The following is a 142,435-nucleotide window of genomic DNA, read 5'->3' as shown; positions in this document are numbered from 1 at the left end:
AATCTTATGAAAAGCTCTTTATCGTATGTCATCAAGGAAATGCAAATTTAAAAAAACAGTAAGATACAACCAGAGAGCTATGCTGCCGCTGCTAAGTCGCTTCAGTCGTGTCTGACACTGTCTGACACGTACGACCCCAAAGACGGCAGCCCACCAGGTTCCTCTGTCCCTGTGATTCTCCAGGCAAGAACACTGGAGTGGGTTGCCATTTCCTTCTCCAATGTATCAAGGTAAAGACTGGAAGTGAAGTCGCTCAGTCGTGTCCGACACCATGGACTGTAGCCTACCAGGCTCCTCCGTCCATGGGATTCTCCAGGCAAGAGTACTGGAGTGGGTTGCCACTGCCTGCTCCACCACAGAGCTATGCGAATGGCCAAGATCTTTAAATGCTGGCAAAGATGTGAAGCTTTAGAAATTCTTATCCACTACTGGTGGGAATGCAAAACGTACAGACACCTTGGAAGGTTCTTACAAAACCACACATAGTCTTACCATACGATCCAGTAATCAAACTCCTTGGTATTTATCCAAAAGAGCTCAAAATTTGTGTCTACACAAAAACCTCACATGAATGCTTATGATTGCCAAAACCTGAAAGCAACCAAGGGGGCCTTTAGTAGGTGAATGACAAGGAATATTGCAAGAAAGAAGTTATCAAGTCATGAAAAGACATGGAGGAAACTTAGATGAATATTACAAAATGAAAGAAGCCAATCTAAAAAGGCTATATGCTGGATGAGTCCAACCATATGACATTCTGGAAAGGCAAAACTATGGAGACAATAGAGATCACTGGCTGCCAGAGGTTAGAGGGGAGAGAAAGATGAATAGGTGGAGCAGAGAGGATTTTTAAGGCAGAGAAACTATTCTGGATGATTCTATAATGGTGGATACACGTCACTATACATCTGTCAAAACCCAGAGAATGCACACCACCACGAGTGACCCTTCATGGACTTTGGGTGATGATGATGCATTGACGTAGGTTCATCGGTTGTTATAAACACACCACTGTGGGGCAGGATATGGGTGGGGAAGCAGCAAGGGGATGTGTGGGAACTCGGTGTACCTTCTGTTCAACTTTGCAGTGAACCTACAACTGCAAAAAAGTATGTCTGCTTGTCTTTTATAAAGCTTGTCAGCAATCTTGCTGCGTAACTGTCCTCATCACTGCAAAAGTTCCCTGACAGTCAGCAAAGTGCCCCCCTCCCTCTGGGCTATCGGGCCCTAAGTGCCCAGAAGCCTCCCTGGAGGCAGAAGTGGATGGAGGAACAGAGCCAGACAGTGCTGAGGGTTCTGGAGCCGGCGGTGGCCCAGCCAAGGTGAGGTAGAATCAGTGAGCTGGTCCGTTCACTCTGAGCGAGCCTGCAGAGAAACCACGAGGCTCTGCTGGTTTTTCCCTGAAGTTTCCCACGCAGCAGTGATCTCTTAGGAATGCCTACACAGACCCCTTCAGTGGCCTCCATCACAGTGGGCATCAGGTCAACACCACAGACCTGGGCCTCAGGTGCCCAACCCACCAGGCACCTCCCGTTTCCCCAGCTGCCTCACCCCTCTCTGTCCCCGAGCATGTTTTTCTCATCCTTGGACACGCCCGACTCTTCCTACCTCCTGTTCCCTGGGTTGGGAATGGTTATCCCAATCTTCAGCTTATGGGAATTTATAATCCAGGTCCTAAATGCCACCTCTTTAGTAAGCCCCTCCTAACTACCAGGTGTGAGATGCCCCCTCGGTCACTCCACCATCTCTCCGCTTTAATTTTCTGTCATTTAACTTGATATTTTTGGTCTTGTGTACTGCCCTATCCCTAGCTTTTACATCAGCGCTGGCACAGAGCAGGAACTTGGCAAATGGATATCGAATGAAGGACTCAAATAAGACCTTCCAGTGAGAAAAGGCACGTCAGAGCAGAAGGACTGATGTTTTATCATAAAGAGACGGTGTGAATAAAGTAACAAATCCTGCAACTGGTCTCATGATTCACTCGCTGCGAGCATAAAACCTCAGGAGGTGTGCATGACGTTTATTTTCCCTTATAAATTGCGCATATTTTCTGCAAGAACCTGGCGGCCACGCAATGAACTCTTGACCTCCTCCAGGTTCCAGAGACCTTCATTTCAATACCTTAACCATATCACATCCAATGCTAAACGTACCACCGCCTTATAAAACCAACACCATTCCTCATATCTCACTTTTATTACGGGCACCCAAGTCTTCCCAGAGCCTCTGAATGATTTTGCTCCCCCGTTCTGCAACCTCCCACCACTGCCAGTTCCCATGGGTCACCCGGCATGTCTCTCTCATTCCTTTCATTCCAACTGCTGGGCGTGGTGTGGACCACTCTTTCCCCCACCCACTGCCTCTGACAATTGTCTCCTGGGTCACTTCCCAACCTTCAGTGTCTATTCATGAGAACTGATATTAGCAAAAATGGCTACTTCTTTCCTCCTTCCTCTCCTTCCATGGTTTTAAGTGCTAACCACAAAACACAAAGAATTTAAAGAATCTAACACAACACTGGAAAGCAACTATACTCCAAAAAAAATTAATTGAAAAAAAAAAAAAAAGAATCTGTAGTTATCCTGGAAAGTCTGCACGACTTTAAGCCTCCTTGGGGGGGAGGAGCCCTTCTTCAAGTCCCTCTGCCCCCGGGAAGCGTCCCCCGCCAAGAACTGTAGAGTCAGCCGTCCTAAGTCCCGTCCCTGACACAGATACCAGCTGCCGAGATGGGGGTCAGTCTAGACCTACACTGTGCACCATGGTGGCCACTGGCTGTGTGTAATCCTGCTCTTCTTCCTGAATCTCTGATACATATTAGGAAAGACATTCCAAAAGCACAGTGGGGTCTTTGGAAGAGGACGGTGATAGATTTCCACTCTTCCTTGATTTAGCCGTTATCCTCCCTTGGGAAGTTCAGAGCATCTTGAAGAGGTTATCTAAATTCAAGTCAATTGCAATTAAATAAAATTTAGAGAAATCAATTTCTGAGTCACGCTAAGCACAGCTCGCGTGCTCACTGCTACACGTGGTGGCAGCTGGGCCATGAACAGCGCAGACACAGGATGTCGTTCCCACCACCTCGTAGAAAGCGCTAACGCATGGCCCCGCTCTAGACCCCCAGCACTTGGATGAGGCTTGTTTTCTCATTAATGTAGACAAGAGATGATTAATAAACTCTTAGAACATGCTGCTGAACTGCAACTATGCCACGACCTCCTGGTCCTGTGCTCACAGGGTTAGTGAGGAAAGAAAATCCTTATGAACTTTACTCCGTGGAAGTTTATCCCTGGAACTCTTTGTACCCACACTAGTCAGACCCTCACCACCAAATGATTGCCAACCCCTTCAAGACACTTTGGACTTCCCAAGGGATGATAAGGCCTGAATCAAGGAGGAATGGAAATCTAGCACTGCCTTCTTCCAATCTTGCAAATCTTCTTCCAAATCTTCCACTGCTTCTGGAAGATGACTTTCCTAATACATAACGAAGATTCAGGAAGAAGAGCAAGATTACAAACCTAGCCTTAGATCTGGAGACCTTGGAAAGCAGAAGACTGAAGCAAAACTCATTTGTTCTCTGCCAGAGACTGTGTTAGACACTCGGAATGTGGGGACAAACAAGAGGGAACCCAGACGTGGCTCTTCCACTGGCCCCTGTGACGAAGTCACCTTGGGCCTTTCCTCTGAGGTAGACCTGAGTCGCTGTGGGCCACAGATTTCATTTCACAGTTAGTCCCTCACTGACCTTCAACTCCAGGTGCAGTCCTAAGCCCCGGGACAGAGGGCCTGCACCCAACCCCTGCTCTCTAGAGCTCATCTAGGTGAGAACACAGAGAGAAAAACCCTGTTGCAAAAGGGAGCCGGCAACGGCCCATGATCACCCAGCTCCGAATTCTACCTGCAGAGAGAGAGAAACACAGCAAAGAAAACAAGAGAATGGGGAGTCCCCTCTGAGGAACGAAACCAAACTGAGTGACAGCAAAAGGAATCCCACTTGTCCCAGGCTTACTGGAGATACCAGAAGTTCTCCCTACTGCCCCTTAGCATCTTCCTGCCTCCCTGGCCTCGGCATCCCACCCTCCTCTGCAACCCAGGGAAAACCTGGGAATTCCAAAGTGGCTCATCTAGAACTTCTGGATCGACTTCCAGAACACGTGGACCGCGGGGGCGGGGGCGGGGCCGGGGCCACATAGAAGAGAGAATTCTTCCCACAGCAGCACACTGATCCCTTCTCTGCTTCCCTGACCACCGCCCCCAATGCCCCTCTTCCCACCAGACTCACCAGCCACGTGGTGGGCAAGCAGCCCGAGTCAAGAGGAGGTAGAAAGCACAGCCATCTTCCTTGCCCAAGGCGTTTGCCCTTGTAGTGCACGGCTCAGCCTCCTGGAAGCTTTCCTGGGTCCCAAGCAAACATAAGGAAGGAGCAACATCACTGCTCCCTCTGCCAAGACTCCCAGAAATCAGTTGGGGGGGCCCCTTCCTTCTCTGTCATCATTTGCCAACCCCAAGGGAGAAGTGAAAGGCCACGGTGTTCAGCCGATTCTCAGTCAGGCCCCGTTTTAGACACGATGCTCAATGAATGTGGACGAGGTTAGGGAATTCACGGCTCCCTCAAGGCTGCTGAATCAGCCACTGCTTTCATTCTTACTGCTCACTGTGCTGTACGTTTCATATGGGCTACTTGTTGGCCTTCCCATTTAGATAATAAACCCACCTGCATCTTCTGCATGGCTTTGCTCTGTAGGAACTAATGATGGCTGTGATGAATGGGTCCTGTGCCTGGAAGAACAATGCGAAGGCCACAGGACAATATATAATACACTGAATAGGTGAACTCAGTCTCACTGCAGTGAGACTTTCTCCCCAGAACAAATCTGAAAAAAAAAAAAAAAAAAGAGTCTTTGCCATAATGACAAAAGAATCAACTGGAGTCTTTTCTCTGTTCTGGACATCAGAGGCTGTTGACTGCAGTTTTTCTTTCACAATTATTCCCCAAATGCCCCACAAATACCAGGCATGGTGCCTGACCCTGGGACCCAGAAAGGTGCAACTGTGTCGTGTTCGAAGGCCCCACCATAGCTGCTGTGGCCGGTGAAGACTTGCACGTGTGACTTCGTTAAAAATATAACCTGTTTGTTTAGGCATTTTTCAAAATGTCACCTGAACACCCATGATCAGTAAGATGAAAGGCATCATTGATGTTGACATATCTCATGGATAGTGGTCACATCAGACCACTATCCATCAGAATAAAATCTTACTATGTTTGACCTCAGTTTTAAGGGGTTCCTGGCTCTCCAATGCTCCCTGCGTTCCCAGATGTGTGTGTTTCATACATGACCTTCGAAGGTGGCACTGCCATCTGATGGATTTTGGAGATGATGGGCCTGCTCCTCACCTGTGCCGTCTACCACGGTAGCCACGGCCACACACGGCTGTCAAGCACCTGAATTGTGGCTACTGTGACTCGGGAACTAGTGACATTGTAATTAATTTGAATTTAAACAGGCAGACGTGACTCGTAGCTGTGGTACCATAGTAGCCATGGTATTAGCACAGCTGTATGGGTTTAGGTATATCTAAGGTCTAACGGGTCACACCGTGATGCTCAGGGCAGGGGGCATGGGTGATAACCACCCCCTCACAGGCCTGTCCAGACAATGAAACCTTAGAAAGGTCTACTTGGGCCAGCCTGCTCCCGATGGGACTCTCCACCTCCCCATTCCCTGAAAGGAGCCATGCTGTCTAGGAAAAGAAATGGCTGTCAGACGATCAGTTTGTCTGAGCATCTTCAGAGAAGACAGTTTTCCCTTAGCCCAGCACTTCTTGGCTTTTCAGTTCTGGTTGCACATCACCAACTCTGCTGATTGCTGGAAGCTGCAGCTGGTGACTCCCTTCTCCCCACCCTCCTGGCCACCCCACCAGTGACAACTCAGGCAGGGGTGACCTGGCTTCCTTTCTGTTTTCTACGGGGAGCAGCCTGCTCAGAGCTCACAGAAGGCTTGCCCCTCGTCCCAGGCAGAGAGCAAGCCAGGCCCTTCCCCAGAGCCGGGAGGGCCGCCTCCTCTGGGAGCCTCGCTCGCTGCCCTCCCCCGTGAGTATCACCTTCCTCCTCCCCCCAACCCAGGGGTGCTGGGTCCTCAGTCGTGTGCTGCAACGATGGCTTCTAAAACACACTAGTTTGCTCAGTGGCCCTGAGCACTTGGCTAGAAGCTGCCGGGGAGGCGGAGGTGAATCAGGGGTGCCTTGCCCAGGCTTCCAGGGTGAGTAATAAGACTGCCTCCCACCCACACGTGTGAGGCTGGGGTTCAAGACAGTCTGTTCAGTGATCTATTCCTTGAAGGAGGGAGAAGCAAGGGTGGGGGACGGGTGACAAGAAGGTGGACCGGGGCTGGGAGAGTGAAGCCCCGATGAGGTCCCTGGGTCTGAGGGGCTGTCCCAGGGAAAGTGTGTTTTTGGCAGCATTCTCTGTAGCGGCGAAAAACTGGAAACAAGTGAACTCTGCACCAAGAGGTGACTGGTTAAATGAATCATATAGAATCCAGAGAGTGGAACACTTGGCAGCCACTCAATCTGGTGACATAACTTCACACTGAATTGGCATTAAAAGTGGTCTGTGGGAGATGGTTAACTAGACAGCGAGACAGAAAATGCCTTGGGTAGTCTGATTTCCTTTCCTTTACGGGTTATGTGCGTATTGTACGTATGTGGGATTGTGTTAGAATGTCTAAAAGACCGCATCTCAGAAGATTTAACACTGACCATCCTAGGAAAGGGGTGTTTGGGGGAGATTTTATTTTCTTCATTATATATGCTTGCTTTGGGGGATTATTTTTTCTTCATTGTGAATACAACCCTCTACAATCAGATAAAAGTAAAGCTGCTCTATTTTAAGTGACTCCTCACTGATTACTGCTTTGTCCTGTCAACATACCCGTCCTCATCAGCTCCTAGCTGGCTGTGGCTCCTTGGACTCTCTGTGGGTGGCCAGCTGCTGGGTGCGGGGCCGGGATGCGGGGCAGCCACCAGTGGGCGAGGCCTGCTCCTCCCTCCCCTCATGCAACAAACCCAAGTTCACCTGCCATTTCAGCATCTGGCGTCTGACAGCCTATTTTTCGGAGTACCTGTCCATCTGCTCTGAGGCCCCCGTGCATGCCCTCCCCTCACAGCCCCCGGCCCGGTGCAGTGCCTGCCCTGCGAGGGGCGCAAACCTCACCCAGGCGGCGGCAGCAGACAGGCTGGGGGACAGCTGAGTCCCTGCTGTCATGCAACGTGAAAAAGCTGAGCTTCCAAACAAAACCAAAAGCAAGAGGTGATTCAACTTCCATGTGGCACGCTGGACAATGATCAAAGTCAGGACCTGCCTCCTGACTCACTTTAGTATCGGTATCCAGTTTATTGGGGCTACTACGAGTAACTCTATGTGGATTCTCATGCTGGTTACCTTGAAGGACAGCAGAGAATAGAAAAATGATAGGTATTAGGGGATTCCAGGCTAACTTCTCTAATGGGCACTTTCCACTCTTAGAGACGAGCAGCTCCCTCCTTCTCGGGACCCTGCACACACTTGCTGCTTTCTGGCACTCACACCTGTGTGGACATCTACGTTTCCCTGACCTGGAGTCACATTTTCTCCCTTCACTGAATGCCCTCATGCTCTTCAGCCTACTTGTGTGCGTGCTAAGTTGCTTCTGTCGTGTCTGACTCTTTGCAACCCCATGGACTGCAGCCCACCAGGTACCTCTGTCCACAGAATTCTCCAGGCAAGAATACTGGAGGGGGTTGCCATGCCCTTCTCCAGGGGATCTTCCCGAGCCAGGGATCGAACCTAGTTCTCCTGTGTCTTCTGCATTGGCAGGCAGGTTATTTACCACTAGCACCACCTGGGAAGCCCTCTTCAGCCTACAAGAGCCAGCAAAAGTGTTGCCTTCTCAATGAAGCCCTCCTGGATTTTCCCCAGTGCTGGGGACTCGGCTTCCTTCTCCCAATTCCAAAATCATCTCACAGCATTTCCCATCATTGGTATTTGCAGCCATGACGTACCCACTGTTTGAATGTGAGCTTCTTGAAGACATGGATCATGTCTTGCACAGTATTTAAGCCAAGCAAGTTCAGGCGCATTGTGTAAATGAGCTGTGGGGTGAAGCCTGCTTCCTCATCATTGCAGAGTTCTCTGCATCCCGCTAAGAGCCTTAGCACACAGCACTGCACTTGACCCTGGAAACAAGCCTTTAGAGTAGGCCGGGCGACAACGTCCATTTTACAGACAAGGAAACCGAGGCTGGGGGAGGGCAGGTCGCTCCTTGCTAAGGTCCCAAGGCAGCAAAGGATGGGCCAGGGAGCAGATGGGGGCCGGCATGCACCCCCACCTCACTCCACTGGAGACTCCACGCAAGCAGGCTTTGTAGACGGGGTGGCTCCCGCACCCCAGCGAGGCCTCGTGGAGCGGCGGGGGCTGGGGGGACCTGGGGTGGCTCCAAGCCCAGCCCTCGTGTTCCCCCAGCAGACGGTTGCGAGGTCCCTTGCTTCCAGTGTGTTTTGTCACTTGTGGGTTTTCCCCTTCTCTTTTTCTCTCCTTCTCAGGGGTCAGAAGAAAATGAAAGCAAGTTCTGACACCTCTGCAGTTTGTGGAATAATACAGATGAAAACCATGTGACAAAGGGCAGGAGGAACAGATTGAAAGGCTCGAGTTGGGGTCTTTAGGTGGTGGGTCTAGGGAGGAGTATTTTTCATTTTCACCCTTGGGCTTTCTCCAAATCTTCTATGAGCCCAAAGCACCTTTATAACAGAAGGAAGATAAACCTTTACAGAGAGCTAGTGTAGGATTCCAAAGTCGCCAATAGTAGCCGCAGTGAATTTACTTGCTAGATTTATTCTTCCAGGGCTAAGTTCCTCCTATGGACAACTTTTGCAAACAGCTGTACAGGACGGAAGAGCGCTGGGGCTTTTTTTCTTCTTTTAAGCTGACAAGTTATTTTTATGACAGTCCTTAAAATAAAATGTTGTATACAAAGTAGAATATGTAAATAGGTTACAAAACCTAAAGGAAAAAAATGAAAGTCTCACTTTCCACTGGTCATCCTTGTTTAATCTCTTTCCAGAAAACACTTCGGTACTGACAGCCTCAAGTGTGTAATCTTTTATATATTTTTTAAAAAGATCAGGCATCATAATCTTCTACATTTTGCATATGTATACCTAAAAATTTTGGTGACCTCCTTGTAGCATTGTGAGGTCTAATTTATTCTATTTATTGGCTACATGCGGTTTATTGAATGAGTGTATCAGAATATTACCTACTGCTGGATACATAGGTTGCTTTTAGTGTTTTTGATTCTGGGGGGCGAGGGGCAGGGAAGCAACATACAGGATCTTTTGTGTTAGTTGCTCAGTCATGTCTGACTCTTTGCGACTGCTGTGGACTGTAGCCCACCAGACTCCTCTGTTCATGGGATTCTCCGGGCAAGAATACTGGAGTGGATAGCCATTCCCTTCTCCAGCGGATCTTCCTGACGCAGAAATTGAAGCTGGGTCTCCTGCCTTGCAGGTGAACTCTTCACCACCAGCGCCACCAGGGAAGCCGGTCCATCCACCCTTCTGTCCGTCCGTGTGAGTCCGTGCTAGGAGGGCGTGTTCCCAGCAGACGAGCAGCTGAGTCAGAGCTGCTGTGCTCTGTGCGTTCTGACAGACAGGGTTTAATCCCCCGCAAAGGTCACACAGATGTACACGCCCCACTGCTGTGTGGGGGCCCTGCCCTCACACTCTCAACAGCACGATTACCATCAATCCTTGTTTTCAGCCTCTAACTAGCTATAACCAAATCCACTCTTTCCTCTTTGTGTGGCCTCCTCCCTTGGGGATTTGTTTTCTCAGATATTCTCTGGTTAATATTTAGTCTTTCTATGCAAGTTAAAAGGAGGCGACATGGGATCGCAAAGAGTCTGGAGCTACATAGATACTAGAAATATATGAAGTGTTTTCTAACAAGTGTCTTAAAAACTATCTCCCTATTCCCCAAGATGTACTAAAATTAAATTAGATGAGTTGAGATTGTTCCATCTTAACTAAGCAACTTTTTACAAAGATTTGTTTCAGAGCATAAGAGAAAAAAAATCATAAAGTCAATGGGGCAATATGTAATTTGGGGGGAGATCCTTTGAAACTAAGTAAATTTCTTATCAAATGTTCACCGGCTAATTTCATCACCCATTGGTGATTTTCTAATTACAGTAATCCTCTGTACTTATCAGTTGGCACCATAAGGAGAGCTTAGTTTTCTCATTTATTTTTCTTAATATGGATCCACGGATCCTTATTTAACTGAATGTGCTATAATGACTGCCATCATTATTTAATTTAATGCTCAAATTGCCTCAGATTTGGCTAGTGGAACCCTATCAAGTTGGTGCCTCTGTCCTTTGACAAGTCCTCAATGCCTTTAAACACTTGCTTTCTGGGTTAAAAATCAGTCCCAAGTTCATCTTACAGTTTCCCTGCCCTAACTCTGAAATCAGGCATTTCTCCATGGGGTCTTGGTTCCTTGTCAGGAAGAAAGGTATTTAGAAACGAAGAGCTGGGCACCAGATGGTCATTATACTGTGTGTCCTTGCTTTTAGGTTGTCTCAGCAGACAGAGTCAGGAAATATGCTAAAATATGTAACACCTGTGGCACAGTGGGTAAAGAGTCCGCCTGCAATGCAGGAGATGCAGGAGACGTGGGTTCGATTCCTGGGTCGGAATGATCCCCTGAAGGAGGAGGAAATAGCAACCCACTCTAGTATTCATTCTTGCCTGCAGAATCCCATAGACAGAGGAGTTTGGTGGGCTACAGTCCATGGGGTTGCAAAAAAGAGTCGACCATGACTAAAGTGACTGAACAAAACACATCCACAGAAACTTATCTGTATCTATTTATAAATCGATTGACTGATCTATCAAACATCATCTGCTTAATCTCTTCTAACCCTAAAAGCCATGAGTTCATACTGAGCCCTCATACTGAACAGCCCAAGGCATTCAAGGCACTGCGGAGGAGCTACTGCAGGAAGGCTACAAGGAGGAAGTCCTGGGTGTCTTTCCCCCACCTGCTAACGGCCCGATATGACTCTGAAGAGCGACAGAAACGAGGAAGCTTTCATCAGATCTTGCTGTCTTTCTTCTTTACTTTAACCACTTTACTGAGATCAGTACCAGCACTGCAAATGTCTGAAGTACAGAACCCAAGTTCTGACATCGTGCACCCCATGAGCACCACACTATCCTTTCAGCGAACACACCGCTCACCCCAGGGGCTTCTTGGCCTGCTCTTGTCCCTTCCTGTCCTCTTGCCCTGCCCTTCTCTCTCTCTCTCCAGGAAATCACTGGTCTGCTTTCTGTCACTATTGATTAGTTCCCATTCCCTAGAATTTTATATAAGTGGAATCACACAGTATGTACTTTTCCCGGGTTATTTCGAAATTTATCCACATTGCTGTATCAACAGCTGTTCCAAATTCACTGCATGGATATTCCACGGTGACTTATTCACTCTACTTGGAGGACAGTTGAGCTGTTTCCAGTCATTGGCTATTACCAACAAAGCTGCCATGAACATTCATATAGCAGTCTTTGTATGGATGTAAGCTTGCATTTTTCTTAGGCTGATACCACATGATGTGTGTTTAATGGGTTTCCATAGTGGCTATCCCACCTAGGATGTTTCTTTTATTTTTTTTAATTGGAATAGAGTTGCTTTATGGTGTTTGTTCCTGCCGTGCAGCAAGTGAACCAGTTAATACATACGCACCCACCCTTCTTTAGGCTGCCTTTAGGTCACCAAAAGAGCATGGAGGAGAGTCCCCTGCGCCGTACAGTAGTGCTCACGAGTCCTTGTCTATTTTACACATAGCCGTGTATATGCGTCTATCTCAATCCCCCAATTCACATGCTGTGTTTTTAAAACGACTACACTCTTAGAAAAGCAGGGAGTCACGAGGCTGTGTTATGAAAACAAGAATAAAAAAAGTCCAAGAGGTTACAGTGGGATGTATGAGGGAGAAATTTCCTTCCAGAAGCCTGGGGCGTGGGCTGAACATGTTTCTCGGAAACACGCCCACTGAAGGTGTATAAGGAGAAATGCCCCACTCGGGCACAGACCCCTTCCTTGAAAGGAACCGAGCTGTTGTTTGCTTGGCCACAGAGGGGTGGGTCTTGCAGAGATTCAAAACACAAGAAAACAAGAGCGGAGATTTAGCTCAGTTAGTTTGGAGGCCCTCTGCATGAGACAACTATGTTTTCTTCGGTAAAGAAATGTAGGACTTCCTTTTCCTGCTGAAGTCAAGGTACAGAGCAAACAGGCCCTGACTTTGTAAACCGAGCACCCAGGGAGGTGCTGGGGTGCTGGGCCCTTCCTGGCGAGGGACTCTGATGCCGGCAGAGGCCACCTCACTCTGGGGTCCTGGTTACCAAGAGGCAGAGGCCACCTCACTCTGGGGTCCTGGTTACCGAGAGGCCCCTCCTCTGCAGTCAGCTGGAGCAGTCTTTTAAGTCTGCTGTCCTGCCGTCTTCAGGGGACACTTGGTGGATAAAATTGGAGTAGGGGCACCTGATAGAGAAGCTGAGTTATGAGAAAAAGGGTTAAGGTAAAAAGGACATGCTGGGAAGATGTCAAAACTCCTAAGTGCTCTTAAAGGAGAGGTTTCTTTCAACTCTACGTTAACAACCTAGATGACTATGAAATCTAGACTTGATTTGAAATCTATTTAACTCACCATCAGTATAACATGGATTCTAACTCTAGCTTGACATTTTTTTTTTTTTTTTTTGTTCATGAGAACAAACAAATTTAATGCTTTATCTCCATCTCTCGGCACTTGCTACTGTTTGGTCAAAAGCCAGTCCTCGTTCTGATTTTTGCCCTCTCTTTCTAGAAGCAAGTCTGAACCTGAGCCACCATGGTCCCCACAGAAGCCACAGTGAGTATGGCCACACCCTTGGGCTCCTTGAAATACACTGCATTTGGGGGCCTCTTCTCGGGGAGTGGGGGGAAAGGAGTGCTCTGTGGTTTCCCAGGACAAGAGTTCTGCTGAGCGGTGCTCCAGACACGTGGTCCGTGGCCAGCACGGAGGGCTCGGCAGACACGAAGCTCTGGAACAGCTCTGGGGTCCGTGTGTGGGGGCGGGGGGCAGAGGAGAAGGCTGTTTCAGATTTTACTCATAGGTGAGGGTTTTATGATCTTTACAATGTGCTTAGTCCCATGTGTCTGTTCTGAAACTCAGACAAAAGAGGGCAAAGGAAAATTCATTTGCTTTTAAAAGACCCATGGTGGGCATGTTAGTCGTGTTTCTTAGCAAACATTATATAGTCTTTACAAAAAAGCAAATAATGATATATATTTCTCTGAAAGAGGCTAATAGAAATGAGTACAGCTATTATCCAGAGAATCATTCATGATTTTATAGCCAAATATAATTAATTATAGAATCAAATAAAATTCCTATGCTTTACTTCTATAAAATGCTCACAAAAATATCTAAGGATTTTAATTTTGCTTTCTCAAAGGGAGAATCTGGGTTCTACACATAGGTATTGAAGTCAAACATTCTTAGTGGAGTTGACAATTGTCCTTCATACTGTAGCTTCCCCCTCACCTATGGAGAGTGGTGGTTGCCACCACTATTATCAAGTAAGTTATTTATCATATGCTGATGATATTTAGTATTGCATATGTGATCATGTTTCCCGTAACAACAATAACAATAACGAAAAGACAATTATTTTGGATCTGCTGAAGTAACAAGGTGCATGTTAAGTCACTTTAGTTGTGTTCGACTCTTTGCAACCCTATGGACTGCAGCCTGCCAGGTTCCTCTGTCCATGGGATTCTCCAGGCTAGGGCCTGGGGTTGCCATGCCCTCCTTGAGGTGATCTCCCTGACCCAGGGATCGAACCAAAGGCAGGTTCTTTACTAGAGCCACCTGGAAAGCTGAAGTAACAAAATAAGTCTCTCTTTTTCTGACCAAAATTAGAACCGTAGTTTCTCCTGAGACAGAATCTGCTCTTTATCCCTGATGCTGGAAACAGGGCTGATAACATCAGTCATTCGGTTTTATCATTTGGGATCTTGGAAAAAATATCAGAAATTTGCAAGGCAGCCCCAGAAAGGAAGAAAATGCACTCAGATAATGACCTTTTGTGATCAAGAGGTGTCTGGCACCACCTACACGGGGACAAGACAGGACCTCTGTGGCTATGACCTTGGTCAACAGCCATGACTTTCCTGGGGCCACTCTTCGGGGACCGGCCATGTGCCAGTCACCACCCTGGGCGCCGTGTTCCTTCTATCTCACAGTAAAGGTGGAGCCATGCTAGCAGATGAGGAAACTGGAGCTGGGAGAAGGGACAGAGGGCTCAAGGTCAAATGGCTCAAAGGAAGAGGAGTGCTGGGGGGCAGTCTTGGTCCCGGCTTCCCTGGGTTCCTCCCTGAAGGCAAGTGTCCACACGGCTCACTGGCTGAAAGTCTCCCCTCCTCGAAGGTGGGGACTTGCCCACTCCCACCAGTCCGAGTCCCTCCTTGCCTGTCTCCCTCCTCTTCCCTCCCGGCCCCCATCTCTCTCTCCAGCTGCGCATCCTGGTATAAGGAGCAGGGAAGAATGCGGCCTTGGCCCTCCACAGTGGCCTTTCCAGAGGTGCCTGGAGCTGGGGGAGGGTATCCAGAGACAAGAGTCAGGAGGGAGGCCTCGGAAAGTCGGGGGAAGATGGAGTCCAGGGGCTGCAGAGTCAGGGGAGGAAGACACACCTGCTCGGGCTCAGGAGCCGGGGCCTGTGGGTGGAGAGCCTGGCAGCGGCACTGGCAGGCAGTGCCTGCCCCTTATCTGCTGTGCACTGAGGTTTGCCCCAGCAAGAGGCAGTTCCCGGCTGCCCTGGGCAGAGGAAGCCACAGGGCATCCTCTGGTGCCCACAGTCTTTCCGGGATGGGCGGGGGGAGGATGCAGGTGGGGGATCTGACAGCCACTCAGCTCAGTTGCTGGGACCCAGACGCTGAGGCTCAGGCTTGGGGTGGCCACTGTGTGCTATGGTTTTTCCGGCAGTCATGTACATATATGAGCGTTGGACCATAAAGAGGGTTGAGCAACAAAGAAATGATGCTTTCGAATTGTGGCACTGGAGAGGACTCTTGAGAGTCCCTTGGACGGCAAGGAGATCAGACTAGTCAATGCTAAAGGAAATCAACCATGACTATTCACTGGAAGGACTGAAGATGAAGCTCCAATACTTTGGCCACCTGATGCAAAGAGTCAATTCATTAGAAAAGACTCTGATGCTGGGAAAGATTGAGGGCTGGAGGAGAAGAGGGCTCAGAGGATGAGATGATTGGATGGCATCACCAACTCAATGGATATGAGTTTGAGATGGCCTTGACCGTCCCCCAGGGGGTGAGGATTTGGGCCAGAACCTTCTGTTCCTTGGGTCTGTCTCCTCCTCTCTAGTGAAAGTCACTCAGTTGTGTCCAACTCTTTGCAACCACATGGACTATACAGTCAACGGAATTCTCCAGGCCAAAATACTGGTGTGGGTAGCCATTCCCTTCTCCAGGGGATCTTCCCAACCCAGGTATCAAACCCAGGTCTCCCACATTGCAGGTGGATTCTTTACCAGTTGAACCACAAGGGAAGCCCAAGAATACTGGTGTGGGTAGCCTATCCTTCGTCAGCGGATCTTCCCCACCCAGGAATCGAACTCGGGTCTCCTGCATTGCAGGCAGATTCTTTACCAACTGAGCTATCAAGGAAGCCCTCCACTGTAAGATGGTCTCTAACATCTGACAATCATTCTAAAAACCTGTTGAGCCTCTAAAAGCTCTGTCTGGGGCAGAAACCAAAGCCTATGTGAGCAGAAGGCAGTGAGTTCCCACGTTGCTGAGTTCTAGGTCAGTCCCTGGGCATGCTGTGAGGCAGTCTCTCGTTCACTTAGATCTATGACTATAAGGCACTTCTCTTCTTGATCAAAATTCTAAAAATTATCCGAATGATATAACTACTCCAATTAAGCAGGCCCCTGGGAATAACAGAGCCATCCCACCATGCTGCCCTGTCTAGGGCACATCTGTGGTGTGGAGTTCAGGGCTCCACATGCAGGCAGACCACCCTCCCCCCTCATTCCATGACAGGTGAGTCAAGGACCTTTCTCATGGTTTGCTCCACTTCTATTACCACCACGGACAAGAACACTGTCCTTTGGAAGTGGTTTCCTTGCCTGGCATGTAGTCTGTGCTTAGTAAATACTTGCTGAATGAGTGAACAAATCACATTATTTATTGCCAACGAACAAGAAATAAAGAGTTGTTACTCAAGCTTAAGGTGAGCATGCTGACCTCTTAGTCGGTCAAGGAATAAGATGGTGGGATCGCCACACAAACACCATCCATCCTGGCCCGGTCTGGGCCCACCCACCCCCAAGGATTGCTGCTTCTCAGAGTGGGAGAAGATTCTAGATCTGGCTCAGACCACTGCTCATGGTGGACCACAGGCTGTGAGCAGTGGTCCAGCTGGTGAAGATGTCATGTTTTTAAAAGGGTCTAAGAGCAACACAGTTTGCTAAGAAATGTTTCAAGGGAAACCTTGGGAAAGAGAACTTCTAGACATTCCAGTAAGAAGAGAATGTGGAAGAGAATGGTCAGCCCCGTCAGAGAGAGCCTGGGCCCTTGCCAGCAGTAATGACAGCCTGTTTCACTCTGGCCCCACGGCCCGTCATGTTCCGTAACAGGCATGAGGCAGGTACGGAGTGCACCCAACAGAAGAGAAAGGATATACATTCAAATAGGGTCAGAGCAAACTGACAGAACAGCGAGAAAAGAGGAAGAGTCAGAACTTGGGTTTTCAGCCTGAAACTGACCTGTCCAATGCGGTAGCCACAAGTCACGTAGGGCCTGTAAGCACTTGAAGTGCGGTCACTCCGACTAAGATGTATCCTGATTGTAAAATGCACTTAGTCCAAAAATAGTCTATGCAACAAAAGGATGTGAAATAGCTTGGTAACTTTTACACGGCTTGAAAGAAAGAAAGTGAAAGTGAAGTCGCTCAGTTGTGTTCAACTCTTTGCAACCCCATGGACTGCAGTCTACCAGGTTCCTCCATCCATGGGATTTTCCAGGCAAGAATACTGGAGTGGGTTGCCATTTCCTTCTCCAGGAGATCTTCCCGACCCAGGGATTGAACCCCGGTCTCCTGCATTGAAGGTAGACACTTTACCTTCTGAGCCACCAGGGAAGTCATTGCTTACATAATGAAATGATATTTTAGACATGCTAGGTTTCAATAAAACACATTATTAAGGTGAGACCCACCTATTTCTTTTGACTTCACTTGGCTACTAGAAACTGCAAAATTAAGGAGTTGCCTTATATTCCTATTAGGCAGCACTGGTCAAAGGGTTTTCCTTGGTTACTATACTTGGGCTACCAGTTTGACTGAGCTTCCCAATTACAAAGGGAATCCTCATCAGTCACAAAATTCATATGGTTCATGAGTTAAAAAAAACTCTCACTTGTCCTTCAGGAAATATGAAAGCCTCGCTTCACATCTCTTTTATAGGTAAGTGCCAAATGCACACCTGAGCTAGGTCTTGAGTGGACACAGCTGGACCGAAAGGCCCTGGAGGCGGGGCGCCCAGCGAGCTCCTCAGAAGCCACCTCGACACAGTCCCCGGGATAAACTCAGCGCAGCCTGTGGGAAATCAGCCTACCCAGTGCTCAGGCCAGGGGGCTCCAGGGCGTGCTCTCAGACGGAGAGTGAGTGGGAGATGAGTGGACTTCAGACCCTTACAGTGATCTCTTCAGGTCTTATTCTGACCCAGACCTTGAGAACAGCCTCTGTGGGTGGCTTCTCCAGCAAGAGCAGTGTCTCCAGGGCTCAGAGAGCAGAGAGGACGGAAGAAATGGCTTGGACACCTCAGAATTCCTCCTGGTAGCCAGCTGCCCCTCATCTGGAAGAGGGGCCCACCCCTACCTGGAAGGTCCAGGATTAAATGCATGTATATCCTGTACTCCACACCAGGTCTGGCATGCACTCGGGGCTCTGACAGTAGGGAAGCGAATAAGCTGGTAAATAAATGACATTTATATTTGCTGGGAGATTTTCAGAGGATCCTGTGCTTGAGATCCAAAGGGTGTTTACCCACCACTCATAGGTAGGAGTACAAGTCTTGACACAGGTGGACAGGTGTGTCCAGGCTTCCCCTAGCCTAGGACATGAACTTGTCCTCTGTCATTGTCATAAAGACGGCCAGCACTTTGATCATCCGATGATACAGGCTGGCCTTGTGGTCTTGAGGAAATTCCTTCAATTACAGGTTTTTGTGTGTGAGTTCAATCACTCTGAAAATATGCCTGGAGAGTCCTTAGCTGTATAAAGGATGTGTGTGTGTGCATGCGTGCTTGTGTGCACATCGTGAGGGTGTGAGCACAGGTGTCTGAATGTGTGCATGCACGTGCGGGGGTGTGTACATGTGAATATGTATGTGCATTCATGTAGGCACACTTGTGTGCACGTGTCTGTAAATGTGAGGGCTTGTGAGGGCTGGCTTCATGTGTGTGTCGCACAGGGCGTCATGCTTAGAAGTGTTACTTGCTTGAGTTAATGCTCTGCTGTCTTGAAATTCCTAACAAATTCTGAATAAGAGATTCTGAAATCACATAGCCAATGCCGGTTTCTACGTATGTGCATGTACGTGAGGGTGTATACATAAGCATGTATGCTCATGTGTGTGCACACGTGTAAGTGGCTGCATGTGTGACTGTTGCTGCTCAACAGAGGATTCATAGCTTTCAGAGGACTCGGGAATCTGGACCCAGAGAAGTGTGAAAGCCTCTGAGGACCTTTTAGGGAGCGCAGAGTAGACAGGAGAAGGAACAGCCAGACTCGTTCACTGAGTTGGCTAAGTTCGCCCACCAGTGGCCCTGAGACCTTCTCTCCATCCCGATGGAGCGCCTGCCATGTGGCCTGTCACTGTTCCTTTGCTTGCGTGTCTCTTCCCAGAGGAGGAAAGTTCCACGAGAGTGGGAACCACACCTGACTCTTCAGCACCTGCTTAATAAACATTTGTTGAATAAATAAATCATTTACAACCTAAGCAGGTGCTCTCAGAAGTCCTACTTCCCACACACACATTTCTTCTGCCTTCTCACAGCCTTTTGGGGTTGGAAGGTCCAAGGGCTCCATGCCTTTGCGATCAGACAGAACCTCCAAAAGCCAGCCCTTGACCCAGGGTCACCTTGTGTCTCCTTGCAGAGCCTAATCCCTAACCTGTCAGATGACTACGCCTACGATGGCACGCCGCCCATGGAGTATGACGGCAACTTCACGGACTACTTCTGTGAGAAAAGCCACGTCAGGCAGTTTGCGGGCCACTTCCTCCCACCCCTGTACTGGCTCGTGTTCATCGTGGGGGCTGTGGGCAACAGCCTCGTCATCCTGGTCTACTGGTACTGCACGAGAGTGAAGACCATGACCGACATGTTCCTGCTCAACTTGGCCATCGCCGACCTTCTCTTTCTCGCCACCCTGCCCTTCTGGGCCATTGCCGCCGCTGACCAGTGGAAATTCCAGACCTTCATGTGCAAGGTGGTCAACAGCATGTACAAGATGAACTTCTACAGCTGTGTGCTGCTCATCATGTGCATCAGCGTGGACAGGTACATCGCCATCGCGCAGGCCATGAGAGCGCAGATGTGGAGGCGGAAAAGGCTCCTCTACAGCAAGATGGTCTGCTTCACCGTCTGGGTGATGGCGGCCGCGCTCTGCCTCCCCGAACTCCTGTACAGCCAAGTCAAGGAGGAGCACGGAATTGCTATCTGCACCATGGTCTACTCCAGCGACGAGAGTACCAAACTCAAGTCGGCTGTCTTGACCCTGAAGGTCATTCTGGGCTTCTTCCTCCCCTTTGTGGTCATGGCTTGCTGCTACACCATCATCATTCACACCCTGATCCAGGCCAAGAAGTCTTCCAAGCACAAGGCCCTGAAGGTGACCATCACTGTGCTCACCGTCTTCGTCCTGTCCCAGTTCCCCCACAACTGTGTTCTGCTGGTGCAGACCATCGACGCCTATGCCATGTTCATCTCCAGCTGCGCCCTCTCCATCAAAATTGACATCTGCTTCCAGGTCACTCAGACCGTGGCCTTTTTCCACAGTTGCCTGAACCCTGTTCTCTACGTTTTTGTGGGTGAGAGGTTCCGCCGGGATCTTGTGAAGACCCTGAAGAACCTGGGCTGCATCAGCCAGGCTCAGTGGGTTTCATTCACGAGGAGAGAGGGAAGCCTGAAGCTGTCATCTATGCTGCTGGAGACAACCTCGGGGGCTCTCTCCTTCTGAGGCGGCTTCTCTGAGGTGAGCGGTCCTTTTGGAAGTGTCGAGAAATTCAGACACAGCTTCCCTTACTGATAGGCCAGAGAGAAAGTAAAGAAGGAGAAGGAATGAGAAAAGGGAGGTAGAAAACTCAGAAAGGGATGAATTTGAATAGCATTATTACTTTTGGTCAGGATTTGCCAAGGTGGACTCTTTAAAACTGACTGGCCATCCCAGGAGACTGCTGACTGGCTCCTGGCTGCAAAGCCTGTGGCTTTCAGAGGAAAATTAATGAACGACAGACACCACAGGCCCCTGTGGCTTTGCTACTTGCCTGAGCATTAATGCAGCTGTGCCCTAGAGAAGACGTTTGATTTCTCAGAGCAATGGGAATCGCTGCGGCTTCAGTTCTGACGCAATCTCTTCCAAAAGAAGACACAGAAGCATCACCCGTTGCCACAGTCCACGAATACACAAGGCTTCATGAAAGCTTCTGTCTTTGCAGAATTTCTACTCTGGTTTTGGAGGCTGATACCCATGGCAGGTGTTGCTCTAGAATCCTTCCAAACAAGCTCAGATCTAATTCCCTTCTGCTCTCCTTGATCTATTCTGGACCAGTTGGGTCCTTGTTCCTGTTCTGAAACTATCTGCAGCACTGGTCATTGAGCCTCTGGGCAACTGACCATACCAGCATTTCACCTGAATTCCGCTGGCTTCCAACCCACGTCTTCTGGAGGCTCTGTGATTCCTCACCTGGCTGCCATGCTGATCTGGGCAGGATTCAGCTTGTCCCCTGGTGCCATGGAAGTGTTCTTCACAACCTGTGCAGGGACAGTAAGAACCTGGGTTGGTGGGGATCTGGTTCCATTAGAGCTCACTCTGTTGAGTGGCTGGTATGATGGTCTCCTCTATCTGCTCCCTATACAATGGACTGGCCATATTTGCCCTCTTGTTTCTGAGACTACTGGAAGGATATCTGCCTTCATGCTTCTCTTTTTCATATTGTATAATGCTAACATTTTTTTTAAAGCTTTCAACTTAGAGATTAGCCTGAAAAAAAAATAATGTAATTTACCTTTGTGTCTCTTTTTACTATTTGGCAAATTTATCACATTAAAAATTTTCAGTCATTAGAAAAGTGCTTTTTAAATGACTGTTTACAAATATCCATTACTTTCCACCTTTTTTTTACCCTGTCTCTATATTTTAAATGTGTATAGAGATCAAACAGCCATATTAGAGTATGAAGAATAAGAGACTGGGATAAGGAAATAACACTTCAAAAATACCATAAAACCATTTTGGCTGAACAATTTATAGTTTCTTCTCTGGGCAAACTTATCTCCCAAGTTTTTCCAGGTGAGTCCATTGGCATTCCCAAAGCGGACGAATAGAGCAGGACCATGAACCGTCCCGGCTTTGCCACTTGCTTCAGAGAAGGCATCTCATTTTCCCAGTGGGCTGTGAATTGCTGTGGCTTCGGTTCCAAGGCCATCCCTTCCAAAGGGGACGCCGAAGCACTGGACTCTGCAACAGCGTCCTTTCCCCGCCCACTTCTAAACTACACGTCAGTGAGGAATGAAGTGAGCAGAAAGTGGACAGCAGCAAGGAGAGCAAGAGACAAAACAAAGGCCTTGCCAACCACCCCGAGTGTGGGCAGTTGGTGGCAAACAAGCATTGGCCTGGGACCAGCAGGTCAACACGGGTCCCAGCACAATAAGAACCACCTATAGTCAAGGAGAAGATGACCATCCCAAGGCAGTCTACGGACAGAGCTGACCATGTGGCCACCTTTTCCAGAAGAAGACTCATATCCTTTGAGGAACTTAGAATAAGCAACAGGAATGGGCCACACCTAAATAACCCTGTGCAATTCTGTGGAAGAACTTGACTGGCATTCATCCCATGCCCTTTTGATACTGCGGTTCTGGTACTATATGTCCACTGGAGCTGAGGGTGGGGGTAGGGATGGAAGCAGGGAGGAGTGAGCCATGACTGTGCTTGTTCAATCTCCTCCAGCCTAGAGTCACTTAAGGGACACCATGATGGAGATTAAGTTCAGAGGCAGTCTGAACTGAACTATATGTTAGTTTTGCCAACAAAGGTACATGCAGTCAAAGTTATGGTTTTTCCAGTAGTCACATATGGATGTGAGAGTTGGACCATAAAGAAGGTTGAGGACCAAAGAACTGATGCTTTCAAATTGTGGTGCTGGAGAAGACTCTTGAGAGTCCCTTGGACTATAAGGAGATGAAACCAGCCAATCCTAAAGGAAATCAACCCTGATGATTCATTGGAAGGACTGATGCTAAAGCTCTAATACTTTGGCCACCTCATGCAAAGAGCCAACTCACTGGAAAAGACCCTGATGCTGGGAAAGATTGAGGGTAGGAGGAGAAGGGGGCAACAGAGGATGAGAAGGTTGGATGGCATCACCGACTCAGTGGACATGAGTTTGAGCAAACTCCAAGAGATAGTGAAGGACAGGGAAGCCTGGAATGCTGCAGTCCACGGGACCACAAAAAGTCAGACATGGCTGAGCGACTGAACAACAACAACAGAGGTAGATAAGGCTTTGACCAATGTACATTAGTTGAGAAAACAATGTCATGGACTCTACTGTTCCCCCCTCTGATTTTTAGGAAAGGAGATGAATGCTGTAAGAACCACGAACCCTGCACTGAGCATGATGACCACACTTAGTTCCAAGGGCCTCCTTTAGCACCCGAGTGACTGTCCCAGTTCTACCACAGCTTTGAAGTAGGGTTAAAGATGCACTGCAGGTGTATTATATTTTAAAGATTTTAAGTATCCTTTGTTGGTAAGTTAGTTTTTATGCATAAATAGGACCATTTTACAGTCAAATTAAACTAGGTCTTAGAAGCATGTATATCCTAAAATAAAAACATTGGAAGAATCAGCAAGGGTACACCCACTAGGACACCCATTCAACATTTCTAGAAAATATGTCTGTGAGTACTTTTCTGAAATAATGATAAAGGAGGATTATAATATAATTACATTTTAGAGGAACTCTATAGATCAGAAAAATCAGGAAACTGAATGAAATATATCAAGAAAGATACTGCTTTAACAATTAAAAATTTTTTATGACTAATCTCAAGTCAACACATCACAATGTGTACATTCAAAGGGGAATGTTGTTTTGATGTAAGATGTGAGATATGGATGTGAGAGTTGGACTATAAATAAAGCTGAGCACCGAAGAATTGATGCTTTTGAACAGTGGTGTTGGGAAAGACACTTGAGAGTCCCTTGGACTGCAAGGAGATCCAACCAGTCATCCTAGAGGAAATCAGTCCTAAATATTCATTGGAAGGACTGATGCTAAAGCTCCAATACAGTCTGTCTCAAAGTGAGGTCTGGTCAAGGAGTGCTAAATGACTTTGACAAAAGGGAGATTATCATGGCCTCCAGTATCTGCACCTCACACATTTTAGATGCTCCAAAGAAATCTCTCTATTCATTTGACAAATAGTTACTGATTGTTTACTATGAGTGATTAATAGATAGCATGGTTTTAGAATTATCATCACAACCAAGACATGGTGGTTCTGCAACAGTTTCCTTGGCCCGTCTCCATATGGCCCTCCTGTTCCAACTGTGGTCTGAGCCCAGCAACCTCCTGGGATAGGGATTGTCTCTCTAATCAATTCTGTATTATTGTTACAGACAGCCCACACAGCTAATGTCCCTTTCAATGTCTGTATTATAAAAACCTACAAAAGACAAGCAAAGGTTTCTCTCCAACATGTGACTCTTTGTGAGTTCCCCTCCACTCTTGACATATTTGGGCTTCCCAAGTGGTGCAAGTGGTAGAGAACCCGCCTGCCAATGCAGAAGATGTAAGATACACGGGTTCAATCCCCAGGTCGGGAAGATTCTCTGGAAGAGGGCGTGGCAACCCACTCCAGTATTCTTGCCTGGAGAGTCCCATGGATGAGAAGCCTGGCGGGCTACAGTCCATGGGGTCACAGAGAGTTGGACATGGCTGAAGTGACTTAGCATGCACACTGCCTCGTGCCGGGCTGGCAAGATTTCTCTGTCCAATCCTATTTCCTCCTACTTCCCTTCACAGCTGGCAACCCCGAATAGACATTTGCCCCCAAGATTCCATCTCAGCATCTGCTTCTAGAGAAGTCAGCTTGCAACAAGCTTTACCTCAGGGGCTGGCAATAGCAAAAACACATTTGAGACCTGTTGGGCAAAGAGCACAGCGTACCCAGAGCTACAGAGTGTTCTGTGAGCATCCATCCCAGAACCATCTCAGGAGGCTGGGAGCAGAGGCCTGCCTGGTCTTAATTCAACCATCAGCAGACCGCTATGCACACCAACAGCCTGCCAGGCCCCGTGGGTACCGGACAGACATGGTCTCTCCTCTTCCGGCTGTCATCTCCTGCTAGCTTGCTTTGCGCCAGGTACATAATACTGTATGTAACTCAACCATTTTACAGATGAAGGGGCTGAGTGCTTCTGAGATCAGGAACCCACCCAGCATCACACTGTAGCAAGCAACAAGGCTAGGACATGATCCCGGGCATGTCTGGCACTCAAGCTGTGGCTTTCGCCCACCAGGCTGTCCCACCTTGTGTGCGTGACACGGTAAGACAAATCAGCCACTGCTTTGAAGGCTTGATCAACAACATGCTGAGTACCAGGCTGAGTACCAGGGGCTGCAAAGACGCATGGGCATAGACTGGGCCGGCACTGCTTTAGATACCACTGCGCACAAGCTCTCAACAATGACACGTGACAGCTGAGGCCCTGCTGAGCCCTCTGTCAAAACTGGGCCATGGGATGATGGCATCATTCTCACAGCCTCGAGAAGGTTCCCCTCTTCTCCCTCTCACAGGTTCCTCCCCAAACATGTGCAGCTGTGGAGCCTCAGATTCTTCGTGCGGGAGCCACAGATTCCACTGCAGGTCTGAGGATGTGCAGATCCAACGACTCCGCACCCAAACCTGGCCAGAATTCTGGACACCCACCTGTCCTCCTCACCCACACTGTCCCTGCTGGTCTTCCCAGCTCCTTTCTCACAAACAGTCCATCTGCCTGCTGGACGCCACCTCAAAGTGCGTCAATACCACAGGGAGCAGAAGAAGCATCCTGTCAAGCCCTACTCAAACTCCTGACCGGTAAAATCATGAGATACAATAAAATGGTTATTATTGTTTTCAACCACTGAGTTTTGGGGGCAATTTGTTACATAGTAGTTGATAAGCAGAATACCAAGGAGCCAACAATTTTACCATTAGTCTTTCAAATCCAACGCAATGACGTGACCAACCTAGGTTGAACCCCCAGGAGCTCATGGCTCAGACCCGGCGTTACAGAAGAGGCTTGACGAGGCATCAGACAGTTCACCCCGCAATCCCCTAGGTGACTCTGGCTGGATCTCTCCCAGCCACATGCTTCCTCCGCCACCTCCTTAGGCCTCTGCTTAAACACCACCTTCTCCTCCAGGCCGTCCCGGCCCATCCACAGTCCCCTTCCCTGCTCTGCTCTTCTCAGCGCTTGGCACCACATGATGCTTAATAAATGTAAACTTGGGCAGGGACTGTTCTTCTCTTCACTGCTATTTCCCAAGTGCCTACGGCAGACCTCACACATGACAGACACTCAATAAATGTATGTTAAGTGAATCAATGGCCCCTCCAATTTCAAATATTTGGTTCTGGGAAGTGCACTTACTGTTGTGAAATCCTGTTATCTTGGGAAAATATAGCAATTGATAATGATATTTTACCAATCTCATTGAAGAAAAACTTATGGAGCATTTTCTACGTGTCAGGCATGTAGTGATGTCAGGCTCAGGTGATGCTAAGGAAAAGCAGACAGAGGCCCAGTGCCCATGGAGCTCACAGTTGACAGATGACAGATGCCAATCGGACCATCATGAAGAGAGGGCTTCGAGATGCTAGTGAGTGTGTTACAAGAGGTTCTGACCCACTGCGGGGATGAGAGGCAGGGAAGGTTTGCCCGAGGAAGCGGCATTAAGCTGAGAGCTGAAGGGTGAGCAGGAATGAGCTACAGGAGGAAGGGAAGGGAGGGCGCACTGGGAGGAGGGGGTAACATGTGCAAAGGCCCTGCGGTGCCCATGCCTGTGCGACACTGCCAGGCTGAGTGCCCCCGCCCCTGGGTTAGTTCAGGTTATCACCACTCATGCTCTTTTCGCTTTAAAATCTTTAAATATGAAAATTAAAAAAAAACACACATAGGGCTTCCCTGTTGGCTCAGCGGTAAAGAACCCTCCTGCCAATGCAGGGGACATGGATTCAATCCCTGATCCCAGAAGATCCCACATGCCTTGGAGCAACTAAGCCTGGGCACCACAACTACTAAGGCTGTGGTCTAGGGCCTGGGAGCAGCAACAACTGAGCCCACGAGCCCTAGAGCCTGGGCCTACAAAGGAGGCCACCGCAGTGAGAAGCCCGTGCACTGCAACTAGAGAGTAGCCCACGCACCAACAAAGACTCAGCACAGTCAAAAAATAAATAAAATTAAATAAAAACCACTTACATAAAGGTGGCGAGAACTGTATAACTAACCTCCTCATACCCATCACTCAGTTCCTACAGTGATCGACACTCCCTGCGTTCTTTTCCCGCCCACAACACCCACATTCTTCTCTTCTTTCCCTTTCTCTTCACTCTTCGCTTCATTTGCTCCTCCTTTCCCCCCTCTCTTCCTTCACTCTTACCTTCCTCCGTTAGCTCCTCCCTTTGCTACAGTATTTTAAAGCAAATCCAAGACATCATATACTTCCTCTCAAAAATCATGCTCTTGGGGCTTCCCTGGCGCTCCAGTGGTTACGAATCCACCTGGCAACGCAGGGACATAGGTTCCATCCCTGATCTGGGAAGATCCCATGTGCTGTGGGGTGAGAAAGCCTGGCTGCTGCAGCTACTGAAGCCTCAGTGCCTAGAGCCCGTGCTCCACAACTAGAGAAAGCCTGCATGCAGCAACAAAGATCCAGCACAGCCAAAAATAAAAAAATAATAATAATAAAATCATGCTCTTACCTTTACAGACCTCCAGATTTAAAAGAGTGAATGAATGCTTGATGGAAACGTCCTGTTTGGCTGGGCCACCTCTTACCAAAGGGACCAAGGGAGGTATAAAGCTAGTTGGGAATGAACGAGCATACGCTAATAGGGTTCACAGTGTGGCTGACACGTTCTCAGTGGGACTAGCAACCCAGGGAACTCAGAATATTCTGGCAAGGCTAACAAAGGCAGAGTGAGCCCCAGCATTTCCCCTTGTTCAGCTTTCGGAGCCCAGAAAACCTGTAAGAGCCTGAAGAGATCTGATCCACTGAGACAGTGGGGGATCATGAGCTGTAACTCTCAGTACACAACTGATAAGCCTCTTGTGTGGAAGATGATACACAGTAAGGGTTTACAGGCCACGGGCTGCCACAGCATAGCCTGGTTTACGGCAGGTTATTTTTTAAATAATTGGAGAATCTATTTTCCAGTGAAATGAGAATGGTTTGGAGAAAACTACTCCCACAGCCAACTCGGTCTTGCAGTAACATGTTCTCCAAATGGTTCAGACTTACCAGCTTCCCTGGGTCTTTGGTATCCTCATCTGTAAGAGGTGGCTGACTTATGGCAAGAGCCTATTAAATTATTTATGCTGCTATTAATTATATGTTATAAATAATAAACCAGTGCTGCAATGAGCTGATCTTTGTCTTCTTTTCCATGAAGACCTGCCAGAACCCAAAGGTCCTTAACCTTTTTTTCCCTTAAGTACCCCTTTGACAATCTAACAAAGCCATCTCAGAACGTTTTAAAAGGAATAAAATATATACGATTACAAGGGAAACCAATTACTCTGAAGCATAATTCTCTATTAAAATAAATTTGTGAACTAGTAATATACATCTCTTCATGAACATGGTTAAAAAATATCTACAGCAGGTCTAACAAAAACCTTCATTTCATAGTACAGATGAGCATAAATGATATTTAAAGGGTCTGCCAACAACTTTCAAGTAACAAGAAAATATCTGTCACTTCCACCAGTGGCAGAGTCACGGGTCTTGCTAATGCATACTCATGTGGCATGTAGTCTATATTCATAATTGAAGAAGATCTAGATTTTAGCTAGATAGTAAAGGAAAGTGGTCATTTCCCCAAGTTCACAGACCTCCTGAATTCTGTGTATGGACCAGTTTAGGAATCCCTATTTAACCCAGACCCTTTGATACCAAACTCATATTTCTTCCTCTAAATCTTAAATTGTGGACACGTACGGAACTACCTCAGGTTTGGGGAAGGGAATGTTTTTCCATTTACAAGTGACTGGTTGGGTTAACATGTCCCTTGAATAAAAACATAAAGCCATAAAAAAACTATGGTTGTGAAAAGGTTTTACCTGTAGGATAGTTTCACACCAGGTGGTTCATTTGGAAATATCTTCCTCTCTAAGAATGACATTTCCATCACTGCATCCCAGTGCTTGGACCAATGAGCTGAGGGAGAGGTCCTGGCTCCAAGATTTGAGGGTCACTGGCAAAGCTCAATTAGGAGACAGATCCATTAGCTGATTTTACCCCTTTTCTCAAGTTCTAACCAAAGTGGTGACAGAGTGGTGATCATCAAGGACTTTCTGGCGTGGTCCATGGATCACCTCCACCAATATAATCATCTGGCAGACTTGTGAATGAACTGGACCCAATGAACCAGAGTTGATATGCGGCGTGCCCATGATTCTGTATTTTAACGTGCCACCAGGTAACCCAAAGAAGACTTCCTTCTTTTTTTTTTTTTTAGGACTTTCTTCTAAGAAACTCTCTGCTACTTGCTTTGTATTTACTGACACTTAATAAATGAACAGCTTGACCCTGGAGCAAAATTGAGCCCTTGGTGAGTCTTGGGCTTTTCCTGATAATACCTGAACCCTTGATAACCAAGGAGCCCGTGCACCTGATCTGGGCCTAATGGGTCCCTGTTCCTCTTCCACAGGTTCATCTTGGGGACATGACTGTGTGGTCCTTCTGAGAACACCCAACAGGTCTGTGGGGTCCCTTGCTGGTGCAGAAGGGCTGTCTTTACAAAGACCTCTGGTTTCACACATAGACCCTGTCTGTTGCGCAAAGGCCACTTGAGGGCTGATGCTGCGGCCACTTTGTGAAAGCACATGGGGCCTTGAAGTCAGCCTCAGAGTCACAGGAACAAACTGGATTCCCTTCTCCAGGTCTGCAGTCACTGCCTTGGTCGTCTGGTCAGTAAGCCTGCCATTTCCCCCCCTCTCCTTTCCTCCCATGAGAAAGCCTAACCTGCTCACCTGGCCTGCGGTGTGGCCCTGGCGAAGGCCCTTCCTGCTGCTCACCCTCCTTTGCTCTGCTATCCTTGGGCCTCCCCCACCCCCACCCGCTTTCCTTTCTCATGCCAAGGAGAAGACGGTGCCTGCCCCACTGACCTGGCAGATGGATGGGTTACCTCCCAGAAAAGTTGTCCTTCTCTCCTTAGGGCTCAGTGGGAGGTCTCCCTGAAATCGCCTTTCCCCTGAGCATCCTGCCGCAGCCACAGGCGCTCTGGAAATGAGGCCTTCCCTGGGGAAGGACACTCATGCACCTCGGATTTGGAGAGGCCTGGCTCCCTCTGTTCATTATGGAGCTAAGACAACTCATTCCAGGCTTCAGATGGGGCTGCCAAATGTGCGATAACCTCAGCACGAACCTGCCAGAAGGGGTGAGGAAACCACACCAGCCTCCAGCCTCCCCCACGAGCTCGAGGGATGGGGGAGGGACGAGGGGACACACATCAAAGGCCAGAGATTGGTGATTATACTTCGGCTCGGCTTTACAATCTTTCTTCAGAAACCAGCGGGTGTGGGAAAAGTAAAAGGCTGAACTTTCTTTCAACCCTAACCCACTTTGAGCGGCTTTCACAATATCTCTGCTCTCCCCTGGGTTTTGATGGCTTCAGCTTTAACCGCTCTCTCAATAAAAGTCCGTTTTCTCATTTCAGGCGACAGGTTTCACCATCTATTTGCTCTGCAGATGTGTGTAGGCGGCGGGCTCCACTCGCCAGATTTTTCCCACGCATCTTCAAACTGAGAGGGGCTGACCCTGGCTGAAGTGTCCTTCTGAGTCACCCGGGGAATCGCTGCATCCTCCGGGCGGAAGAGGCACCGCGGGCAGCGGCACGCGTCTACGGACACCGAGAGGGGCCAGAATTCCCGGAATCGTGTGGGGGCTTGGAAAACCAGGAGCAGAGGTTTGGTTTGCTCACCTGGGGGCGGCTCAGCAGGTGGGGAGAGGTGCACCAGGATTGTGGCACGGAGGCCCTGGATCCCAGCCCAGATAAAGCAGCCTGTATCTGTGGGTCCCAGTCCTTCTCCTAGGCTCAGTCCACGTGGCCTCTCTGCAGGGCCTTTCCTAGGAACACAGAATTCCTTCTGCTGTGCTGTTTCAGGCACTTGGATAGAGCACTCTTCCATTACTGGACAGGAGAGGCTTGAGGGCACAGGAGGTTACACGTGTCCAATCCAGTAACCAGCTCACCTCCATCCTCCCCAAATCGCCCCTGTGGCCTTGACCTTTGTCCTTCTCCACCATGGGGGTTTTGGGAGTTGGCCAACTTGGCCAGTGGGATTGTTGATAGCCTAGGACTGACCATGGTGCCCAGGGTCCTCGCTGATTCAGAGGCTGGTGAGCATCATACTCTGTGCTCGATGCTGCGGGGTGAGGCAGAGGAGGGAGATGAGGATGAAAGAAACAGGGTCCTGGCCTTGCCGGGAACAATACACTTACAGAAAGTGTAATCTCTTCCTGAGTAACTGATGAAAGAAGAGGCCACAGGAGAATCCAAGGCAGGGGGAAGGCTGGAAGAAGGGAAGTGGAGGGAAGGAGGGCTGCGAAGACCCTGTGGGGCGCAGGGCGCCCCAGAGGTGAGTGCGGATGGACTGCCTGGCCCAAGCCTAGTCCGCCCAGGGGAGGAGTGACTGGGACACGGCCCTCGGGGCCCAAGTCCGGGGTCTTCGCTGCCCCTCTCTGCTGCCTCCTCTAGCAGTTCTGCCTAGGTTTGGATCCAGCTTGGCTAACCATGGTTTTAGGCCACCTGTGACCTCCTCCCTGACTCCATCATTCTGGTAAATCAGGCTGCTCTTCGTGGACCGGGGGAGGGCTGGAGAAATTCGCTGAACGCAGAAGCTCTCCTGGCAGAGGGCAGTGGGGTGGTGCACTGCATTGGCTGAGGCAGGTCTGAACTCGGACCTCAGCGCAGACTGTGGGTCCAGATACCAGGCCAATCTGGCAACCTCTGAGAACAGCTGCCTTTATTTTCCTCCCTTTTGAAAAGTCACAGGACTTGACCCGGCCCAATAGCTTTGTCCCAACTCTGCTGTGTGCAACTGCACCTCCGTATGTCTCAGCGGAATGAAAGGGGACGCCACTCTCAATGTCAAAGTGTTTATTTAAATCCTGAGATTAAAAATAAGACATTCCCAAATGGTGCAGCAGATGCTATACGGACTGTTTTGGGATACAAAAGTTCCTCACCCCCACTGGGCAGGTGGAGAGTTGGCATTTGATGTGTTTCTGGTAATTCTTTGGCAGATAAAAAAGAGTTGGGTTCCCAGACCCACTACCCCATAAGGCCTCGAGCATTCAGGATTGGTCAATTAAAGTGCAATTCCGATTTGAAAGCCACGCAACTGAGGCTTCGCTGTTGCTCTGCAGCCATGGGGGAACAGGAGCATCTCAGGTTCTGAGGATGCCTTTTCATCAGAAATGCCTCCCCAAATTTAAAGATGTACTGTGTTATTTTGAAAAAGTGCTTAAGAGAGGAAAGGCATTATTAACTGCCTTTGTTTCCTTGGAAGCACCACAAAAGAGAAAAATTCACCCAGGGTTTCACTGAAAAGAACCTTTTGGGTAAGTGTTTTGTAAACGTAGATGGCTGATTCCACATTCTCTGTGCCGGTGACCCTTGGTTCTGAGCATTGCAGGGGGTGGCTCTGCTCTCATTCTCAACACCTCTGAGCTGAGGTTGGGATTCTCCAAGGTGGAGTCACCAAGGTGGGCTTCTAAAACTGAAACTCCTATAAAAGCATATGGTGGACAGATAACCAGAATGATAAAACACAGACATTGAGATTTCATCCCCAAATGGGGATTTCTCTTCAGATGAGTCTGGAATGGCTTCACCACCGAAGGTGAGTGACAACTGAAAATAATTCAAAAAAACCCATCTCCTTTATCTCTGAATTATCTAGTGTGGCTTGCATTCGTACTTTTCAGACCCTATGTAGTGTTTCGGTTCCAGATTTCTGCTTGAGAATTTCCTTGCCTGCTCTTGGTCCAGCGGATGTGGAGTAGGTGGGCTCCAGCCAGAAGTGCTCTGCAGGGGCTATGCTTTCTCCCAAACACACTTGCTGGCGGTGGATGAGGGTGCCTGACAGAGGCCATGCTCCCGGGCGAGGGTGATCAGTGGTTTCCAAGGCAGTGGTGAGCAAGGTGGCTGGTACTAATCAATACTAAATAGCAACAGTTATTCAGAGAGTTCAGCCAGACTCCAAAGAGGCTGTTGGGGGATTTTTCTTTTTTTTTTTTAAGATAGTGATCTGGGATCCCAAGAATGTTTCCTACTTGTTGACTTTTAGTGTTAATTCAGTCTACTGGCTGCGGCCACCACTTTCAGTAGCTGTTTTTCATTATCGTTTGCATTAAAAAGAATACCTCAACCCCCAAACTTCAGTGAAGTTGGGAACTTGTTTAAAGTAAGAAAGCAGTTTATATAAGCCATACTTAAACATGCCAAGATGTCCTCTAGCAGCACAGCAAACCCGAGCTCCCACAGCAAACTAACAAAGAACAAGAGTCCATTCAGCACAAAAAAATAAATACGCTGCAGAGGCAGGGTGGGGCTGCAATGGGCAGGCGAAGGCCTTGTGGCACCACTGCCATCACCGTCTGCAGTGCTGGCACTAGGGGCCCACGAGCTCCTGCGGCAGTGGCTCTGGGCTGCCTTCCCAAGAGCCACAGGTTTTTTTTAAGCTGCAGTTGGTCCCCTGCTGGGTCAAGTGATAGAGGTTCAGAACAAGCCTCAGATGGAATGTCTCAGGCCTTCAGCAGGAAACACATCAGCCCCTCGAGAAATGCTGATTCGAGCTGCAGGTGACGGTGGTAACATGAGCAGAGGGCCGTTGGCTTGGCCACGTCTCCAGTGTATCCTGGGAAAGCTAAGCACTCAAATCGAGATTCCAGATGCTTCGGGGTCTTATGTTTCTCTCAAGTGGTGATCCAGCTACATCTGATCATCCTTTTCAAGGGGGAGATGGATTTAAAGGCAGGGCAGTTCGCTTTCAAGCAATGTGGCACCCTGTAAGGACAAGCACGCGTCTAGGAAGTCTCTGGGGGCCTGGCTATTTCTGTTTTGGTGCTAGGCACTGTCAGGACCTTGCTCAGTGAGATGCTAGAGACTCCTGGCTTTCTGCCACAGGTACTGCTCCCAGGAAAGAGAGCACGAGAGGGCCAGCTCTTCTCTGGAAGGTCTGTTCACCATGTCTCAAGCCCCACTTAAAGTGCCTGGAAGTGCCTATGTCTCATGTTTAAATGGAAGTTCTGAGTCTACTGCCAAAGTCATTTCCTCCTGCCTCTGCTGGCGCCTGGCGGGTATGGGGTCTGAACTGAACTTGGCCAAGGATTCTTGACCCATTCATCAGTTCTCAAAACCTGTCAGACCAGACTTGTGAATAACAAGATGAAGCTTCGACGTGGTGTGACTCGGTTTAGTCACTGGGCTAGCTGAAGGGCTGGCGGGGTACTCAGACCTGCAGTTGCCTTGCCAGGTACCCTCTCCCCCGACCACAGCTTAGGTGGGCTGCTTGGTCAGATCTCTGCTCACTGTGGAAGGACCTGGGTCCTGACCGCCCTGTGGACAGGGCAGAGAGGCCGTCAAAGGTGAGCTCTCTGTGGTGGCAGAAAAGGGCCACAGAGAACAGGAAGATTATCTGCTTCTTGTCCCGGAAAAGGACAGAGGATTCATTTGCTCCCAGGTGTCAGGTGCAGGCTGAGCAGCAGGAAGTGGGCAAAAGGGGTGTGGGGAATCTAGGCAGGTGGGGAGGAGGGACCGAGAGGTGAGCAAAGAGCCGATTCATGAATTATGCCCGTTTACACTTGAGTTAGCAAAGACTTCTCTTAAGAAGCCCCCAATTTTTAAAAGTGGTTCCTACCTTGTATATGATCACTAGTAAACGTATCTGCAGAAGCTCTTGTTAATATAAACAAAGACAGGCTGAGGAGTGAGCCCCACAGGCTGATGCGTCCAGCCTTTTGGTCATGGCGTGGACGTTACCCAGCACCTGGGCTCTGGCCATCTGGACGTAGATTGCACTGCAGGCCCTCAGTAGGTGGGTTCTGTTTCCTGGATTAGCTTCACTTCTGATTCTTAGGGTGGTATTTTGAGCTGCTGAGAGGCCCACCTGAGTGGAGGGCTTTGCCTCAGGACAGACTTGCCCAGACAGAAGGGTCAGGAGAAAAGTGCAGCTGGCAGCCCCTCTGAGTAGCCCCACACTCCCCGGGCAGGCGGGGACAGGAGCATGACGGAGGAAGCTAGATGGGATCTCAGGCGGGCCCCCAGGCACCCTGACGTCCTTTCCCGGGGAGGACTCGAGGACCCCACAGGGTCTGGCCAGGCATTCCAACTCATGGTCACCCGTGATGCCTGGCTGGGCACAGGGGGGCTGTGTCTCTCCAAGGGCGGAAGTTGGGACCCCTCTGTCCTAGGAAACTCTTCACAGGAGGCCTGGAGCCAACTGCACCCCCTGGAGAGGCCAATGGTTTCCTGAGTGTTTAAACCTTTGGCATAGTGTCCCTCCGGGTGTGAGGACAATGGAAAACGTCACTTTAGCCCTTTTGAGCCACGGGGCTAAGAGCGATGTGCACAGGGCCAAGTACCCGGCGCTCGGAGCAACGCGGCTCTGGGGAGCAGCCAAGGGCCCGTCTCCTAAAGTTGCATTGTGGAGACTGATAGCTTTAGAGCAGCTATTTTTTGTTTTCTGGGTTTTTTAGGTGCTTTACGTGACAAGTGAGGAGGAGTAGTGTTTCCTGTGGGTAATGTGAAACTAGTAAAATCCAGGTACTTGAGGTTACGGGAAATCACTTCCATCGTAGATCACAGGCCGGTCAACAGTTAAGTGATAAAAGACTTTCTTGGAGACGAATCTGAGGAGATGAACGGGAAAGGAGGGGTTATTCTGAGGGCTGAAGCCCGAGGGGTGGCAGCTGCAGTGACTTGGCTGGGTGCTGGCTGACACGGGAAGCCTTGGTGCAAAGACCTCTGCTCTGAGCCTGGGGTCCCTTACAGACTGCGTGGACTCTGCCGGGCCCCCTCACCCCCATTTCCTGTCTGTCTAACAGAGACATCTCCCTGCAAGTGTCAGCATCTTAGGACATCTTCGTGACACTATGCTGGGGCTTGGGTGCAGAAATGCCGGTTCAGTCCCATGCTGTGAAGCACCCCTCCTTGCCTTGCTGCTCTGAAGGGGCCTTGGGGCGGGGGGTGTCTCAGGGGTCTCGGTGGTCTGGGCGGCCCTGGGGAAGTGGGTGGAGCAGGCGTGGAGGGCACACACACAGCGGAGACGAGCCTGGATCTCATTCTGACTGGACATCTAGATCTCTTCCACTGTCGTGCTTTGAAAACCTTGACCAGGCCCTGAGATGACGTCAGTGGCAAGGGCTGCAGTGTGTCTCAGCACCACAGCCGCTCCTAATGCCAACTGCAAAGCTGCTCTGGGGCTGCCTCCACCCTCAACATGCTGCTCCCAGCCTCTCCATCAACCTGCGGTGGGGCTCAGGGAGGTAGTAGAAATGCTGGCTGCCATCGCAGAGGAAACTGGGGTTCCACTAAAACCCAGAGGGGCGAGTAGACCCTGTGCCAGGCTGGCCTCCACCCCGTCTCCTAACCGCTGCCCTTAGGGGCTGAGGCCCACACCTGGTCTGACCAGCTTTCTGGACATGCAGAGCCCATGCCAAGAATCCTGCTAACGCAGGGTGTGTTCATGTTCCTGGGGGTGGGTGGGGGAAGGGCAGGGAAGGGGAAAGGTGGGAAGTCCATTCTTCCAAGCCCTCCCTTGGTGGATGCCCTTGGCCACATGCCCTGGGAGTTCAAGGCCCTGGGGTGGTGTGAGGGTGGCACTCTAGCGTCTCACCTACTTAATAGCTAAGAAGTTACTGTGCTAAAAACCCAGTGGGCTGGCAAGGGCACCCGTGGGGAGGGATGCAGCCACTAGCTCAGGGCTCCGCTCTGATGCTGATGAGACAGGTCTTATGAATGAAGTGAGCCCCTACGAAGGGCTTACGCTGAAGCCAGAAGCCAGAAGCAGGACAGGCGCCCAGCAGCCTTCACCGTGAAGTAGGCCCCTGGCTCGAGGCAGATGCTCAACCAACGTTGGTCCGCTGTCCTACTTCCTTTCTCGGCCGCCCCTCCGGCCTCATCTCCCTACACCCCCATCCTCCTGACCCCTCAACCCTGCACTCACTCCTGGACCTGCACCTGGAGCTCTGAAGTCGTGCTCCCCAGAGATGGTACCTGCTGCTCCACTCCCTGGACAAGGGGGCCCAGGGGCCTCGCCTCACAGTTCCAGTCCTGATTAGCTCTGGGCCTTCATTACTTCACTTCTGTCCCATCCATCCATCCATCCATCCATCCATCCACCCATCCACCCATCCACTCAATCCTTCCACTGTATTTTCTGAACTCTTCTCTGGCCTGGGGGGTGGGCATCGGGATGGCAGAAGCAGAAGAGCATCGTGGACAAGAGCCCAGAGCCTGGAGCCAGGCCACCTGGGTTCCAATCCAGCCCCCCCACCAACTGTGTGATCGGGAGAGCCCCTCGTCCAGGCCCTCAGTCCCTCAGCAGTAACACGAGGAGAAAGGCAGTCCCGACGGCACGGGGCTGCTGTGGGGCTGAAGGGAGTAGCATTAATGAGACCAGAGGGCGGAGAACACGCTTGACCCGTGGGGAGAGTCTGTAAGTACTGGGTTGTGTGCTATACACTCTCTAATGGACACTGGAACACCAGAGTATAGGTCTAAAATTAATCAGCCACTGATAATCAGCGACTGATAATTAAACAATTGCTTTTAAACATCCACCTCTGTTCTTGAGGCGGGGTGCAGGGTGGGTTCATCCGGACGCTGACCGAGGCGGTGGCCTACCTGGAAAAGGTGTTGTCGAAGATGAGCAGGTAGATGCCTGGTGTGCGGACTTTGAGCTGGCCCTGGATGTTCTCCTTGTGGGAATTGCAGCGGGTGGTGGGAATGAGCACCTGGGAGGGGAAGCAGATGGGAAAGTGTCACAGAAGTGGAGAGGGTACCACAGAGCCTCTGTACAGACTGTTTATTTGGGGGAAGGAAACTGAGGCCCAGGGAGGCTGAATGCCTCATGTGAGGTCACAGCTGAGCCTCATCAGCCCCCACTTTCGGGGCGTGTCCTTCCACATGCCCTGGGTTTGTCAATAACTTACAATGGGGGGGCCCGCTATAGACATGAGTTTCACCCAGAATCATGAATAGGCCAGCATCCTAAAAGAATGGTCCCCCCAGCCTCCTCTGACCGTGGCCAGCGCCGGAACGCTCTACTGTCCAGAGAGCAGCTTCTTCCTGGCTTCGGGAAGCAGGGGCTTACTCCAGGTGGAGCACTGCCCGGCCCTCTCCCATCCGTGCAAGTGCTGCTCCACTCGGGGGTGTCAGAGGACGGGCCACGCCCTCCGTCCACGTCTCTTGGGCACTCTGTGAAGGTTCTGGGTCCCCTTTCCTCCAGGCTAACCACCCAAAGCTCCACCCATGGCTTCTCACTTGGCCCCAGTCAGTCCGTATGTCCCAGAACCCTTTCATCTTTCCAGGTCTCCAGCTTCCTATCTCCTCTGAGAATGAGAGATTAATCCCAGGAGACATTTATTTTCTGAGGACATGGTTCTCTGGGCCTCAATGTCAGAGGCCAAGTCTGAGCAAATGGAGTGAGCTGCCCAGGGCTGGGGCTGGGGTCCTGGGATGGCCAACCTCTTCCCCATGGGCAGAGTCTTCAACCTGCTGGCCAGGTAAGATACTTTAAAGCTAAAGATATAAGAGGAAGTGACACAAAGCCAGCCAAAATTAAAAACATTTTTGGGAGGGCTTCCCTGCTGGTCCAGTGGTTAAGTATCCATCTGCCAACGCAGGGGACACGGGTTTGTTCCCTGGTCTGGGAAGATCCCACATGCTGAGAGGCAACTAGGCCCTCAAGCCACAACTACTGAGCCCATGGGCTGCAACTACTGAAGCCTGCATGCCTACAGCCCATGCTCCACAGCAAGAGAAACCACTGCATTGACAAGCCTGCGCACAATGATGAGGAGCCCTCACTCGCTGCAACTAGAGAAAGCCTACATGTAAATATTTTCAACCTGTATAAAATGACTGAATCCAAAACAGTTACAAAGATGTGATTACTTTTTCACCTCAAAGTTGAACATAACTGCCCATTTCTGGAAACACTACATGGTGGTCACAAAGTTCCCAAAGTGGAGTAAGTCCCCACAAAAGGTTCTGCCCTTAAGGATTTTGTGGTTTAATGGTGATGACAGATAAGAAAACATTCAGTTATGCTGGGTAAGACTGTCACAATAGGTGTACTGGGGAGGGATGCCAATTCCAGCCTCTGTGTGGGTGGGAGGCGAGGCAGAATCAGGGAAGACTTCCTGGAAGAGGCAACGCTGAGCTAGGACAATTTAGTTAGTACAGTCCAAGGGGCCTCAAAGAGTCAGACAGGACTGAGCACACACACTTCTAACTTACTTGTATCTTAACATTTAAATTTTATTGCTTGTAGGCATGATGGGGTTGGGACTTGCTTTTATCCAACTTGACAATTCCTGCCTTTCAGTTGGGATGTTTACCCAACCTACATTTATGCGATTGTCAATAAGGTTAGGTTCGAGTCTCTCATCTTACTGTTTTTCACTGGTTCCATCTGCTAATTGTTCTCTTTTCCCCTCAAAGCAGTAAGCTAGGGCAATTTCAGGGCTCAACTTGTTCTATCAAAGGTCACTGTCCATCATCACCTGCTGTACAGTGACTTGAAAACTGTTGCTTCTCATATTTTGTCTGTTTTGGTTATTTCTTGAGAGGGTAAATCTTAGCCATTCTCCCACGCTTCTGAATATGTTGTCCCCGCTGCCTGGCGCAACCAGCGAATAAAAATAAATTAAGCAAGAGACTCAGGTTGGATCCCACGGTCAGGAAAACATCCTGGAGAAGGGAATAGCAACCCATTCTAGTATTCTTGCCCAGGGAATACCATGGACAGAGGAGCCTAGTAGGCTAGAGTCCATGCGAGTCCCAAAGAGTCATATATGACTGAGCAACTAAGTTAAAAGTAAACGAATGTAAAAAGATATACCATGCTGCTGCTGCTTAGTCACTTCAGACGTGTCCAACTCTGTGCAACCCTATGAACTACAACCTGCCAGGCTCCTCTGTCCATGGGATTCTCTAGGCAAGAGTACTAGAGTGGGTTGCCATGCCCTTCTTCAGGGGATCTTCCTGTCCCAGGGATTGAACCCAGGTCTCCTGTACTGCAGACAGATTCTCTACCACTGAGCCACCAGGGAAGCCCCATACCATGCTAACACTGGTCAAAAGAAGCTATGTTAGTATCAAAGTAGATTTTATATCAAAGAATATGGCCAGGGATAGCATCATAAATGATAAAGACAGCAATTCATCAAGGGGACATAACGATCCTAAGCACTATCTATTAACTTGATGTAACTGGTATTTATAGGACAGTCCACCCAACGATAGCAGAACACACATTCTTTTCCAGTATCAGTTCAGTTCAGTCATTCACTTGTGTCTGGCTCTTTGTGACCCCATGGACTGTAGCACGCCAGGCTTCCCACTCCATCACCAACTCCCAGAGCTTGCTCAAACTCATGTCCATCGAGTTGGTGATGCCATCCAATCATCTCATCCTCTGTCGTCCCCTTCTCCTCCCGCCTTCAATCTTTTCCAGCATAAGGGTCTTTTCCAATGAGTCAGTTCTTCGCATCGGGTGGCCAAAGTACTGGAGCTTCAGCTTCAGTATCAGTCCTTCCAATGAATTTTCAGCACTGATTTACTTTAGGATTCACTGGTTTGATCTTTTTGCTTATCCAAGGGACTCTCAAGAGTTTTCTCCAACACCACAGTTCAAAAGCAAGAATTCTCGGCACTCAGCTTTCTCTAAGGTACAACTCTAATATCCATACATGATTACTGGAAAAACCATAGCTTTGACTAGACAGACCTTTGTTGGTAAAGTAGTGTCTCTGCTTTTTAATATGCTGTCTAGATTTGCATAGTTTTTTCTTCCAAGGAACAAGCAGCTTTTAATTTCATGGCTGCAGTCACTGTCCACAGTGATTTTGGAGTCCAAGAAAATAAAGTCTGTCATTATACCAAGTGAACATTTCATGCAAAGATGGGCACAATAAAGGACAGAAATGGTATGGATCTAAGTAGAAGATATTAAGAAGAGGTAGCAAGAATATACAGAAAAACTACACAAAAAAGATCTTCACAACCCAGATAACCATAATGGTGTGATCACTCACCTAGAGCCAGACAACCTGGAGTGTGAAGTCAAGTGGGCCTTAGAAAGCATCACTACAAACAAAGCTAGTGGAGGTGGTGGAATTCGAGTTGAGCTATTTCAAATCCTAAAAGATGATGCTGTGAAAGTGCTGCACTTCATATGCCTACAAATTTGGAAAACTCAGCAGTGGTCACAGGGCTGGAAAAGGTCAGTTTTCATTCCAATCCCAAAGAAAGGCAATGCCAAATAATGCTCAAACTACTGCACAATTGCACTCATCTCACAAACTAGCAAAGTAACGCTCAAAATTCTCCAAGTGAGGCGTCAACAGTATGGGAACTGAGAACTTCCAGATGTTCAAGCTGGATTTAGAAAAGGCAGAGGAACCAGAGATCAAATTGCCAACATCCATTGGATCATTGAAAAAGCAAAAGAGTTCCAGAAAAACATCTACTTCTGCTTTATTGACTAGCCAAAGCCTTTGACTGTGTGAATCACAACAACCTGTGATTCACAGTTTTCACTCTCTTCAAGAGATGAGAATACCAGACCACCTTACCTGCCTCCTGAGAAATCTGTATGCAGGTCAATAAGCAACAGTTAGAACCAAACATGGAACAGTACACTGATTCCAAACTGGGAAAAAAGTACATCAAGGCTGTATATTGTCACCCTGCTTATTTAACTTATATGCAGAGTGCATCATGCAAAATGCCAGGCTGGATGAAGCACAAGCTGCAGTCAAGATTGCTGGGAGAAATATCAATAACCTCAGATATGCAGATGACACCACCCTAATGGCAGAAAGTGAAGAGGAACTAAAGAGCCTCTTGATGAAAGTGAAAGAGGAGAGTGAAAAACCTGGCTTAAAACTCCACATTAAAAAATTAAGATCAGATGTACAGAACAGACTTTTGGACTCTGTGGGAGAAGGCGAGGGTGGGATGTTTCGAGAGAACAGCATGTATATTATCTATAGTGAAACAGATCACCAGCCCAGGTGGGATGCATGAGACAAGTGCTCGGGCCTGGTGCACTGGGAAGACCCAGAGGAATCGGGTGGAGAGGGAGGTGGGAGGGGGGATCAGGAGGGGGAATACATGTAACTCCATGGCTGATTCATGTCAATGTATGACAAAACCCACTGCAATGTTGTGAAGTAATTAGCCTCCAACTAATAAAAAAAAAAATAAAAAAAAACTAAGATCATGGCATCCGTTCACTTTATGGCAAGTAGATGGGGAAACAATGGAAACAGTGACAAACTTTTCCAGTATACTTGGAATAATCGCTAGGTGGGCCACATTCTAAGCTATTAAAAATTACATTCAAAAGGATTCAAACTATAAAAAGTGTGTTTTCTGGCAATGGGGTTAAGTTAGAAAAAAACTGCAGTTGTCTAGAAAATCCCCAAATATCCGAAACTAAATAACACATGAGTCAGAGGAAAGTCAAAAGGGAGACCCCAAGGCCTGGGGGAGAGGGAGCACAGAGCAGGCTCCTGCCACCACGGGACAGCGGCGCTGACTGAGGCCGGTGGTGGTGAGGCAGCAGGATGGGCCGAGCCAAGCCGGGAGAGGCTGCGATGTGTGAGGACCGCCTGCGTGTGGGCTCTGCGGCAGCTCCCCTACCACGTACAACAAGCTATCATATCAAGCTCCATTAATGGTTTATCATATTCTAGTTCTACAGGAAACTGAGAATCCTGGGAGGCCGAGTGGTTGGGTCTGTTCCTGTGATCCATAACCTAAAAGTTTTGAGCCCGGCCTGAGATATTTCAGCAAGCACACGTAGGAGGAAGTGCCGGGGAGCAAGGTTTACACGGGGACGCCTGTGCGCCCCGCACACCAACCTTCCCACACACTACTTTAATTACAAAGCAAAAGCCAAGAGCTTGTCGAAGCAGGATCTTCTGAAGAAGAGAGATAAGATAATACTCTTTATTTCTTTAAAATAGTCTATAGACTTTTTGTTCATTCCAGCTGCTGTTTCTTCCACCATGGTAAAAATCTGTAAGATTTTCTTGCTATTACTTTAAATCAATCAACCAAATCATCTAGGGGAGATTAACAAAGGCTCTGGTGTCAAACTGTGGAAAATCCTTTAAGAGATGGGAATACCAGACCTTACCTGCCTCCTGGGAAACCTGTATGCAGGTCAAGAAGCAACAGAACTGGACATGGAACAATGGACTGGTTCCGAATTGGGAAAGGAGTATGTCAAGACTGTATACTGTCACCCTGCTTATTTAACTTATATGCAGAGTGTATCATGTGAAATTCTGGGTTGGATAAAGCACAAGCTGGAATCAAGATTGCCGGGAAAAATATCAGGAACCTCAGATATACAGATGATACAACCCTTATGGCAGAAAGCAAAGAGGAACTAAAGAGCCTCTTGATGAAAGTGAAAGAGAAGAGTGAAAAAGCTGGCTTAAAACTCAATATTCAAAAAGCTAAGATCATGGCATCTGGTCCCATCACTTCATGTTAAAAAGATGGGGAAACAATGGAAACAGTGAGAGACTTGGGCTCCAAAATCACTGCGGGTGTTGACTGCAGTCATGAAGTTAAAAGACTCTTGCTCCTTGGAAGAAAAGCTATGACAAACCTAGACAGTATATTAAAAAGCAGAAACAAACAAACAAAAAGTAATAAAATAAAAAACACAAAAAGCAGAGACATCACTTATCCAATAAAGGTCCGTACAGTCAAAGCTATGATTTTTTCAGTAGTCATAGCTATGATTTTTTCAGTAGTCATGTATGGATATAAGAGTTGGACCGTAAGGAAGGCTGAGTGCCAAAGAACTGATGCTTTTGATCTGTGGTGCTGGACAAGACTCTTGAGAGTCCCTTGGACAACAAGGAAATCTAACCAGTCAATCCTAAAGGAAATCAACCCTGAGTATTCATTGGAAGGACTGACGCTGAAGCTGAAGCTCCAACACTTTGGCCACCTGATGTGAAGAGCCCACTCACTGGAAAAGACCCTGATGCTGGGAAAGACTGAGGGCAGGGGAGAAGGGGGTGACAGAGGATGAGATGGTTGGATGGTATCACTGACTCAATGGACTTGAGTTTGAGCAAACTCTGGGAGATAGTGAAGAACAGTGGCATTCTGTATGTAGTTCATGGGGTTGCAAAGAGTCAGACATGACTGAGCAACTGAACAACAACTGGTGTTAAATTCCATACAGCAGAGGTGACAGGAGATGACTGGGGTCCCATGTAAACTTGAGCAAGACAGGTCTCTGCCGTGTGAGCTCCGTGCTTGGACAGCTGTGACCTGATCTATGCTGCATGTCTGCAAAACAGTCCAGTTGGTTTTACTGCTCTCTTGCGAGACTCCAGTGGCCTGGGGCCCTAGTACAGAGCCATGATTCTATGCTAAATGGAAAAAGCCAGTCACAAAAGGCCACGTAATGGATGATTCCATTCACATGAAATGTCTGGAACAGGAAATCTAAGGACAGAAGGTAGGCTGGTGGTTGCTGGGAGGAGGTTGCGAAGTGACTGCGAATGGATACATGGTTTCTTTTTGCTTTATGCAGTGAAGAAAATGATCTAAAATTAGACAGTGGTGATGGTTATGCAATTCTTTGAATAATACTAAGATAAGTGAATTGCTAAGATAACTAATACTAAGATAACTGAGCATTTTAAATGGGTGAATTACGTGGTATGTAAATTGTACCTCTTCAAAGCTATTTAAAAATAAAAAGTCAAGCTCCCTGTCCCGGCTCCTCCCCTGACTCTCAACAGCCCCAGGCAGGCCTCTGGCTTCTCTGGGCAAAAAGAGAGGCAGGGCCTGGATCTTGGATCCCAGGCTTCAGGTCAGTGGTCTGCATACCTGTGGCCTCAGGTCCGTGATTTACTGCTTCTTTTGCCAAGTGCTTCCCAAATTTCTCACCTCAGTGATGCAGGAGGGCGGGTGGTCCCGGGCGGGGCGTATCTGATGTGCCCTAGAGATGGGACTGGCCTGCCACGCTGTTCCCTGGCCTAGACGCTTCTCCTGTAACCCATGTCCCCTCCCACCCCCTCCCTATAGCTTCTCTTGGTTTGGCCCAGGAGTCTCCTGCTTTGATCACTGCCCCCCAGGCTGGGTTAGACGCCCCCGCCCGGTGCCACCCCATCATGACAGTCACCACCTGGAGTCGCAGTTGTTTCTTTAATAAGGCCTCTCTCTGAGCTCCTCAAGGGCAGATCCCAGCATGGCCCTTCTCTCCTGACCCTCAGTGGCCCTACAGAGACCACCTTACCACAGAAGTTCAGTGAATGGCTGTGAACTGAGTGCAAGGACCCAGCCCAGTTCCCATGTCTGAGCCTCCGTCACCATGAAACCTAAGTGCTGCGAGGCGCACTATGTCCTCTTGTTCCCATAAGGTCCAGGCTGGTCAGGGCATCACCCGGGGAGTCTACATGCGAAATGCTAAAGAAGTGAGTCTGGACACAGATTCTCCAGGCTGATGCCTGTCCGGGACCTCAGGCAGATGTAACAGCACCCCCACAGCGGGCTGGGAATGGCAGAGGAGCCGCGTGAGCACCCACTCACTCACCGTGAGCTTCTTCTGCCCCCTGGCGACCACTGTGGGAAAGACAATGGCTGCCACACCCTCCAGGCAACAAGCGAGCCAGAGATGAGGATCCTGACTGAGCTCCTGAATCCTGGGAGGAACCAGCTAGGTCTTCCAGGGCCATGAGGATTAGCCAGGTAGTGACTGAGCAAGGAGACAGGTGTGGACACAGGATGTGTCCCCTCCCTCTCTCACCACGGACATCCACCTGTGTCTAATCTGGGCAGATGCAGGGCTTCAGCGCTCAGCCGCCCTTGGGAACATGAGGTGAACAGCGAGGGTGCTGGACTGAGTTCTGGGCAGTGCAGCTGTCTGTTCGTGCAGAGCTGATAAGCCCACTGCTTAAGCTGCTCAGCCAACTGCCCAGGCAGGCTGCTCTGGCATGGCTGAGCCTGTAACTGCTCTCCTACCACAGGCCCAGGACCTCCCAGGTGGATGTCCAGAATTGCTCAGGAAGGAGGGGCTCCCTACACGTGTGGCGAGGTCATGAGCCACCGAAAGGAAAAGAGGGGCAGGGCAGTTTTTAAATAAGAACGAGCATGAAACTCTGATCAAGAAGGCCAACTCAGGGGGCCAGATTTCAATTTTAGGCATGAATCTGAAGAGGAGAAACATCACAAAGCAATCTGTAATCAGCAGGTATCACAAGGACAGGGACGGCAGGACAGCAAACCCAAAGGGACAGACGTCCCTCACGTGGATGCTGGAGCTGGACTGGCGATCCGCGTGCCCAGCGCACCCGAGTCTGGCCCTCCTGGGGCTCTGGGCCCTCCCCAGACCGCGACTTGAGCCCCTTGGGACACCCTGAGGACCACAGGCATGAGGGACTAGTGGATATCATCACAGACAGGCTTCACAGAAGGCTTCTTTCACACCACTTCAAATTGCTCCTCTCCAGCTTCACTCTTAGAAAATGGAGATTTTGTATTAAAAGCCTGGGATGCACCGTGAGCTGCAATCCAGCCTGTGTGCCTGTCCTCATCATACCTTCCACTCACAGTGATTCCAATGGAACTTGAACTTCCATCACCACTCGCACCCTGCCTGCAGAAACTCAGGCAAGGAATTCAGACCCCGTTTCCCCCCGCCCCCACCATCCGCTTTCCGGCCCACAAGGAACCAGCCCCCACAGAGGCCTATTTGCTGTCCTGGGCTCTGCACTTATCCCATCCTTTCTCCTCTGACTTCTTACCTTTGATCGAGACCAGTGACTCTCAACCTTGGGGACCACTGGGGTCACCTAGGGATGCCTGGGTTCCCCTTAGTGATTTTGATTTTGGGGTCTGGGTTATGGACTCAGAAGTTCATTTAAAAATGTTTCCCAGGTGTTTCTAATGTGCAACCAAAACTGAGGATGACCGTCCCAGCCAGTCAACATCACGTGCTTAGGATTTCTCAGGAGTTTATGAACTGGTGTCTGCTACTGAGGTTCCCAACCCAACCACCCAACTGACACAAAAGGTGTGAGTCTCTTTCAACCAATCTGAAGTGAGATGCTGAACGCCCTAAGCTCAAAACTGGAAGCAGAGATCTTGGTCACCACCTCCCGTGATGACTCACTCTTGCTCTCCACGACTCTGTTAAAATACGATCCTTAACCTGAGTGACACACATCTGTATTCCTTTCAGTTTCACCTACCGACCTATCCGAGAGGTCTGTCTGAAGCTGACCCAGGAATGGCCTTCAGACGTCAGGAGACAGCTCTCAGGCCCTTCCGTCCCCACTGGACAAGCCCAGCTGCGTCGCCTGCTCTGCCTGACGCAGGCCGGTGGGCTTTTCCACCCTGGTTTCCCCCTGTGTCTTTCTCAGAACAGTCCAGGGAAGGGCTGTCCAGGCATCCTGCTGGCAGGGAGCCAGCCTCACCTTACACTGATCCAGCGGTGTGTCCTCGGCCTCCTGGAAGACCACGCTGAAGGAGATACTCTTGGGGTCGGAGGAGAAGACCCAGCTGATGGTGAGGCCTGCCTCGGCCACGGTGATGGGGATGAGGCTGTAGGTACTGGACCTCACGAACAGCTCCCTGCTGCCCTCCCCGAAGTTGGCGATCTCTTCCACCGTGAGGGGTAATTTTATCCTGAAACACGAATGCAGAGAGGGGCTTAAACACAGCAGGGAAAGCGCCTGAGTCCACTGGCCAGGCTGCCTGTAGCTCAGAGGTGACTGGAGACAGCTAGAGGTTGGCCAAGCCTTTGGTCACCATGACTGACATGCTCAATCGTGGGAGAAACCCTGATGTGCAGCCCACGCCATCAGCTGCTTCCTGAGCCCTTACTATTAACAGATGCCTGGCACAGCTCGAGGCACTGGGGACGTAGGAGTGAAAAACACAGACGACGCTCCTTGTCTTCAAGGAGCTGGTGTGGTCCCTGCGAGCTGGCAGGAACTGAGAGACGCCTGGGCCGCTCTGAGCCCCTCGAGGGCAGGAAGTGTGTGCTGAGGCCTCAGTTTCCACAGCTCTCCTGCGGCTGCCCTCTGCCCAGCGGTCTACTCTCTCTTTCTCCTTCCAGTTCTTCGCTCTCCTGCTTTTACCTGCTTGGCACCCGCAGAATGCACACCATCACCTGAAACGTCCTGCCCTGTCGGTGATCTCTCTTTTCAGCAGAAATCCGGGACCTGCCTCAAGATTTCAAGGGGGCACCCTGATGTGCATTTCTTAAATGCAAATGCCCTAGACTTGCTAATGCAGGGCAGGATGAGGGCCCTGGGGAGAGAGGCTTCTGGGGGCCATGTCCCTATTCTCCTCCTCATTAGCTGGATTAACAGCCAGTTCCAAAAGCTTAAAGGTTTGGGGACAGTGAGTTCCTCGGTGGGACGGAGGGCGTGGTGCTGGTTCCCGTCACAGGTCTCAGCCTCACGTCAGCCTCAGGCTGCAGCCACGGATGGCCACGCCTGCCTCTGGCTCGTGTGAGGATTATGTCAGAGGATAAACCTGCCTAGAAGGGCAAAGTCTCCCTCATTAAGGGCCGCACTCCCTGCGGCTCTGCAAATCCAGAGGCAGCAGGTGAGTCAAGGCCACGAAGGTGGGGCCTCCAGAGAGGAGCTGCAGGTCAGGAGCGTGTGGTCCTCCTCTCCTCTCCTCTCCTCAACCGTGAAAGGGCCGACTCTGCTTGCCAGCTTTGGGTTTGTTCTCGTCTACATACGAGGAAGCTAAGATTCAAAAAGACACAGAAAGACTCTACCTAGGTCCACACAGGTCTGAGCCAAAGCCAGTGCCTTTCCACTATACCAACCTGCCTTTTGTGAAGAAAAATACTACTGCCCCTTTAACACAGGGGTGGAAACCAAAATTCAGGGAGGGTAGGTCACTTGCCTAAGACTGCACAGGCGTGCAAGCGGTGGTGCTAAAGGGTCCAAGGGTGTAAAGGTGGCTGGGAATACTGGCCAAGGTTTGCAGGTGAGAAGACTAACCGATGATTAAAAACCCAGAATACTCTAAAGAACAACTCTGATACAGCTCGTTCACTCGTGAAAAATTTAATTCCATGGACCATTTTTCCATGTGTTAAATTAGCTTTCTGGCTAGCTATAGTCAAAAATGGAAAATTCTGAAAGAGATGAGAATACCAGACCACCTGACCTGCCTCTTAAGAAATCTGTATGCAGGTCAGGAAGCAACAGTTAGAATTGGACATGGAAAAACAGACTGGTTCCAAACAGGGAAAGGAGCACGTCAAGGCTGTATATAGTCACCCTGCTTATCTAACTTCTATATAGAGTACATCATGAGAAACACTAGGCTGAATGAAGCACAAGCTGGAATCAAGACTGCTGGGAGAAATATCAATAACCTCAGACATGCAGATGACAACACCCTTATGGCAGAAAGTGAAGAAGAACTAAAGAGCCTCTTGATGAAAGTGAAAGAGGAGAGTGAAAAAGTTGGCTTAAAGCTCACCATTCACAAGACTAAGATCATGGCATCCGGTCCCATCACTTCATGGGAAATAGGTGGGGAAACAGTAGAAACAGTGACAGACTTTATTTTTGGGGGGCTCCAAAATCATTGCAGATGGTGACTGCAGTCATGAAGTTAAAAGATGCTTATTCCTTGGAAGAAAAGTTATGACCACCCTAGAGAGCATATTAAAAAGCAGAGACATTACTTTGCCAACAAAGGTCCATCTGGTCAAGGGTATGGTTTTTCCAGTGGTCATGTATGGACATGAGAGTTGGACTATAAAGAAGGCTGAGTGCCAAAGAATTGATGCTTTTGAACTATGGTGTTGGAGAAGACTCTGAAGAGTCCCTTGGACTGCAAGGAGATCCAAGCAGTCCATCCTAAAGGAGATCAGTCCTGAATATTCATTGGAAGGACTGATGCTGAAGTTGAAACTGCAATACTTTGGCCACCTGATACAAAGAGCCGACTCACTGGAAAAGACCCTGATGCTGGGAAAGACTGAGGGCAGGAGGAGAAGGGGACGACAGAGGATGAGATGGTTGGATGGCATCACTGACTCAGTGGGCATGAGTATGAATAAACTCCAGGAGTTGGTGACGGACAGGGAGGCCTGGCGTGCTGCAGTCCAAGGGGTCGCAAAGAGTCAGACACGACTGAGCGACTGACCTGAACTGAACTGATAGTTAGGAAAAAAGAAAGGTCTTGTCCAATATTAACAATTTTCAAGAATCTGAGAGTAGGCGGAGGGGTCTGTTGTGGGAAAGCGGTCTCATGACCTGGAGATCTTGCTGCCTCACTCACTCTGACAGGAGGCCCCACGATGCTGGGCCATTCCATCAGTTTACGTCCCAGAAGTCTGCCCTTGCCCCCAGTGACTGGATAGTACCTTTATCTTTTCTCACTTCCGAGACCTCACCTGCTCAGTGAGAGGACAATACTCAGTCTCGCCAAGGGAGATGCTAATGAGAAGACAGCAAGGGTTTGCCATCTCTGCTCAAATGTAATCTTAAAAAAGTCTGCTGTCTACAGCACTCACATTACACGCGTAAACTCTACTGGTCTCCCTGCTTCTGCCCCTGCAGAGTCATTCTTCACACGGCAACCAGAGTGACCCTGCTTCTAATGTAAGTTAGGTTAAGTCATGCTTCTGACCCAAATCTAATTTAAAGCTCCTATCTCCCTCAGATTAAAAGTCCTTCCAATGGCCCACAAGGCCTGGGGTGAAGTGGGCCCTGTCTCCTCTCTCATGCAGTCTCTCTCCCGCTTTCTGCTCCAGTCACACTGGCCCTTCCTGGATTCCTTGAATACACACCAGTCACCATCCTGCCCCAGCGCAAGCACTGTTCCCTCTGCCTGAATGCTGTGCCCTCACACATCTGCATGGCAAGTCTTACCTTCTTAGTGTTTTCTGTTTAAAACTGAGGGGTCCTTTCTTCTTCCCCAGTAAGCACCGCCTTGTAACACACCCAGGGCACAGACGTGCGGGAGGAATGACACGGGAGGACAGGGAAGCCTTCTAGGGTGATGGGACTGTTCTGGTCACATGGGGGGGGCAATCATTTTTCTTTTCTGGATCAAGCTTTCCTCTTCGGCAGAACGGGGAGTAGAACTGGTTGGGCACAGCGGCCTGAGACTGTATAAGCCACTGGCCAAGCAGGACGTGGGGGCCGCCAGATAATCAGTGATTACACCGTATTATTTGTCTAAATCTAAGCGGTGTACACTATATATAAATCTTACCGAAAAAAAAGGAAGAAGAAGAAAGGAAAAAAGAAAAAGCAGCGCACACTTTGAAAGTCACTATGGGTGCCCAGTCAAGCACAGGGGTGTTTTCCAGGGGGGCCGTGGAAAGGCCAGCTCCTCTGGCGTTCCTCCTCTCCGCCCCAAATGTGACCTCCCCACCCCGCCACCCCAGCAAGGCCAGCTAGGGCCCACGACTTACATCAGTTCCCCCGACTTCAGCAAGCAGATTTCGGAATCCTGCCCCACGGGCATGTCTTCAGCATCCTCAGGGGTGAGCGAGTTGGACGTGGTGTCCCTGAAATGTCACAAACACAGCCGGCTAGCCATCAGCGCACAGGCCCGCAGTCTTGCTGGAGTCCAGCAGCCATCCCCAGAACACATGGGGAGCCCTTCCGATCGCGGACGCAGGGACAGAGCCCGCAGGCCCTGTGTTTGGGGAGCCACGGGGGCAGGCTAGGGCGGGCAGGACGGTGAGGTATGGGGGGGCAACAGGGCCGCAGTGACCTGCCCGGCCCAAACAGGCCGCCCTCCTCTCCCACGCCAGCAGAGTTACAGCCGTGGGGCGAGCGTCCAGCACCACGGATGCCAACTTCACAGCGCCAGGCCCTGACTTGACGAGCCTGCTCTGGCCCTTCCCCGAGGAACAAGGGCAAGGTGAAGGGGCGGGAAGTGGCATGGGCCGAGAGGGAGGTGGTGGGGGCCCCCTCGTACAAGGGGGGCAGACCCACGCCACGTCTCCTCTTCCCTCACAGCCCATGGTCTGCCGTCCAGAGAACCAGCTGCTGGAGCTGCCTGGCAGGAAAGAGGTACCATGGTTCCCAAAGTGTGCTCTGTGGAACACCAGTGTCTGGGGAGGGGAACCCTGTACTCTTTCTCCGAAACTCACGGCATTCTTACACCGTCAAGGCTCTGAGATGCCCTGCAGTAAAGGCAGCTCCTGAATTTTAAATCTAGTGTTCCCACGGAACGTTTTTAAACCCTACTGAGTTGCCACTCCTTGGCGCACACTGGTTAAGATGCCAGTGGCCACAGGTCACCTGATGGGGACACGGAGGCCTCACCGGCTCTCACGCGGCTCTGGGGGCGGGAATGTCTGTGCAACACGCAGTGCGCTGCAGTGACCACGACACACCGGGAGTCTGGGGGATTGCCCGGTGCCTCCCCCAGGGGCTGTGACACGCGGCAGCCGCCGCCCGCTCCCAGCGCCCAGGCTCCTGCACCACAGACTCACCCCACCCCCGGTCACAGCCCCGGTCACGCTGGGCCTTGCCCATCTGCAGGGGTCTCACCTCCCCCTGGCCCACAAGGTCTTGCAAACAGGGGCTGCGGCAGGACTGTCCCTGCCCCAAAGGACAGGCCACGGCCGTCTGCAGCAATCAAAGCATGTCCATGATACTTGCTAAGAAATACACACGGGGGAGTGAATCGTTAGTGTGGAGATCCAGGTTGAGAGGGCAGAGGGAACGCTGACGAAGTCAAGAGAAGAATCGGGGACAGATCCCAAAGGAGGAAGACTCTGAGTGGCTCAAGGGGTGGCGGGCACTGGGTTAGCAGAGCCACACCTGAGGACAACCCGCAGCCCCTTCACCTTGAACGGTTTCTCTCACACACAAAGCAGGCTGCAGCCTGCCGACTTACAGCCTCTCTCTCTGGAGGGCAGCTGGCACAAGAGGGGCCTCTGTCCTCTCAGGAAACCTCTGCACATGGGACCTGGCTTCCTTCAGATAGCTGGATGTCACACCTGCTTCCCACGAGGCTGGGCCACTGCTCGCCCCACTGTACCGCCCCACTCCCCTCCCCGTCCTGTCTACTACTGGGGCCGAGGCCACTGACTGCCACAAGCTGCCCAGGGCCCTGCGGTGAGGGTGCAGGTGGCGGCTGGCATGCAGGGGGCCTCCAGGGCTCCCGACATAATCAGACACACAGTAGGGCCCAGGTGTCCGGCCAGGGATGTCTGTGCAGTCTCCATCAGCACACGACAGGTGGGAGAGCCTGTCCGCAGACACCCTGCCCTCGGGTCCGAGCGCCCTGAGGTCTGAGCAGTGGGCGCCCTCTGGCTGGAGCTTGGTGAGGATCCTGTGTGTCTGTGAGAGGGGAGGGGGGCACGCAGGTGGAAGGGGTGGGCATCTCTCCAAGGTGGTTCCAGTCTTGGTTTTATGACTAACTCGGACTCTGGGCGAGCCCCTTCCTTCTCCGAGTTCTCCTCTCTAAGAGGGAGGAGATGGAACCAGTTGGACTCCAGTTCTGCTGGCTTAGAAAGGCTGTAAGTTTCAAAGGACTTGGAAAAGGCATTCTACTGACCAGAAGGATCCGGGGTTGCTCTGGCAGGCACTATTTCCAGGGAAGGTGCAACAAGAACATGTTCTGAAGTATCTGCTGCCAACAAGGGCAAGCCTGTCACTCATTTTTCTCCTTGGCCCAGCCCACCTTTGACCTCCTCCCTGTCCAACACCTCCTTCGTGTTCACCTTTCAATCGCTGGCTTCCAGATTCCCACACTGCTGTCACAGAATGTTTGTGTGAGAAGCAGCTCAAAGAATCATCCAGTCCAACCTCCACTTAATATCTGGGGAAGCAGAGGGACAGGGGGAAGGAGTCTGGAGTCCCAGAGCCAGTCAGCTTGTCTCATTTCATTTGCCCTCAACCTCGTCCAAAGTGCAAGTACCATAAATGAGAAAGATAAATAACATATGTAAAACAAATGCTGAAAACTGTGGTTCGTTCTCTCAGTTTTCCTGCATTAAAAATAAGAGACATCAGGGGACTTCCCCGAGTGGCTAAGACTTTACCTTCCAATGCAGGAGGCATGGGTTCAATCCCTAATTGGGGAACTAAGATTCCACATGCCATGTGATAATGGTGCTAGAAAAAAATCTGAATACCTCTATGCAAAAGGGCAGTGACAACAACTGATCATACTTTGCACCAGATACGAGAGATTAATTCAGAAGCAGATCATAGACCTAAAAGTAAAAGCAAAAAAAGAATTTTTAAAAAAGAAAAAGAAAAGCCAAACAGTTAAAAAAATTAATAATAAGTGAATAAATAAAAGATGCCAGGACTTCCCTGGTGGTCCAGTGGTAGCGACTCTCTGCTCCCACTGTAGGAGGCACAGGTTCAATCCCTGGTTGGGGAACTAAGATCCCACAAGCCGTGGGGTGTAATAAAAAAACAAAAGTCCTAATCTATTATTTCTTCTCCTCCTCTGTCTCCTCACCTCTCTGACCATCATGACACAAACAACCTGATTACCTGCAAGTATTACCAGAGTAGGTCCCACGACCCTTGCCAGTCCTGGCTGAGGCCCCGTGTCGGCGATCTCTGTGACGGGGGGGTGGGGTGGTGCGGGAGTGGGGAGTGTGCATGGGTGGGTGAAGCAGTCTCAAAGGCGATGATTAGGGACAGACTTTCCTTTCAATGACTCTTCAAACTGTGGGTTACAACCCAATCAGTGAGTTGTGAATCAGCTGAGTAATTTATGATGCATATTAAAAATAAAATAGAAAATGTCAACACATTTCTGCATCATGGTAACGGAGAAGGCAATGGCACCCCACTCCAGTACTCTTGCCTGGAAAATCCCACGGACGGAGGAGCCTGGTAGGCTACAGTTCATGGGGTCGTGAAGAGTCGGACACGACTGAGCGCCTTCACTTTCACTTTTTACTTTCATGCATTGGAGAAGTAAATAGTAACCCACTCCAGTGTTCTTGCCTGAGGAATCCCGGGGACGGGGGAGCCTGCCGTCTAGGGGGTCGCACAGAGTTGGACACGACTGAAGCGACTTAGCAGCAGCAGCAGCATGTGCTGAGGATAAGCGTTGTTTTTAAGAGGCTCTGGTTTGACTTTATGTCTACACACAAACACACCTGGGTAGTCATGTAAATTTCTGCAGCAGAAAATGTTCAAGCAACTCTGCTGGAAGATGTTAAGGGATTTTGAAGTTTGAGGACAGGGAGCAAATGCAAGGCCACTAGGGGGCACCCTCACTCCTTTTGTAGACACAGATGTTTCAGAAAAGCTCACTGTCCACAAGTGAACTTCCTTCTCCCCTTGCTCTGGCCGTGGCAGCCGACTGCTAGCTGTGGTGGCCTCTTGTGGGTGATGGCACATCACCCTGTCCTGTCCATCTGAGCTTCCGTCCCTGAGCCTGTGGTCAGTCAAGCGGAACCTGTACCGAGGCGCGTATATCTGTCACCTTGCCCACCCCTGCCACATTTGGCCTGGGCACCTGCCTTGCATACAGCTAACGTGGTTTTCTGTCCCTAATGTCCTCAAGAACATGAACAAGGTTTGCTCCACTTCAGAAGCAAGCAAGAATGAACTGGGGACCACGGGCAAGGACGCCGCGGAAGTCCCCAGCAAGGTGGTCCAGGGTCCACGCCTGCCTGGACGAGGGGTCACAGTGGGGCGCTCTCCAGCTTAGTATCTGCAGCTGGGATCTACGGTATTTTCCTGTCACAAATCAAAACGCCTCTGCCCCTTACTTGCTTCTATAACTTCAATCCTGCCAACTGCCCGGGGAGCAGACTGCTGGCCGCTCAGGTTGTCTGAGGAAGGCATGGAGCCTAGAGAGCCTCCTGGCCTGCGTGTCCTGCTGACAGCCTTCCTCAGAGGGCCCACCCACCCCTCGCCACGCCAGGCCAGCAGTTAGGAGTGCTGCTCGGCCCGTTACACGGGGCCTCCTGTAGACTGGAGAGGTCTCTGCTTTACAGTTGCTCTGCCCAGTACAGTACAGTACCATTGGACTCGTGTGGCCGCTTAAATTGAAGTTCATCAGAATTAAAACAAAACTCAAAGCTTGGCTCCATGGTTGCGGGGGCCACATTCCAAGTGCCTGATACCTACACTTGCGTGCCGGACACTTGAACACAGGGCACGCACATCATTCCTGAAGGCTCTGCTCAACAGCTCGGGTCTGGAAGGAGAGGCTACGCCACACGGTGGGCCACATTCACTGTGGGGCTCGGGCGCATTTTACTTGACTATTAAATTCTTACTAGTTTTTCTTTTGGTTTTGGCTTCCTTTTTGCTACAAAACCAAGTGAAGAAGGGCGCTCTGGTTTTGATGTCTGATTACTTGGTAACTATGGGCTGACCGAAACACGCAGACCCACATCCCTGTTCTCACAACTGATCCGCTGCCTGCTGTCCTCTGGTTAGGCTGCTTTTCTGAGGGTCTTTCCACTCATCTTCCATAGCCCTCACCACCTACCACCGCCTGGCAGGTACTCCTCTCCCAGCAGCTACTGCCCCAGCCCTGGTCCCAGAGCTGCCGCCGGAACCAGGGCTCTGGCTCCAGAATGTCAGGCATTCAGAAAAAGGGAATGGGTTGAGTCTGACCCCAAGAGAACCTGTGGGGGGCACAGCTGCCATGGCCCTTTTATTCTTCCCCAATTCTGTTCAGGAACTGTTTGCATGTTCTGGGGAAAACCCAAGACATATGATTGGGTACTTGCCGTCAAGAAGTTCAGTTTTGTTTCAAAGAAAAGCAACCGATACTCCAAATTGGAAGACAACAGAAATAAAATTCTGGCCCTCAAACTGGGAGGGGTTCTAATTTAGTTGTGAGTTTTCCACTGGAGAACTTTCCACTGGAGAATGCTTATGACAAGTACAGTCATGCTCCCTCTGAGATACACATCTCTCCTCCCTCTCAAGCACATACGCGGTCACGGAGGGCACCGGGCTGTTTTTCTGCAGGCAGGACATGCTGAGGGGGACAAGCACAGCCAAGTCAGCGTGCTTGACAAGGTTCAGGCCCTTCCGTCATCACCCTGTGAACTGGGCCTAAGGGACACGGTTGGCTTGTTGCTGGGAAGAACCCATCTCTCAAAGCTCAAAGACTCCAAAATGTGAGGCTGGCTCCCTGTGAAGGGATGTTTTGTTGAGAGAGACGGGCACTTCAGGATTTGGTTCAGCCTGTTCACTGGTGATCCTAGCCATGAGAAGCAGGGCGGTGAGCACCACCTGAGTGGGGTGGGTTTAGGAGGCAGGGCTGCATTGGGTCCTCTGGCAGACCCATCACTAGAAGCTATCTGGCCCACTGGCCTGGCGATGATAGACACCTGGGCTCGCATCCTGGAAGTGGTAGTAGTTGGCTGTGAGTCCGCGAGGGTTGTTCTCTGGCTATGGTCCTCTGTATTCCCATCTATAAAATGGGATAATACCTACTGGCAGGGTTGCTATGGGGATCAGGGCTGTCATGTATGTTGGAGGTGCACACACACACAGAACCCAGGCCATAGCATCAACTTTGCATCGGTCCAGACCTAAACTGCTCCAAAGGAACATACGACTAGTGAATGATATAATTTTAGGGTATAAATGCCTCCTCCTTCAGTGGACTACCAGTGTCAGACCTGAGCATGGCTCCCCTTCCGCTTACAAATGGAAACCCTCTCAGATCCTGGTCAAAGGGTAAGACGCCCGCCAGGATGCGGGTGTTGAATAGCATTGGAGCTACTGCTTCATCTCTTTGACTCCCAAATTATACGGGTGCAGGCTGGGTCATGTGGATTCTGACCTGCAAGATGGGGGAGGGCTGGGTCTCCTATCATCGCCAACTGAGGACTCTTCACAAGTACTCAACGGAAACCCAGACCACATTAGAGACAAAGGCAGACCTTGCTGCTGTGAGCAAACTTGTCTGATTAACAAACTGAAAGAGCAGCTCTACCGGTGAGTCATTTATCTTTTTCTTTATGCTTAAAAGAGGGGCTAACCCACATTTTGGGGGGATTCTCAGAGTCCTGCCTGCAGCGTGGTACAGTATCAAGTGCCCAGGTTTGGTTTGAGCTCTTGGCTCAAACTTCAGCTCAGCCACTTGTTGCCAGAGGGCTAGTGCAGGCTAGCTACCCATGTTTGTTCACTGACTAATCTCTTTTCCCTTTTTTTTTTTTGTTTCTTTCCCATTTTATAGGACCGTTGTTATCTTAGCTTATGGTTTACTTTCTTTTACCCACGTACATCAATACACAACTGTAACAGCTTTTGCAAATACAGAAAATTTTAAAGGAGGAGGGGAAATAAGTCACTACTAATTCTACTAGTCAGGGGTGAACTGCTGATAAAATGTAATTTTTGTATGTTTTAAAAAAAATTTTTGCCAAAACCATAGAGCTTATCATAGGTTCTTAAACAAGGTCCATAGAATATGGAACAGAGGGATTTAGAGTTCATGAATCCCCACAACTGCAGGCATGTATGTGCATCATCACTGAGGGAAATGCTGTGCAGCTTTTATGAGACTCTCAAAGGGGTTTCTGATCAAAGACAGTTGAGATCATGATCAATTCCACATTCACTGTCATCTGTTCATTGTAATAGTGACAGCCAATAGTATTTTGCATGTCTGCTTTGTGCTTACATTGTTTTGAGCAACTGAAATGTATTTTGGGGGGGCAGGAATTGGGAGACTGGGATTACATATACACACTACTATATAGCTGCATAGCACAGGGAACTCTACTCAATACCCTGTAATGGCCTGCATGGGGAAAGAATCTCAGAAAAAGAGAGTGGACATACGCGTATGTGTAACTGACACACTTCGCTGTATGGCTGAAACCAACACGGCACAGTAAATCAAGTATGCTCCAATAAAAAAAAATTTTAATGCCCTGCATTTTCCAAAGTCAAGAGTGCTTCCTAAATGTTTCAGTCATATTCTATCTCATTCCTAAATTATATTTTGCTTATTCATTATAAAATATTTACTATTTCCAAAGTTGGATATATTATTATTTTTTTAATTTTCACAAATCAACCTAGGACTTTGGTTAGAGAAAATAAAGAAATGAGTGCTTTTAACATTTCTAGAAGGGAAAGTAATTTTTAATACTCTATCTGCACACAACCATGCAGTCCCAATCTGTTAAATACTGTTTAAGTTTACCAACTGTTACAAATGAATTTGCAGGGGTCCTCTGAGGAAACTGCAATGCCAGTGTAATGTATTTTTAAAAGGGAAGAGTAAGTCAAGCAATAATGGAGATGTGACATTACTTTCAACATCACGTTCTAAATGATAAATATGCTTTTGCCCCCATGTGAAGCAGTAACACATACACACCATCGTTTGACCCACTTAACTTAGCAGCCCAGAGATGGTGGGGCAGAAAGCCTACGGGCTGACCTTTCCCTCTTCGAGTGCCAACAGTCTGTAGTCCAGGAGGAGGGACTTATCACTGAGCAGTCTTGGCCCAAAGGCAAGGTCCTTTCTTGGAGCAAGAGGGTGCTTTGACCCCACGAACAACCAAAGTGCACTAGGGTGGGCATCCCTTCTAGCCAGGACCCAGCATGGGGAAAAGCCAAGTCTCTGAGGATACCAGAAAGGAGAAATCATCTCTCTTACACCCTCTTATCTGGCCGGTTGATATTCTGCCTTTGCTGGACAAAGGCCTGTTCTTCTTAAACCTCTCCTTGAGGTGCCAGTGGATTATGGCACTAATCATTGCAAGAGCCCCTGCGCGCTGAGTGTCTACGGGCCACTGACCTGGCCCCCCAGGGTACTGACCCGGCCCCCCAAGGCTGATGCTGCCACAGCTGCCCCTGCTCCCACACCAGACTACGTCACCCTTGGGGCTGGTTCGTGGTCCCCAGCAGGGTCACAGGGCCCAGAGCAGGGTCACAGGGGGTGCTAATCTTGAAGGGCTAGAACCCCTAGGCAAGAGAGACAGCTATTTGGTCTCTGCTACAAGCAGCCCCACTGCAGGGCTGGCCACCGGCCCTGTTTGTGGCCGCGCATTCCCCTGACGTCCCATTTCCATCAGCTCTTCTGTTTGTTAAAGGAGACCCCTCAGCCCTACACTGTTGGTTGTAAAAGCTAGAGCAATGTTCCCTTCTCATGTAATCTACCCTGTAAGAGATTCCGAAAGATCAGAGGCCCTGAGGGTGGAACGTCATACAGACAAGGAAGGGGAAGGCTGGGGTTGGGCGTGAGGAGAACCATCCAGTTCCCTGGGCAGGAAGCCACTCAGCCAAAGCACTGGGCAGCCTGGGCTCTTCCCCGACCTGTCTCCCCATCACAGGAAGATGAGGCAGGATGGACGGGCCACCTGGGGAAGAAAGGACCAAACTCCTCTTGGTTTCCAGGCCCATCAAGGTGAACCCCTTATTGCCATAGCTTTCACAATTCCAGGTCCAGGGGTCAACCTCACCAAACATGGGGCACAGGCTGGGTGGGCACCTGCTGTGAGGCCCGGGCAGATGAAGACAGCCTCCCCACCGAAGACCAGCACAGTCCTTCCTAAGGACAGGGTCCCCATTTCACCATGTGATGACCTCTGCTTCCGAGGCCATTCAGCACAGGATTTTCTGGAATGTGGGTGGGGTCCTGAGAACTTTACCGCAAGTTAAGGGTCCCGGGCTGAGCAGTTTCCTCTCAGAACAGGCTGCCCCCAGTATCCTGTGCTGTTACCCAGCAGAAGTGGGAGCATTTAGAAACTGACTATTCGCCCCCTACATGTGGGCAGCAGGGCAATGGGAAGACAGGAGGGGGCTTCCTAGGAGGCACTAGTGGTAAAGAGCCCGTCTGCCAATGTAGGAGACTTAAGAGACGCGAGTTCAATCCCCAGGTGGGGAAGTTACCCTGGAGAAAGAAATGGCAACCCACTCTAGTATTCTTGCCTAGAGAATCCCATGGACAGAGGAGCCTGGTGGGCTACGGTCCACGGGGTCACAAAGCGTCGGAAATGACTGAAGTGACTTAGCATGCATACACGCACATTTGCCCCCTGAATGTGGGCAACGGGGCAGTAGGAAGACAGGAGGAGTCACCCTCAACCCAAATGCATGTAATTCCTGTGGTCTGACTCCCAGGGGTCCAGCAGAACAGACGACATGGCTGAGTATGACTACAAAGACTTCGGGTTCTTCAACAGTTCCAATGACAGCAAACAGGGGAACCAAGACTTCCTGCGGTTCAGCAAGTTCTTCTTGCCGTGCGTGTATGTGGTGGTGTTCGTCTGCGGCCTGGTGGGGAACTCCCTGGTGCTGGTCATCTATGTCTTCTACCAGAAGCTGAAGAGCCCGACAGATGTGTTCCTGATGAACCTGCCCCTGGCTGACCTGGTGTTCGTCTGCACTCTGCCCTTCTGGGCCTACGCAGGCACCCATGAGTGGGTCTTTGGCAACGTCATGTGCAAAGTCCTGCTGGGTATCTACACGCTGAACTTCTATACGTCCATGCTCATCCTCACCTGCATCACCGTGGACCGCTTCATTGCCGTGGTGCGGGCCACCAAGGCCTACAACCAGCGGGCCAAGCGCATGGCCTGGGGTAAGGCCATCTGCTTGTCCATCTGGGTGGTTTCCCTGCTGGTTTCCTTGCCGCAGATCATCTACGGCAATGTCCTTTACCATGACAAGCCCATCTGCAGTTATCAGGAGGAGATTTCCACCATGGTGTTGGCCATCCAGATGACCCTGGGGTTCTTCCTGCCACTGCTTGCCATGATTGTTTGCTACTCGGTCATCATCAAGACCCTGCTTCAGGCTCGAGGCTTCCGGAAGCACAAGTCTCTGAAGATCATCTTCCTGGTGGTGGCGGTGTTCCTGCTGACCCAGATGCCCTTCAACCTCGTGAAGCTCATCCGTAGCACGAGCTGGGAGTACAACACCATGACCAGCTTCCACTACGCCATCACAGTGACAGAGGCCATTGCCTACCTGCGTGCCTGCCTGAATCCTGTGCTCTATGCCTTTGTTGGCCTCAAGTTTCGAAAGAATTTCCGGAAGCTTGTGAAAGACGTAGGCTGCCTCCCTTACCTGCGTGTCTCTGGCCAACACACGTGTTCGGAGGACACTTCCAGAAGTGCGTCAGCCTCTCACAATGTGGAGGCCACCAGCATGTTCCAGCTGTAGGGCTCGGGGAGGCTCCCGGATGTCACGGGAGCACGCCTGTGTCTTCCGGATGAGGCAGGCTTTGTGTATAGCGCGTGCGTTCTCATGGAGAGGTTACCCAACGCCGCAGCTGGGGCGGGCTGCTGCTTCTTAGGCATGAACAGATCTGCTTTTTCACAGCCCAGCCTAAGCTCAAAGGGGAGTCTGAAAGCTGCGAGGGCTTTCCTTCCTCCACCCCAACAATACTGATGCCAGGAAATGACATGTGATTCTCAAGACCCCAGGTTCTCCTTCACTGGGAATGGGACGGGGACAAAGAGTTGAAGAGGGGGACATGGCCAACAAAGGTCTTGAAGGCAGGTAAGAGTCTGGGTTTCCAAGTTCCGAAAACTTTTCTGATGGTTGGTATGCAGGGGACATTAGAGCAGCCGTGAAAACCGGTGCTGACTTTGGTGTCTTAGACTTTCCTCACCAGGTGCCTGATAGAAATGAGCTCAGGTTCTGTCAGACCTTTGGGGTTTTGTTTTTATAGAGATAGCTGGTTAATCCTGCTATCTTTGCTTAATATGGAAGGACTAGCACTAGGAAACACGAATGGGCCGAAGCAAAGTAGGGTCGGCTGAAGATTCCAGTGGGCCACAGAAGGCTAGAAAAATATGCTAAGCTGGTGAAGAGTGTCAGGAGTCTAAGCAGCACTTCTGAAATGGATCCTCAGTGGGTTTGCTCTTAAAATCTGAATTACTCAATGCCTCACATACAAATCATGTATAAATGTATATGTTTTACACCCACATGCATATCAAATAGCATATGATTTTCATGACTGAGAAATAAAACTTTTAAAATGTCTCCAAACTACTTTTACCCTCAGGCACACTCTATCTTAATGCGGTATTCCTGAATAAAACAAAAGTGATCACTTGTGGGCTCAGAGCACAGGAAATAAGTTTACGACTGTCAACTTTGAAGGCAGTGCTATCAATGGTAACAAACCAGCTTCTTCACTGTGGCTTCTAACCTCCTGCCCAGAACAAGAGGAGCATTTCTTACCTCTGAAATGTGGTCCTGGGATGAAACAGAGTTTTAAATGTCAGTCACTTGTTTGTGTATGTTTATTAGACTCCAGCACCTGCTCAACAGGCTTGAAGTGGCCTTTTTGACCCACATGTTGCAAAACCACTCACTGAAACACAGAGAATACTTTGATGACAGCTAGAGAGAGACTTGGGGAGGGGGTCAGAACAGGCTGAACAGTGAGGTTTTGAGGCTTGGGCAGACCTGGGTCACGGGCTGGTAAGACCAGCTGCGTGCGGCTCAGTCACTTCAGTGGTGTCCAACTCCTTGCAACCCCGTGGACCATAGCCTGCCAGGCTCCTCTGTCCATGGGAATTTCCCACAAGAATACTAGAGGGGGGTTACCATGCCTTCCTCCGGGAGATCTTCCTGACCCAGGGATCGAACCTGTGTCTCCTGCACTGACAGGTGGATTCAATTTTTTGCCACTGAGCCACCGGGTTAAGACCACTGGTAATGTCTTAGCCACTTCCGCGTTGGTGCAGCGTGTACCGTAACAGTACCGCCTCTTAGGCCAGGCATGCAGAGGGCTGGAGAGGATGCCCACCAAACACTTGGCACTCTTTGCATTTGTGGGATGAAGGGCCCCCCAAATGGCGAGGCGTGGGAGGATTGGCTTCATGCCTTCCAGAGGTGCAGGGCATGACCCAGCTGTGAAAAGGCTGGGCTTGCAGGGCCTACAGGGCCCCACCAACTGTTTCATAAACACGCTAAACACACCCCTGGGGAGAACAGCTTTACAGAGAGAGCAGGAGAGCAGAGAGCTCTGCTCAGGACACAGAGACCATCTAGTGCTCCGTAAACACCAAAATCTGACCTTTTCACTGTGACAAGGCTGACCTTTAACCTGTTTATGTTGGCTTCAGAGAGGTGGGGGTTGGTCACCCTCCTCTGTGCGGTCACCTTAAGGTTTAGCACTTATGCTAGAAAGGCCACGAGCCCCTGGCCTCCCCAATAATGCCCCAGAACAAGAGGCAGAGGCCCTAACTGGGAAGGAATGGGTGAGGTGTCTGGCCCAGTTTAGGGCCTCTGACCCCACAGAGGAAGGCAGTGTGGTGTGAGGGGAAAGCCAGGGCTCTGGGGTGACTCAGATCCTGCTTCGAGGAGAGCTTCATGTCTGTGCACCCCAGGACAAGGCAGGCGACCCCCCCACCCCCGCCCAAGCCTGTTTCACCACCCATACACCCTCCGTCCAGGAGCGCTGGGAGGTGGTAACCACGCGCTCCGAGCCATGCTGGGGGCGGCTGCTGGGACCACTGGGTCCTCCCCTCCTGGGTGCCGGCCTGGCTGAGTCAAACGAGAACAGTCCCCTCAGGCCACGCGCCACCACAGGCCTGTTATGTGCCCTCTGTCCAGGCTCCCCGCAAAAAGGTTCTGCACTGGCCCTTCCACAGCTGAGGAACACCTGTCTGCCTGTTCTGAGGAAAAGCACGGCCGCTCCATCTTTCCCCCTTCTCTGCCTCCCCAGGCGCTGGTTGGGCCCACACTCCGGCCTCACCTGCTGCCCTTGGGAACAGAGATCATTTCCCCAGCCCCCTCCTGGGCGCACACCACTGCGGGCAGCAGGCCCTGGCACAGCCCACGCCGCTTCCTGAGGGTTTGCACTCTGCACGCCATCTGTCCACAGGACAGCCCCGTGGAGCCCAGTTCGCTGTCTCAGAGCCGCCCTCCCCTCCCTGGAGCGCGCGCCTCTCCTCACAGCCACCGCCTGACCTAAGGGGCCTGGGGTGCAACTGGCGGGAGGAGGTCAGGTGGGCTGTGGCTGCCGGAAGAGCCCAGCTGCCCCAAGTGAGGCCTCAGGGTCTCCCCCGCCACTGAGTTCCCTGCACTTGCAGCCCGGGGGCAGGACGGGGTCACACCATCTGAGATGCAGAGAACACAGGCTGACCCCGATTCCAGGGGCTACTTGGAGCCAGAAGTCCGGGATTCCAGTGAGCATCCTGCAAGGAGGAAACGGTGCTGTGGGAGGGGAAAAACAGAAGCTGCCTGTCCTGGAGGGGCAGAGGCAGAGCAGACAGCACCCGCCCAGGAGCAGAGGACGCGCTGGCCCTCCTTGTCCTCTTGGGGCAGCACCCCTTCCACACAACCACCCCTTCGTGGCCCACAGGACCCAATGCCCTCTGTTAGGAGGTCTGGCACTACCCCGTTTTCCAGATGAGGAAACAAGTTCAGAGAGATCACAAAGCCCATGCAGCAGAGCTGGGGCTAAAACGCTGGTGAAAAGCCTCTTTTTCTTCCCTCAAATGTTGGCTAAGATGGACCAGGGAACCTGACAACTCTGTACTCATCTGAAGGCAGAGATGCTAGGTTAACCCCAGTGCAGCAAGGCTTTCTGGATAAGGTCAGTTTTCATTCCAATCCCAAAGGTCAATGCCAAAGAATGTTCAAACTACCACACAACTGCGCTCATTTCACATACTAGCAAGGTAATGTTCGAAATCCTTCAATCTAGGCTTCAACAGTATATGAACCAAGAACTTCCAGATGTACAAGCTAGATTTAGGAAAGGCAAAGGAACCAGAGATTAAATTGCCAACATCTGCTGGATCATCAAAAAAGCAAGAGAGTTCCAGAAAAACATCTACTTCTGCTTCATTGACTACGCTAAAGCCTCTGATTCTCTGGATAAAAACAAATGGTGGAAAATTCTTAAAGAGATGAGAATACCATTCCACCTTACTTGCCTCCTGAGAAAACTATATGGAGGTCAAGAAGCAACAGTTAGAACCAGACACGGAAAACTGACTGGTTTAAACTGGGAAAGGAGTACATCAAGACTGTATGTTGTCACCTTGCTTATTTAACTTCTATGCAGAGTACATCATGTGAAATGCTGGGCTGGATGAAGCACAAGCTTGAATTGAGATTGCCAGTAGAAATATCAATAACCTCAGATATGCAGATGACACCACCCTAATGGCAAAAAAGTGAAGAGGAACTAAACAGCCTCTTGATAAAAGTGAAAGAGAAGAGTAAAAAAGCTGGCTTAAAACTCCACATTCAAAAAACGAAGATCATGGCATCCAGTCCCATCACTTCCTGGCAAATAGATGGGGAAAAAATGGAAACAGTGACAGACTTTATTTTTTGACGCTCCAAAAACACTGCAGATGGTGACTGTAGCCATGAAGTTAAAAGATGCTTGCTCCTTGGAAGAAAAGCTATGACAAACCTAGATAGTGTATTAAAAAGCAGAGACATTACTTTGCCAACAAAGGTCCATATAATCAAAGCTATGGTTTTTCTGGTAGTCATGTACAGATGTGAAAGTTGGACCATAAAGAAGGCAGAGAACCAAAGATTTGATGCTTTTGAATTGTGGTGCTGGAGTAGACTCTTAAAAGCTCCCTGGACAGCAAGGAGATCAAACCAGTCAATCCTAAAGGAAATCAACCCTGAATATTTACTGGAAGGACTGATGCTCCAATACTTTGGCCCCGTGATGTGAAGAGACCCTGATTCTGGGTAAGACTGAGGGCAGGAGGAGAAGTGGGCAGCAGAGGATGAGATGGTAGGATAACATCACCCACTCAGTGGATATGAGTTTGAGCAAACTCCGGGAGAGAGTGAAGGACAGGGAAGCTTGGCGTGCTGTAGTCCATGAGGTCAGACATGACCGAGCGAATGAACAACCACAAAAGGCGGCTTTCTAACCTTAACCATGTTCACCATGTTCTGTTCTCGTTTTGTTTGAAATACCAGGCATTGGATCTCCCGGCTGGTGGTAAACCCACAACAGTTCCCCGAAGCACTGACCACAGAGCACCCGTTCTAAAGTAGGTGCTGGCTAAGACGCTCTGTGGGTTGGTGCAGTCTCTAGAGTTTGAGCTCAGTAATCCTGGGCAACAGGCAGGATGTTCTTCGGGGAAGACACCTGAGCTGCGTGGTGCAGTGAACCAGGGCCCACGCAGTAGACACCACAGCGTGACCCTTGACCTCACGGCTCAGGGAAAACATCGCAAAGACAGGGCTCCTCCATGGAAGGCTTCCCACACGATGTACATCTGACCCTCTTAACACTGTGGAGGTGGGTGCTGGCCGCATCTTGTTCATTCCGGGGAGGAAGCTGACTTCGGGGGGCTGCAGTGAACCTCGAGGCAGCAACCCAGGACCTGACCAGGCGGGTTCGACTCTGCAGCTCAAGCTCTTCACTGACATGCTCCGCTCAAGAAGAGGAGGTAGGCCCGGGGGAGGCCGAGGCCTCGAGGCCAGCCCTGCTGTGGGCGAAAGGAGCTTTCTTTCCTTCTCAGCCTGCTTCAGCCTGAGAACAGCTGGGCCTCTGTCAGGGAGATGGCTGAAGGCGGGCCTGGATGACTGTGGGGAGGGGTGTGCATGTCCGTGGGGTCTGGAGAATGTCACCTTCCCACCTGGTGAGGCCTGTGCGCCGGGGCCACTGGGAGGCTGCTGAGGGATCAGTGGCGTCCTGCCAGCTCTTCCTGAGCGCCTGGGTTCTGGGACCTCTTCCTGTCCTGTCACAGCCAGGGGGCCAGGGCAGACAACTGTGTTCGTCCTGAGGACACGCGTGTGGAGGGGGGAGTGGATGAAGGATAAGGAAGGAGCACAGCTTTTTGATGGGAAGATGGGGAAACAGGGCCAGGAGAAGGTGGCAGTATGCTGCAAAATGCATCTCGGGCCTGTGACGAGAGGGAGGGGTTCTGGGTACAAAGCTTAGTTCTGACACTTGCAGCCCCCTGACCTGGAGTGAGTTACCTGGCCTCCTGAACTTCAGTGCCTTGATGTGTGAAACTGGGACCATGACCCCTACTCTGTGGAGGGCTGGACTGGGATTAAGTGAGGGCAGATGCAGCTCCTGAGGGAAACAGCTCCAACAAAGGGTTTTCAGCAACACGATCTCGAGGCGGCCTCCATTCTCCAGATTAGAGTTTTTCAGTGTTAACCCCTCCTGGACTACTTCTTACTTTGGACTTGCTGATTTCTTTCTCTAAATCTTTTGGCAGGGATGTGTACACAAACCCAGGCTCTGTACCACCACTCTCCCCACCGCCACTTTCTCAGACTCCTGGTGGCTTTAAACCTAAGAAAAAGTCGCAGGAGACACGGGTGTCTGTCTCTGGTTAACGTGCAAGCAAGGTGCAAGATGGGGCAGGCCCTGAACTGACTTGGAGGGCTTACCCTTCACCCAGACAGACTCGGCACGGGACTGCAGATTCATCCATTAGCCCCGGATCTGCCTTGGAGGCTGAGGCCAGCATGCTGGCAGTTTCCTTTCCCTGGAACACTTCCTGATTTCCCACGACCAAAACACACACATTTGTCAGTGGTCAGAAGACCTTCTGCTTTTGCTCCTACTAGGAGAGGGGAAGGTGAGGGGTGAAGCGACAGGGGAGCTCAGGGGGTACTTTCTCACACACCCGAGAGCCTGAAGCCATCTCCAAGGCCCTGTGGTTCTGGTGGCTCACCTGACCCCTGACCCACCTGGCCAGGAGTCAAGGCACAGTCAGCGAAGAGCTGCCAAGTGACAAAGGAAAAGGGTGGCTTAGTGCAAACCCAACAGAACATGCCCTAGGGGTCACACTCGTCCCCACGGGGGTCAGGGGGAACACTGCAGGCTCACGCAGTCAGCCAAGGCTTCAATGTGGGGCTTTCAAAAGGAAAACCAAAGACCCATGGTCACAGTGAGCACCTTAGGTGGGTGATGGGGTTGGCTATATCCTTGACATGAGTTCAGTCACCCTCTAGCATGAGAATAACCGAGTATGGGGACACACGCTGGAGCCTAAAATCTCCTGAGATGAGAGCCTCCCAAGATTAAGTGCATCTCCTCCCATGCAGCAGAAATCCCAGACGATAAATCCGACAAATTGGTGCCAGCCTTCCTCTGAATTCTGGGCGTGAAGAGAGGAATAGAGATCTCAACATGAGTGGGCAAAACCATCACAAAGCTCCCCACCTGGATGGAAAGTGGGTCAAGGAATGTCTGGACACAGGAACCCTGTCAATTCTCCCTCGAGCTTCTGAGCAGGCAGTGCTTTGCAGAAGAAACTGCATTTTAGCCGGACCCCTGGGGCTGAGAAATACCAAGTGAGGCTGCCAGGGAGGGGAACTTGACCTTTGCCGTGGGTCCCCTGACTTAAACTCTTGACACTTTAATACAGTGGCACTTGATGCAGTTATCTCATTTATTTAGAAACTAGCCCTTGCACAACTCTCCTTGCAAGCTTTGTTGGAAAACAGTTGGCCCAGAAAAATTGGGGAGGCCAATGGAGAGCTGGAGCTGAAGGATGGATGGCCCTGTGCTGGATGCTGTCCATCTATAGCAGTGGGAAGGTTTGGAGGGTCTGGGTCACGGTGATGGCACAGGGCCCAGGCTAGCTGGGGGAAAGTCCCTCAGTTCCACGGAGTGCTGGGTAACAGGCTTGTCTATATTTTTTATTGCTTTTAAACTCTGGGGCTCGAAGAGACCTTAGCTGAAGCCAGAGGAACTTCTGAGAGAAACCGCTTGAGAGAACTGAAATTAATCTGAGCTTCCTTTCTTGTGGCACCATTACCAGGCCTGAGGAGTGGTTCTGTGACGTGGTTTTTATTTTTTATTTTTTTCTTTTTTTCTTTTCTTTTTTTTTTTTTTTTTTTTGTGACGTGGTTTTTAAAGAGCAGTGTGTTGCTCTGAGCACGGCTGTGGCAGCCCAGGAAGGGCTGCTCTTCTGAATCATCCAGCAGAAGTCATTCTGGATCTCTGTTGCACGCGAGCACGTGCACTTCACACCATGTTGATGTCCTAAACCCCAGAGCCTCAGAACATGGTTGCTTTTGGAGATAAGACCATTAAAAGTGAAAAGTAGCTCAGTCGTGTCCGACTCTGCAACCCCATGGGATTCTCCAGGCAAGAATACTGGAGTGGGTTGCCATTTCCTCCTCCAGGGGATCTTCCCAACCCAGGGGTCAAACCTAGGTCTCCCACATTGCAGGCGGAGTCTTTACCATCTGAGCTACCAGGGAAGCCCAAGACCATTAAAGAAGTTAGTTAAAATGACACCAATAAGCTGAGCCCTAATCTAATCTGACTGGTGTCCTTATAAGAAGAGAAGATTAGGACTCAGAGAGACAAGGGTGCACACGCCCATGGCTGGGGCCGACCACATGAAGAGACAGGAAGAGAGCAGCCATCTGCAAGCCAATGGGAGGCCTCAGGAAAAGTAAGCCTGCTGGCGCCTTGGCCTTGGACTTCCAGAACTTGACAAATGAGATTTCTGTTGTTGAAGTCATCTGGTGTATAGCATTCTGTCATGGCGGCCTAAGTGGATTAATACAGTTGCCCAAGACAAGGAAGGCTTCATGGAGTTGCTGAAATCAGGAGGACTGCTGACAGAAATGCCCAGAAACTCTCTGACAAGGCTCAACGCTGACCACACCCCAAGTCCTGGTGCTGTTCAAGGACCACCTGCCCTGAGCACTGTTCACAGGCACCTTCCCTTAATGAAAGACAGGCGGTCCTGCTTCTGAGCTTTCCCAACCCTCTGATGAGAAAGCACAAGGCCAGGGACTTCCCTGGTGGTCCAGTGGCTAAGACCCAAGCTCCATTACAGGGGGTCTAGCTTCAATCCCTGGTCAGGGAACGAGATCTCACATGCAACTAAGAGTTCACAGGCCACAACTAAAGATCCTGCATGCTGCAACGAAGACTGAAGATCCTGAGTGCTGCAACTAAGACCCCGTGCACTCAAATAAGTATTTTTTAAAAAAGAAAGAAGGCACAATACCAGGTACTTAATGAGAACTCAGGAAATGGAGGCGATGTCTACTCACTGTTCGGCCACATTCGGGTCAAGAGAATCAGTCTCAGTAGGTGTTTCAGGCAAGGAGGAGCCGGACTCCTGTATCTGGCACAACTCCTCATCTGTGATGATGTCAAACACAGCATCATCTGGTGGCCGGCAGTCTGTGTTTGCACCTGGGACACAGATGCAAGTAGGGAGAGAAGAGAAACGCATGGTCATGCACGGGACGGGGAGGGAGTGCAGCTACACGGGACGAAGCACTTCAGGTCCACCCTCAAGTGCTCACTCAACAGACAGCTACTCTGTCTGGATGGAAACAAATGGCTGTTGTGATGTTTCAGAAAAGCAGATGAGGGGACTACAGGTGAAACTGAACGCACAAAATAAGTGTTTTCTCTGAAGTCCCTTAGGCAGGGGCGTGGAAGGGTTTTAAGCTTTAACCTGTTCTCTGAGGCCCCTTACTTAGAACAAAAAAACTTATCAAATCCTTATCAGGAAAGAACTCAACAAAAAGATAAACATACTTCCCTGCTGCTGAAATCCTAGCTCTAGCAGACACATGCCTCATGCAAGCCTCTTTGAGGGCAGGATTCTGTGTGACCTGCATTTCCGTCTCAGTCCACTAGGGGAGTGGAAAAGAACCGCCTCCCCACCCCATCCCACCAGCTCCTGCAGCTTGAGGGACTCGTGCCCAACTCTGCAGGGTACCAGGTAGGAAGGACGCAGTGTGGATGCTGTTGCTCTAGTCACCCCCCATCCCGCCAACAAGCACTCTCCTGTATGTGATGGAAGCTGTGATGGCAGGCCTGAGGTGAACGAAGAAAAGGCAAGGGAGGAGCAGGGAATATCAGAAAGCAGAACAAGCAACCTCAGCACGCTGGCACCACGCCACCCTGTGTTGTCACTCAAACACCCAGAATGAGCCAGGCATGGGAAAGAGTCCCGGGCTGGTCAGCGAGAAGAAGAGTCCATGTGGGCTGCAAGTTCCCAGTGGGCCCTGACTCACAGCTCCTGGATGGGCCAGGCTTTAGGAGGGACGTTCTTCCTCTGGTCTATAAGTCTGCATGATGGAGGGCGGCTTGAGGCACAGGCTGAAAAGGGGGACCAGGGACTGGCTTTTTTCCATAGGCCCAGCCACGTTCCTGAACCTGCCTTTTTAGGCTGGCAGGGGGAAGGGGGAAGGAAGAGGAGGGAAGGGAAAATGAGCACCAGGGACCCATAATGATGCCTGTCGAGAGTAACCAAAGGAGCCCTAAACAGAGTGCTCTGCCACGTGTAGACTGGAAGACTCAACTCTGTTCCTTTGGCAATTTTCCCCAGACTGCTGCAGAGACTCAATGCAATCCCAACCAAAATGCCACCAGGATGTTTCTGTAGAAATTGACTAGTTAATTCTAAAATTTATATGGAAACGCATAGGACCTAGAATAGCCAGGCTTTAATAAAGAAGGAAATTGGAGGACTCACTCTGCCTGATTTTAAGACTTATTACAAAATTATGGCAATCATAACTGTGTGGTATTGGTGAAAGAAAAGGCACATTGGTAAATGGAGTAGAACAGAAAGTCCAGATACCAAATAATACATAAAGGCAACTGATTTTTGAGAAAAGGCAATTCTATGGGAACAGACCTTTCAACCAATGGTGTTGTAATAACTGGACAACCACATACAAAAAATGAATATTTGGGCAAAGCTTGCATCATATAAAAAAATTAACTCAAAATGAACCATAGACCTAAACATGAATCTAAAACTATAAAACTTTTAAGAGAAAACAAAAGAAGACCTTTGAGTTCTTGAGTTAAACAAAGAGAGATATGATATTAAAAGAACAGGAAAAAATTGACCCATAAGGGAAAAAAAATTGATAGACTGGACTTTATCCAAATTATGCTCATCAAAAGAAAATTTAAAAAGACAGGATATAGGTTGGGAGAAAACATTTGTAAAACACATATATGATAAATAAATCATACTTAGGATATATAAAGGGCTTTCAAAATTCAGTAACTTTTATATAACACACTAATGTTGTGCAAAGTACACTTCCCCATCCCTGAGCAGTTGTTTGTATCCAGTATAAATAATGGAGCCGGCCAACCTCCTTGATGATCCATTTAAACAAAAGAGGAGCTAACAGTGTCTCTGAAGCTGGCTGGCCTGGGTCCAGACTGAGGCCAAGGAGTGGTGCAGGGGTTTGGCTGCAGGAGGCAGTGATGTCTGAGCACAGAGGACGCTCACTGCCGCCCCAGTCACTGCAGCTCTGCCCGCCTCATGCTCCACACCACAGTCCAGTCCTGAGCGGCCGGCCTGGGCTGGGGTCTGCGAGGCTGTGCTTGGAGCAGAAGCAGCAGGGACCAAATGCCACATTCTTTTACTGAGCTGAGTGAGAGGAGGTGAAGGACAATGTGTCCTTCTCCGTCCGTCACTGAGTGAGAACACCAGCTTCTGGGAAGACAGGGGAGGATGCGCTCATTTCCAGATTCAACGCCTGGCTTTTGGTTACCCTGGGACAGAAGTTTGGGGCTGGGGCCTGGGAGACAGCATTTTCTAAAGTGTGGGGTGGCGTTCCACTGGTGGCACATGAGTTAACAGGCAAACAGACTTCATGTTAAATAATAATGCTGAATCATATCTGGAGAAAGTTATTCCCTTTTCAATTCACTTTCCATCCTAATTACATCAAAAAGAAAGTCTCAGACTGGTGGTACTACCTTTTCAGTGCCTCATTTTGGAAGTACTGAACTAGGCGTGGCCCTGCTAAGCAGCCACAGTGGGGAGCTGGGGAGGGTGGCTCCAGGAGAACGGGGGCAGTGGGGGAGCTGACCTTGGCCTCCGGTGGCCTGGAGTGCGGCCTGGGCAGGCGATCGCGCGGGGCTGGGCTCCCCCTGGCTGGTGCCCGAGCTGCTGCTGTCAGGGGACCCGGGGCTCTCATTCAGCTTCCGGAAGCAGGCCCGGCAGCAGCGCTCCTTCTTGCCACTGTGCTTGCTCACGGCGTAGTTGTTGCAGCAGTAGTAACAGAAGATGCGGCCGCATATCCTGGGGACGACACGGGCGTGGGCTGTAAGGACGCCACACAGGGGTCGCGAGCGCCCTGCTCGGCACCGGACTGGGCTCTGGGCTGGGCTCTGGGCGCCACATGGCTCATCACACCCAGCTCTGCCCCCACTCTGGACCATGGCCTCAAGGCCCATCTCCTAAGACTCCAAGAGAGCCGCCTGGGTGACACCTGATGGGAAGGACTTCCTAGGGTCCTAGCAGGCAGGCCGAGCCCCCTTCCCTGACACTATGATGCAGGTGGGCATCCCACACCTGGAGGCTGCGCTCTAAAACCAAAGACGATTCTCCATGCCCCTGTCCCAACTAGAAATTCATTCCTGCCTGCCCGTCTTCGGGTCCTGGGGGCAGGGAGGTCTTGGCTCTATTTTCCTCTGGTGAAGCCTCAGCCTCTGCTCTCTCCGTGGTCCGTTTCTCCTCTGACCCCCGCAGGCCAAGCGAGTGCCGAGACTTGGGTCTCTGGGTGCCCCACATCCCTGGGGGTCCCCTCACTTCTGCCCACATGCCCTGTATTCAACTCTCCTCCGTTTCGGGGATCCTTGAGTGTCCTGCTGGGACCCTGCCTCACACCCACTCCTCAACTGGTTCCCTCAAAACTAAAAGACAACATGCTCTTCCTAGACAAGTGGCCGCCATGCCAACGTCTGCCCTAACTCCCCGTTTGGAGCCCCCTGCTCTGGCTCTGCGTCCTGCCCGCGAGCCGCTCGCTGACCTGCAGTGGTGCCTCCGCACCATCCAGCTGAACTCCCGCTTGCAGTCGAGGCAGTGGTTCGCCTCCGTGTCCCCGGGCCACCTCTCCTCAGCACTGAGCTTCTGCTGGAATTCCAGGGCATCTGACTTCTGCCAGAGAGCATCCTTGTCCCTGGGACAGAGCCACATTAGAAAAACAGAAGAAAGCATCCATGAAAATGACAGAACTACCTCTGGATTCACTTCAAAAGACTGCTTCTGAATTTTGCAAGACAGGAGGGGAATTCACTTTTATTGATACTGAGGTCACCTGTCACCCCACAGCAGATCCAGACTCAGCAGGAGTCCCCCAATGTGTGGGTCCTGATCTGACACCACACATGTGAAGGTGTGGGGGCCTGCGGGGTCCATAAAAGGCTCTGACAACTGCAAAGACCTGCTAGCACCAACAGGGTCAGCAGCTGCCCAGGGGTCTAAACGACAGTGTACACGGCCACTGAAAGTTCAGGCTGCCACGATTACACGACAGCCAGCGTGCTGTGAGACAACCAACCAGGAGTGCACCGCCCACCTAAATCTTGAATGTGTTTGGGGTCCTTCTCGTTTTTATGGTCTAAGTAACAATGAATGGCCCTGGCAACATGTGAGACACTGATGACTGAGAGCCACACCAGAGCCACCCAGGCCCTGAGAGAAGCTGGCACGGTCACCAGTCAGGGACCCGAAGTCAGCCAAAGACCGTTCCCCTGTAACATAAACCAGAACACAGACTTCTCAGGAATGCCCGACATCATCAGGAAGCAGGAAGACTCATTCTTGGGACCAGTGTCATTCTCCCAACTGGGCCACAGCTTGTTCTGTCTGGCCCCGGGAGGCCAGGCGCCCAGACCCTGGGAACGTGGCAACTGTGCTGGGACCTGGGCTTTTCCAACACAGACCTCTGGAAGGTGTGTGAATGCAGAGGTCACAAATGCCGAATCCCTAGTCTGCAAACTGATGGCACGTGGGCAGAGTTTTCAAGCTTCCAAACTAGTCAAAATTTATTATTGCCAATGTGCAACCCCAAACGAATTAGAACATTTAGGCGCCGCTTATGTGTGGCTGCTGATGGTGTAAAGAAAGGGCTAAACAGATCTTCTGTGGTTCTTGAAAGAAAGACCCAAAACCATACACCAATTTTATGGAGTTTTCCGGACAAGACTTTGAGTCTGAGCCAGTGTCTAGTACAGCAGTGGTTTCAACTCTCTCTCACTGATGCCTGGACCCCACTCCCAGGTATTCCAATCTGGTTGGTCTGGGTGGGGTCCAGACCTGAGTGTTACTTTAATTAGCTCCCCTAGTGACTCCAATTTGCATCAGGGTTGAGAACTACTGCTCTAGTTATAACTATCGACTTATAGGCTACATAGAAGATGGAAGAAAATGTTAAATGACACCATAGAGATGTAAACAGCAAAGCCCAGGCTACAGGAAACTCTACCAGATAAATGGCCTGCTTTCTTTAAAAGTAAACTGCAAAGGAAAAGAGGAGAGATGATGGGGAAAACATGCCTAAGTAAGAGAGACCCAAGAAATGTATCACCATGCAACATACAGATCTAATTTAGGTTCTGACTAGAAAAAATTATAAAGCAATTGGAAAAATTTCAAAATGACTAGATACTTGGTGACATTGGGAATTAGTAAATTTTTAAGCATAGTAACGATATTGTGGTTGTTTAAAATAAAGAGTCCCAGTGTTACGAAGGCATGTACCAAAATACTTGTGGATGAAATGACAGGAAGTTTGGGATTTGCTTCAAAACAGTCTGAGGAGGTGGGAGAAATGGGTAGGACTCCAGGAGACACAAGACTTGGTCATGAGCATAATGTTGAGGCTGGGTGACAGGTACAGAGGGGTGCATTCTGCTGTCTACTTTTGTATTTTTGAAAATTTCTGAGACTTCCCTGGAGGTCTAGTGGTTAAGACTCTGGGTTTCCACTGCAGGGGCCACAGGTTCGATCCCTGGTCAGAGAATTAAGATCCCACAAGCCACAGGGCACAACCAAAAAAGAAGACTCCCATACAAAAAGCTTTACACATTTTTTGGAATGACTTGCCAACATTTAAAACTCAGGCCGATTTCACACAAAAATTCAGATTTCGATCTTCTCTGAAGAAGTAAGGTGACCTGGCAGTAGCAGCGCAGCCATGTCCTCTGACTTCTCAGAGCCCCTCCAGCCCGGGTCACACATTCACAACACTGTCTGCCACCTGACTAGGCACAACTGCTACCTGAGGCGCTGGAGTGTGGGGCCCCAGGTGCTTGGAGAGTCGGATGGAGGAGGAGGAGAAAAGGACTCATGAGAGATGGGCAAGGGAATAGAGAAGTCCCTCAGGATACTAAACATCTTTGACTGTCACTCTGTGGCTGAGTACATGCAGATTTTGAAAACAATCAACACAGCAATATGAAAACACAAACCAGACGCACACTAGTGGGAACAGTGAAATCCTGTCTTCTAAGGCTGCCAAGGGCCTGAGTAGACCCTGTTCACACCCTGTTCACGTGTGTGCCTTTACAACAGAACACAAGCAGACAGGGGCCCACTTCCCTGCAAGAGTCCCTTCGAGAAGAGTCACACTTCTTTAAAGAAAAGCCAGGCTCTGGGGAAGCCCCAGGCCCCTGGTCTGTCCCGACACTCACCTGAGCAGCTCTATCAGCCGCTCCTCCAGGTACTTCTTGGTTCTGTTCAGGTCATCCAGGTCGGCGAGCATCTTCTGGTCACTCTTCTCCTTGTCTGCTGCCTCCTGGCAGAGTCTGTCGTGATATTCCTGGGCCTTGGTGGTGACTCTTTCGAGTTCCTTCTGGGTCCTGGTGGAGGAGTGCTAAGTTGTCCCGATCACCCACTATTTCCACTTCTCCCGTCCCCCCGGGCTAACCCCGGCCTCTAGTAAGCAGTCCCGCTGCCCTACCTGCCTTTGTCTTCCCCGGGGAAGCCCCTTGGCACTGTTCCCTTCACAGGGTGTATATTCTCTTAAGCCTTCAAACCTCCTCTCACACACTCAAACTCTTCACACATTGCTACTCCCCACAACAAATACAAGGGACATTCAGGAGAGGAGGTTGCCCTCAGGTCACTAGGAGCACCCCAGGTGGGTCAAACTCCGCACCACTTTTCTTGGGAGAAAACTGAGGTTGTGAGAGGAGCCCAGTGGGTGAGGTGCCTGGGTCAGTGATGGTGGGTGGATACGCAGAGGAAAAAGGAGTCAGAACAGGAAGAACTGAGGCGCAGCTTCCTGGAGGTGACCAGGCAGAGGAGCATCCGTCCCCCACGTTTCTCTGGGACTCTGCACATGGGGTGTGGCACTGGGCACAGAGCAGGCACCAACTCTGCATGGCCGGGAGTTCAACCTGAGACCTCGAGGCCTATGGAATCCTTCTCTGGGTTCTGCAGAGTCTCAGGCTATGAGAGGGGCTGGCTGAACCACAGTCTGCCCATCCTTGCCCACTTCTCATTCAGCTTATCAGTCCCCTAAGGCAGTGGTTTTCCAAGGATGGTTTATGAACGAAGGCATTCACAAAAGCTCCATAAAACTAGAGGGCTATGCCTGACTGATCAATCTGTATCTATTCCAGCCTTGCCATGTCCAGTAAAAAGTTGTCAGCAGGCTATTTATGAGACACTGCCCACCGAAGTGATCTTGGGGACACACAGACAGACACACAGTTATAGCATTAAAAAAAATACCACCAGCTTAAGAGGTTCTATTTAAGTTGTCACATGAACACGACCTGGCTCAGGGCCGCCAGAGTCCTACAGGAATTGAACTCCGAAAGGAGAGTCAGATGAGAGGAAATACACATCCAGGCTACTAAGCATCCAATGTGGTCTGGATCTCCCGCTGAGCCTGGGTCAGGCCTAGAAGCAGGTGGTAGGAAATGGGTGGGAAAGCTAAAGCCTCGGGGAAGTTTGGTGTGTCTGCTTCTGCTGGGAGCACACATGCACTCCGGCGCCAGAATCCCCTGCAGGATGAGCCTGGTCCCATCGCTGGATGGCGGGCTGATGATGCACACAGCTCCAGGGGGCTGCCAGGTCTGAAGATGCGGCAGCCTTGGGGCTGGACACAGGGAGGGCCATATTTTAAGGTTAAAAGAAATGATGAAAGGGTGATGGCAAGACGTGCTCTCCACAGACACAGCACGAGAGAGTCTGCAGGAAGACAAGCCTATCCTGCTCCCTGGCTCGCTTACTCACTCCTGAATGAGATGGGAGAACTTCACACTTAACCCCGCAGCCTGTCATGTCACTGATGAAGAATTCATGTCAAAACTCATATTGGGGAAAACATGCACACACACAACTCACAAATCAGTTCCCTAAAACAAAACAAAATACAATAAAACACAAAACTATCTGTATATATATATATTTTAGGGTGGTTGTTCAGAAAAAGACTCTGGAGCCAAATGTTCTAAGTTCTAGTCCTGCCATCACCACTTACACACTGTGTGACCCTGGGAAAGTGACTTCACTCTTCTGAGCCGCAATTTTCTCTTCTATAAAATGGGATTAAATAATAATACCATCCTCACAGGACCGTTGGGAGGATTAAATAGGCAAGTAAATATCAAATATTTAAAATGGTACCTGCCACATTTTAGGCTTAAATGTTTCTGTTGTTAGTATCATGATACTTGCCCAATTTTTATTTCATTTTATTTTTACCAAAGCATGAAGTTCCTGAACTGAAATATGTCTCCCAGAGATGACAATGGATTAAGAGAAAGGTTCCCTGCAGCTTCTACAGGTTTATGACAGGCAGATTGCCAAGGATCTCTGTGGCACACTTCTGACATAAGCACTTCCTGGGTCTACAGCTTTTCTTGCAAAAGGACTTTTTAAAGCTGAATGAATGGTTGACTTTCTAAATGACTGGACCAAACCCGCCCCTTCTGTGAGGACTCTGCCCCTGGCCCCGTGGGCGGACTGTGTAACTAACCTGTCCAAGTCTTGGCGCAGGGCGGCCCCCTCCTCGTCCTTCCTCAGCATGGCGGCCTGGGACTCGGCAAGGTGCTTGCTGGCGCAGCTCAGCTTCTCCTGCACGTCCGCCTGGGCGGCCTGGCACAGGACAGCAGGGAGAAGATGCCTGGCTGCAGAAGCCATGCAAGGTGCCACCCGGGGACTGGCTCGCTCCACCCCATCTGGCTGGCGCACTTCTAACGGGAGGGGCTTTCGTTTAAGCGTAAGAGGCCAAGAACTAGTATGTGTGTGGAGTAGGACAGATTCCCGTTTGTAAGTATGTCCCCTGAGAATCAACTAGGGCCATTTGTGGTGGGTGTAGGGGCTCCAGGGTGGGGATGGAGGTGTGGTTGCAGGGTGTGGGGGTTTCTGAAAACATCACAGCCCTGAAGACAGGTTTCAGCGCCACCCCTGCTCCAGCTCAGGTCAGAATCACTGACTTGGAGAACATGTGCAGATTTGTGCGCATGTTAGTCACTCAGTCGTGTCTGACTCTTTGCGGCCCCATGGACTGTACCCCGCCAGGCTCCTCTGTCTATGGCATTTCCCAGGCGAGAATACTGGAGTGGGTTGCCATTTTCTTCTCCAAAGACATGGTGGGGGGTGGTGTGAAAAAACACACTTGGCAGGTCTAGCCAGGTGTCCAGGGAATGGCAGGGCCATGACACACGGCATCTACAAAGGTGAGCTGACAGCAGCTTCAGGGAGGCCACTGGATCTCCCGCAGGCAGGCCTCCTGATGGTCCGGTGAGAGACAAGCAAGATTCCCTCCCCAACTGGCCCACAGCCTGGGAGCAGAATGACCAGGTGGATGATGGGCCGGCCCCTGCTCAGGCAGGCAGGAGTACCTCCCTGGGCCCCAGGACTCAGGCCTACCTTCAGCTTCCCTTCAGCCTCCTTGGCGGCCTGCAGCTGCCGGCCCTGCTCCTCCAGCTGGCCCCTGAGGTTCCTGCATTCTTCACTGGAGGTCTGAGAGCATGGGAAAGGGATCAGAAAAGTGGGGTCCTTGTTCTGAGACTCCTTTGGCCCCATTCATCGAAGTGGGTAAAAACAAGCCACTTCTCCTTCTCTCACTCAATAAGCTTTGGGCTTCACTGGTAATACAATCCCGTCAAGCTAAGAGATTCAGCTTGGCCTCTGAGCTTAGAATTTCATTTCTATGAGGGAAGGGTGGAGCATGAGCCACATGGAGCTGCACAGGATACAGTGACACAGGGTGGGAGGTACATCTGTGCAAAGGCAGCAGCTGCCTCAGTGAGAGGAGAGGTCTGAGAGCGCACAGACCCAGAAGCACACAGACACGTGACGAGCAGCAGAGGCCAAAGCCCTGTGTCTGTCTGCCTGCGTCCTCACCCTTAACCCTTCTCCCCTGTGCAGTCTAGGGCACGCATAAGCTCGTCTATCCCAAGGGTCTTGTGAAAATGAACTGAGTTGGTTTATTACAACTGCACTGTTACCAGAAGGCAGCTGAAGGGACAGAGAATTCAGGGACAGGATTTGAGACAGTCAGGAACTCACAAGCCCAAAGGGCTTAGACAAGCAAGTACATAAATGAGGGTAAGGAAAAATACCAGAGGCCCCATGTTTCCTTAAAGCAGGCAGTCCCCACCCTGCTCCTGCTGACTGCTGCCATGTAGGAATGGGGGCACAGGTCTACAGGCCTCTTAAGATTTCAAAAGAAGTCCCTGAACTAAATCTACAAACAATTTGCTCTTAAAACGTTGGCTGCTAATTACAAAAGAAAATTTTGTGTGGGCCAAACTTGTCCGCAGTGGCATCAGATGTCTGCGTGAAGGCATCCCTCCCTCAGGTGGGTCCCTGACAGGTTCTTGCAGGACAAGGATGCTGTGAGCTCTGACAATAGGACATTCTCGGGCCATCACGGGCCACATGGCCCAAGGTGCCTCCCACTCACTCGGAGACCCACCAGGCCCTGCTGCAGGAGGTGGGTGCAGCTCAGGCAGCTAGGGGGAGGGATACCTTCAGTCTCCTCTGGTAGTCCATGATCTCGGTGCTTAGCTGGAACTTGAGGGTGTCGAGCTCCTGGCGTGAGGTCTCCTGGAGGCTCTGGGCGTGCTGCTCAGCCTGGGCCAGCTGGGCTTGCAGGCCAGGCAGCACGCTGGCTGTCTCCTCGGCCGCCTTCAGCTGCTCCTGCAGGCTCTCCTTCTCTCGCTGCAGCCCAGCCACTTGGTGCTCCAGGCCCTCCCGCTCCCTGGAGGCTGCCTCTTTGGCCTCTCGGAGCTCCTGAATGGTGTGGGCCAGCGCCCCCTCCACCTGCTCTTTCTCTGCGGTCAGCGCACAGACCTGGATGCCGAGCTCAGCTGTGTCTGTGTTGGCGCGGTGCAGCTGCTCCTGCAGCTCGGCGTGCTCCAGATGGGCCTCCTCGGAGCTGCACCTGGCCCTGGACAGTTCCTCCCGCAGGATCCGGAGCTCCTCTTCCCTCTGCTGTGCCTCTCCGGCCCTCTCCTCCCTCAGCGCCCCTTCGCGCACCGAGCACTGCAGCAGCTCCTGGACGTGGGCCCTGTTGAGAGCCTCGTTCTGCTCCTTCAGTTGCTGCACAAGAGCCTTGTGCTCTGTCAGAGCAGCCTCAGCCACGCTCAGCTGGCTCTTCACCTTCTCCTGGTCCCCCAGGGTGGCCTGCAGCTTGGCCTGGAGCTCCACCACCGTGGCCTGCAGTCGCCGGGCCTCCCCCTGATGGATCTCCAGCTGCGCCTGAGACAGGGCCAGCTGGGTGGCCAGCTCCTGTGGCGCATGGTCTTCAGGTGGGCTGAGATCCTGTTGGCCTCTGTCTGCCCTGAGGGTCTCAATCAGCTGGGTCTGCTGCCGGCACTGGCTCTCAAGAGCTCGGAGCTCCCCATCCCGGGCCTCGGCAAGCTGCCGGCCCTGCTCCACCTGCTCCTGCAGTCGCCGGCACTCGGCCTCCTTGCTCTGCAGGGCAGCCTCCTTCTCTGCCACGTGGGCCCGCAGGCTTGCCTCCATCTGCTCTGACTCCAGAGAGACCTGGGAGCCCTGGATGGCCACCTCCCGCTGCTGCAGTGCTTGGTAATCAGCCTGCAGGGCCTGAAGTTTCTCCTCCAGAATGTGGTTGCGCTCAGCCACATTCTGCAGCTCCTTCTCCAGCTCCCTGTGGGCTTGCTGGAACTGGTCCTCCAGGCCGACCGCATGCAGCCTGGGATTGTCTGTCTGTCCCTCCCGCAGGCCCCGCTGTTCCTCCTCCGGCGTCTCGCAGGCCTGCTGTGGGGCGGAGTTCGGAGCCTCACGCGTCTCAGCTGCGCCGGGCAGACCTGGACCTGGCTGCACAGCAAGTCGCTCCAGCATCCCCACCTTCTGGCTGAGGTGGTCCCTGTCCTGGATGAGCTGCCGCTTCTGCTCCTCCAGGTCACTCACGCGCTGGCTCGCCTGGGCCAGCTGGGTCTCCAGGAGCTGCAGCTGCCGTGTCAGCGAGCGGGCCTCCAGCTCCAGCAGCTCCTTCTCCTCCTGCCGCCGCCGCGCCTCACGCCTCGTCTCCGCGAGTTCCTCCTCCAGGGAGCCCAAGTGGCCCAGCGACTCCTGCAGCTGGCGCCGGAGCTGGGCTGCCTCCTGCCCCTGGCGGGACAGCTCTTCCCGCAGCAGGGCTGTCTCCTCCACCAGGCGCTCCAGGCAGGCCCGGGCCTCCTCCTTCAGCTGTAGTTCCCCGGCCAGCTGCTCCAGCTGCGCTGCCTGCTGCCTGCTGAGCTCCTGGACGCGGGTGTTCTCGCCTTCCAGGGCTTGGAGCCTCACTGCCAGCTCCTGGGTCTCCAGGGCCGAGTCACTGGGGACGTGCTCTTCCCGCTCCTTTGCATCCAGAGCTGGAGCGGCCGTCTGCTTGGCTGTGGCTGGCTGCTCCAAGACATCGGCCGTGGGCTGGTCCCTCCTGCCCGGGGAGTCACGCATGGCCTCGAGCTCCCGAGCCAGGGGCTTCAGCAGGGACTCCAGCCGCTGCAGGGCCGAGCGGTAATCCTCCTCCTTCTCCACAGCCCCCAGCTCCAGGGCCTGCAGGCACGTGTGTAGCTCCACCACGGTGTTCTGCGTGGCCTGGGTGACTTCCCACTGCTTCTGAAGCGCGGCCACCATGTCCGCGAGGCGACTGTTGTCCTTGGCGGTGGCGCGGCCCCTCTCCCTCTCCACCTGCAGCTGCTCTCCCTGCAGGCTGATGGCCGCCTTCAGCTCCTGGTTCTCTCTGTCCAGCTGCTGCATCCGCTCCTGCAGCTGCTTTTCCCGCACCTCCAGCTGGTCCAGCTCTAGCCGCATCTCGTCGAAGCCCTCCAGGGACTCGCTGTTTAAGGGGTTGCTCAGGTCCAGGCTGGAGGCCATCTCCTGAGTCTGGGCGGAAACACGGAAAATAAGTGGCTTGGGGCTGAAGCTACACAGCTGTTTGGTCAAGCTTTAGAATTTAATGAGAACAGAAGGAAAAATACAGCAATTAGGTGACCTAAAGTCTATGGAGCAATTCGAAGGACTGGAACCCCTCCGCTCAAAGCAGTTGCCAGAGAAGGTCAGCAGCACATCCTAACACCATGATGCAATGCCACACACGTGAGTTCCCCTGAGACTCAGAATCGTTTCCCATCCCGCCCCCGCTAGCGCTGGTAACACAGTGGATGGTCACTCTCAGAGAAATGAACTTATATGTAAATTACTGCTCACCCACTGCACTGTACCCACAATTCCTACTGCGATTATATCACAAAATGGGGTAAAAATGCTACTCTGAATCCTTCTTGTATTGATTACTCTTTATTTTGCTTTGCTGAATAATTTCAGCATTCTTTCTCATTAAACCATATGACACATTCCATTCACATAGATAACAAAATTAACCAAACTGACCTTACCTACTAGCATTCACTGAGCACTAGGCACACGCCAAGCCCTCAAACACAGTATGTGCGTACCCTCATCTATTCCCTAAAACCATCTTAAGGGCTGGGATAATTGTTACGATCCCATTTTATAGACGAGAGAGCTCAAGGTTCGAGAAGGTAAGTCACCTTCCCAGGGTCACACAGGTGGCGAGTGACAGTCAGGATATGATCTTGCCACTTTTAACCACGGAGCTAAATCACTTCTTCTAAAACACTTCAAAAAGTTTTAAAAAATAACTTACTTTTTAAAAGGCCTAAATTCCTTTTGGTTGTAAAAACCTGGACTCTAGGAAACAGCAGGTAGGATTGAGGGGTCATGTGGCGTGGGGCTGGAACACTAGGTGTCTGCAAACGTCCCCTGAGTTGGGCAGGGCAAGGACAGGACAGACTGGAAGTCTCCAGCCTTCCTGGCGTTACCTGCAGGTAGCTGCTCCCCAAACTGCTCATGCTTGAGCTTCGGCTGGGCGGTCTCCACAGGTAAGCAGAAGAGCTGGTGGCCAGGGTCCGCCTGTGGGGCCGCAGAGCAGACACGCCTGCGTCAGAGCAGGAAACACACACACATACTTGGGGAGGCCTTGGTTGTCAATTGGCAAGCGGGTGGTGGCAGGGGTGACGCCCACCCAGGTACAGTGAGGAGGCAAAGTCCGACAATTTCTACCAAAGCACACGTTCAGCTGGACTCCACTGCTGAAGTCTAAGCATGGTGGCTTTTCTCCCACTGTCAAAAAGGAACGATATGCTATTTTCCCAGTTTGGGGTTTAAGCTCTCATAGAAACTTTGGTGCCAGCCATTACTTGTCTGCCAGTGAGGAACCAGGAGCAGTCAGTCTGGTAAACAGAAGTCACGCTGTGCTTTGGGCCTTGAAGTCACGGCTTTACAGTACGATACACGGGTGATGTGGCGGAAAGACCTCTTCTGGGTCATGTGACCGCCCCAGACACTTTCCTAATTGCGGAAAGTTCTATTTGATGGCACTAGTCACTGCAAACGAAATGCACTTTCACTTAACCAGAATCTGTCCCTTAATCTACAATTACTGCATTTTGTACCTTGTTAGTCTCCACAACCCGGTGACCGCACTTCTCAGCATCTACCCGGAAGACAGTCACGTACGTGTGCATACGTGTGTGAGGTGGCATGGGGGTGCTCTTGGCAGTGTATCACAGTGGAGAAAGCAGAACCAGTCTGACTCTGTATCACTGGAGAGACAGAGACCTCTTTACTCACACAAAGGAACACTACGCCACGCGCTGGTCATCTTTTTTGTAAAGTGCCAGACAGTGAATATTTTTGGTTTGTAAGCCTTATGGGCTCTGTCACAGCAGCTCAGCTCTGCCACCGCAGCCTGAAAGCAGCCCCACAGACAGCAGGTAAACAAAGGTGTGTTACACACTGCCCTCTGGGCCATGGTTTGCCAGTCCCATTCCACATCTGCAGAGCTCCCGTGCAAATAGCTAAAAACCTCAAAAACAAAGTGGAATGAAAAAGACGAGTTGCAAAAGAATAGCTACTTGATGATTCAATGTATGCAAATGTAAAAAATATACATATATAAAATAAAACTATATATATATTTATAAGGACACATAGTAAAACACAAAAATATCTGGGAATGACATTCATCAACTACAGGGTTGTAATTGCTTCTGAAAGGGAGAAATCAGAAAGGATGGCCATGGGGTGGGGCTTTATTTGAATCTGTATTTTATTCCTTTAAAAAAAAGGCATCAGAACCAGCTTGAAGGGGCTTTGACTGGCCAAATATGAGATAACTTGAGCTTTAAAATTATTATAGTGACGAATATAACCGTTGAATAAAAGAAGAATCCACAATACTGCTATAAATAAGCAAATGAATAAACAGACGGAGAAGAAAGAAAAGAACTTCCTTACAAACAGAATGCCAACTACTAATGCAGAAGGAAGAATGGACTCAGAAAAATCACTCTGATAACCATGACAGTAATTGATTCAGGAAAGATTTACCAATGGATGCTAACAGGAGAGAGATTTAAAAGAAATAGGTTAAAAGAAGAAAAAAAAAAAACTTAGTCTCAAAATGTCTTCCAATAAGATACATATTAATAACAAAGAGAGAACCAAAACTTCAGGAGAAACCTGGCTAACACCAGCATAACCAAATGATGATGGTTAACCTCACTAGTTATGAAACAAATCAACATCCTGTGCCTCTAGATATAATGCACCAAGAGGGACACAATGCCTGGGCTATTCCTCCCAAAACGCTTACCCTGAATACAGTCATGGGAAAATACGCTAGACAAACTCAAATCAAGGAACAATTTACAAAACAACTGGCCTCTACTTCTCAAAACGCCTGTGCTATAAACAACAAAGAGGAGAAACTATTCCAAATGAACAAGGACTAGAGACCCCTGACAATTCACTGACGTGATCCTAGACTGACTCAAAGATGTGTCTGGCAAAATTCTTAAAATTTGAGTATGTTCTGTAGATTGGAGAGCAGTATTGTATCAATGTCAATTCCCCGATTTTAACTATTGTACTGAGGTTGTATGAGAGGATGTCCCTGATTTTTAAGGAAATACACAATGAAATACTTAGGACTAAAGGGCAATCAGGGCTGTAACACATTCTCAAATGAGAATGGAAACAAACCACGTTTACATAAGGAGAAAAAGTGATATGGAATTCCCTGACAGTCTAGGGGTTAAGACTCCATGCTTCTGCTGCAAAGGTGCAGGTTCAATCCCTGCTTGGGGAACTAAGAATCCCCAAGCCATGAGGTGCAGCCAAAAAATTACAAAAGAAAAGAGAATGATAAAAACAGTTGTAGTAAAACACTGATAGCTAGGGAATTGAGGTGAAGGACAGATGAGCACTGTGTACTGTTTTTACAACTTTTCTGCAATTCTGAAATGATTTTAAAATTGAACCGTTCTAAAAAGGACATGTGAAGTAAATATGGCAAAAATGTTGGCTCTTAAGTCCCAGTAGTTGGCACATGGGTTCCATTACAGTCAGTACTTTTTCCTTCACAGAAAGAAGTCCCTAATAAGAAATACAAAGACTTGGAATTAAAAACAAAACACACCTTTTTTTACAGAAAGCGGAAAAAAAAAAAAAACCCGCAGAGTGCTGGGCGTGAGCTGAGCTCGCCTCTGGTGCCTGGCCCTGCTCCTGCCGGCTGTGTGGCGCTGGGCAAGCCCCTCCACTCTGTGCCTGCCTCCGCGGCACGTCACTCCTGAGACGGGCGCTGTGCCGGCGCAGGAAAAGAAGACACAGCAAGGCGAGCTTTCCCACAGCCCTTATGCGATGCGCTTTCTACCCCTCTCTCTGGTGTCTATGGTGATAACTGTAGCTACGGGAACACAGCTGGGAAAAGCCCACTTGCTTCCACTCGCTCCCACACTGAGTTCCTTAACACATCTGAAAACCCTGGGTTTTGCATATGCATCTCCACTGACTCACACCACCTAACCAACTACGTTAGTTGAAGGCTGGAACCTTCAGATGTTATCGCTAGTCATGATGCAACCATGTCTGTAAAATTCGCAAGCATAAGGTAATTTGCCACATTAGCAAAACTGCTTTGAGCAGACTGAGGGCAAGCTTCAAAACCTCAAACACCTCTTTCCCCTCTTTTCAACCAAGCAGTTAATTCTTCAAAGTACCTGGCAAACGTTGGCCAGGCAGCATCCAGGTCATAGCCCCTCGATGCCAGGTCAAACTGGACGTCAGTCAGCTCGTAGAGTTGGCCCACAATGTCAGAGCTCAGCTTTGGCTTCAGAAAGGGGCTCCTTGCATAGTACCAGTCACTGCAGAAAAACATGAAAAGGGGTTAAGTATAGGAATAATAAAGATAATGGAAGAGTGCATTTAGTCAGTCCTCCTAGCACGGTTTTGCCTCATCAAATTGCAACTCAGGGTACTAAATTAACTAAAGACAGACAGAAATATGCACATCCCAATGTGATATTCACCACTGAAGTATGTAACTCTTAAACTCACTCTTCTTCAAGGAAATTACTGAAATGAACTAGATGGTTATTTGTTTATTATTTATATCCTATCTGTTCCCCCAAAGAATGCGAGAAACCTTAAATTTGAATTACCGTCCAGGAAAGGGTAGTTGTAAGGGAAAGAACACTTCCTTTTCAAAAGAAAATCTTGTCTTCTATCCCTCTTGGAGAACGCAATACAGGACACTGAACTCACTGCTAATTTCTGCCCAGACACGAATTAAAAAGTCAAAGAACAAAGTATCTCCAGTTTGAGGTGGTGGCTGTTTTACTTCATGTGAAACAGTAAGAATTAGAGAGACAACACTGATGAGTTTAATGAGCTACTTGGCTGATGTCTGGGAACTGGGAGACACTGTAAGTCAGTTTATGACAGCTGTCACCAAACAACACAACAAAACAACCTTCAAATCAAACGTGCAAAGGTTCTCAACTCACAAGAATTCACAAAGCTTAGCATATGCAAGAAATATGCATTTACACAAATCTTAAAGGTGACACAAAATGAAACAAAATATCTGCCCCCCCCAAGAGTTTTTCTTTAATTCAGACGTATCTCTTTGATTAACTGGAAGAAGACCCAGAGGTAGACGGGCGGCAGAGGTGGAAAGGGGAGCCGGGCCAACCACAGAGGTTCAGCTAACAGGCTCCTATTCTGATATCCTCTCCCGCCTTCACGCGCTCAGTCCTGCTCTCCATCCTGCCCTCCTCCCGCTGCTCAGGGGATGGGAGGGGCACAAGGGGCCCAAAGGCTTCCCATCTGGTCGCTGCCACAAGCTGCAGGGAGCCCAGAGCAATGGGGCCGGCACTGACTCAGCATCTCTGGTGAGCCCCAGGCTCGCTGGTGTTAAAGATTCCACAGGTGGTTCTGCGGAGAGGCACGTCTGCCAGCACCAAGGACATGCCATCCACCAAGGGAAACCACCTGGCATCAGGAGTTTTGAGACCTGAACCCCAGTTTCTGCTTCCCACCTGAGGATCAGTGGGGCCCAGAGAGAGGCGTCTGACCTCCCTAGGCCTCCTCACCTGTGACAGCTCAGGGCTACCTGCTCCGTGTGCACCAAGGACTGTGGTCAGGAAGGGGAGGAGAGGACAGGTGAAGGCCTCTGCTTGTGCCAGGATGTGACAAAGACAGGCACTGCCACTGTGCCTGGCATTATTACAATATTATTATAATCTTTTAGTTTATCACACTTCTTTGAGGGCTCCTGAACTTGTTCCAGAGGCCTCATACACTTTAATGCCTGGTGCAAAGTGTTGGAGAAAATCGTTCACTGCAAAAACAATAATTTAAAAAGAAAAAAACTACATAGTCCTACCTTTTATTTATCACATCATGTTCTCATATACTTTCTAATTGTTTTATATGTTTTTGTGCAATTTCTGCATTGTTGTCATTAGGACAGGTAAGATTTGCATTCTTTTTCCTTGATCGTTATATTGCTATTTTCATTGCTGCTATACAGACCTTGTTATTACAATTTTAAACCATGTCGTGCTATGTCGTTTAAGCTAATTTGCTGTAATTTTACAGCCCCCCATCACTGGATACTGATGGCTTCCACTCTGTGTATTACATAGCATCACAATTTTTTTGATAGCTGATTTACAGTACTGTGTTAGTTTCACAAGTACAGTAAAGTGATCTGGTTACACACTATATGTACATGAAATTAAAAGACGTTTGCTCCTTGGAAGACAAGCTATGACAAACCTAGACAGCATATTAAAAAGCAAAGACATCACTTAGACGACAAAGGTCTGTATAGTCAAAGCTATGGTTTTTCCAGTAGTCATGTATGGATGTGAGAATTGGACCATAAGGAAGGCTGAGTACCAAAGCAGAGATGCTTTCGAACTGTGGTGTTAGAGAAGACTCTTGAGGGTCCCTTGGACAGGAAGGAAATCAAACCAGTCCATCCTAAAGGAGATCAACCCTGAATATTCTTTGGAAGGACTGATGCTTGAAGCTGAAACTCCAATACTTTGGCTACCTGATACAAAGAGCTGACCTACTGGAAAAGACCATGATGCAGGGAAAGATTGAAGGCCAAAGGAGAAGGGGACAACAGAAGATGAGGTGGTTGGATGGTATCACTGACTCAATGGACATGAGTTTGAGCAAGCTCCAGGAGACGGTAAAGGACAGGGAAGCCTGGCATGCTTTAGTCCATGGGTTTGTAAAGAGCTGGACATAACTTAGCGACTGAACAACAACAATATATGTACATGTCTATATTTTAAAAATTCTTTTCCATTATAGCTTATTACAAGATACTGAATATAGTTCCCTGTACTGTACAGTAAATCTTTGTTGTTTACTTTATATATAGTACTGTGTATCTGTTAATCCCATACTCTCAATTTACCTCTCCCCAAGAAGTTTGTTTTCTATGTCTGTGAGTCTGTTTCAACAGTTTCATAAATAAGTTCATTCATACTGCTTTTAGATTCCACATAAGAGATCCGTTTGTCTTTCTCTGCCCAGTGTAAGCAGTACCATTACCATTCACGAGGGGCCTTCAGGTCATTCCTGAATCACAGGGGGCAGAGCCCAGAACTGTCACGTGTTTACCTGGTCACTTTGGTGTTCATGAAACACTGCTGTAAGGTGTCGGCTAACCGCTGGTGCACCAAGGAGTAGCGAATAAATGCTCTTCCTTTTCCAAGAGATGTTCGGAGCTGGAAAAAGTAGATAAAATAGAAACGAAGAGCTGTTAGCCCAATTCCAAACACAGGCCTCCAAGGCAGGCTGGCAAAAACAGAAACAGGGCGGAAAATGCCACCCAGCTCTCCCCTACACACAAGCTTCACTCAAGTCCCTCAAAGAACACTTGAGAATGTCACCTCAGAGAAAAAGGCCTAAAGTGTGTAGATGTCTTGCAGGCCTCCATCTGAGAATAATCTGTGGACTCTAGCAAACATGCCATGGAAGGCACAGTCATGAGAGGCTCAAACATCTACTGTGGATTCTATTGGAAGGTCATTCTTCCTCCTCTGTTCCCTCAGAATCCCTGGGTTTAGAGTCAGAGATGAAATGGTCTGGTTTAACTTGGAATCTTTAGAAAACAAGCCGGAGATAAATGGAGGGCTCCTCATAGCAGAAGTACCCTTGAGGAACAATGGTCTCCGTTTAGCAAATGTCTGGGCTGGGTTTGTGAGGTGCTGGGAGAAGACAGGCAGCAGAAGAGGCCAAGGCGGCGCAGCTGGAGGCAGTGTGGGGGGGACAGAGAGGAGGGCAAAAGGCAGAGGGGTGTCGGGGACCTGGGACGGGCGTAACTGCTCCTCTGTGTACTCATGGAGCCATCAGTAAAATCCATACATCTGCCAGTGCTTTCCTGGTGGGATCTCTTTTCAGCTATGCCAGCTCACTGGGTTTAGTCAGAACGTATGCAGGGGGTGAGGGCAGGGATGTTTCTAGGCGGCCCAGTCACACTGAAGTAATGAAAAATGGGTGCAGTTCTGTTTCAATAACCTTGAGGTGGATAGAGGGTCTGAGTGCAGGCCTGTGTTCACCTCTCCCCACAGTGACAAAAAACGACTTCTAAGTAGGTTTCTGGCAGCTTGTTGTGATAGAGGTAGAGTAAGCTGGTCAGAGAGCCTGGCCCTAGCAAGACACTTGAGATCAGTATGCAAATCAGGGTTCATGCTCCTGATGTTCCAGCCCCAGAAGCTCAGGATAGATAGGCAGGAGCTCAAAACCTGCCAACTTACCACATGCACCTGTTCTGTCAGGCACTGGTTCCGACTGGGGTAAGCCAAGACTCATTCCCCTCTCATCTCTTCAAAGGTCAGAAGTGTTTACCTTGGTGGTTGGGGGAAGGGTGGCAATGGTCTAACCAAAAGATGGTCCTAACATTTCACTCTTAAGAGTTCCATGGACAGTAAGGAGGTCAAACCAGTCAATCCTAAAGGAAACCAACCCTGACTACTCATTGGAAAGACTGATGCTGAAGCTGAAACTCCAACACTTTGGCCACCTGATGTGAAGAGCCAACTCATTGGGAAAGACTCTGATGCTGGGAAAGATTGAGGGCAGGAGGAGAAGGGGACGACAGAGGATGAGATGGTTGGATGGCAGCACTGACTCAGTGGACATGAGTTTGAGCAAGCTCCAGGAAATGGTGAAGGACAGGGAAGCCTGGTGTGCAGCAGTCCATGAAGTCGCAAAGAGTAGGACACGACTTAGGGATTGAACAATGACAACAACCCTCCATCCTATTAAGAAGCTAACCATGGCACTGTACTGAGACAGGAAACACGAGGTATGACCTCCAGCACCAGCATGTTCACGATGCTGTAAACATCTCGGTTCCCATCACCATTTAGCTCAGGGCTCTGTGCCTTCTCATTGCTGACATGAGGAAATGATACCACAATATAAGGTAGTTTTAAAAAATGAGAAGGTGTGAAACCTCATAAGACATTTCTGTCAGAGTCTGTAAGACATTTTTCTGTGTGAGTTTTGTGGATCTGGGGTACAGCCAGGAGGTTTGGAAATGAAGGTGGGTGGCAGCCTGACCCACTGGCTTTATAAAATCCACCATGGCATGTCCGCAGGGAGTGGATCCCGACAGATGCTCAGGGAGAATGACATCCCCATGTCCAAATGCTTTTCCACTTATGAATGAGGTGAGAACAAAGTGCCCAGTGGTGACAACCAGGAACCCAGGCAGCTGAGAACAGCTGAGCAAGGCATCGTGAAGTGAAGCGTATCGGTCACACACACACATCCACACCCAGGCCCCGCTCAATCTAAAAAAAAACCCCATATAACAGCTCAAGTCTATAAACTCCCAAGGAGGGGGCCTGTCCTTATTAATAAAATGGCCATAGTAACAGCACTTGGAACATTTAATTTTTTAAAGGCAAACATTTGAGGCTACATTTTAAGTCAGGCCTATTAACTGAATCTATTATATGTATGAAAGGAGTTATGTTAAAAGGTCTTTTTAAACATCCTTTAGGGAAGGGAACAACAATAGTTCCTTTGTATAGCAAATGAAGATACTGCATAGTCTTTTTTTAAGAACTTTTTGAGATCATGGGTCCACTTTGATCATTCAATTCCTTAAGTTTTGTTAGCATCTAATCAAAACTCACTGCACTACACAGAGAAGCAACACAACACTTAATCATGTACCTGAGGGTCCCACCAGGCATGAGCTCACAAGACCTGTCTGTACATCTGGACATTAAGCCCATTCCTCTGAGCCAGGATCTTCCCTCACTTTCTCAGCTGTCAGAAGGTACAGCTGGTGGAGAATGCCCAGTCCTCAGTGTCCGCATGTCTAACGCTGTCATTCTCTATAAGAAGAAACCTACCCAGCTCCAGGTGGCACAGCTGGGGAGTTCTTCCCAGAGCACATGACCCTGTGGCCTTTGTGGGAGGCCAGCCAAGGAGCATGTGATCTGATTTTAAAGGGACCTTAGGCTTACTGATGAGATACCGAAAAGAAAGATGAAATGTATAAACCTCCTGTCTCAAATCTAGGTGGATTCCCTAACGTGCAAAGTTATTCACTACCAGATGGACTAGACTGATGAGACAGAGAATGTGTGTTGCTGTTCATCCGGAGTTTTGTAAAACAGCAAAGCAATGGCATTCTGCTCTTGCAGGGCTTAGAACTTAATGTGGGAAGTTGCTTACTGCTGGCATTTTAAGAAATGTCTCTCAAGATCCCACTTCACTCTCTTCATCTCAAATCCAAGTTTTCTGGGCATAGGGAAAGTAACCTAGCAAACTGTAAGGATTTTCTTTAAGAAACCAATTCTTTGAAAAAAAGGTGAAGGTGTCCTGTGCTGTCCATGTCTTTGGGGGTACCACGAGCAGACTGCAATGTGAACAGCCCACCCTCGAGGTGACGTGTGGGCCGAGGTCTCACACACAGTCTGGACTCGGCCACTCTTAGGCGTGGTAGACGCTCACCTACCAGGCGTCCCTGAGCTTTCCGCAGGCACTGCACACAGCTGGACTGGGTTTTCTCACTTCCTCACTACCGGTAAGCCCTCCTTCCCTCACTTGGCTGTCTGCAGCAGAGGTCTCTGTGAGAGAGGCTTAAGCCGGAGAGGAGAAGATGTGAGATCACTGGTTGTTTCGCTCACCTCCGAGATGGACTTGACGAACCGGATCCCATCGTTTGCACCCTTCACCTTGGCCAGACAGGCACAGAAGTAATCCCAGTAGTCCTTCTTGGTGCCCAGGAGGGTGGCCTTCTCTTTCTGATCGAACTGGGCAGAGAAAGGAGAGAGAGGACCTTCAAACACACTGCTGTTTATCCCACCATTTAAATGATGGGTAATAACAACAGCTTCTTAGTTGCCTGGCACTGAGTGAGGCTCTTTATCGGCATTATTTTTACTTACTAGGGACTGAGGGTGTTTTAGTCCCCAGTTTAAAGGTGAGGAAACAGGCTAGGAGAGGTTAAGCAACTAGCTCAAGGTCATATAACTGGTGAGATTCAGGAATAACAGGCCCTCGAAGTGACCTCTGTGCATAGAGTTGGGCAGAAGACACCAAAGGTGCTATTAACACACGGAAAAGAAATGCAAGAGAAAAATTCTAGGGCAACATGAAGAGTTATTAACAATGTCTTGACATAGGGAAATGTGTTAGTAACATTTTACCCCAGTAACACAACTCAAGTTTCAGTACTGTTTTAATATACATAGAATAAATCCAAATAAATGTCAGCCATGAGTCATTTCAAAACCCAAACCAAAATGGGTGAATTCAGGGAAGAAGAAAAAAAAAAAGCCCATTAATACTTTCACAGTGTAAAACAAGAGAACCAGTCTAAAAGGCATATGAAAGGTGAGACTTCAACACACTGCAACACCTCCTCCAGTGGGCTCTCATGCCATATGCTCTGGTGGGAGGTGACACTGCAAACTTACAGTGTTCAAATGATAGAGGGTATCTTCCTATAACCTAATGTTCTATGGCATTTTTTCTGATTATAAAACATGTGTATACATTGTTAGGAGGTCTGGATAAAACAAACTAAAATAGAAAAGAAAAAATTATAATGCCTAACACCATCACCCTGAGATAAGTTTTGTTATTGTATTGGTCCATTTCCTTTCTACCTATTGTAGTTGCCTATATTTTTCCATATCTGCGGTTCTCTAGATCTGTGCTTCTTGAACCGAGCAGATGTAAGCTCGGTTATATAGCGGATGTGTTAAAAGAAAGCTTCCTGGGCTGACCTCAGAGATCCTGATTCAGCAGGTCAAGGTGGGAACCAAGAGGGCACTTCTACATTGCTCCCAGGTGACGCAGATGCTTCTGGTCTATGACCACACTTTGAGGAGCAAGACTCTAAAATGGGGACTTCTGGATAGTCTTCAGAGGGCCCAGAGCCTCCTGGAAAATGTGTGACCAGGTATGTATGACTATGTTTGGGGAGAGATTGCATAGTTTTCACTGGGATACCAAAGGGGTATGGGATTGCCCCAAAGTGAAGATCCCTGCTATACAGAGACCTTGTGACCTGCATTAAGAGGACATAAATCTCTGAAGTGAAGCCAAGAGTTGCTCAGTCGTGTCCGACTCTTTATGACCCCATGGACTGTAGCCTGTCAGGCTCCTCTGTTCACGGAATTCTCCAGGCCAGAATACTGGAGTGGGTAGCCATTCCCTTCTGCTGGGGATCTTCCTGACCCAGGAATCGAACTGGTGTTTCCTGCATTGCAGGTGGATTCTTCACCAGCTGAGCTACCAGAGAAAGCAAAATCTCAGAAGAATGCTCTCAATTCCCAACACCATCCTGAGGGGCAACAATCTGATTCCCCAGAGGATCACACTTGGAGGCTGGGGACGGCTCTGACCCGCAGTCCAACCAGGAGGGCTCAACAGCTGCACTGAGCTTTCGGAGCTGCGTCCTGTGTTTTGATGAGGCAGCTGAGAGAGAGACGAGAGACCACAGAGCAGGAAGCAACACACGACAGGAGTCACTTACCTGGAGGAGGTACTCGAGTTTATAGGAAAACTTATGCAAGTTGGTGCTGTCATCTGTGATGGGTTCCCCTGCTTCCTTAGATTCTCTGCTTAGCTCTGTCACAGCATCTTTAAGACAACAAGCAGGAACATGTAACCAGATGGAGTTGGCCTCAGAGAGAGCAGCAGGGTGACCCAGAGAAGCAGGAGGAGTAAGTGGTCCACGATGGCAAAGCACTGCGCACACGCGGGGTGCTGCCTAAACATCTGTGGGCTGGAACTCCAAGTCAGAAGGCACGAGGCTGTCCCGAGAGCCCACAGGAACTTTACAACAGCTCGCTGACTCAGCACCTTTCTCAGTCAGCCCTGTAAGACCACCAAGAAGGCCTCATGATTTGCAAGCAGTATTTGGACAAAAACGTCCGCTGCATGGACGAATCCTACAGCAGTCCCTAATACAGACTTCCCGAAGGCTTTATCCTCTACCTTGCCGTGTTTCTTGTTCCTCACTATAACCCCACTGCTCAGTACAGGTAAATCCAGGCTTCCTGAGGACCCAGAATGTGCAAACAGTAGTCATGACGACAATGGCAAGAGCGACACCACCACCTGCTTCTGCCAACTAAGTGCCGCTTAGACGCCAGACCTCTGTGTGTCTTCCTTATTCAACAGAGCGCTGTGAGGCAGGAATTGCTTTATTTCAACAGATCTTGAGATGCAACTGATTTTAAGATGAGCCCTATTTCATAGCTGTTAAAATGTGGAAAAAAAAATGGTACAGGTAGAATTGACAGAGGTGGGCATTTTCATCCCCACTTTACAGACAAGGAGCTCGCCAAGAGTTCAGGGCACTTGGCCAAAGATTAAGGGTGGCAAACGGCAGAGCTAGAATAAGAACCTGGTTCTCTCAGGAGAATCCTGGTTCTGACCCCAGAGGTCCTCTCATAACTTCTAAGACAATTTACCTCCCAACGCAGAAAAAGAGGAAAAACCCCTGACTCTCACTCACAGCCTTTCTGTGGGACAGAGGGACTGTCAGAAGGTGGGTCTGCTTTAGACCCTGAGAAAAACATCCCTAGCTGAGATGGTTTGGGATATGCAGTACAAAACTGCCTTCACTGACAATTCTTGAAAGAAAAGGAGCCCTGGTACCAAACGGCATGGTTAGAAAGCAGATGTGCCCAGGACTGAAGCTGGGCCTCAGCTGTTAAAAGTTAACCAACTCTGACCCCTCAGGCAAAGCGAGCCACCAGCAAAGACAGGTTCTGTGGGACTGAGTCTCCCAACAAGTGACCAATGTCTGGTGTGCCCGACAAGAAGCGTTTGTGTGGGGGCTCCGAGGGCCGGGGCCGGGGCCAGGGACCGGGAAGGACACATAGCCTTCCTCCTCCGCCCTCAGGAAGGGGCAAAGCTCATAACCTGACGTGGGAACTTCTGAAAGGTAGACAGAAGGAGCCTTGGATATGGAATATGAAATTTCCTGCTCTAAACTCTGACTGTTACCAACAGATGAAAGGAAAGGCTCTTGAGAAAGTGTGATGCCTTTTGAAACTTCCCACTGAGGTGCTCTGGCACTGCGTACTAGACACTGAGATGGCCTGGGACATGGGGGATGACAGACAAGGACAGCTTGCAGAGTAGAAAAGAGCAACTGAACAAAAGCAGATGCCGATCCTCCTCCCTGGATCACGAGCTCTGCCACGGGCTCCTCCCTTCCTCTCTCTTCCCTCCACTGAGGACCCGCAGGTCCCAGAGTCCTCCTTGAGAACCAGAGACTGAAACACAGAGAAGATGGTCTACTTTGTAGAGAAGGCTCTGAAGACCAGGGTAAACTCAGATTTGCAGCGACTGTCACTTTACTTTCTGGGTGTGTGTGTGCACGTGCGTGTAGATTTAAAAAAGGAAAGAGGCATCTCACACTGCAGCTGGACGCAGACTGGTGTGGTTAAGAGCACAGACTGTGGCACCAGCTGTGTGTACAAACCTGGGCTCCATCTGATGGAATGTGTGACCTGAGGCAAGTCACTTCACCTCTGCGTCTGTTTCTACATCTGCAAGATGGGAATGAAATGGTTCCTGCCTCACAGGACCAAATGTGAGGACTCAACGAGTTATTATCTATGAGCCTCGTGCCTGGCACAGTGAAATGCCATGTAATCATCAGCTAGTAGAGGCCCAAAGTACTACATAAATAGGAGATAAGCCTGAGAAAGTGATCTTTATCTCATCCAGTTTTGACCCTCACAAGGAACACTCTTGTGGCCTCCACTAGCTGAGCGACTGCAGTTGGTTTATCATAGGTCTGAGCAGTTAGGAACCTGGGCCTTGAGTTTATCAGGGGCGTGTCACCAGGGTCCCCGTGACCTGGAAGAAGGGGGTACAGAACATGTACCAGTGCTCCAGAGAGGCTCACGAGACCTGCCCTGGTGATCCACAGGGGATGGAAAACTTGCTAAAGTTCTGATCCTTGGGACGGCACCTACAAGGGTGGACTTGGGCCCTGGACTCCGCAGTCAGTAGAGAACACAGCCCGTTCCTCCAGGCCTGCACTCCTCACACGCACCCCCGCCCGCTCTCCCTCTGTCCTGCCGAGGCCCACGAGCCGGTCTCTCTCACTGAGCTCAGAGAGTCTGGGAAGCAGCAGGCCCAATTGCAGTGAGTGCAGCCAGGGCCAGGCGGGAGCGCGAAACCAGAAAGGCAGGCATGTCGTCTTCCTACTCAGAGGGCGGGCGCATACTCCTTCACAGAGGAGCCAACTCCAGCACTGCCCAGCGGTGTGTGTACATACATGCACTATAATCAGGCAAAAAGGGGTACCTGATTTTGTCTACACACTGCCTCTATAGTGTCTGAGAGGAGGGCCAGGCAACTTCTTCCAGCCTCACACGGGGTGGACATCTGAGCCCCAAATATTTCAGTGATGTGTGCCGAGGGCTCCGATTACCATCGGTATAAACACAGATCACAGGGCTGAAACTCAGCCGGCCCTGGCAAAGCACAGCCACAGCTCCCTCCGCGCCAAGCTCGGGGTGCCCTGCGGCCGGGCCGTACCTTGTAAATCGCGGATGATTCTCTGCAGCTGGCTCTCCGCGCTGGTGGACGCCATGGTGACCGTGACCGTCTGGGGCCACCTTTCCTGGCTGCGCGCTTCCTGCCCGGGCCGCTCAGCAGCGGTCAGACTCCATGGTGGCACCTGCACGGGGAGGAGGCCGTGGAGGAAGAGGTCACAGACATGACTTAAAGTCAGCAGGAGAGGGACGCTGCTCTGGGAGCACGGTCACGCGGTCTGGGCGTCTCCTCTGAACGGGAAGGGCTAGACCCTTCTGTCTGAGCCTTGTTCTGATACACTTACATTCTCTGATATACTTATATTCAGACACAATGACCTGGTTTGGGGCTTCAGAAGAAATGAGATCTACTAAATAGCACCATCTATTCTTTCTGAGCTCCCCTCCCAGGCTGCCCTCTTAGGGCAGTGAGTGAGGCCTGCCTCACTTTCCACCTTTAAAAACCTCCCAGGGGCTCCCCTCACCCCGCTACACCGAGGCCAGAACCAGTCCAGCCCCTCACTCTCTGCAGTCAGGCCTAAGGCGCGGACATACCAGCTCCATCCCCTCCATGCCCAGCCCCGCGCCCTCCCAGGCTGCTTTCTGAGGAATGGTCGGGAACCTCTGGCCAGCAGCAGCCGTGGAAGGAGGACACATACCCTCAGGGCTTCTGGACCAAGGAGAGCCTGGCCTGCCTCTCGGGGAGGTCTGTGGCCTCCAGCTGCCCAGCGTCCGGCTCAGCCGGGGAGGGGAGACACCAGGGGCCACCGGGGGCCTGCACAGCCAAGGGACGTGTCTATTTTAAGCATGCCTCCAGTCCTCTCACGGCTGGTGAGTCCCGAGTTACCAGTGCTACTTGGGCAGCTGTTGAAGTGATGTCAGGACACAGTGGTGGCAGGAGACCAAAAAAGAGGAGGAGATCCGAGCCGCATCAGAAGGAGGTGTGGGCATGCACGTGGACACCAATGTATCCTCCTTTCAGAACCTCTAAGCCTTGCCTTAGATGGCTGATGCAAAGGCGTAATGTTTGCTGGGAAAATCGGCTGGTAAGACGAGAGGTGGCCAGAGTAGCCACCTGTGCACTGGGCCGGCGAGGGGCTTTCCACACTCGGTCATTCTAATCCTCAGCAGTACCCTGGGGTCGGAGGAGGGGCAGACAACGTACAAGGGAGAACCAGGGGCATAGAGAAGCTGTGTAACTTGTCTATGGCCCAGGCCAGCAGGGAGGGGAACCCTGGCCAGTCTGAACTCAACCTCTTTAGCTCTACACCGGAGCTGCTGTCACTACAGCAAATGTTACCACTTCCACCGGCTTCTGGGAGCTGCTCTGAACTCCATGCCTCTCAAGTATGCCGCCAGCCTGAGTGTTTCAAACACAAGCGGGTCCATACGCTCCCTCCACCCTTACTATACTCCAGGAGACAAGGAAGGAGGAAAAATGGTTGAGAACTTCAAGTTCCCAAATATTTACAAAAGCATTCCAGGTCAGCCTGGGGCCCAGGGAGGGGCCGTCATGGCGCAGATATCCCTAGGCCTATTTTTAACTCACAAGCCGACGTGGCTGTGACTCAGGGAAAACAAGGCCCAAAGAGGGCTCCTCCTGCCTAGGAGGAAGTGGACAGGCACACACCAGCACCACACCCCCAGGAATTTCAGACACAGAGCCCCAGAGGGTCAGGGGATCCACGGAGACTCTGCCAAAGTCCCCAGTAAAAGTGCTGGCACCCCACCATCACAGACAGCAAAGTGAGGGTAGGCTGATTTACCGGAAGCCAGCCTGCCCATCCCTGGGCGGCTCTCTGGGTCCCTGCTGAACACAAAGCCCGAGCAGGGACCCGCCAGGACCCTAGAGAGCAGCAGCCCAGGATGGGTCAGACTTGTGCAGCGGCCCTGCTGCCTGGGAGACACTTGGCTCCTAGCAAGGAGGAGACGGTCAAGGACCACCACTGTCAACACAGTGCCCAGCACCGCCCTGTCAAGTTCAGGCTGGGCTTCAGGGCACACGGGCACCGTCCAGCCCTAAGGGAGCTCAGCTGTGTGCCGACAAGACAGACAGGAAGTGTTCAGATATGCAGATAAGGCAGAAGAGGTCCACACAGAGATGCAAATAAAAAGCTATGAATACTCAGTAAGGGGAGGGAATGAACCAGGGATACACACAACACATGATGTTTTTCAAGTGAAAGAAGCCAGACTGAAAAGCCATCTACTTTACAATTCCATCTGCGTGCTATTTTTTTTACAAAGGGGAAACACTGGGGAGAAACCAGATCTATGGCTGCCAAGGACTGATGGGAAAGGGAGGGTCTGACTACAAGAGAACGTGCGGAAATCTGGGGAGCAATTCTGATCTGTCTTGATTATGGTGGTGGCTACGTGACTGCATACATTTGATAAACCTATGTGTCAAACCTCACTTACTGTGCATTTTATCTCAACAAAAGAAACAGCAGCACTGGGATGAATTTAACGAGATGCAAGGAGACCTGAAGAAGGGAACGTTCATTCCACTTAGGGAAGGGAGAGTGTGGTAGACAGTCTGTGATGGTGACTGGGTTTGGCAAGGCCTGAAAAATGAACAGGAGGTCATCGAAGAGATCCGAGGAGGAAAGGGCGTGACAGGTGTTGAGGCCACATCTGTACCTTCACGCCTCTTATTCGATTATGGTCAACAGAGAGCCTTGTAGCTTTGGGGGGGAAATAATCTTGAAAGAAGATGACCTGGAGAGTCCACTGGGTCTGTGTGCATGCTGAGAGCTGCGGGAGACCCGAACATGAGGGGGAGGGCAGAGCCTGGAACGGAAGTCCTGACAACCACACACTCTGAGCTACCTCATCCAGGCTCTGGCTGGGATATCACACGAACCATACAACCAGCCTCGATTTCCTAGAAACCAGCCCTCTGTGGAGCTTGGCACGAGGGCAACAGTGTCCCTAAACCAAACTGGCATCTGGGCAGGATGAGCCTGAACAGACGGAAACATGCTCCTTCTGGACCTCCTGGTGCTTTGGTGAAGCGGCAGGTGTCAGCCTGAGCCCAGGAGGCCTTCTCTGCTGAACCCTGGCGTGCCCCCCTCTGCCAACGCCAAGCTCCCAGGTCAAGAGGTGAGCTGTGCCCAAGCACGGATTACACAAGCTGGTTTTCCCAAGAGCCTGCATCACCACCAAGGGAATAGGCCTGAGAACCTGTTGCTGGGTCTGTAGGTCACAGCAGGTTTCCCTACAGGGCTGTGGGTCATCACCTCCCAGGGCTTCAGGAAGCAAATGGTCACCATAAGAAGGCTAGTTTCATGGATTTAAAAGAATGACTCTCAGCATTCTGGCCTCCCTTTTCCTGATCCTGAGGTTATTATTGAACTTCAAAAGACAGAATGGGGGCAGTCTCCCTCCACTTTATTTCCTCGTGTTTCTAGATGAGCTTGCCCTTTGGCTTAGGGATGAGCTATTTTTACGCATAACACTTTTGACACCAAATGTGTGGCCTTTTCCCCATACCAGTATCCAGTTGTCACCACTGGATGTCCTGCAGTTCAATTAAACTGGTTTTCTTTTTGTCTAAGCCACATGGTTTATGGGATCTTAGTTCCCCGACCAGGGATCAAACCCACGCCCTCAGCAGTGAAAGCTCGGAGTCCTAATCACTGGACCACCAGGGAAGTGCCTCAATTCAATTCTAACTCTGCTGCTGCTGCTGCTGCTAAGTCGCTTCAGTCGTGTCCGACTCTGTGCAACCCCATAGACGGCAGCCCATCAGGCTCCGCCGTCCCTGGGGTTCTCCGGGCAAGAATACTGGAGTGGGTTGCCATTTCCTTCTCCAATTCTAACTCTAACTAACTCTAATTCTAACTCTGGAGTCAATGCAGACACCACAGGTTAAGGGTTCAGTCCACAAGACTGCCTGGGCTTCAGACACCAATCACAAGTCCCAGTACCTGTCACTACCTGTACTTCAGATCAACCAGTTATTAATCAGGGCTCCCAGAATCCCCCCTCTCAGGTTTGACAATTTGCTAGAACAACTTACAAAACTTGGGGAAGCATTTTACCATTACCAGTTTATTTTAAAGGACACAATCCAGCAACAGCCAAATGGAAGAGAAGCATAGGTAAGTCGGGGGTGGGGTGGGGTGGGGTGGAGTTTCCATGACCTTAGGGCTCCACACCCTCCAGCACTTCAGTGTGTTCCTCAGCACAGAATTTCTCAGAATCCTGTCATTTCTAGGTTTTTCAGTTCAGTTGCTCAATTGTGTCCCACTCTTTGTGACCCCATAGACTGCAGCACACCAGGCCTCCCTGTCCATCACCAACTCCTGGAGCTTGCTCAAACTCATGTCCATTGAGTTGGTGATGCCATCCTCTGTTGTCCCCTTCTCCTCCCACCTTTAATCTTTCCCAGCATCAAGGTCTTTTCCAATGAGTCAGTTCTTCACATCAGGTGGCCAAAGTATTGAAGCTTCAGCTTCAGCATCAGTCCTTCCAATGAATATTCACCACTGATTTCCTTTAGGATTGACTGGTTTGATCTGCTTGCAGACCAAGGGACTCTCAGGAGTCTTCTACAACACCACAGTTCAAAAGCATCAGTTCTTCAGTGCTCAGCTTTCTTTACGGTCCAACTATCACATTCATACATGACTACTGGAAAACCATAGCTTTGACTAGATGGACCTTTGTCAGCAAAGTAATGTCTCTGCTTTTTAATATGCTGTCTAGGTTGGTCATAACTTTTCTTCCAAGGAGCAAGCATCTTTTAATTTCATGGCTGCAGTCACCATCTGCAGTGATTTTGGAGCCCAGAAAATAAAGTCTCTCACTGTTTCCCATCTATTTGCCACGAAGTGCTGGGACCAGATGCCGTGATCTTTGTTTTTTAAATATTGAGTTTTAAGCCAGCTTTTCCACTTTCCCCTTTCACTTTTATCGAGAGGCTCTTCAGTTCCTCTTCGCTTTCTGCCATAAGGGTGGTGTCATCTGCATATCTGAGGTTATTGGTATTTCTCCTGGCAATCTCAATTCCAGCTTGTGCTTCATTCAGCCTGGCATTTCACATGATGTACTCTGCATAAAAGTTAAATAAGCAGGGTGACAATATACAGCCTTGATGTACTCCTTTCCCTATTTGGAAGCAGTCTGTTGTTCCATGTCCAGTTCTAACTGTTGCTTCCGGACCTGCATACAGATTTCTCAGGAGGCAGGTCATCTGGTCTAGTATTCTCATCTCTTTCAGAATTTTCCAGTTTGTTGTGATCCACACAGTCAAAGGCTTTGGTTTAGTCAATAAAGCAGAAGTAGAACTCTCTTGTTTTTACTATGATCCAACGGATGTTGGCAATTTGATCTCTGGTTCCTCTGCCTCTTCTAAATCCAGTTTGAACATCTGGAAGTTCTCCGTTCACATACTGTTGAAGCCTCACTTGGAAAATTTTGAGCATTTCATTACATAATGTACGGCTGATGAAACCACAGGCTACTGGTGATTAACTCCACCTTCAGTCCTTCTGAAGGGGGGTCTAAGGATGGGGCTGAAAGTCCTCTAGCAACCAGCCCTTACCAAGACACCACCTATCCAGGGGCCCAGGAAGAGTCAACCTTACTAGCACAAACTGCCTGTGTGGTTGAAAGGGTTTTGTTTTGAATAACAAAGGATACTCCTATTACTCAGGAAATTCCAAGAGTATTAGAAGTTCTGTGCCAGGAACCAGGGACAGAGACCAAATATGTATTTCCTATTATATCACGGGGATCCCAGACTTCTGGCATGAACCAGCATGATCCTGACCTTACCCACTGCAAACTGCTCTCCTAACTCGGGAGATACTCAGAGGCTGCTCTGTCCACACGCCATGGGCTCCAAGCCTCCAGCACCTTGCAAGGCCCCCACAGTGCAAATCACCCCCAGGAACCTAGGATCCTTGTTGATGACTTTGTAAACACCTCCTTCACTTGTCTCTGGCAAGCTCTTTCAAATACCAGAGAAATTTATTTTATAAAATTTGAGGGAACAGTGGAGTCTCTTGCCAACAACACAAAATTATGTTTAAGCTTATCCAGAATGTCTCTAAGCATCCAATTTTCTGATAAAGACAAAAAGGGACTAAACACATTTTTAAAAATTCTTATTTATTACCTGGGACTACTGCCTGGCTTCCAAGTCACAACCGAGGTATTACTTTAGAGGTGAAGGACCTTCCTCGACTTCCAAATTCCTCCCACACCTGCCCAGTTGCCCTAAATGCCTTAAACAACAGAGACAGCAGTTCAACTTCAAATTAAGATACAAAGAAAAGCTGACTCATAAACTTCTTCACACTATGGTACAAATGACTAATACTCCTAAAGTTGCCCAGAAGCTGACTCCGGCAGGAACAACACCATGCCAACTGGAAATGGGCACTTGCCATCTGCCTCTACAAGGATTAAGTCACTCTAGCCACTGCAGTCACTGACCTTCAACACATTCTGACGAGTTCAGGGTGGAGATCAGGAATGAGGCGCTCTGTAGTCTGGGAAACTAGCAGAACAGGCTTTCAGATAGGTATCAATACATACTTTCAGGAGAAGCTTTTATGCGCCCAAATCCTTCCATCTTCTCATATCTAGAAAAGCACTAGGTCATTCACAGTGACATCTGCTGCTCACGACTAGCAGCAAGCCTTTGCCGAAATGTGTGCTTGACTGCATGTACCCCCTTTCATTAAAATCATGTATAGTACTGACCTTAACCGCTACCTCTGTGGAGCAGTTCCTCAGAGATGCCCGAGAAGCTGTTTCCCAGGCTAAACTTCTTATTTTATCCCAGATAAAACTTAACTTGTAACGCTCACATTGTGTATATTTTTTTTTTTTAAGTCGGCAACAGCATCTGAGTAGCCATGCTGGAGAAGACGGATGAGAAAGGGAGGAGGAGGTGTGGGCACAGAAGACAACCTTGCCCAACCTGGCAGATTTGTTGTACTTCTCCTAACACAACAGCTAAGACGTGACCCAGACAGAGTACCATACAGCAGGCTCCTCCCCGACTCCGGGACAAGGCGGAGCACACCAGTTGTCAATTCCACCCTGACCAGGAAAGAATGTTAACAAGGACAGCTCGGACCAGTCAAAAGCAGACAACTTTTCTGAAGGATCCATTGCCTTGACTGGGTTCAGTACACCCAACAGCGTCTATCCAGTTACCACCCATGGGAAGGGGGGCACTTGGCAGGTACCTGTGACTGTGAAGGCCTGGAGGTCTTGGGGTCAGTCAGCGCTGAAACAGTCAGTGGGCAGGCAAGTTGTCCTCTCCAGGGCTTCAAGACAGTGCCTAGGAGAGTGCTGGAGAGTCTGTCAGAGGCCAGCTCAGAGGCTGATGCTTCAACACACGTGAACAAAGCCTCATCAGGTGACCCAATTATATCTGAAGACCTACAGTTAAAGCACTGATGAACTGCGGGTCTGGGTCATCTAGCCCAAACACTCATCATTCCTCATAGTTCTCTCTTCTCTCTTAAAGGAAATGAAGACTTGAGCCTTGGCCATCACTTCTTGCACCATTTCTTGGCCCCCTCTCTCCCACCAACAATTCCAGATTTCTTGGTCACTCCCCATGAAACAAAACGGGCCCCAATTTCAGTTGGCTGACCCAGGAGAACAGGGTCAAGAGGGGCTTGAGGGTGTGAGGTGCTGCTTCTGGGCTTGGAGAAAGCAGTCTTTTTTAGGAAGGTGGACAGTTGCTCAGGAAGGAGCCATACATCTATATTTGGGGGTGCAGGGCCAATGTCTTGCCACTGGAAATTCCAGAGGAAACATCCAGAACCCTATTAGGAAGGTAGAATCAGGTTCACCTTGTGAAATGTCCTTCCCCTATTGCGAACCAAATCATGCAGTAAAGATCATGCCATGACTGTGGGAAACCCATGGTACATTTGGTTCAAACTATTTTGAGGCAATTTTAGCCTGTCTTCGGGAAGTTTTCTGACCTCTTCCTATGTGTGTGTATGTGTTTTCATGTGCAGTGTAGAGAGGTGTTACCCTTTACCTTCCTCCACAGAGAAGATGGGCAAGGAGAAGAACAGACATTCTCAGTGGCTACCTTTGGTTGAGGCTTCTAAGCCCTGCTCTTGACCCAGGCTGCAGATGCCCTGGAAAAAGCATGTGGGGCTACAGTTCCTTCCAGCTCCACATGAAGCCACTGCCTCTGATTCAGCTTCCAGCCCACTCTGGACCTCTCACAGGGATTCTCCTCTTGGCCTAACCCTCTGCAGACCAATGTCTTGCTTGGAAGGCTTTTTCCCTTCAGTTTTTCCTTTGGATTCCAAGGGTTCCCCTAACCTGGTTTTCTGCCCCAGGCCAAGCGTGCCGTACTCCAGGACCTGCCCTTGGGCCCTGGAACCAGCCACATGGCCACAGGTTCTGCTGAAGTCTGTCCTCGGAAACACACTGACACACACATCCTCATCCCTGCAGAGGATCTGGCCCAACTAGAAACAGGCACCTGGGTTCTTTCAAATGCCAGAGGCATGTGTGAACAGGAAGGACCATCAGAAGCCACTAAAACCAACATGAGAACTGGCTCCAAAGTGAGGAAGAGGGGCAAACCACCTTCTACCCAACGCAGCATGGCTCTGTCATCCTGATCTTCTGAAAGTCGGGGAGCCCCTGTGCTCTAAGGCTGCAGCTCTTAAGGCGAGAGTATAGTGACACCTCTAAAAACAGCAGGATAAACACAGAACCATGGAAACAGTTCAAAACTCACCCTACTGATTTATTTAGTTATTCAAACAAATGCCATTAAACCAAGAGCTTTAAAAACAAACAAATACAGAAACCTGGCACCGAGATCACAAATGGGAAATACTGTTTATCTTTTGAACAACACAGTAACATTCAGCAGATGAGCAGGATCAGTAGGTGAGCAGATGTTGACAAGGCCAAACTCCATCTGTGCTCACAGGAGGCTTCTGGTTAATGAATCCTACCTGCTCTGCTGCCTGGGCCTGCTCTAGTGAGGGTGGCTCCAGCCTATGAGTTCCATTGGTGATTTTCACCACGGCACCGCAGCTAGACAATATGCTGCCTCTGCCTCAGGATTAAAGACACGCTGGTTTTGAGTCACCAAAGTTGTCCTTGGAATCACCAGAGCACACAGGTTACCCATTATCCAAGCCTCTCCCCTAAAGGGAACGGGGGGCCTGCCATTTCTTGAGTGCCTACTGCATGTTCTAGAGGTAGCAGTCCACAGCCTCAGTGATCAACATGGGACAAAGTCACCAGTTGCTCTGATCTTGTGCTGTTTTCGGTGGTTCCTCTCATAACACACATCTGTGGGGTCCATCTCATCTCCAAAGGACCAGGTTAAAAGCGTGGCTCCTGAACCCATCTGGTATCCCCAAACCAGCCGGCAAAGGAGCACAGCCCATCCGAAGAGCAATTAGAGGACTGATTCTAAAGCAATGCAACAATAATCAGAGTAAAATATTAATTGTAGACTCTAACAGGTGAGTGTACATTCACTGCACAATTTTCTCAATGATTCTGTATGTTTATTTTCCTAATAGAGTGACTGAAAAGAAAATAAAAACTAAATGAAGCACTACACAAAGAACACTTTTAACAGAAGCAGAAAATATTTGTCCTAAAGCCTTTTCAGATTCTTTTAATCAAAGAAGACCACATCCCATCACTGAGACAATTACCTCTGATTTCCAGGTAACAACAGTGGAAGCTCATAACTGGTACAGGGCATTCAACAATTTGTGAACATAACTCTCATCGGAGGGAGGGTCAAGTGGAACTTACTCAGTATGGGCTCACTTCAGAGGGTAGGAGTCACTGAAGGCAGAAAACCTTAGCGTGACAGCTCTTCCCTCAACCCCCCTACAATACCCAGCAGGCCGCATTAGGCAGATGGCAGAGTTAAGCTTGTACAGAGGCGACCATAAGGCTGGAAGTGGCAGTAGAGCAGCGAGCAGATTAAGGCCTGATCCTCTGCCCTCAAAGAGCCCCTGACCCATTTCTCTGTTTGGAAAGGAAACTGCTGTGGTAAGACCAGTACAGAAGCAGAGAGGCTGTGGCCAACGCAGGTAGCGCTCAATTTTTTTTGCGGACGGGACAGCGGATGGAACTGAGAAGAGTGAAAAAGGGCATCAGATGATACAAATGCACTGAGAGTCACGTGGTTAAAGTGTCAACCACACACGCCTTTATCACAAAAATAAAACCCAGCCTTCCCGCCTAGGTTCTTAACAACATGGACTCTAGCCTGAGTCCGGTGCAGCCACCCCACTACTCATAAATCCACAGGTGTTTCAGGAACAATCACCGAGGGGCTATCTTGAAACCCTGCACCAGAACACAAGCCGCTGCGGGTCAACAGGCTAGGCCGTGGCCTGGGATGGCCTGGGAGAAATAAACTGTCTGCTGACAGACGGGAGGAGGCGAGAGACCCGGGCAAAAGTTAAGTTTTGGAGTCTTGCAAAGTTAAGGGGTGGGCTGTCCCGGCCCAGCTGAGGCAGGAAGTACGCTTCTTAAGGTCAGCGGCCTCTTCGAAGAGGCAAGCAGAAACTCGGGGCCTGTCCGCCTGTGCTTACAGACTCCAAGACTTGTTTTGAGACCACACATGGTGGGCTCCTTGGCGACCCCATGGCCGTGAGGAGTCTTGGAACTGGTGTTCGGAGGGGGCAGAGGGTGTCTCTCTTTCTAACTGATGACCAGAGGAGGCCTGGGTTCTACCGTCAGATCCATCAGCCCGAGGTGCTTCCTAAGCCCGCTGGGCAAGGGGTCGGGGCTCCGACGGGGTCTGTGGAAGAGTCGGGATAGGAGGGGACGTTAAGGGCAACAGGTGACAAGTCGCGCCCGGAGGGAAGGTCTCCGCTACGGAGACGACAGCAGCTAGAGGTGCCCCCTGAGTCTGGCCGGCCCTTCGCAGCACTTACTCGCTTGTGGGTCCAAGGCGTGACAGAACCGAAACTTTCTGCGGCCAAGCGGAAGAGTACCAGAGCTCAGCGTAGGCGGCCATGATACGCAAACCCCTCCGCAGACAGGCGCGAACTACAACTCCCGGCGTGCTCCACAGGGCCGCTGTCTACAACTCCCATTGGACTCCATGGGCAGACGAGCGCGAACTACAACTCCCAGCATGCCCCGCAGAGTTGCTGTTTACTACTCACACGGGTCCCACCGGGGCAGCCGGCCTTAAATTAACTCTTGCAGTCTCTGGGGGCATGCAGGTCTTTAAACATATCCCTGGGATCCTGTAGGCAGTGATGTCCGTATGTGGCTTTTAAGAGCTTGAATTGTGACTAGAGCTGAACTGTACATGTGCTGTAAGTACAAAATACACCTGAGTTCCAAAAAAGTGTAAAATAGCTCACAAACATTTTTATATTGTTTCCATGTTGAAATGATTACTTTTTAAAAATTTATTGGGCTAAATAAGAAGCATTATATACTGCTGGGCCTAATGGTATGTCTTTTCATCCCCTTTGGTACTTAACACAGGGACCTGCTTAAAAGCAGTGCTCAAAAACTGCTAATGAATGAACTACCTCCCCCAACTTCTCCATGCTCTCCACCCAATTTCTATTCACAAGTTATATTTTCTATTGCTAAGTTGTGAAGCACTCTGAGTCTACACTCAATAGAACAAAATGCATTCATTAGTAATGACCGGACACAAGAGAGGAGAGCAACAGTACGTGGAGTACTTCAGCCTGTACTGTCCTCCATTCCTTGGCCCTGGCAGCACCATCCCTTTTTCTTGGCCCATTCTCACCATTTCCTCTGGAAACAATTTTCTACCCCATAGGATTTGGCCACCCTCTTCTCTAATCACTGCAACTGTCCAGTTCCACCTGCCCATCTGTTGCCCATGTGTTCTCTCTGATGCTCAAGGCTAATTTTCTGAAAATGATAAAGTCAAGGAGCCAGGCCACCTTTGTCATCCTTTGGTCCTTCCAGCCACACTCTTCTGTAGAGGGGATGGCATGGGGGGGGGGGGGGGCTGTTTGCAACAGCCCCATACCTAAGATCGGGCATGACCCCAAGGTGAAGAGGGGACTGTGCTCAGAATGACTTGGTGAGGATTTAGGAAAACTTTCTTCCCCTTACCAAACGTCCCTTCAAATCTGCCAAATATATCCTACCAAGTTTTCAGGATGCCTGAAATTCCCAGCATTCCTTCTGATTGGAGGGTTGACCTCTGGTAGGTCCTTGTTTAGGCACAGTGGGTGCTGAGACACACTGGAGATGGAAAGCTTGAGTGCTAGGCCAGGGGAGAGATAGGGAGGGACAGAAAACTGAGGCTAGCAGCATTCAAAACAAATTTGGCCTCCTGGGCAATGTCACCTAAGGCCTGAGCAGAGCCAAGTTCCTACCATCCTGACCCATACAGAGCTTGTTCCACACTTTATCTCTAGTCCTCCTTCTGTATCACTCCATTCACCCAAGAACCTCACCGAGATTCCTCATAAACAGAGAACTTTTAAAAATCTTAAATAACGGTATTTCCCTGGTGATCAGTGACTATAAGTCCATGCTCATAATGCAGGGGGCCCAGGTTCGATCTCTGGCCAGGGAACTAGATCCCACACGCCACAACTAAGAGTTTGTGTGCTGTGACTAAAGATTCTGATTGCTGCAATGAAGATTGAAGACCCTAAGTACCACAACTAAGATCCAGCACAGCCAAGTAAATAAATAATAAAAGAATCTTAAATAATGATCTTAGGTAGGAATGAGGGGAACATAAACAGCCCAAGGTAAGTCAGTACATGCTAATCTTTTATTTGCATATATGATACAGTGATGGTTTCTATATTTTATGAGATGATTTTTAAGAGTAATACATATTTGTCCTGTCACAGGCAAGTTTCACAAATGAAAGCCATGCATTCAACAAACCAGGCACTGTCTGGGCTGGTGAGCACAAGAGAAGAGTTCATGGGAAGCCCATTGGGTGGTGCCTGTTGTTGAGTGGAAGATGTAATGTAAGCAAGTGCAGGAAGAAGAAACAAATGTGGAAAAAAGCTAAAAAGATGATCTCCTAGCCACTTAACCAACCACAAACACTGCCGGGCACTTAGGGAGGTTCTAGACATGCACAATGGGGTCCATGCCCTCAAGGAACCTCCACTCTGGCTGGGGTCACCTGGGGTCATCTGAGGTCTGGGGCTGCACTGGGCTTGAGGCATGTTCCTATTTAGAGATCACCATGGTTTCTCTCTTGCTGATTTTGTCCAAGAGAGGGAGGAGGTGGAAATGCTGTGAGGAGTTTCTTCCCTTGGAGCTGTTATGGGTTTTTAATGCTCCAGGAATGGCAGGAGGTCTGCAGCCCTGGGTCCAGGGCATCTTTTATTTGACTGGATAAGAAGGGACAGGCCCACAGTGGCCCAGCTGAGGTTCAATTGTGGTTTCAGTGGTAGAGGGAGGGGAAAGGAGGAGGTTGTCGTCCATGAAGAGTGTGGTCAGTGAATGTGGAGTGTGGTCACTGGGCTGCAGCTTGCAGGATGCTTCCTTCAGCAGTCCAACCCAGGTTCCCTTTCTGATAGAATGAATGCCCCTCCGTCTTCCATTTCTCTCTCTCTCTCTCTTTCTCTCTCTCTCTCTCTGTGCCTCTTCCCTTGGATTCTCTAGGAGCTAGATTAGGAGAAGACTCTGGATTAAAGATTACCCTAGTCTACTAGAGGGTCCAAAACATCACTAGAAATGCAGAGAGACAAACATGATTGTACTGATGAAGTGCTCCCAGGGATATGGCTGTATGTGTTGAAAGGAATACCTAGAGGAGTATCTTGGGATATGAAGGAATGGGATGGGTTGAGGAGACATGGAGTGAGATTCTCAAAGGCTGTGATACAAGATCCCCAAACCTGCCTTCTAAGAAGAGTGGGCTCAAAACCAGCTCTGGTTTGGCGAAGTAGGTGGGTGATGGAGGCCTCTGCCCTTCTGCTCCCTGGGCTCAGTCCGCCCTCGGAACAGAATTTGAATACAGTTTTAATAACATCAGCTTGAAGGAGTGCGGGATGATGGGCCTGACCAGAAGCTCATAGGCTGAGCTCTGCCCCATAGCTATCTGCCTCCTTTCCTTCTGGTCTTCCTTTCTTCCACGGTGAGTGATGGCCCTGCCAACTGATTGGCAAGTCCACAGGAGTTTTATCCCTTTACAACTGCACCAGCCAGCCCTCCCCAACAGATGCTACAGGCCTAGTTCTAAAAACTAGACCCTCACTATTCCCCAGTCAGGTCAAACTCCTTCAAGACTGGCTGCCCAGAGGCAAAGAGATCACTGAAACTGCAGCAGGAACTTCAGGGGAAAATGCTGTATAAACTCTCCAAGCTCTAGATGAGGGCTATACTGTTGTTAGGTTGCTATGTCATGTCTGACTCTTTGCAACCCCGTGGACTGTAGCCCACCAGGCTCCTCTGTCCATGGGATTTCCCAGGCAAGAATACTGGAGTGGGTAGTCATTTCCTTCCCCATGAGATCTTCCTGACCCAGGGATCAAACCCGTGTCTCCTGCATTGGCAGGCAGATTCAACAAGCATGTGTTGAATGCCTGCTGAGTGCAAAGTCTTGCTCAGGGGACTGTGGAAGTCTCTGGAATTCCCATTTTCAAGGAGTTGGAGTCAAATGTTCTTGACTGGGGTGTATGTCAGAATCACCTAGGGAGCTTTTCCAAACGCCCTACTCCTGAGTGAATCAGGCTTATAGGCTGGGATCAGGTCTGTGGGGTATCGGAAACCTTAGAGGGTGGTTTTCATCTACGTCCTTTGATGTGAAGCTCTGGGTTATAGTAAGAAACAGGCAGTGTACCACTAAATAAAAAGGATGGGCAAGGTAAGCCACTGCCACAGAGAGAGATAAGCAGTGTGCTCTGAGAGTGGAGACTAGCAAAGAAAAGTTAGTACTGATAAAGAAGCAGGCTGGGCAAACAAGGTGGAATGTGTCACAGGGTCCTGGCCACCCCAAAGCACATCAGAAGGCGGACGGCAGCTGTCACTGTTTTCCCACACCCAGTACAGTGACAGGACACCAGGGCCCTGCTTGGCAGGTGCAGGGCCAGGTTCCTGCCATCTGGGAGTTTGCAGTGTGATGGGGCAGGGAGATCAGACATCCACGGGTGCAACTACAAGACGCTGGAAGATGACAAATGCTATTTCAGAGGGGACAAGCAGAGTTCCTGGGCACCACAGAGACTGTTCTCCTAATGTACAGGTCGTGGGTGCCTTCCTCAAGGTGCTGGTGCTTCAGCTAGGGCTGCAGGTTAAGGAGTAGAAGGCCCAGCATGACAGAGGAGACTGGGAGAAGGGTGTCTGGAAAAGGACCAGTGTGGTCTTTTGTGGTTGGATTCTAGGCTTCTTGGGGGTAAAGATTTATGTTGGATCAAAATCAGATGTGAGAGTTGGACCATAAAGAAGACTAAGGGCTGAAGAATTGATGCTTTTGAACTGTGGTTCTGGAGAAGACTCTTGAGAGTCCCTTGGACTGCAAGGAAATCAAACCAGTCCATCCTAAAAGAAATCAACCCTGAATATTCACTGGAAGGACTGATGCTGAAGCTGAAGTTCCAATACTCTGGCCACATGATGCAAAGAGCTGACTCATTGGAAAAAACCCTGATGCTGGGAAAGACTGAGGACAGAAGGAGAAAGGGGTGACAGAGGATGAGATGGTTGGATGGCATCACCGACTCAATGAACCTGAGTTTGAACAAATTCCAAGAGGTAGTGAAGGAGGGGGAAGCCTGGCGTGCTGTAATCCATGGGGCCGCAAAGAGTCGGACACAACTTAGCAACTGAACAACAACAAAAACTAGAAAGAATGGAAAAGTTAGCTGACACCAGATTGAAGGGGCCTTTATTTACATGCAGATAAAGCCTATGGTATTCGGGCTTTATTTGAACATAACGTGAGGGTTTTGAAGTGCCGTGATACCAATGCAGAGGACACTGGAGGGGAAAGAAATGAGCAGCAGGAAGATGCTGAGGATATGAGGCTGTTTGGGGAGGAAGCAACAAGCATGTGAGAGATACTGGGAAGGTAACATCAACAGGACTTGGCCGTGGGCGTAGAGGAAAGGAAACGCAGGGCTCCAAGATAACCCAGCTCGTAGGGAAAGCTGGCAGCATCAACCAGGAGCAGGAGAACACTTTAGGTGGAACGTGATGAATCAGAAACTCAGCTCAATATCCACTTGGAGAGGAGGAGGTGTTGGAGGAATCTTCACCCTGGATGCCTTCAGCAAAGTGAGTGTTTAGTTATCTGGGCCCTCAGAGCTCAACTGTTGGCACCTGGAGGTTAGTATCTGCATCTCATTCATTTTTATAGCTTCCACGTAAATGCCTGCAGAAGGTGGCACTTAACTGCATTCATTCTTTCACTAAAAGATTTACAGCCTAAATATTCAAGTGCCACTTCATGTGCTAGAAACCGGAGCTATGGTACAGAGCACATCTCCGGTCCAGCTGTGGGAATTCAGAATCCAGATTTCACTCTGACTGTGCTTGTTTGCGGGTGTGATCACTTCTATAGACAGTCCCATCTCGAGCCACCACCTCCAACACTGGGGGACAGTCCTACAGTCAGGGAGGGAACACCGTCTCGCCAGCAGCCTAGAGCTGCACAACTGAATTCCAGACCCTCGTCAAGTCCTGAAGGATGCTCCTTTCCCAGAAGCCTTTCATATTTGAGAGTCTCCTGACCTGAGCAAAGATGAGAAATCCATGTCTGAATGAAGGAATAAAGGAGAAAAGAGTTCCTCAGAATCTAAGAAGCATTTTTCTGGATGGCAATGTAAGATTTCCAGGTGGGGAACTTCTCCGCAGAAGAGGGGCCCATAGGACCCCCTGGTGTAACGTACCGCTGTCATCCCCCAGCCGCAGCTGTAGCGTTTCCCCGCCTCATGGCCGCTCCCTCCTTCCTGCCCCACCAAACTCCCCTTCAATAGAAGGAGATGCCCTCGTAGGTGAAGGCACCTGGGGGGTGAGGTGACGGAGGAAGGCTGGGCGCCTGCTGCCGGCAGAGCCAGAAGCGCCGGAGCAGGCTTTTGAGGTGCCTGCGGAACTTGACCCCGACGAAGACATAGAGCACCGGGTTGAAGCAGCAGTGGGAGAAGGCAATGTTGCGGCAGATGAGCAGGGCGTAATCCAGCTGCTGGCTGACCTCGCAGCTCTGAATGACCCCCAGTTTCAACAGTGTCTGCAGGAACAGGATCAGGTTGTAGGGAGCCCAGCTGAGGAAGTACGCCGCCACGATGGTGAAGATGAGCCTCACGGTCCGGTGGCGGCGTTTGGACCGAGAGCGGAACAGGGTCCTGAGGATCTCCACGTAGCAGAACAGGATGACCCCCACGGACAGCAGGAAGATGACGTTGTGCTGGTAGACGGAGGCGAGGAACCACTCGAGTTCTGCATAGTCACAGCCCGAAGGGAACACCTTGTGGGAGATGGCATCGGGGATGGAGGACAGGATGCTGGCCGCCCACACGGCGGCGGTCACCAGCACACGGCGCTGGAGGGTGTGGACGCGCAGGGACGAGATGGGACTCACCACAGACAGGTAGCGATGGATGGTCATGATGGTCAGGAAGGAGATGCTGCTGTAGAGGCTGATGGAGAAGACCATGTTGAGGAGCTTGCACAGAACATCTCCCAGCACCCAGCCCCAGTGGTACCCCGAGATCCACACGGGCAGCAAGCAGGAGAACACCAGGTCTGAGAGGCACAGGTTGAGGATGAAGACGTTGGTAAGGGACTCCAGGCTCTCATACTTCACCAAGACCCACAACACCAGGCTGTTGCCCACCATGCTGAGAAAGAACACCAGGCAGTAGAGGACAGTGGTGCTGACGGTGGCGAAGACGAAGGTCCTCTTCTCACACAGAAAGCTCTGAGGATCATACTCATAAGAGGTGGTGGACTCTGGGATGTCTGAGGGCTCCATCTAGACGCTGAGAGCATCTGAAGTGATAGAGACATGGAGTTCAAAGCCATGTGGTTAGGCTAGAGAGCAACAGGACCCAAGGTACAAAAAGATGTGATCCATGGTCCAGCTACTGGTTGGTGAACTTTATAATGAAATTAGGAACTTTTGAGTAGCACTAAGGTAGACCAGTGTCCCAGGAGGTGTAATAGAAAGACAGTGGAACTGGATATCAAAATTCAGTTCAGTTCAGTCGCTCAGTCGTGTCCAACTCTTTGCGACCCCATGAACTGCAGCATGCCAGGCCTCCCAGTCCATCACCAACTCCTGGAGTCCACCCAAACTCATGTCCATTGAGTTGGTGGTGCCATCTAACCATTTCATCCTCTGTCATCCCCTTCTCCTCCTGCCTTCAATCTTTCCCAACACCAGGGTCTTTTCAAATGAGTCAGCTCTTCACATCAGGTGGCCAAAATATTGGAGAAACACTTGAGATCAAATGTAGGGCCCAATATTGTGTTCTTGGACAAGCTTTTTAACCTTTCTGAACCTTAGGTCCTTATCTACCAAGCAGGGCTAATGATCCCAGAGTCATTCCTTCATTTATTCAGCAAATACCTAGTGAGCATTTACCAATCCTACTTGCCTTCCTGTCTCCTCTCCCTCTGTCCCTCCCTCCCTTCCTTTCTTCCTCTGCCCCTTCCTTTCCTTCCTCACTCCCAGAAAGCATAGAAATCCTGACAGCAGGATTATTTCAGGACACTTGTGGTCTCCTGGAACCAGTCAAAAAAGAGAAGACACAAACAAAACAAACATCTGTTTCATGTAAATCTAATTATGAAAACTAAGATCATGGCATCTGGTCCCATCACTTCATGAGAAATAGATGGGGAGACAGTGGAAACAGTGTCAGACTTTATTTTTTGGGGCTCCAAAATCACTGCAGATGGTGATTGCAGCCATGAAATTAAAAGACACTTACTGCTTGGAAGGAAAGTTATGACAAACCTGGATAGCATATTAAAAAGCAGAGACATTACTTTGCCAACAAAGGTCCGTCTGGTCAAGGCTATGGTTTTTCCACTGGTCATGTATGGATGTGAGAGTTGGACTGTGAAGAAAGCTGAGCATAGAAAAATTGATGCTTTTGAACTGTGGTGTTGGAGAAGACCCTTGAGAGTCCCTTGGACTGCAAGGAGATCCAACCAGTCCATCCTAAAGGAGACCAGTCCTGGGTGTTTATTGGAAGGACTGACACTGAAGCTGAAACTCCAATATTTTGGCCACCTCATGCAAAGAGTTGACTCATTGGAAAAGACCCTGATGCTGGGAGGGATTGGGGGCAGGAGGAGAAGGGGACGACAGAAGATGAGATGGCTGAATGGCATCACTGACTTGATGGACATGAGTTTGAGTAAACTCTGGGAGTTGGTGATGGACAAGGAGGCCTGTCGTGCTGCAATTCATGGGGTCGCAAAGAGTCGGACATGACTGAGTGACTGAACTGAACTGAATTATGTAATAATCTCAAGACTTCAATGAATATTGAGAATCTGGGAGATCAGATCCCCACTAACACACGATCAACTCCCAAAGCAGAAAGCTTCATCATCCAGGAGTTTGGTTTATAGAATATCTTATGAGCAAGTGGAAATAACCTGTGTCCAATAGAAGGTGAGTGGCTAGGAAAACATACAGGCAAGTTGACTCAGTCCTCTGTGTTAGTTAGATTTTAGAAACAGTGAGACTAGAAAGCCAAGGAGACAGAAGAAAGCGGTTGAGGAGCTGGAAGTTTCCCTGAGAGAGGCAGTGGAGGCGGCAGGGCCTCAGAGAGGGCTGGGGGACTTGGATGAAGCAGCTGCCCGGAACAGTATACTGTAAGAGCTCTCGGCACCCGCTCCGTGCCAGGCACTGTGCTGACTCGCAGCACTCATCTGCTCCCTCCATCCTGCAGCGCTCTCTCACAAGATGGGACCATTTCCACTTTACAGAAGAGGAAACCAGCTCAGACTGGTAAAACAACCTTCTCAATGTTACAAAGCCAGGAAACAGCAAGGAAGACCAACATCAGAACCCAGACTCGATGTCCTTGTATTTTGAGGAGAAGAACTGGAGGAATAGTTTCCCATTTTCCAGTTTGGGATAGGAGGACTAATAAGGAAGGGAGGGAGTCTCAAAATTTATCCTATTTTAGGTAGGTAAGTCAATTTGCCTCTTGAAACACCAAAGTGAAGATAACTGAAATTATCAAGATGGTTGTTTTGTTTTGTATTCTTTTAATATATAGCGGGGATACATATAGTTTTGCATGTTTACTGTCCACTTTTGGTTCTTATTCTTAAAGTACTTATGGATTTTATTTATTTTTCTACTTGAGATAATATTGTTTTCCTTCTGGATTTTAAGAGCCCTTTACTTAAACTGGTCAACCCCTTCTGCTTTTAATCATGTCTCATGGTTTTATTTTTTTGACATTTAGAAATTGAGTGCTTACATTTTAAAGAAGAGTTTATCTGACTCAATACAACAGCCCGTAATGATCAGTGACAGACACCAGGCACTATGATAGATGTTGGATTTTAGGGTGTGAACATAACAGTTTCTATCTATAAGAAGTTTACAGTTTCCTGACAAGTTGAAGTGGAGTTATTTTGGGATGGGAGTTTGTTAAGCACACTTCCTGTCATACAAAGCCCAAGTTGGTAATTTGGAAAAAGTTTTAAAAGAGGTACTAAAACATAGAAAAAGCAAGAGAATTCCAGAAAAACATCTACTTCTGCTTTATTGATTATGCCAAATCCTTTGACTGTGTGGATCACTACAAACTGTGGAACATTCTTAAAGAGTTGGGAATATCAGACCACCTTACCTACCTCCTGAGAAATCTGTATGCAGGTCAAGAAGCAACAGTTAGAACTGGACATGGAACAATGGACTGGTTCCAAATTGAGAAATGAGTACGTCAAGGCTGTATATTGTTACCCTGCTTATTTAACTTACATGCAGGGCATATCATGTGAAATGGCTGACTGGATGAAGTTCAAGCTGGAATCAAGATTGCCAGGAGAAATAGAACCTCAGATATGCAGATGACACCACTCTAATGGCAGAAAGTGACGAGGAACTTAAGAGTCTCTTGATGAAGGTCAAAGAGAAGAGGGAAAAAGCTGGTTTAAAATTCCACATTCAAAAAACTAAGATCATGGCACCTGGACCCATCACTTCATGGCAAGTAGAAGGGGGAACAATGAAAAGTGACATTTTATTTTCTTGGCTTCAGAATCACTGCAGATGGTGACTGTAGCCATGAAATTAAAAGATGCTTACTCCTTGGAAGGAAAGTTGACCTAGACAACATATTAAGACAAACCTAGACAGCATATTAAAAAGCAGAGACATTACTTTGTCAACAAAGGTCCATATAGTCAAAGCTATGGTTATTCCAGTAGTCATATACAGATGTGAGAGTTGTATCATAAAGAAAGCTGAGCACTGAAGAATTGATGTTTTTGAACTGCGGTGTTGCAGAAGACTCTTGAGAGTTTCTTGGACTGCAAGGAGATCCAACCAGTCAACCCTAAAGGAAATCAGTCCTGGATATTCATTGGAAGGATTGATGCTGGAGCTGAAACTCCAATACTTTGGTCACCTGATGCGAAGAACAAACTCATTGGCAAAGACTCTGATGCTGGGAAAGATTGGAGGAGAAGGGGACAATAAAGGATGAGATGGTTGGATGGCATCACCAACTTGATGGACATGAGTTTGAGCAAGTTCTGAGAACTGGTGGTAGACAGGGAAGCCTGGAGTACAGCATTCCATGGGGTCGCAAAGAGTTGGACATAACTGAGCAACTGAACTGAACTGAAAACTCTAGTTAGACTGAGAACAAAAAGAGAGAACACAAATTGTCAATAGCAGGTATGAAAGAGTGGTTATTGCTACAGGTCTTACAAACTTTAAAAGAACAACAAAGAAATATGATCAATTTTAACCAATTCAACAAATTATATGAAACAGAAAGACTTCTTTAAAAATTCAACCTACTAGAACTGACATGAAATGATATGACATAATCCTTCCTTTATTACAGAAACTTTTGTCAATTCTAAAAAAACTAAGAAACTATTCTACAAAGAAAACTTCAGAACTAGATTTTTCTAGTGCATTCTGTCAAACATAGAAGGAAGAAATAACACTGATCTTATACAAACTATCTGAAATACAGGATGGAATAGTTCTCAAATTGTTTTATGAGACCAACATAACCTTGATACCAAAACCAGACAAAAATTATAGTAAAAGGAAACTATAGACCAATAGACCAATATTTCTCATGAAAACAGACATAAAAATCCTTAACCAAATATTAGCAAATCAAATTCATCAATATATTTTAACAGGTTAATACATCATGACCTAGTGTTTATCCCAAAAGTATGAAGTTGGTTTAAAATTTGAAACTCAATCAATTTAAGTGACCATAGTAAGATGAAATTATATGATCCTTTTTGACAAATACAGAAGAGCATCTGACAAAACTCAACAACAATTCATGATATAAACTCAGCAAACTAGAAATAAAAGGGATATCAGGCACCTACAAAAAAAAAATCATTCCATGTTTTGTCAGTTATTAATACATTTACTCAAGTTTTCAGAGATGCTCCTGGTCTGGGCCTGGTGGGCCTTGGGCACAGAAAGGAGAATGATGCCAAACCCCAAGCTTCTCAGAGTTGCATCCTAGGGGTTCCCCACTTCAATTCTAACAGAGCAACTTTAGCTTTCTGGTCCACAGTACAATTTGGATTGAGAAATACAGCTCTAAATTATTCAAATACTAATAATATGTAATGCCTTACATAAAGATTTATAAACAAACACCTCCCCTTTCTTTAGTACAAGGAAAAGTAAAGGATTATGTATGACAGTCCTACTCAAAGCATGGTCTACTGACATGCTTTGCAGCATTGCAGATTTTTGGGAAAGCCCAGATTCAGGGAATCAGAGCCTCTGGATGGAGGGCTCAGGAATCTGTATTATTTACCTGGTCTCCAGGTGCTTCTGATACCTACCCAGCGTTGAAGAATTCCAGCTATCGGCTATTAAAAGTAGAGGAAAACATACGTTTGAAATGGTTGTAAAGGAACTCACCTATATCTGCACCTCTGTACACGCGTTTTAAGGCAGAAATGGTGCTTCTCTGTTCCTTATTTTGCGCAAAGAAACTGAGACACCTCAGTAGGCTAGAGGAAGGTGGTGGTGGCATTCGATTGCTAAGTCACGTCCAACTCTTTGTGACCCTATAGACTGCAGCACACCAGGCTTCCCTGTCCTTCACTATCTCTTGGAGTTTGCTCAAACTCATGTCCATTCGAATGGGTGATGCTATTCAACCATCTCAGCATTAGGCTCTTTCCCAGAATCAGAATCTTTTCCAATGAATCTTTTCCTAAGTTGTTGACTGAGCCCCTCAGTTCCACCAAGTACAGATACAAGTAATTCTGGAGTTAGGGATCTTAAAAGATAATGTGTTTTTTAAAGTGGTATTTTAAATTTTATCAAAAATTGTATTTGGGACGTCCCTAGTGGTCCAGTGGTTAAGAACCCACCCGCCAATGCAGGGGACCCAGGTTCAATCCCTGGTCCAAGGAGAAATTCCACATGCCACAGAGCCACTAAGCCCATGTACCACAATCACTGAGCCCGAATCCCGCAACTAATGAGCCGAAGGCACCACAACAACTGAAGCCGTCGCGTACGAGAGCCTGTGCTCTGCAACAAGAGGAGTCGCTGCAATGAGAGGCCTGTGTGCTGCAACGAACAGTCCCCACTTGCCACAACTACAGAAAGCCCGCACTCAGCAACGATGAGTCACTGCAGCCAAAAATAAACAAAAATAGCTAAATGTTTAAAATTAAATTAACGCATAAATATCAGTAATGCATGATTATTATATTTTAGATTGAAATAATTCATGTAACATAAAATTTACCATTTTAAACTGTAGAGTTCAGTGGGTTTTGGCATATTCAGTGTTGTACACCACCGTTACTATCCAATTCAGAACATTTCCATCACCCCCAAGAGAAATTCATGCTTGTTTGCCAGCAGTCAATCTTACTCCCTAATTCCCTCCATCTCTTGGCAACCACTGGTCTACTTTCTGTCTCTATGGTGTGCCTATTCTAGAAATTTCATGTGAGTTGAGTCATATAATATGTGATTCTTTTTGTGTCTGGATACTTTCATTCAGCACAATATTTGCAGGGTTCATCCATGTTGCAGCATGTGTCAGTGCTTCATGCCTCCTTATGGGTGAATATTATTCCATTGTATGGATAAACCACATTTCAACTAGTTGTCAACTGAATGACATTTGGATTGTTTCCACTCTTTAGATGTGATGAAAAAGTCTGATCTGAACATTCATTTGTAAGTTTCTGTATGCATATAATTTTTTTCAGTTCTCTTGGGTATTTACCTAGGAGCAGGATTGTTTGGTGAACAATTGTTTGAGGAACTGATAAATTGTCTTCCACAGAGCTGCTTCAATTTTTTTTTCCCAACAGTAATGTATGAAGGCTCCAATTTTGCAGTCTTTCTCTGCAAAAACATGATCCTATCGTGTACACTGATTTATCCTTTTTTCATTTAACACAACAGCATGAAAGTCTTTCTAAGTCTATCTTATTCTTTCCCATGGCTAGAAAGTGTTCCACTGCATTATTGTGTTAGGCTTTGCTTCTTTTCCTTTCAATGAACATCCACTTTGCACTCAATTTTTAAAATTATCAGAATGCTGCAAGGATTACAATACATATACTTTTAATGTACTGGTATTGAATTTCTGTAGGATGGATTACTAGAAGCGATGCATTTCTGGATCATAGAGAATGTGCATTTTACATTTTGGTAAGTATTGTTAAAGTGCTGCCCTCAATATGCCAGCATATTTGGAAAACTCAGCAGTGGACACAGGACTGGAAAGGTCAGTTTTCCTCCAACCCCAAAGAAAGGCAATGCCAAAGAATGTTCAAACTACCGCACAATTGCACATATCTCACACACTAGCAAAGTAATGCTCAAAATTCTCCAAGCCAGGCTTCAACAATACGTGAACCATGAACTTTCAGATGTTCCAGTTGGATTTAGAAAAGACAGAGGAACCAGAGACCAATTTGCCAACATCCACTGGATCATCGAAAGAGCAAGAGAGTTCCAGAAAAACATCTACTTCTGCTTTATTGACTACACCAAATCCTTTGACTATGTGGATCACAACAAACTGTGGAAAATCCTTATAAGAGATGGGAATACCAGACCACCTTACTTGCCTCTTGAGAAATCTGTATGCAGGTCAGGAAGCAACAATTAGAACCGGACATGGAACAACAGATTGGTTCCAAATTGGGAAAGGAGTACTTCAAGGCTATATATTGTCAGCCTATGCAGAGTACATCACGTGAAATGCCGGGCTAGATGAAGTTTAAGCTGGAATCAAGATTGCCGGGAGAAATAGCAATAATCTCAGATATACAGATGTCACTATATTTATGGCAGAAAGCAAAGAACTAAAGAGCCTCTTCATGAAAGTGAAAGAGGAAGTGTGAAAAAGTTGGCTTAAAGTTCAACATTCAGAAAACTAAGATCATGGCATCTGGTCCTATCACTTCATGGCAAATAGATGGGGAAACAGTGTAAACAATGACAGATTTTATTTTCTTGGGCTCCAAAATCACTGCATATGTTGACTGCAGCCATAAAGTTAAAAGATGCTTACTCCTTGGAAGAAAAGTTATGACCAACCTGGACAGCATATTAAAAAGCAGAGACATTACTTTGCCAACAAAGGCCCACCTAGTCAGAGTCATGGTTTTTCCAGTAGTCATGTATGGATGTGAGAGTTGGACTATAAAGAAAGCTGAGCACTGAAGAATTGATGCTTTTGAACTGTGGTGTTGGAGAAGACTCTTGAGAGTCCCTTGGACTGCAAGGAGATCAAACCAGTCCATCCTAAAGGAAATCAGCCCTGAATATTCATTGGAAGGACTGATGCTGAAGCTGAAACTCCAATACTTTGGCCACCTGATGCAAAGAACTGTCTCATTTGAAAAGATCCTGATGCTGGGAAAGATTGAAGGCCCGAGGAGGGGATGACAGAACATGAGATGGTTGGATGGCATCACTGACTCGATGGACATGAGTTTGAGTAAACTCTGGGAGATGGTGATGGCCAAGGAAGCCTGGCATGCTGCAGTCCATGGAGTCGGAAAGAGTCGGACACAACTGAGCGACTGAAGTGAACTGAAGTATTGCCAAAATACCATTTATGACCTCTAAAATGGTTGTATTTATTTACATTTCCACAATAGTGTAGTCAAAATCAGGTGTTACTAACTTTAAAAAGTTTGGTCAGTCTGAAAGGATACTTGTAATGTTACTAATTTAAAAAAATTTGTCAGTCTGAAAGGATATTTGTAATATTATGTTGTTTTGATTCAAATTTTGTTGTTTTGAGTTAGGAATTTTCTCTACAAATTTACTCTCCCAGTTGTGTGTCTGTGTGTGTGTATGTATATGCATGTCTGTATTAATAACTGCTCTTTGCCAAGGCAGGTAGTTACTGAAAGGACTCATACGGCAAGTGTTTAACAAATGTCTGTTCCCTAAATATGAAGACACAATTTGAAAGTATCATTTCACTTTTCCTCACATTTGCTTTCATTATGAAAGAATTTCATGCTCCAGCCTTAAACAGAAAGTTCTAAAACACTGGTTGGGCTGGACACAGATGTAATTGAGTTTCGGCCTCATACAGACTCAACATACAGAAGGGGAAGTTCAGTTCTGGGTGAAGCACAAAGTAGATAGAGGTCTGGTTATCACAGTTAAGGTCTGGATCCCTCTGTGGGGAAGTGGGATTCAGGGCAGAGATCAGCATCAGAGGTCTCTGGCATCAGCATCAGAATGCAGCTCTTCGTGGGAATGAACTGCTCTTAATAAGAGAACTGCTGACTCTAGATCCCCAGGGTCTCATGACCTAATTGGACCAAATCCAGGGAGAGGGATAGTTGTTTCGGTCTCAGCCCCATGCACATGAGAACAGGCAGAGGCACATGAAAGGTCTTGCAGTTTTAGGAGCCCTTAGAGAGAGCATCCTGGCTTCACTGGGATTCATAGGGCCCAGGAGGGAGGAGGCCAACAGCACCCAGAAGCCCCCCCACCTCTCTGCTGGAACATCTAGCCTGTGGCTGAGGTGGTTCCAATGAGGACACTGGCACTAGCATTTGATCTGGGCCGCGGAATGATGGAGCTAGCTCACCACCCTGCCTTTTATCTTTAGGAATAAAAATAAACTGGCTGCTGTCACGTTGGTGGCTTGAAATCAACCATGGTGGAAATATTGACACCTTGGAATCTCGTCAGTCAGTGAGTTCAGTCGCTCAGTCATGTCTGAGTCTTTGTGGCCCCATGAACTGCAGCACTCCAGACCTCCCTGTCTATCACCAACTCCTGGAGTTTACCCAAACTCATGTCCATTGAGTAGGTGATGCCATCCAACCATCTCATGTTCTGTCGTCCCCTTCTCCTCGGGCCTTCAATCTTTCCCAGCATCAGGGTCTTTTCAAATGAGACAGTTCTTTGCATCAGGTGGCCAAAGTATTGGAGTTTCAGCTTCAGTATCAGTCCTTCCAATGAATATTCAGGTCTGATTTCCTTTAAGATGGACTGGTTTGATCTCCTTGCAGTCCAAGGGACTCTCAAGAGTCTTCTCCAACACCACAGTTCAAAAGCATCAATTCTTCAGTGCTCAGCTTTCTTTATAGTCCAACTCTCACATCCATACATGACTACTGGAAAAACCATAGCTTTGACTAGAAGGACCTTTGTTGGCAAAGTAGTATCTCTGGTTTTTAATATGCTGTCTAGGTCCAAGGAGTAAGCGCCTTTTAATTTCATGGATGCAGTCGCCACCTGCAGTGATTTTGGAGCCCCCCAAAATAAAGTCTCTCACTGTTTCCATTGTTTCCCCATCTATTTGCCATGAAGTGATGGAACCAGATGCCATGATCCTAGTTTTCTGAATGTTGAGCTTTAAGCCAACTTTTTCACTCTCCTTTTTCACTTTCATGAAGAGGCTCTTTAGTTCTTTGCTTTCTGCCATAAAGGTGGTGTCATCTGCATATCTGAGGTTATTGATATTTCTCTCAGCAATCTTGATTCCACCTTGTGCTTCATCCAGCCTGGCATTTCATATAATGTACTCTGAATATAAGTTAAAAAAGGAGGGTGACAATATACAGCCTTGATGTACTCCTTCCCCTATTTGGAATCAGTCTGTTCCATGTCCAGTCCTAACTTGCTTCCTGACCTGCATACAGATTTCTCAAGAGGCAGGTCAGGTGGTCTGGTATTCCCATCTCTTTAAGGATTTTCCACAGTTTGTTGTGATCCACACAGTCAAAGGATTTGAAGCAGTCAATAAAGCAGAAATAGATGTTTTTCTGGAATGCTCTTGCTTTTTCAATGATCCAACGGATGTTGGCAAATCGATCTCTGGTTCCCCTGCCTTTTCTAAATCAAGCTTGAACATTTGGAAGTTCACAGTTCACATATTGTTGAAGCCTGGCTTGGAGAGTTTTGAGCATTACTTTACTAGTGTGTGAGATAAGTGAAATTGTGCAGTAGTCTGAGCATTCTTTGGCATTACCTTTCTTTGGGACTGGAATGAAAACTGACCTTTTCCAGTCCTGTGGCCACTGCTGAGTTTTCTGAATTTGCTGGCATATTATGTGCAGCACTTTCACAGCATCATCTTTTAGGATTTGAAACAGCTCAACTGGAATTCCATCACTTCCACTAGCTTTGTTCGTGTGATGCTTCCTAAGGCCCACTTGATTTCATATTCCAGAATATCTGGCTCTAGGTGAGTGATCACACCATCATGGTTATCTGGGTCATTAAGATCTTTTTCATATAGTTCTTCTGTGTATTCTTGTCACTTCTTAATAGCTTCTGCTTCTGTTAGGTCCATACCATTTTTGTCCTTTATTGTGCCCATCTTTCTTGCATGAAATGTTCCCTTGGTATCTCTAATTTTCTTGAAGAGATCTCTAGTCGTTCCCATTCTATTGTTTTCCTCTATTTCTTTGCATTGATCACTAAGGAAGGCTTTCTTATCTCTCCTTGCTGTTCTTTGGAACTCTGCATTCAAATGAGTATATCTTTCCTTTTTCCCATTGTCTTTTGCTTCTTTTCTTTTCACAGCTATTTGTAAGGCCTCCTCAGACAACGATTTTGCCTTTTTGCATTTCTTTTTCATGGGGATGGTCGTGGTCCCTGCCTCCTGTACAAAGTCATGAGCCTCCATGCATAGTTCTTCAGGCACTCTATCAGATCTAATCCCTTGAATCTATTTGTCACTTCCACTGTATAACCATATGGTATTTGATTTAGGTCATACCTGATTGGTCTAGTGGTTTTCCCCACTTTCTTCAATGTAAGTCTGAATTTGGCAATAAGGAGCTCATGATTTGAGCCACAGTCAGCTCCCAGTCTTGCTTTTGCTCACTGTAGAGAGTTTCTCAATCTTTGGCTGCAAAGAGTATAATCAATCTGATTTTGGTATTGATCATCTGGTGATGTCCATGTGTAGAGTCTTCTCTTGTGTTGTTGGGAAAGTGTATTTGCTATGACCAGTGCATTCTCTTGGCAAAACTCTATTATCCTTTGCCCTGCTTCATTCTGTACTCCAAGGCCAAATCTGCCTGTTACTCCAGGTATTTCTTGACTTCCTACTTTTGCATTCCAGTCCCCTATAATGAAAAGGACATCTTTTTTGGGTGTTAGTTCTAGAAGGTCTTGTAGGTCTTCATAGAACCATTCAACTTCAGCTTCTTCAGCATTACTGGTCGGGGCATAGAGTTGGATTACTGTGATACTGAATAGTTTTCCTTGGAAACGAACAGATATCATTCTGTCATTTTTGAGACTGCATTCAAGTACTGCTTTTTGGACTGTTTTATTGACTATGATGGCTACTTCATTTCTTCTAAGGGATTCTTGCCCACAGTAGTAGGTATAACAGCCTCCTGAGTTAAATTCACCCGTTCCAGTCCATTTTAGTTCACTGATTCATAAAATGTCAACATTTACTCTTGCCAGTTCCTGCTTAACCACTTCCAATTTGCCTTGATTCACGGACCTAACATTCCAGGTTCCTATGCAATATTGCTCTTTACAGCATCGGACTTTGCTTCCATCACCAGTCACATCCACAACTGGGTGTTGTTTTTGCCTTGGCTCCATCTCTTCATTCCTTCTGGAGTTATTTCTCCACTGATCTCCAGTAGCATATTATGCACCTACTGACTGGGGGAGTTCATCTTTCAGTGTCATATCTTTCTGCCTTTTCATACTGTTCATGAGGTTCTCAAGGCAAGAATACTGAAGTGGTTTGCCTTTCCCATCTCCAGTGGACCACGTTTTGTTAGAACTCTCCACCGTGACCTGTCCGTCTTGGGAGGCCCTACATGGTATGAGTTAGACAAGTTCATTGAGTTCATTGAGTTAGACAAGGCTGTGGTCCATGTGATCAGATTGGTTGGTTTTCTGTGATTGTGGTTTTCAGTCTATCTGCCCTCTGATGGAAAAGGATAAGAGGCCTATGGAAGCTTCCTGAGGGGAGAGACTGACTGAGGGGGAACTGGAAAATGGAATCTGGAAGTCAATGCAAATCAGGGCTTTACCTTCTGAAGAGCTGGTTATTATAATTTACCAGCCCACCACTGGACAGAAGGTTATCATTTTCCTAGAATTGCTCCTGAGATAATGTGCCAAGTTCCTATTCTTGCTGGTGTAGTGGTATCATTCAGGATTCCAGGAAGGGACAGATGGTCCTTTCAAGAGGGTGACTGAGAGTAATGCAAGGAATGGACTTTCACAAAGGCATGGATAGGGTGTGGGATGCAGGCAGAGATGGGGAGGTGCCCCTGGACCAGTGAGGGCAGGTAGTGGCTATTGAGCCCAGGCCTGGGGAAGAGAAAGCCAGTGGAGGACCTGGTGAGATGGGCTCTTGGAGAAGGGCGTGGCCGGGAAGGATGGATGTAAGGCACTCAGTTAAGAGTCTTAGGTGGCCTGACCCTGGCCAGCTTGTGGGATGCATGCTTCCCTTGTCCACTGTACTTGGTGGCCACACAAGTTACATCCTCTCCCCTCCCCCCAGTTCATTCCTCCTCCTCCTTGGCTTAGATTTCACCCTCTTGAACAGGTAAGACTCTCCTGACTGTGTTCTTTTGCACCTTGTCATTCTTCGCAGCAGTTCTCTGCTTATGCTCACTGTGCTTATTGTTTTTAATCTAATAATGATTCATCTAACAATTAAAATACCAGCAGCGCACATTTACTGGCACTTCCCACATGCCAGGCACTGGGTTATGGCTGTGTTCGAGCGGGCAGGCACCAGGTCTCTGTCTTGTTCACTGCTCTGTCTCTCCAGCACTCAGGACACAGCCTGGAACACATGTGAGCTAGACAAACATGTGGAGTAAACATCCCCTCAGTAAGCGTAGCAAGTGTTTCCTAGCTCTTCTGTAGTAGGGAGATTAAATATGGCTGCAAACGTTTTTCCATTCTTTCCACTGAGAGGCAGAATCTAACTCCATTCTTCTTGAATGTGGGCTGGTCTTGGTGACTTGCTTGATGGAAAGAATTTGGAGAACGTGAGATTCTGGGACTTCTAGGTCATAAGAAGCCAAGCAGCCTTCAGCCGGGTCCCTAACATTCTCACTGATAGCCCCGAACCACCATTTATGAAGTCCAGCTCCATGAGGCCACCACACCGGTGAGGCTGTGTGTGGGGTGGCTGATCTTTCCCAGTCCAGCTCTCTAGCCTCCTCTACTGGGGCCAGACCTGGCAGGGAAGCTTGGAGCCATCCATCTGCCAGCTCAGTGGCATTAAGGGACCCCCACTGATGCCACTTGAAAAAGAATTACCCAGCTAAGTGCTGCTCAAGCTTCTGAGTCACAATTTATGAGACACAATAAAATGGCTCTTACTTTAGACCTCTGTATTGGAGGGTGCCTCATTACAGAGCAAGAGTCAGAACTTGTAATATTGGTTTCGGGGAAATCCCTACATCGATTTTCCATTCCACCTTCGCCCATCCCACACTCTGTGCCCCCTGACGACTATCACCATCCGGAGTCTTACTAACTCCCCAGCACCTAACCTCTGATGTGGCTTTAACAGAGGTGCCTACTTGATTGAGCTTCCATTTGAACATGGCTGGGAAATCCCCTGAGAGCAGGTCTGGCTGTTTAGTAGGTAGTGAAGAGAGCTGAGTTGTTCTGGGTCAAGGGCCAAATTTTCCCGCTGACCCCTTCAACCTTTGTGATGGTGAAATCACCAACTCCCGGGGAGAGGCCCTTTCCTTAGAGGTCTGCTCTACTCACCCACAGGCCTGGTTGGACGGTTTTCACATTGAGAGTTGGGGAAATCAGCCACAGGCTGGGGCTGCCCTGCTTTCACTGAGGACTTGCTCCCTGGCCGGGCCTGTCGCAGGTACAGTAAACTCCGCTGGCATCATCAGGCCTCGTTGTCAAGGAGCTTCTGTGGGTCCCATGGCTGCAGTTAGAGGACTGAACCCGAGGGTGTGCTCAGAGGGTGTGGTTCTGGATGCAGCCGTTTGGACATGTCTGACAGCACCACAGACTCGAGAGACATTTGAGGAGCTGGAGGCCTCTTGACCTTCTCCAGGGCCTCTGGAAGGGGCTGCGTGGGGATGTCCCTGGGGCTCTGCCAGCCCATCCTGAGCCACAAGGGCTCCCTCTTCTCACTTGCTTCACTGCTCCTCAAGCACATGGGTGGGGGGGTGAGGTGGGGACCCTTTTCCTGCAGAAGCAGCCAGGGTCTGGAGAAGGCTGAGGACAGGAGGCGTCTGTGATGCAGTGAGACAGGCACATCAGGGCTGGACCTCACGGAGCCTCAGACCCTCTGTGATGCTCCTGGCCACTGTCATTTTTGCACCATGTGGGGTTCATGAGGACAGGGGATCCCCAGGTCCTGCCTACCGACCTACAGAAACAAGGACTTCGGGTGAGGCCTGGGCCTCTACATTCGTGACAAGTCTGGGTGTTCATAAGGAAGCCAGGCAGTGTACAGATTAATACCACAGACTCTAGAGTTAGGCTGCAGGGGTTCAAAGGTGGACTCCAGGATTCAGTGCCCATTTAATAATTCTGGCGCCTCAGTTTCCAACATGAATTGCAGATAATTACAACCTCAGTGGCTTATTAAGAGGATCAAACACAGCAGATGAGTTAGGTATGAGGACAAGCCCCAGTGAGTGTGCTGTAACTGTGAGCTCCAGCTCCCCAGAGAGTGGCAAGAGACGAAATGCAGAGAGCTGTACCTTCAGTACAGGGTCAGAGCTCAATAAATGTTGGCTGAATGGAGGACAAGAGCAGGACACAGCGAGTCACACCACTGGCACAACCGTGCCATGAACATTTATTTTCATAGCAGCCTCTGGCATTGTTCTAGGGGCTGGTGGCTCACAAAGGAATAAATCATTCTCTGCCCTTCAGATGCTCACAGAGGTAGAAACGGGTGGTAGAAGGCAATGTGTTAAGTGCGATGTGAGGGAAAGGCTCTGGGCATGCCAGGCTTGGAGAGGTGAGGAAGGCTTCCTAGAGGAGGTGATATCAAAGGTGGATCTGAAGGATGAGTAGGAGTTATGCAGGGAAAGGCAGCTGAATGCCAGGTGTAGGGGAACACTTATGCAATAGGGTACATTCTGAGCCTCCCAATGATTCACACTGAGAGAGAGGTGTGGTGGAAGTGATAGACTGCCCGGGGTTGAGGCTGGAAAGATGAATAGCATCAGAGTCCTGGGTTGACTGGGGTTGACTGCAGGTCTGACTAGCTCATCTCATGCACTGCACATCCTCGTCATGAAGGCTGCCTTGTGTGTCACTGAATAACACGTCCCCTACTTCAGTGTCTAGAGTGTAAAAAGTCACCGAGGTCGAAATCCCTGCCCAGCCACTTTCAAGTAGACGAGTGTCAAATATTAATAATTTGGAGTCCATGTTTCAAAACCACCACATGGAGATTTGGGGACAAGTTCCTGTAGGAGAGTACATGGGCTAAGTCTTGAAAGGCAGGAGTGAAGAGAGAGAGCAGAGGGGAAGGATGTGCTGTTCGGGGACCAGCAAGTGTAAACAAAGGGGATGGGAGGTCTCCAGGCTGGGTCAGAGGACTCTACTTAAGGCCCGAGAGGGGAAGATATGTGCTGAGGGGGCAGTGGGAGATGAGCAGGAGCCAGAGACCAAGGCCCTCGGGTGCTAAGTTCAGAAGTCTAGAATTCATCCTGAATGGAGAACTAGCAAAGGGTTTTAAGCAGAGGAGTAAGTGGAGTAAGTAAGCAGTGGATTCACTAGGATGGTCTTGGCTGTAAGTGACAAAACACAAGACCAAAGAGGTGTAAGTGGTGGAAGCTGTCAATTTCCCATAGGGAGGTAATGCTAGGGTTGGTGCAGTAATCTGGCAACATCATCAAAAACCATGGCCCCTTCTACCTCAGGTACTAGCCTCAATGCCTCTGTAATATCATTCCTCATGCCTGCAGGATACCCGCTATGGTATCAAGTATCACAGCTTTGTGCAGCACTGAGGGCAGGAAATAAGGAAACATGTCTAAACAAGCAGCTTTTTACTGGGGGCAATTTTGTGATGTCTGGGGGCCATTTTTGCTCATCACAGCTTGGGGAAGCTACTGACATCTAGCAGGTAGAGGCCAGGGATGCTGACAAACAGAACAAACTCCTACAAAAGAAAATTAACAAGATAGCTATTGTGTCGAGGTTGAAAAACCCTGGTCTAAACTGACTCAGTGCGCTTAGTTTATATGGGGCGGTGGATCTGCCTTCCCCACTGGACCTTTGGAACTAACAGCCTGCTCAAAGATTCAGTTTCACAGTTTAGCTGCTGAGGGACCTGAGACACTGCCAGATATATCAGTGTATTATAAAGCTACAACCATGTAAATTTTTAGATAGATTGAAATGTAAGAAATGAAAATTAAAACAACCTGCAGGACAGAAATAGTTATCAGATGGGGAATGAACATACTTATATATATTACATATAAATACAAATACAATATACATATAGTTTTCACTACATGTCATTTGAGAGGGGCATTATTATTGCTCAGACATTGAAATGGTTTGCAGGACACAGCTCTCTCTATCCTTAATCTTTAGTTCCTGGAATTTCCATTCCATTGTTGTAGTCAGTATAATGTCTTCTTTCCTTTCGATTTTCCGAAGCAGAATTTGTTGGACTGGCCTTGTTGTGATGGGGGCAGTGGTGGTGGGGAGGGGCGAAGAGACTGACTAAAAAGGCAGGTGCTGCCAACATAAAAGAAATTCAGCTTGTGTACAGGCAACCCAGAACCTGAAATACCTCTATTTCCGCTAGAGGTTTCTGGTTTGACCTAATTTTTTCAGAGATATGATGCTGATTTGGTGCTTTTTTTTTTCTTCCTAAACAGCTTCCTTTTCCTGGTTTTTTTTTTTTTGTTGTTGTTGTTGTTGTTGTTTTATCATGGTCCCTGCCATTAGCTTTGTTTTTTGAAAATGAGAATTTGAGCTCCACTGATTAGGTGTGGGTATATGTATGCCATGGGCATGTGTGTGTGCTTGCATATGTGTGATTGTCTGCCCCTGTGTGTATATGGTGGGGTGGTTCATATAGATTTCCATATCAACACAACTTAGCGGACAAAGTTCTGGGCTCCCTCAATGATAAAGATGGGTCTCCTTTCAACCCATCCTCACTATGTGATCAACAGTTGAAGATAATATAATTAAAAATAGTAAACCCACATACTGTGCCTAGAAATCTTCAACAAGTGAATTACCAGAAAATAAAGAGCACCCTTTTCAATAATCCAAGGATCAAAGAGGACTCAAGAGGAATTAAAAAAAAAGATGAATGGGATAAAAATGAACACACAACATCAAATTTTGTGGGACACAGTTAAAAGCAGCACCGAGAGGGAAATTTTTAGCATTAAATGTTTACATTAGGAAAGAGAAAATATCTCACATAAATAATCTAAGAACTTAAGAACCTAGAGAAAGAGACGCAAAATAAACTCAAGTAGAAGGATAGAAAAAATGAAGAGAACTGATAAAACGGCAAACATACAACCAACAGAGAGACGAAACAAAAAAAGTAAGTTCTTGAAAAGATCAATAAAAGTGATATGCCTCTAGAAAGACGAACAAATGAGAGACGCGCTGAGGCAGCGGACGGCCGGAAGCGGACTAGCTGCGCTCACCCGCGCGGAGAGCCGAGGGCTCAAGATGGCGGCGCCCCGGCGGCCCCGGGGGGCGGTGAGCTGTGCATACCTGGCCGCCCAGCCACGCCGTGTTCTTGCGGCTCCGAGGGGGACGGAAAAATCAGAGCTCCGCTGAAACTGAGAAGCCGGCTTCATCATTGCCTTCGTCGCCGCCGCTGCCTCCTCGGTTGTTGACGAGAAACCTGGGCTTGGGCCTGGCGGAGAGCTCTCTCTGTGGGACGCAGAAGACAGCTCCTTCTTAGTCGCGCGCCTTCGGGGCCCCAGCGGCGCCAGTGAGAAGCCCTCCCTCTCCCAGTACCACAGACGGCTTTGCATAAATCCACCCGTTTGAAATCTATCAAGCCTTGTTAAGCCTAGCACAACATCATGTAGCACTTACAGGAATAAAAGGACTCATGATATTAGGATTACCTAAAAGATGGGGAAAGAGTTCTGAGTTGGAAGGTGGAAAATCAGCAGTGAATTGTAGCACGACTCCCGTCGCTGAGAGATTTTTCACCAGGTCAGCCTCTCCGACGCCGAAGCACGCTGCCTGGTATCCGAGAGAGTGGCTAGATCCCCACGTGGCGCCGTTAACGTCAGACAACGTAGTAAGAATTTATCCTTTGCGTGACCCCAGACACCGACTACGGCCATCCGACCTTCAGAAGCAGAAGGGGAAAGCCTCATACTCAACAAAGGAAGGGCCTACACCGCTTCTCTGGGAGAGACGGCACTTGCATTTGACTTTGGGCCACTGTCAGCAGTCCCGAAGCACATAGTTGGATAAAAAGGCAAAGAAGAAGCAGCGGCTTCCTCCCTGTACATCTTATGTGAGAATGAGGAGACTTTCCTTACCCATGTTAGTCTGTCGCACAGCCCTGGGGCTGTGGGTAAGCTATTGGGCCCGTTGCCCATGCATCCTGCTAATGAAGAGAACTATGGCTACGGTGCTTGTGCTGGGCTCTGCTTACCATGTGTCGCCAACAACCTGGTGATTACTACTGCGTCAGGAATGTTTCATCTCTGCGTTGTGCTGGAGGGGTAAGAAGAAGATGACCAAACCTCAGAAAAGTCCTGGGATTCCAGGGCTGACCTCATTCCGTCACTGTATGCATTTGAGTGTGTTGAGTTGGAACTTGCTCTGAAACTGGCATCCGCAGAGGGTGAGCCCTTTGATTCTGACTTTTCTTGTCCAGTCAAACTTCACAGAGATCCCAAGTGTCCCTCAAGATACCACTGTACTCATGAAGCTGGTGTACATAGTGTTGGGCTACCTTGGATTCATAAACTTCACAAGTTTCTTGGATCAGATGAAGAAGACAGGGACAGTTTACAGGAACTGGCTGCAGAACAGAAGTGCTTTGTAGAACACATTCTTTGTAGGAAGCCACTGCCATGCAGTCAGCCAGCTCCTTTTCGCGGATTCTGGATCATCCCTGACATCCTGGGGCCAACAATGATCTGCATCACCAGTACCTATGAATACCTCATCAGGCCTTTACTAAGCACAGTCCATCCAGCGTCTCCTCCCCGGCTTTGTACCCGAGAGAATGTTGAAGTAGCAGAGTCTCCCCTCCGTACATATTCTGGTTGAAACCCCGGATTCCTTTGAAAAGCATATTAGAAGCATTTTGCAACATAGTGTTGCAAATCCAGCATTTTTTAAATCATCTGAAAAAGATACAGCTCTTCCTCCCAAAGAATGTCTTTAGCTCATCAGCAGAGCCACTCAGAATGTAATACTACATTCTTAAACAGGACCTGGCAAAGGAGGAGATTCAGTGGAGGGTCAAATTGTTATGTGACCAAAAAAGAAACAATTAAAAGATCTCAATTATTGTCTAGAGGAGAAGAAAAGTCTACGGGAATTGGATGAGCACTTAGCTGACAAATACGAGGATGCCAAGGAAAAACAAGAAGACATCATGAACAGGATGAAAAAAGTACTTCACAGTTTTCAGTCTCAGCTCTCACTTCTCTCTAACAGTGAGAGAGACATGAAGAAAGAATTATAGCTGATACCTGATCAACTTCAACATTTGGGCAATGCCATCAAATGGGTTACTATGAAAAAAGACTATCAACCACAAAAGATGGAAAAGGTACTGAGTCCTCAAAAGCCCACCATTACTCTCAGAGCCTACCAGCGAAAATGCATTCAGTCCATCCTGAAGGAGAAGGGTGAGCACATAAGAGAAATGGTGAAGCAAATTAATGACATCCGAAATCATGTAAACTTCTGAACCACCAAGAACTGACTCACATCTGAGTTAACACACGTGAAGGCTTAATCTCACTGTAAAATGAACAAGTAGCACTAATTTATAAAGAGGCAGGTGCCTTGTTAGCGCAGTAGGTAGCGTGTCAGTCTCATAATTTTTAAAGAGGCATTCTGGATGAACTTTGGTGTGATTGTACATCACTTTTTATTCTGTTTTATAATTGAATAAATGCTTGTATTAAAAAAAGAGGAAGACAAATTATTGAACACTAATAACAGGAAGGAAACTGGGTATCACTACAGATTCTGCAGACATCAAAGAAAATAATCAAATCATATGAACATCTATAACTTAGATGAAGTACATGAATTCCTCAAAAAACAGATTATCACAACACACTCAATATGAAATAAATAACTTGAATAGCCCTTCAAGGAAATTGAAGTCACAATTTAAAAGCTTTTGAGAAAGAAATTTCCAGATAATTTGACTGGAGGATTCTTTCAAATGTTTAAAGAAGAATTATCACCCATTCTACATAATCTTTTATTTACAGAAAATAGAAGAAGAGAGAATACTTCACACCTCACTTTGTGAGACCAGTATTACCCTGCTACCAAAACTGGATAAAGATGGTACCAAAAAGTACATAGTATAACCATGGATCAATATCCTTCACAAATCTAAATAAAAAAACCTTTAATATTAGCAAATAGAATACAGGGTTTATTCCAGAGATGCAAGGCTGGTTTGATACTTAAAGTCAATCAATGAAATTCACTGTATTAAAAGGCTGAAGAAAAACCACATAATCATATCAATCAATACAGAAAAATCATTTGACAAAATTCAACAACTATTTATGATAAAACTCAGAAAAAATAAGGGATGCGGGGAACTTCCTCAATTTGATAAAAACGTGCCTATTAAAAAACCAACAGCTAATAAAATACTAACGTTGAAAGACTGAATGTTTTTCCCTAAGATTGGGAGCAAGGCAAGGGTGTCTGTGTTAACTACTCGTGTTCAATACAGTACCGGAAGCCTTGGGCAACACAAAAAGGCAAGAGGAAATAAAAGACATACAGGATGAAAAGGAATAAATGAATCTGTTTCTCAAAACTGAAGCAATTTCTAGGATAGTAAATGAGCTTAGCCAAGCTGCAAGATATAAGATCAACATATAAAAATCAATGGCATTTCTATATACTAGCTAGAAACACATGGAAAGCAAAATTAAAGTACAATATTATATTTACAGCCTCTCTTTCAAAAAAGGAATACCTGTGCATAAATCACCAAAATGTACAAACTATGTATACTAAAAATTGCAAAATATTGATGAAATAAATTTTTTAATAAGCTATATAAATGAAGACACATTCATTGGTTTGAAGATTCGTCATGGTAAAATTGTCAAATCTCCCTCAAATGATATATGATTATAATGAAATTTCTAGCAAAATCCTCCAAGATTTTTTGCAGGCAGAGTCAGACTTACTCTAAAATTTATGTAATAAGCAAAGGAACTAAAATAACTGAAACATTTTGAAAAAAGGAAAGAGATGGGAGTAATCACCCTACTCTATTTCAGGACTCATTATGCAGCTGTCATAATTTAGACTGTAGTATTGGCAGAGGGGTGGACATGAAGATTAATGGAAAGAATGGAAAGCCCAGAAATAGCCCCACACCAGTGAGGCCATCTGATTTTTGACACAAGTGCAAAAGTAATTCACTGGAGGAAGGACAGACTTTTCAACAAATGGTGCTAGAGCAACTGGATATTTATTAAAAAAATAAAATAAAAGAACCTTAATTTAAATTTTGAATTAGTGATCAATGCAAAGAAATAGAGGGAAACAATAGAATGGAAAAAAGCAGAGATCACTTCAAGAAAATTAGAGATACCAAGGGAACATTTCATGCAGAGATGGGCACAATAAGGGACAGAAATGGTATGGACCTAATAGAAGGAGAAGGTATTAAGAAGAGGTGGCAAATATGACCCAGCAATCCCACTTCTGGGCATACACACCGAGGAAACCAGATCTGAAAGAGACACGTGCACCCCAATGTTCATCGCAGCACTGTTTATAATAGCCAGGACATGGAAGCAACTTAGATGCCCATCAGCAGATGAATGGATAAGGAAGCTGTGGTACATATACACCATGGAATATTACTCAGCCATTAAAAAGAATTCATTTGAATCAGTTCTAATGAGATGGATGAAACCAGAGCCCATTATACAGAGTGAAGTAAGCCAGAAAGATAAAGACCAATACAGTATACTAACACATATATATGGAATTTAGAAAGATGGTAACAATAACCCTATATGCAAAACAGAATAAGAGACACAGATGTACAGAACAGACTTTTGGACTCTGTGGGAGAAGGCGAGGGTGGGATGTTTCGAGAGAACAGCATCGAAACATGTATATTATCTATGGTGAAACAGATCACCAGCCCAGGTTGGATGCATGAGACAAGTGCTCAGGCCTGGTACACTGGGAAGACCCAGAGGGATCGGGTAGAGAGGGAGGTGGGAGTGGGGATCAGGATGGGGAATACATGTAAATCCATGGCTGATTCATGTCAATGCATGACAAAAACCACTACAATACTGTAAAGTAATTAGCCTCCAACTAATAAAAATAAATGAAAAAGAAAATAACAAAAAAGAAGAGGTGGCAAGAATACACAGAAGAACTGTACAAAAACGATCTTCATCACCCAAATAACCACAATGGTGGATCATTCACCTAGAACCAGACATTTTGGAGTGCAAAGTCAAGTGGGCCTCAGGAAGCATCACTACGAACAAAGCTAGTAGAGGTGATGGAATTTCAGTTGAGCTATTTCAAATCCTAAAAGATGATGCTGTGAAAGTGTTGCACATAATATGCCAGCAAATTTGGAAAACTCAGCAGTGGCCACAGGACTGAAAAAAGTCAGTTTTCATTGTCCCAAAGAAAGGCAATGCCAAAGGATGCTCAAACTACTGCACAATTTCACTTATCTCACACGCTAGTAAAGTAATGCTCAAAATTCTCCAAGCCAGGCTTTAACAGTACGTGAACTGTGAACTTCCAAATGTTCAAGCTTGATTTAGAAAAAGCAGAGGAACCAGAGATGAAATTGCCAACTTCCACTGGATCACTGAAAAAGCAAGAGCATTCCAGGAAAACATCTATTTCTGCTTTATTGACTACGCCAAATCCTTTGACTATGTGGATCACACCAAACTATGGAAAATCCTTAAAGAGATGGGACTACAAGACCACCTAACCTGCCTCTTGAGAAATCTGTATGCAGGTCAGGAAGCAACAGTTAGAACCGGACATTGAACAAGAGACAGGTTCCAAATAGGGAAAGGAGTACGTCAAGGCTGTATATTGTCACCTTATTTAACTTCTATGCAGTATACATCATGTGAAATGCTGGGATGGATGAAGCACAAGGTGGAATCAAGACTGCCGGGAGAAATATCAATAACCTCAGATATGCAGATGACACCACCCTTATGGCAAAAAGCAAAGAACTAAAGAGCCTCTTGATGAAAGTAAAAGAGGATAGTGAAAAAGCTGGCCTAAAACTCAACATTCAAAAAACTAATATGGCATCTGGTCCCATCAGTTCATGGCAAATAGATGGGGAAACAATGGAAACAGTGAGAGACTTTATTTTTGGGGCTCCAAAATCACTGCAGGTGGTGACTGCAGTCATGAAATTAAAAGACGCTTGCTCCTTGGAAGAAAAGCTATGACCTACTTTGCCAACAAAGGTCTGTCTAGTCAAATCTTTAGTTTTTCCAGTAATATGTGTGGATGAGAGTTGGACTATAAAGAAAGCTGAGCACGAAAGAAGTGATACTTTTGAAGTGTGGTGTTGGAGAAGACTCTTAAAGATTCCTTTGGACTGCAGGGAGATTCAACCAGTCCATCCTAAAGGAAATCAGTCCTGAATATTCATTGGAAGGACTGATGCTGAAGCTGAAACTCCAATACTCTGGCCACATGATTTGGAGAACTGAATCACTGGCAAAGACCCTGTTGCTGGGAAAGATCGAAGGCAGGAGCAGAAGGAGACAATAGAGGACAAGATGGTTGGATGGCACCACCAACTCGATGGATATGAGTCTGAACAAGCTCTGGGAGTTGGTGATGGATATGGAAGCCTGGCGTGCTGCAGTCCATAGGGTCGCAAAGAGTCAGACATGACTTAGTGACTGAACTGAAAGCTTGCTGACAAATTCTTAGAACACTGAAAGCATACATAAAAGACAGATGAAGTAGACTTCATGAAAATGAAAAACCTCTGGCTGCAAATGCCACTGGTAAGACGTGTTACAGACTGAGAGAAAGCATTTGCAAACCATATATATGGCAAGCACATTGCTTGCCAATGCAGGAGACTCAGGTTCGATCCCTGGGTCAGAAAGATTCCCTGGAGAAGGAAATGGCAACCCACTCCAGTATTCTTGCCTGGAAAATTCCATGGGCTGAGGAGCCTGGTGGGCTACAGTCCATGGGGT

At 48.7% G+C, this 142,435-nt stretch overlaps 4 protein-coding genes and 1 pseudogene across 8 annotated transcripts; 3 read left to right on the top strand and 2 right to left on the bottom strand.

The window, feature by feature from the left end:
- The first annotated feature begins 6,009 nt into the window (after positions 1-6,009).
- CCR9 (C-C motif chemokine receptor 9) lies at positions 6,010-21,391 on the top strand. 3 transcript variants are annotated; one of them, XM_065935410.1, is made up of 3 exons: positions 6,010-6,097; positions 12,912-12,956; positions 19,269-21,391. In XM_065935410.1, exons 2-3 carry the CDS (start codon positions 12,936-12,938, stop codon positions 20,349-20,351), a joined length of 1,104 nt encoding a protein of 367 aa, XP_065791482.1. In that variant the 5' UTR covers positions 6,010-6,097; positions 12,912-12,935; the 3' UTR covers positions 20,352-21,391. The 3 variants fall into 3 exon arrangements, with proteins under 3 accessions (XP_065791482.1, XP_065791481.1, XP_065791483.1); XM_065935409.1 differs by having other exon boundaries at positions 6,039-6,266; XM_065935411.1 differs by lacking the exons at positions 6,010-6,097; positions 12,912-12,956 and adding an exon at positions 17,408-17,573.
- A 10,362-nt stretch (positions 21,392-31,753) lies between these two features.
- Positions 31,754-110,437, bottom strand: FYCO1 (FYVE and coiled-coil domain autophagy adaptor 1). 2 transcript variants are annotated; one of them, XM_065933872.1, is made up of 18 exons: positions 110,332-110,437; positions 99,423-99,564; positions 96,394-96,500; positions 94,538-94,663; positions 91,008-91,114; positions 88,085-88,228; positions 84,845-84,935; positions 81,525-83,885; positions 80,421-80,513; positions 79,525-79,643; positions 77,228-77,395; positions 74,563-74,712; positions 73,621-73,832; positions 70,819-70,963; positions 51,336-51,431; positions 47,356-47,566; positions 37,520-37,629; positions 31,754-35,523 (listed from the first exon to the last, which is right to left on the bottom strand). In XM_065933872.1, exons 2-18 carry the CDS (start codon positions 99,475-99,477, stop codon positions 35,448-35,450), a joined length of 4,371 nt encoding a protein of 1,456 aa, XP_065789944.1. In that variant the 5' UTR covers positions 99,478-99,564; positions 110,332-110,437; the 3' UTR covers positions 31,754-35,447. The 2 variants fall into 2 exon arrangements, with proteins under 2 accessions (XP_065789944.1, XP_065789945.1); XM_065933873.1 differs by lacking the exon at positions 110,332-110,437 and adding an exon at positions 100,078-100,267.
- CXCR6 (C-X-C motif chemokine receptor 6) lies at positions 57,731-62,967 on the top strand. Its single transcript, XM_065935407.1, has 2 exons — positions 57,731-57,816; positions 60,958-62,967. The coding sequence occupies exon 2, from the start codon at positions 60,979-60,981 to the stop codon at positions 61,999-62,001; it is 1,023 nt and encodes a 340-aa protein (XP_065791479.1). The 5' UTR covers positions 57,731-57,816; positions 60,958-60,978; the 3' UTR covers positions 62,002-62,967.
- A 5,899-nt stretch (positions 110,438-116,336) lies between the features above and the next one.
- On the bottom strand, positions 116,337-135,881 carry XCR1 (X-C motif chemokine receptor 1). 2 transcript variants are annotated; one of them, XM_065935405.1, is made up of 2 exons: positions 135,741-135,881; positions 116,337-117,355 (listed from the first exon to the last, which is right to left on the bottom strand). In XM_065935405.1, the coding sequence occupies exon 2, from the start codon at positions 117,336-117,338 to the stop codon at positions 116,337-116,339; it is 1,002 nt and encodes a 333-aa protein (XP_065791477.1). In that variant the 5' UTR covers positions 117,339-117,355; positions 135,741-135,881. The 2 variants fall into 2 exon arrangements, with proteins under 2 accessions (XP_065791477.1, XP_065791478.1); XM_065935406.1 differs by lacking the exon at positions 135,741-135,881 and adding an exon at positions 122,365-122,402.
- Positions 132,104-137,932, top strand: LOC136167490 (nuclear pore complex protein Nup88 pseudogene; annotated as a pseudogene).
- The last annotated feature ends 4,503 nt before the right edge of the window (positions 137,933-142,435 follow it).

Source organism: Muntiacus reevesi, chromosome 4, assembly GCF_963930625.1.
Source record: "Muntiacus reevesi chromosome 4, mMunRee1.1, whole genome shotgun sequence".
In the NCBI taxonomy this organism is placed as follows: Eukaryota; Metazoa; Chordata; class Mammalia; order Artiodactyla; family Cervidae; genus Muntiacus; species Muntiacus reevesi.
Note: the sequence above shows the minus strand (reverse complement) of the source record. Positions and strands in the feature narration are given on the sequence as shown.

Bases quoted from the DNA above. Each gene is read 5' to 3' on its own strand.
- CCR9 (XM_065935410.1), top strand. From the start codon at position 12,936: ATGGTCCCCACAGAAGCCACA. The intron at 12,957-19,268 runs GTGAGTATGGCC...GTCTCCTTGCAG, and splicing joins TGGTCCCCACAGAAGCCACA to AGCCTAATCCCTAACCTGTC.
- XCR1 (XM_065935405.1), bottom strand. From the start codon at position 117,338: ATGGAGCCCTCAGACATCCCAGAGTCCACCACCTCTTATGAGTATGAT.
- CXCR6 (XM_065935407.1), top strand. From the start codon at position 60,979: ATGGCTGAGTATGACTACAAAGACTTCGGGTTCTTCAACAGTTCCAAT.
- FYCO1 (XM_065933872.1), bottom strand. From the start codon at position 99,477: ATGGCGTCCACCAGCGCGGAGAGCCAGCTGCAGAGAATCATCCGCGAT. The intron at 84,936-88,084 runs GTACTTTGAAGA...GCGGCCCCACAG, and splicing joins GCCTGGCCAACGTTTGCCAG to GCGGACCCTGGCCACCAGCT. The intron at 83,886-84,844 runs GTAACGCCAGGA...GTTTCCGCCCAG, and splicing joins TGGGGAGCAGCTACCTGCAG to ACTCAGGAGATGGCCTCCAG.